Source organism: Cherax quadricarinatus, chromosome 67 (assembly GCF_038502225.1).
Source record: "Cherax quadricarinatus isolate ZL_2023a chromosome 67, ASM3850222v1, whole genome shotgun sequence".
NCBI classification, from domain to species: Eukaryota; Metazoa; Arthropoda; class Malacostraca; order Decapoda; family Parastacidae; genus Cherax; species Cherax quadricarinatus.
Genome location: NC_091358.1, coordinates 12,917,335 through 13,061,513, shown reverse-complemented (window position 1 = coordinate 13,061,513; position 144,179 = coordinate 12,917,335).

The following is a 144,179-nucleotide window of genomic DNA, read 5'->3' as shown; positions in this document are numbered from 1 at the left end:
ATTTTGCAGGATTGAAGGCAAGGAAATGAAATATCAGATTCTTTGAGATGTTACCTGCACTCAAGGTTAAATCGGAACTAGTTTTTTTTCCTTTATTTTTCAAGTTTTTTTTTTTCATTGTTGAAGATGAATAAATGTAGAATCTGTTGCCTATACTCAAAATGGTATTTGAGTTTGTTTCCTCAATATTACTAAGATTATTTATTTTATCATTAATATAGTTCGGTTTATGGCCTTTAAACGTTCTCATTGCTAAACATAAGTCACTGGCCATGCAACAGTGATGTAACTGGAGTTTACTACCCCTATCTCCCCGCCCTTGGATTTCATGGGGGCGACACCAAAGATGCCACCCCGGGTGACACCAACCCTAGCGACGCCTCTGGACATACCCCTCAGCTCCGGGACTAGTCTTGTTCCAAACTTTCACTTTCTCCAGTTTCCTGACAAGTTTGACCAGGTGTGGGTTCCATACTGGTACTTCATACTCCAGTATGGCCCTGACGTACACAGTGTCATGAATGACTCCTTATTTAGATGTTGAAATGCTATTCTAATGTTTTCCAGGCCCATATGCTGCAACGGTTATTTGATTGATGTGTACCGTAGGGGATGTGCTCAGTGTAATGCTCACCCCTAGACCTTTTTCTTTAAGTGAGGTTTGCAACCTTTGTTTCCCAACCTGTACTCCATCTGTGGTCTTTTTTGTCCTTCCCCAAGCTTCATAACTTTGCACTTGCTTTGGTTCAACTCCAGGAGCCATTTGTCAGACCACGCTTGCAGCCTGTCCAGATCCCCTTGTAATCTTACCTCATACTCGTTCGCTTGTATTCTCCTCACTAGTTTCACATCATTGGCTTACACGACACCTCTGAAACTATTCCTTCCATCATATCATTCATATATACAAGAGACAGTACCTAGGACTGACCCTTGTGGAACCCCACTCTACACGTGGGCCCACTTTGATACCGCACCACATATCAACACTCGTTGTTTCCTTCCTGTCAGGTATTCCCTGATCCATTACAGTGCTTTACTTACTATTCCCACCTGTTCCTCTAGTTTGTGAACCAGTCTCTTGTGTGGTACTGTGTCGAAAGCCTTCTTACAGTCCAAAAAGATGTAATCTACCCATCCCTCCCTCTCTCTCCTGTCTTCTGTTACCTTGTCGTAGAACTCAGTTAGATTTGTGACACAGGATTTCCCATCATTGAAGTCGTGTTGACCTGTCATGTATGAGCCCAGTGCTTTCTATGTGCTCCATCATTCTTCTGATAATCTTATTCATGACTTTACAGTACAGTGACACTGGACTGTAATTTAATTCTGCCTGTCTCTTTCTCCTTCAGGGGCGTCGTAAGAGGTAGGGGCGCCCCAGGTGACACCATAGAGCCTCTAAAGGTGACACTAATGACCAAAACAGTGCTGCAGCAACATAAAAAATCCTTCGTTTCTATATAACCTATTATAGGATTACAGAGTACAAATAGGCCTATATAGGGAAAATCATTGATTTTGATGTGATAGATGATTTTGTAGAACTGAAGGCAAGGAAATGTAAGATCAGATTCATTGAGATGTTACTTGTACTCAAGGTCAAATCAGAACTAGTGTTTTTCTTTATTTTTTTTTCATTGTTGAAGATGAATAAATGTAGAATCTGTTGGCTGTACTCAAAGTAGTATTTGAGTTTTCCTCAATATTACTAACATATTTATTTTATCATTAATATAGTTCGGTTTATGGCCCTTAAACGTTCTCATTGCTAAACATTAGTCACTGGTCATGCAGCAGTGATGTAACTGGACTTTACTCCCCCTATCCCCCCGCCCTTGGATTTCATGGGGGTCAAAAAAGGAGAATTAGTGTGCACTACCTAGCAGAGTTTACTGCCAGAGGGGAATCAGGCCTGTGTCCCGTGGGAAAAAATAATAATTGAACTTTTCGTGTCAGAGGAAAGAAAGTCTCCCTGATAACATTGAGTATACATAGTGTATAGTGTATATTACAGTGGCTCCCTAGTATATTGATGATAAAGGCTAAAGTGTCATTTGAAAACAGGTGAATTTGTAAATGAAGTGATAAGCCTATAGAGGCAGGTGCCAGAAGTCGACAGAAACTTACCACAGGTCAGCTGTTTTTAATAATCTTCCTGGCTTGCTAGTGTACTTGCATATAATCTAGTGATACCAGTGAATAGCAGAATACAGTGTTGTAGTAGCAACTAACCAGTATTATAATGGTACTTAGTGGAGTGGAGTGACTTTCATTAGTTTCTTTTCTTGAAATACGAGACGTTACTGTGAATTTCATATAACCTGTAGTTACCAGCGGTCGCAATATACACAACGAGAAGCAATTATTACTACAGAAAAAGCGTCCTTCCTCCAAAATTTCCACCAGTCAACTATAGTGATAATATAGCATTTATTGTGGTGGAGACGGAAAAAAATAGAAAAGCTAGATACAGCGATTGATAAACAAAGGTTGAGGTCGACCGTTCGTCATTGTAGGAGTTGCCAGCAGTCACCGGTTTCTTCAACACGCAAGTTATACTTTTGTATCAATCAAATCACATATTACTCGGGTAGATAATTTCCAGTAGATCCTTCATGTGTTAGCTCAAATCACCGACCAGTATGTTTTAAATAAGTGACCCACTGATCAGATCAGATCGACTGGTCCGAACCCTCGACTGGTCTGAACCCTTGACTGGTCCGAACCCTTGACTGGTTTCAAACGGTTTCGTTGGACAATAAAGCAGACTGTAAACGGATGGGGTTGTAGGCGCCCTTATAAACACAAACATTAAATATAAATCAGGAACGTGCACGGTAAGCTGTCCAATATACAAAAACAGTTAGAAACAGAAATACAAATAGCTAGAGCTTCATTTAAGGAGGTTATTAATAGAATATTCAAGAGGTTGCTAGTAGAATTGCAGTAAATCAACCATTCAAATCATTATGAAGCTGTGTGTAGTCTGTGGTCAGTCAAACAAACGGGCTTCCACATGGGTAAATTGTCATTTTTGTGGAAATTGGTGTCACGCCCCTTGTGCAGATATCCAAGAACTAGCTACAAGCAGTGTTAAAACAGGGAAGTGTTTTTGGGTATGCCCAAATGAGATAAATCTGTGGACTAAAATCACAAGGGTATTAAAAGAGGACAACATCAAAGCTGCTTTCATAGAAAACCTGGAAGCTTTCTACAACAGATGGGAACATAAAAAGTCTGGGCTGAATGGTACTGCCCTTGATACTGGCCATGTAGTCAGAAACTGTAAGGCTGGAGATGAAGTCCTGGTAGTCAGTAAATGTGGGGCTGATAGTGCTGTCCTGGGAGACAGTAATGGTGAAGCTGGAGGTGCTGTCCTGGGAGACAGTAATGGTGAAGCTGGAGGTGCTGTCCTGGGAGACAGTAATGGTGAAGCTGGAGATGCTGTCCTGGGAGACAGTAATGGTGAAGCTGGAGATTTTGTCCAGGTAGTCGGGAATTATACGCAGGAAGGAATACATATAAATGACCTCATAGGGGACAGGAGCCATAGTAGGGAAACAAGTGTAGTCAAAGATAAGATAAAACCAATATTGCAAACTAGAAATACCGCAGGAAATAGCAAACAAGAGGACTCCACTAGCAATAGTGAGGATATATTACCAAAAACAACTGGTGGGAGCTCCATTGTTGGTGCTAGGGAGGATAGAAGTAAGACAGGGAAACATGCACCAACAGGGAATACAGTCACAGAAACCCAAGGCAAACGGAAACCAAGCCTGTGCACATACTATGCACTTGGTATCTGCTGGCATGGGAAATCTGGAAAAACAGATGGGACGTGCAACTATGACCACCCTAGAAAATGCCATGCCCATATGACAACAGGAAAATGCAAACTCCCTTCCTGTAAGCTTTTTCACCCTGAACTGTGTACCTCTTCAGTACAGGAAAGACTGTGCTATAACTTAAATTGCCAGGCATACCATCTAAAGGGGACAAAAAGATACAAAACATCCAGGCCATGGGAAAACCTGGGTAGCCACAGCCACTCAAGAGGGAGAGGTTTTTTAGTGCCAGGAAGGAAAAAAAACTGGCAGGAAATGGCAGAAATCGTACACCAAATCCAGTCATTCCTGGAGTGGAACCACAGTCGATGGCCTCCACTCCAAACCAACAGATACAGATACTAATGCCGGAAAAAAAATCCCCCCCCAGTACCAACAATACCACCAGTCCGATAACATTCTTCTTTGCAAATATACAGGGTCTAAAGCCAGCAACAAACAACAAAATACCTTTCATCCGTGGACTGCTTGCAGAGGCAAAGGCAATGTTCGCGGCTTTCACTGAGACCCACATAAAGGATCACTTGGACAACGAAATATGGATCCCAGGTTACAACCTATACAGATGTGACAGAGTGAACAGGCAAAAGGGGGGGGGGGTTGGCCTGTACATTGCAGAGTCACTTGTTTGCACAGAACTGCTTAATGCCTCAAATGATGTAGTGGAAGTTTTAGCAGTAAAGGTCGAGAACCAAAACCTAGTCATTGTGGTAGTCTACAAGCCTCCGGATGCAACATCCCAGCAATTCCAGGAACAGCTGTTAAAAATTGACCACTGTCTGGAAAATCTTCCAGCTCCTGCACCCAACATCTTGCTCCTGGGGGATTTCAACTTAAGGCACCTAAAATGGAGGAATATAGCAAATAATATTGTTGCAGTAATAACACCAGGAGGCAGCTCTGATGAAAACTCACACTCACACGAGCTTTTAAATCTCTGCACAAAATTCAATTTAAACCAGCAAATAATAGAGCCTACTAGACTGGAGAATACACTAGACCTCATCTTCACTAACAATGATGATCTGATAAGAAATGTCACCATATCAAAAACAATATACTCAGATCACAACATAATTGAGGTTCAGACATGTATGCGTGGAGCCCCAGACCGACATAATGAGACTAGTCACGAGGGAGCATTCACCAAATTCAACTTCAATAACAAAAACATAAAGTGGGACCAAGTAAACCAAGTCCTAACCGATATAAGCTGGGAAGATATACTAAGCAACACAGACCCCAACTTATGCCTAGAACAGATTAACTCGGTGGCACTCGATGTATGCACAAGGCTTATTCCTCTAAGAAAAAGGAGGAGTAGATGTAAAATAGAAAGAGACAGGCGCTCCCTTTACAGGCGACGGAAAAGAATAACAGAGCGGCTAAAAGAGGTCAATATATCTGAAATGCGTAGGGAGACACTGGTCAGAGAAATAGCAAGCATCGAACTTAAGCTAAAAGAATCCTTTAGGAGTCAGGAATCGCGGGAAGAACTAAAAGCCATAAATGAAATCGAAAGAAACCCAAAGTATTTCTTCTCCTATGCCAAATCAAAATCGAGAACAACGTCCAGTATTGGGCCCCTACTTAAACAAGATGGGTCCTACACAGATGACAGCAAGGAAATGAGTGAGCTACTCAAGTCCCAATATGACTCAGTTTTTAGCAAGCCGCTAACCAGACTGAGAGTCGAAGATCAAAATGATTTTTTTATGAGAGAGCCACAAAATTTGATTAACACAAGCCTATCCGATGTTATCCTGACGCCAAATGACTTCGAACAGGCGATAAATGACATGCCCATGCACTCTGCCCCAGGGCCAGACTCATGGAACTCTGTGTTCATCAAGAACTGCAAGAAGCCCCTATCACGAGCCTTTTCCATCCTATGGAGAGGGAGCATGGACACGGGGGTCGTCCCACAGTTACTAAAAACAACAGACATAGCCCCACTCCACAAAGGGGGCAGTAAAGCAACAGCAAAGAACTACAGACCAATAGCACTAACATCCCATATCATAAAAATCTTTGAAAGGGTCCTAAGAAGCAAGATCACCACCCATCTAGAAACCCATCAGTTACACAACCCAGGGCAACATGGGTTTAGAACAGGTCGCTCCTGTCTGTCTCAACTATTGGATCACTACGACAAGGTCCTAAATGCACTAGAAGACAAAAAGAATGCAGATGTAATATATACAGACTTTGCAAAAGCCTTCGACAAGTGTGACCATGGCGTAATAGCGCACAAAATGCGTGCTAAAGGAATAACAGGAAAAGTCGGTCGATGGATCTATAATTTCCTCACTAACAGAACACAGAGAGTAGTCGTCAACAGAGTAAAGTCCGAGGCAGCTACGGTGAAAAGCTCTGTTCCACAAGGCACAGTACTCGCTCCCATCTTGTTCCTCATCCTCATATCCGACATAGACAAGGATGTCAGCCACAGCACCGTGTCTTCCTTTGCAGATGACACCCGAATCTGCATGACAGTGTCTTCCATTGCAGACACTGCAAGGCTCCAGGCGGACATCAACCAAATCTTTCAGTGGGCTGCAGAAAACAATATGAAGTTCAACGATGAGAAATTTCAATTACTCAGATATGGTAAACATGAGGAAATTAAATCTTCATCAGAGTACAAAACAAATTCTGGCCACAAAATAGAGCGAAACACCAACGTCAAAGACCTGGGAGTGATCATGTCGGAGGATCTCACCTTCAAGGACCATAACATTGTATCAATCGCATCTGCTAGAAAAATGACAGGATGGATAATGAGAACCTTCAAAACTAGGGAGGCCAAGCCCATGATGACACTCTTCAGGTCACTTGTTCTATCTAGGCTGGAGTATTGCTGCACACTAACAGCACCTTTCAAGGCAGGTGAAATTGCTGACCTAGAAAATGTACAGAGAACTTTCACGGCGCGCATAACGGAGATAAAACACCTCAATTACTGGGAGCGCTTGAGGTTCCTAAACCTGTATTCCCTGGAACGCAGGAGGGAGAGATACATGATTATATACACCTGGAAAATCCTAGAGGGACTAGTACCGAACTTGCACACGAAAATCACTCACTACGAAAGCAAAAGACTTGGCAGACGATGCACCATCCCCCCAATGAAAAGCAGGGGTGTCACTAGCACGTTAAGAGACCATACAATAAGTGTCAGGGGCCCGAGACTGTTCAACTGCCTCCCAGCATACATAAGGGGGATTACCAACAGACCCCTGGCAGTCTTCAAGCTGGCACTGGACAAGCACCTAAAGTCAGTTCCTGATCAGCCGGGCTGTGGCTCGTACGTTGGTTTGCGTGCAGCCAGCAGCAACAGCCTGGTTGATCAGGCTCTGATCCACCAGGAGGCCTGGTCACAGACCGGGCCGCGGGGGCGTTGACCCCCGGAACTCTCTCCAGGTAAACTCCAGGTAAACCTTGTTGGTGTGTCCTACCTCTGAAACATTATGTCAATCCCCCCCCCAATCTCTCTATGTGTACTCGCCTATTTGTGGTTGCAGGGGTCGATTCATAGTTCCTAGCCCCACCTCTTCACTGGTCGCTACTAGGTCTCTTCTATCCCTGCTCCATAAACTTCATCAAACCTCGTCTTAAAACTATGTATACGTCCCTTTCCAGACTGTTTCACTTTCTGACTATTATTATTATCAAAGAAAGCACTAAACCGACAAGGGTCATACAGCATATTACCTGGAATTTACCTGGAGAGAGTTCCGGGGGTCAATGCCCCTGCGGCCCAGTCTGTGACCAGGCCTCCTGGTGGATAAGAGCCTGATCAACCAGGCTGTTACTGCTGGCTGCACGCAAACCAACGTACGAGCCACAGCCCGGCTGGTCAGGAACCGACTTTAGGTGCTTGTCCAGTGCCAGCTTGAAGACTGCCAGGGGTCTGTTGGTAATCCCCCTTATGTATGCTGGGAGGCAGTTGAACAGTCTTGGGCCCCTGACACTTATTGTATAGTCTCTTAACGTGCTAGTGACACCCCTGCTTTTCATTGGGGGGATGTTGCATCGTCTGCCAAGTCTTTTGCTTTCGTAGTGAGTGATTTTCGTGTGCAAGTTCGGTACTAGTCCCTCTAGGATTTTCCAGGTGTATATAATCATGTATCTCTCCCGCCTGTGTTCCTGGGAATACAGGTTTAGGAACCTCAAGCGCTCCCAGTAATTGAGGTGTTTTATCTCCGTTATGTGCGCCGTGAAGGTTCTCTGTACATTTTCTAGGTCAGCAATTTCACCTGCCTTGAAAGGTGCTGTTAGTGTGCAGCAATATTCCAGCCTAGATAGAACAAGTAACCTGAAGAGTGTCATCATGGGCTTGGCCTCCCTAGTTTTGAAGGTTCTCATTATCCATCCTGTCATTTTTCTAGCAGATGCGATTGATACAATGTTATGATCCTTGAAGGTGAGATCCTCCGACATGATCACTCCCAGGTCTTTGACGTTGGTGTTTCGCTCTATTTTGTGGCCAGAATTTGTTTTGTACTCTGATGAAGATTTAATTTCCTCATGTTTACCATATCTGAGTAATTGAAATTTCTCATCGTTGAACTTCATATTGTTTTCTGCAGCCCACTGAAAGATTTGGTTGATGTCCGCCTGGAGCCTTGCAGTGTCTGCAATGGAAGACACTGTCATGCAGATTCGGGTGTCATCTGCAAAGGAAGACACGGTGCTGTGGCTGACATCCTTGTCTATATCAGATATGAGGATGAGGAACAAGATGGGAGCGAGTACTGTGCCTTGTGGAACAGAGCTTTTCACCGTAGCTGCCTCGGACTTTACTCTGTTGACTACTACTCTCTGTGTTCTGTTAGTGAGGAAATTATAGATCCATCGACCGACTTTTCCGGTTATTCCTTTAGCACGCATTTTGTGCGCTATTACGCCATGGTCACACTTGTCGAAGGCTTTTGCAAAGTCTGTATATATTACATCTGCATTCTTTTTGTCTTCTAGTGCATCTAGGACCTTGTTGTAGTGATCCAATAGTTGAGACAGACAGGAGCGACCTGTTCTAAACCCATGTTGCCCTGGGTTGTGTAACTGATGGGTTTCTAGATGGGTGGTGATCTTGCTTCTTAGGACCCTTTCAAAGATTTTTATGATATGGGATGTTAGTGCTATAGGTCTGTAGCTCTTTGCTGTTGCTTTACTGCCCCCTTTGTGGAGTGGGGCTATGTCTGTTGTTTTTAGTAACTGTGGGACGACCCCCGTGTCCATGCTCCCTCTCCATAGGATGGTAAAGGCTCGTGATAGGGGCTTCTTGCAGTTCTTGATGAACACGGAGTTCCATGAGTCTGGCCCTGGGGCAGAGAGCATGGGCATGTCATTTATCGCCTGTTCGAAGTCATTTGGCGTTAGGATAACATCGGATAGGCTTGTGTTAACCAAATTCTGTGGCTCTTTCATAAAAAATTAATTTTGATCCTCGACTCTCAGTCTGGTTAGCGGCTTGCTAAAAACTGAGTCATATTGGGACTTGAGTAGCTCACTCATTTCCTTTCTGTCATCTGTGTAGGACCCATCTTGTTTAAGTAGGGGCCCAATACTGGACGTTGTTCTCGACTTTGATTTGGCAAGCAGTCCACGGATGAAAGGTATTTTGTTGTTTGTTGCTGGCTTTAGACCCTGTATATTTGCAATGAAGAATGTCATCGGACTGGTGGTATTGTTGGTACTGGGGGGGGAATTTTTTTTCCGGTATTAGTATCTGTATCTGTTGGTTTGGAGTGGAGGCCATCGACTTTGGTTCCACTCCAGGAAAGACTGGATTTGGTGTACGATTTCTGCCATTTTCTGCCAGTTTTTTTTCCTTCCTGGCACTAAAAAACCTCTCCCTCTTGAGTGGCTGTGGCTACCCAGGTTTACCCATGGCCTGGAAGTTTTGTATCTTTTTGTCCCCTTTAGATGGTGTGCCTGGCAATTTAAGTTATAGCACAGTCTTTCCTGTACTGAAGAGGTACACATTTCAGGGTGAAAAAGCTTACAGGAAGGGAGTTTGCATTTTCCTGTTGACATATGGGCACAGCATTTTCTAGGGTGGTCATAGTTGCACGTCCCGTCTGTTTTTCCAGATTTCCCATGTCTGCAGATACCAAGTGCATAGTATGTGCACAGGCTTAGTTTCCATTTGCCTTGGGTTTCTGTGACTGTATTCCCTGTTGGTGCATGTTTACCTGTCTTATTCCTATCCTCCCTAGCACCAACAATGGAGCTCCCACCAGTTGTTTTTGGTAATATATCCTCACTATTGCTAGTGGAGTCCTCTTGTTTGCTATTTCCTGTGGTATTTCTAGTTTGCAATATTGGTTTTATCTTATCTTTGACTACACTTGTTTCCCCACTACGGCTCCTGTCCCCTATGAGGTCATTTATATGTATTCCTTCCTGCGTATAATTCCCGACTACCTGGACAAAATCTCCAACTTCACCATTACTGTCTCCCAGGACAGCACCTCCAGCTTCACTATTACTGTCTCCCAGGACAGCACCTCCAGCTTCACCATTACTGTCTCCCAGGACAGCATCTCCAGCTTCACCATTACTGTCTCCCAGGACAGCACCTCCAGCTTCACCATTACTGTCTCCCAGGACAGCACTATCAGGCCCACATTTACTGACTACCAGGACATCACCTCCAGCCTTACAGTTTCTGACTACATGGCCAGTATCAAGGGCAGTACCATTCAGCCCAGACTTTTTATGTTCCCATCTGTTGTAGAAAGCTTCCAGGTTTTCTATGAAAGCAGCTTTGATGTTATCCTCTTTTAATACCCTTGTGATTTTAGTCCACAGATTTATCTCATTTGGGCATACCCAAAACCACTTCCCTGTTTTAATACTGCTTGTAGCTAGTTCTTGGATATCTGCACAATGGGCGTGACACCAATTTCCACAAAAATGACAATTTATCCATGTGGAAGCCCGTTTGTTTGATTGACTGCAGACTACAGAGCTTCATAATGATTTGAATGGTTGATTTACTGTAATTCTACTAGCAACCTCTTGAATACTCTATTAATAACCTCCTTAAACGAAGCTCTAGCTATTTGTATTTCTATTTCTAACTGTACTTGTAAATTGGACAGCTTACCGTGTACATTCGTGATTTATATTTGTGTTTGATAAGGGTGCCTACAACCCCATCCATTTACAGTCTGCTTTATTGTCCAACGAATCCGTTTGAAACCAGTCAAGGGTTCGGACCAGTCAAGGGTTCGGACCAGTCAAGGGTTCGGACCAGTCGAGGGTTCGGACCAGTCGAGGGTTCGGACCAGTCGAGGGTTCGGAACCAGTCTGATCTGATCAGTGGGTCACTTATTTAAAACATACTGGTCGGTGATTTGGGCTAACACATGAAGGATCTACTGGAAATTATCTACCCGAGTAATATGTGATTTGATTGATACAAAAGTATAACTTGCGTGTTGAATTATTATTATAATCAAAAGGGAAGCGCTAAACCCAGAGGATTATACAGCGCTTGGGGGGGCAGATGTGGAAGGCATTTAGGCTCAATTCAGGGAACTGGAGCACAGATCCAATTCCCTAAATCAAGAGCCCCTCACCAACATCAAGGAACCTTCCTTGAGGGGTTGCGTGTTGAAGAACCGGTGATTGCTGGCAGCTCCTACAATGACGAACAGTCGAGCCTCAACCCTTGTTTATCAATCGCTGTATCTAGCTTTTCTAGGTTTTTTTCGTCTCCACCACAATAAATGCTATATTATCACTATAGTTGACTGGTGGAAATTTTGGAGGAAAGACGCTTTTTCTGTAGTAATAATTGCTTCTCGTTGTGTATGTTGCGACCGCTGGTAACTACAGGTTATGTGAAATTCACAGTATACGTCTGGTATTTCAAGAAAAAAGAAACTAATGAAAGTCACTCCACTCCACTAAGTATCATTATAATACTGGTTAGTTGCTACTACAACACTGTATTCTGCTATTCACTGGTAGCACTAGATTATATGCGAGTACACTAGCAGGCCAGGAAGATTATTAAAACAGCTGACCTCTGTGGTAAGTTTCTGGCGACTTCTGGCACCTGCCTCTATACACTTATCACTTCATTTACAAATTCACCTGTTTTCAAATGACACTTTAGCCTTTATCATCTATATACTAGGGAGCCACTGTAGTATACACTATACACTGTGTATACACAATGTTATCAGGGAGACTTTCTTTCCTCTGACAAAGAAAAGTTCTATTATTATTATTTTGCACACGGCACACAGGCCTATGATTCCCCTCTGGCAGTAAACTCTGCTAGGTAGTGCATACTAATTCTCCTTTTTTGACTCAGTATATAATGTTTTCCACCCAAGATTGGTTCCAGGCGCTAGAGGGATGTATTGTATAGGATTGATGGCACAAATTAAAGTTCTAGCACGTAAGAGCGACCGTGAAAACACGAGAAAACCCGGAGCACAACGAGGCATGCTGACACGCTCACCACCATGGCTGAAGAAATACTTCCTAACATCTCTGACTCATCTGAGTCTTCAACTTCCAATTGTGACTCCTTGTTTCTGTGCCCCCCCATGTCTGGGACATCCTGTCTCTGTCCACCTTGTCAATTCCTCACATTATTTTATGTCATTATTATGTCTCCCCTTACTCTCCTCTCCTCCAGTGTCATCAGGCCGATTTCCCATAACCTTTCTTCGTAGGAAGTTCCTTTTAAGTCCAGGACTAGTCTTGTTACAAACTTTTGACTTTCTCTAATTTCTTGATGTGCTTGACCAGGTATCATAGGGGTTCTTAAATGGAGATATCGAGGGTTGAAGGTAGACACATTTGTTGGATGGTAATGATATATTGTCAGACTGTGATGATGAGAAATGGAGCCCAGCCTCTGCCTGTCCTAGCCTAGATGTCTAACGCCGACTGAGGCCGAGGCAGAGGTACGAACGTACACATGCGCATCCCGTGACGTCACACAAAGTCACAGGCCTAAAAGGGATCTCCTATCTAAAGCACATGGATGATACTGATATGCTATACAACACAGGGATCAGCAACTATGCTGACACAGGTGTGGGTTTCAAACTGGTGCTGCATACTCCAATATGGGCCTGACAAACACGGTGTACAGAATCTTGAACGATTCCTTACTGAGGTGTCGGAACGCTACTCTTAGGTTTGCTAGGCGCCCATATGCTTCAGCAGTTATTTAGTTGATGTGCACCTCAGATGTGCTCAGTATTATACTCACCCCCAAGATCTTTTCCTTGAGTGAGGTTTGCAGTGTTTGGCCTCCTAGCCGGTACCCTGCAGTCTTCATTGCCTTTACCCTATCTTCATGACTTTGCACTTGGTGGAGTTAAACTCTAGGAGCCACTTCCTGAACCAGGCTTGCAGCCTGTCCAAATCCCTTTGCAGTCCTGCCTGATCCTCCTCCGACTGAATTTTCATTAGCTTCACATCGTGTGTGTGTGTGTGTGTGTGTGTGTGTGTGTGTGTGTGGTGTTTTACTAGTTGTCAAACACAATTGTTGAAAGACACTTGGGCTGTTTCATATTTGTGTTTGCTTGCGAGTGTGTTGGCTTGTGAGTGTGTTTGCTTGTGTGTGGTCTATCTGCAGGAATTTAAACTAAGTCCTGCAGATACACACACACAATCATGGAGGAGTCATGCGGTTTGAGCTCGTGTTTTGGTGGTAATTTCTGACTGCCATAAGGAATAGTGTGTGGGATATAGGCGTGTGCATTCATAAGAGTGCATATAATCACTTAAGCCCCGAAAAAAGGAAATATAAGTCATCACAGAAAGGAAAACAAAGGAAATATTGGCTGAGTGTTTAGTGAGGGCCGTTGGAAGGGTGAACGGTTGTGTCAGGCCTAAATAGTGTTGCCATAATAACGCAGTGGGGTATTTTGAAGAATAAGTGCGACTCAAGACCAGGGAGATAAGAGATATGTATAGATGTGTCAGTAAATACAGTGAGTGAGTGAAAAAATTAGAAGAGCTAGAGACTATAGTGCATACAGGAAGTTAGTGGATTATTATTATAATAAAAAAGAAGCGCTAAGCCACAAGGGCTATACAGCGCTGCAGGGCAGGAAGGAAGCGAGGGCATCAGGTGGCAAAAGGGAGGTGGATGAGTAATAGGTTACGGATAACAGAGAAGCAGTGGATGGTGAAAGGGTAAAGGGCAGCAAGAGACTGAGCTAGAAAGGGCTGAGGGGAGTGCGTAAGGTATCATCATCAGAGTTTGTGGAGTAAATCAGTCGTTGCCAAGAAGTCAATGAGAGAGTCAGGATTAAAGGAGGGTCCATCAGCAAGAAGGGAAGGTAAAGAGAGAGTAGTAGAACGAAGACGGCGTTGGAGGTAAATTCTGCGTGCTCGTTGATAGAGAGGGCAGTCTAACAGAATGTGGCTAATTGATACTGGAACTTGACACTGCTCACAGAGAGGTACAGGGTGCCTCTCCATGAGATACCCGTTAGTAAGACGAGTGTGGCCAATGCGAAGATGGGAGAGAGTGGTCTCCCAACCATGGCACTGATGACAAGAAGACGGCCAGTAACCTATGCTCGGTTTAATAGAATGAAGTTTGTTACCAAGCAGAGTTGACCAACGTTGTTGCCAACGGGCACAAAGGTGGGCAGCTATTGTAGCAAAATAGTCCAGAAATGGAACACCTCTATAGGAAATTGGTAGGTCATGTACTGCTGACCGCGCAGCAGTGTCTGCCTGTTCATTGCCCTGTACGTTGACATGACCAGGGACCCAACAAAAAATAATATCTTTATGCTTCGTAGAGATATGGCATAGCCAAAGTTGGATACGGAGAACTAGGGGGTGAGATGTATCAAATTTTCGTATAGCCTGTAGAGCACTAAGGGAGTCTGAGACTACCACAAATGATGACACAGGCATAGATGCGATACGAATAAGTGCTGCAAGAATGGCATACAGTTCAGCAGAAAAAATGCTAGCCGAAGATAGTAAATGCCCCTGCACGACGCTGTCCGGAAACACTGCTGCGAATCCAACGCTGTCTGAAGACTTAGAGCCATCTGTGTACACAGCGGTGGCATGAGAATGAGAGTGGAAGTGATCAAGAAAAAGAGAGCGGGAAGCCGCCGTAGGCAGTTGAGCTTTCAAGCAAGGGAGTGAGAAAGAACAGACCCGAACAGCTGGAACTTCCCAGGGGGGTAGGGAAAAGTGAGATGCTACATGAACATATAAAGGTGGTAACTGAAGGGAAGACAAGAGTGAATGTAGGCGAAGAGAAAAGGGACGGAGCAAACAGGGGCGGCGAATGAATAAAGAATGTCTACTAATATCGGTGACCATTCTATAAATGGAAGGATTGTGGAGATCGTGAGAGCGTACATAGTAGCGAAGGCAATGGGCATCACGGTGATCAGACAAGGATGGAACATTTGCTTCTGCATAGAGGCTCTCAACAGGGTAAGAGCGAAAAGCACCAAGGCACAAACGTAATCCTTGGTGATGGATAGAGTTAAGGCTAGAGAGTGTAGCAGGAGAGGCCGCGGAATAAATCTGGTCACCATAATCGAGTTTCGATAAAACGAGGGCTGAATGTAGGCGAAGCAGAGTTCGACGATCAGCTCCCCAGGAAAGATGAGCAAGGGTTTTAAGAAGGTTTAGCCGGCTGTGACAAGTTGCCTTCAGAGAGGTAATGTGAGGTTTCCAGGATAACCTACGGTCAAAGAGAAGGCCTAGAAACCTGACTGTATCACGTTCGGGGATACGGGAGCCATAGAGATACAAAGGATGATCGGAGATAACAGAGCCTCTAGTGAAAGTAATTTGGTGAGTTTTGGTACTTGAAAATTTAAACCCATGCGTGGTGGCCCAAGTGGAAACACGGTCGACCACATGCTGGAGAGAAACTGCAATAAGATGACAGTCAGCGCCTGCACAAGCAATAGCGAAGTCATCAACATAGAGTGATGACCAAATATTGGGTGGAAGAACAGAGGCCAAATCATTTATAGCAAGGAGAAAAAGTGTTGTGCTTAGAACACATCCCTGAGGGACACCTTCAGCTTGGACGAAGTCCGGGGAAAGAACATTATTGACTCGAACACTGAAATGTCTGTCAGTTAAAAAGTTCTTAAGGAAGGATGGTAGATTGCCTCGGAGGCCTAAAGAATGGGCCTGGGCCAAAATATTATACCTCCAAGTTGTGTCATATGCCTTCTCAAGGTCAAAAAATATGGCAATAACTGAGTGATTATTCGCAAAGGCATTACGAACATACGTATCCAAGCGAAGTAAGGGGTCTATGGTAGAACGACCCTTATGAAAGCCATATTGACTAGCGGAGAGACTGTTGTGTGTCTCTAAATACCACATTAAACGTCGATTTACGAGACGTTCCATCACTTTGCAAACTGCACTAGTAAGAGCGATGGGACGATAGTGGGAGGCATCATGTCCTGTAGTACCCGGTTTGCGGAAAGGGAGAACAATGGCAGATTTCCACAGCTGGGGAAGAACTCCTTGTGCCCAAATAAGATTGAAGAGGTGTAAGAGGACTACAAGGGCTGACCGATGTAAATGTTGTAACGTACGAATATGAATGTCGTCAGGCCCAGCTGCCGATGATCGGCAAGCTGAGAGCGTTGCCTCTAGTTCTTGAAGTGTAAAAGGCACATTATACTGTTCTTCTCTGAGAGAAGAAAAGTCCAAGGGTACTAACTCTCTGGCAGACTTTGAGGAAAGAAACGAGGGGCATAGATGGAGCCCTCGGGAAATACGGACCAGATGTGTGCCAAGTTCAATGGCAACGTCGAGAGGGTTTGCTACATCAACACCAGCGACCCGTAGAACAGGAGCTGGGTCAGGAGAGTATTTACCACTCAATTTCCTCACTTTTTTCCAGACTGCACTCATAGAAGAAGCAGAGGTGATGGTGGAAACATAGTCTCGCCAACAAGTGCGTTTAGCTTCACGGATGACACGGCGAGCAATCGCATGCTTCTGCTTAAAATCAAGAAGTCTCTCAGCGGTTCTATTGTACCTGTACCTGCCCCATGCAGCGCGTTTCAAACATACGGCATGAGCACAAGCAGGAGACCACCAAGGCACGCACTTCTGAGAATGCCTGCCTGAGGTTTGGGGTACAGAATGAGAAGCTGCGGTATAAACTGATGTCGAGAACATGTGTAGGAGCTCATCAATGGAGGATGAAGAAGGAACTTCACTAAAAGCAGTGAGGTGTGAGTAAAGATCCCAATTTGCCCGATCAAATTGCCAGCGAGGGCTACAGAAAGGTGGTGAATAGGAAGGAGAAGTAAGAATGATTGGGAAATGATTGCTGTCATGTAAGTCCGGTAGAACAGACCAGGTGAAGTCTAGTGCAGTGGAGGAAGAGCAGACTGATAGATCGATGCAAGAGAGAGTATGAGTACGAGGATCAAAATGGGTGGGAGTACCCGTATTTAAAACATGGAGGGGGTGAGAGGCGAGAAAAGCCTCCAACTGGATGCCACGTGAGTCACAATGAGACCCCCCCAGAGGAAATGGTGGGCATTAAAATCACCAAGTAACAGAAGAGGTGGTTTTAAGGATGAAACAAGAAAGGCAAAGTCTGGGATAGAAAATGCTCGAGAAGGAGAGAGATATAAAGAACATATTGTAAACCACTTATTCAAGTGGATACGGGCTGCAGTGTAATGCAGCGAGGTATGGACAAATAGTTGACAGTATGGAATATCATTGCGTAGAAGAAGGGCACTTTCATTAAAGGTCCCATCTGAGAAAGGATCCGAAGAATACAATAAATTATAGCCTGAGATAGGTTGGAAAACAGCCGAGTGTAATTTTGGTTCTTGTAAGCAAGCACCAACAGGGAAAAACCTGGAAAGCAACATCTGAAGCTCACCCCGATTACCCCTGAGGCCGCGGATATTCCACTGTAAATAGGCCATGATTGGCGATGAAGAAAATACCAGGAATCTGTAGGTAAAGGCACCTACGGACTAGAGGGGTTAGAAAAGTCAACGTGTGGTGGCATTGGAAGACGTTCAAGCAGGGAAGGAATGGAGCGTTGTGAAGAATGGGGTTGTGAAGATGGAGGAGAGGGAAGAGAAGGAACAGGAAGTGAATCAGTGTCCATTGAAGGTTTAGTCTCTGCAATATATTCTGAAATGGCTTCAAGTGTTTCTGAATTCAAAGATGTATGGGAGTTCACCTGGAGTTTACCTGGAGAGAGTTCCGGGGGTCAACGCCCCCGCGGCCCGGTCTGTGACCAGGCCTCCTGAAGGAGGAGGGTGAGTAAAGATTGGGACAGTAATGGACTGTACCAAAGTAGAGGGGGAGGGAAGAGTGTAAGGGACTGGAGATGAAGTGTGGGGGGGGGGACAGAAGAGGCTGAAACCTGGGAGGTGGCAGAAGAGGGAGAAACTTGGGAGGGGACGGGGGTGGAAGGCATAGTACGAGGAGGAGGGTGAATCTCCACATTTGTAATAGAGCCAGAGAGAGGGGAAGAACTAGGTACAGAGACTGGAAAGGTAAAGTGTGGAGGTGGAAGAAGGGAAGGAAGGGGCAAAGAAGATTTGAGCAATGTGGATTTTTTGGACTTCTGAGAAGTAGAGGGGCGATTGGTATTAGGTGTCGTATGAGGTCTTGTCGATACTGGGGCTTGTGAGGAAGGACGCGAAGATGTGAAAACAGACTGAGTTGTAGTCGGGACGTCAGAACCAAGGACAGCAAAAGGATTAGATGCCGGAGTGGCTATGGGAGGGGTAACAACAGAGGAGGCTGCAGAAGATGGGACCCCAGAAGTAGGGGGATGTTTGGAAACACGAGAATAAGAAACACGGGGTAGTCTCCCTTGGAGGCGGAGATGAGTAACTGCCATAGCATAAGGGAGACCTTCTGCCTCTTTGAGGCAACGGATTTCACGTTCATTTAAGTAGACCTGGCAACGGCGGGAGTACGAAGGGTGAGCTTCATTACAATTAAGGCAAGATGGAGGTTGACTGCAAGATGTATTAGAATGGTCGTCGGCACCACAGACTGGGCATTCGGCCATAGATCTGCAATATTTTGCTGGGTGGCCAAAACGCCAGCAATTTCTACATTGTTGCAGTGTAGGTATCACCTTTCGAACTTGTAACCGATGTCCCGCGACATATACAGAGGACGGGAGTTCTCGGCTGTCAAAAGTTAAATGAGCCACATTGAAAGGGTAACGTCTCAGCCCCCGGGCAGGAAGGACATAAGTGTCTACTTTGAGGATTGGGAGATCCTGGAGTTCCAGCTGTTCAAGAATGTCATTGCCACATGACTGGAAATTCTGTTGGACTATGGTATAGGGCAGAATGACAGTACCACTACAAGAATTGAGAGAAAGATGTTTTTCAATAGTGATAGTAGTAGTATCGATATTCGAAAGGAGAGAAAGATCATGAGCTTGGGTAGCATTCTGGACAGGGATGATGCGCGTACCGCTTGAGAGCATGAAATGAAATATCTCTACCAACATGACGCAGGAGCGCTTTGCCAATACTATGGTCAGAAAGGTAGGCAGAAGAAGTCGGTCTTAAAGTAAAGAATTTAGTCCATTGTGTGGTCCGAAACTGAGCGTGGAGAGGGAGTGCTTGACGTGTCGGTCTTTTCCGAGTAGAATGGGAAGGTAACGAAGGAGCATCATCAGGAGATTGACGTTGGCATTTAGGAGTAGGACCGGAGTTGGTCCAGCGTGAAATGGGTGGGCAATTCGAAAATTACCGTACCGTAGAGGGAGAAGCCGGAAGCATAGTCAAAGGAGAGCGGAGTTCAGACAAATCGAAGGAGTCAGTCGAAGCCCCGGTACCTGAAGCAGGTGAGGAAACAGCACCAGCAAGAGGTACAGGGGCATCAGGAGTGTTCGAAGTGTGGTCTAAACACAAGGCAGGGTCAGAATGGGGTGCAGTATCAAGAAGGGGCCCGGGGGTAGTGGGTTCATGGATTGGGTTCTCCATGGTTAGGTTACTCCTTTGCTTTTTGTTTTTAAGAAAAAAAAAGAAAAGAAAAGAAAAGAAAAATAAAAAAAAAATAAAAAAAGGGGGGAGCGGGGAGGAATAGTTCCCAGGAGGAATGAAAGGGCCGGAAATCTCCCTCCTCGCCCAAGAGGACCTCAGCACCGCTAGTAGCGCAGATGCAGCATGGAACCCGTGCCATACCCTACCCTTCATGCCAGTAAACCAGCAATCCGGGATAGCAACCTCACATCTGCCGAGCTACCTTGGTGGACAAAAGAGAGGGGCCGGATATCCCCCACAAAGCATACCTCCTTCGGCCACCACCCCCGGAATCCGAAAGGTGGCTTCCAGAGATACACCCGTCGCCCGAAAGACACCCAAAGCTACTCTGGGATACCGGAGAGCGATCGGGACATCCCCAGGCGATCCAGATTCCACGGCAAACTACGCCACCGCCAAGAACCTCAACGGAATGGGATGGACCCCGGTGTCTTTTCCCCTACCTAGGAACTAGCGCGCCTGTGGGAGAAATCCCAAAGGCCAAAAAGAGGAAGGGCAAAAGGGAGGGGTGGGGAGGAGGAGGAGGAATGGAAAAAGGGGAGGATGGGATAGGGGAGGGGAGAATGGGGGGTAATTAGGTTCGGTCTGAGGAAGAAGACCGACAGGTCTAATTCCTCAGACCAAGAGCCTCTTCACCACGCCAAGGAGCCCCCCTTGAAGAGGGGAAGTTAGTGGAAAAATTACCGAGAAGCATCAAACATCTTCAACTTCTGGGACAGGACAGACCCGCAACGTTACTCCACTGCCAGCCGCAAGTAATATTCACCTAGTTTGAGTTGCATGGGGTCAATAGTACCTGTCTCTAGCAGGAATTGGGGGTCACTCTCCTCGAGCTATCAGAATTAGAATAAGCAGCATTTACTGGCATTTAATAGAATTTAGAGGTAGTGGCATATAGGCGAAGCCTAGTGTATTTATTTTTGAACGTAATTTTAAATGCATAAGACAGTACAGTGGGAACCAAGAGATCGGGTACATATACAATACATATGTAGTACATACGTGGGAAATAAGGACTGTTTTAATAAACATATGCACAAACACTAGGTGAGGACAGCTCTGCTGTTAGGCAATTGAATAGCTGTAGCACACACACACAGACATATATGCACACACACACACATACAGACACACACACACACACACATATACAGGATTTTACACCTTCCTGTGAAGTGACCCTATAACCCTTCCTTTCCCCCCTATCTCTCTCCCTCTCCTCTCTCTCTCCCTTTCTCTCTTCCTCTCTCTCTCTCCCTCTCCCTCTCTCTCTTCCTCTTCTTTTATCTCTCTCTCTCTTCCCTTGTCACTCCCCCTCTCTCTTACCTTTTCCCTCTCTCTCACTTTCTCCCCTTTTTTCCCTTCTTTTCCCCTCCTTCTAGGCTCCCCTTCTCTCTCTCCCTATCTCTCACTCTCTCCCCCTTTTTCTTTTTCTCTTTCTCTCTCTCTTTCACTAAAAAAAAAAAATGGTTGGGACTCGCAGGAATCAGGGATCAGATGACAATGGTACTGGTAGGGAGGAATGGATGGAGGAACAGTGGAAAAGGATAGAGAAAGAATGGGAGAGAAAATTAGGAGAGCTTTCTGAAAAAATGGAGAAAGAGCTCTCTGTGAAATGGGAAAAGAGGTTGGAGAAGGAGATGAAGAATTGGGAGGCACAAGTCGAAACTGCAGTAGCCAGGGTAACGGTTCTAGAATTTGAGGTAAACAGGCTGAAGCAAGTCTCAGGGGCAGTGACCAGAGAAGACACCATACGAAGATGGGAGGCTGAACAGGAAGGAAGGAGATATGAATTATGCTAAGGTCATATCAGCCTGCAAAGAAGGGCCAGGGAGTGGAAGGGAAGAGCAGATGGGTGCAGATGGAGAGGGAGATAGGTCGAATGCTGAGGCACAACCATGCTACCAAGAGCCACTCGAAAAATCAAGGGAGAAAATGACCACATACAGACAGGAACCAGAGTCACAGAGGGAGAGGCAATGGGAGAAGGAAAGGGCAAAATCAGTGATTATCCATGGGCTTCGGGAGAGAGAGGAAAGGGCACACACTGAAAGACAGCAGGGAGAAAGAATGGGAATTTGAGAAAATCATCACAGAAATAGGGGGAGAAGACATGGATGAGATTGTAAATTTTCAGAGAATAGGGGGGTACGTGAAGGGGAGAAACTGACCGATCAAGCTGATTCTCAGGACAGAAACAGTGTGGAACAGGATCCTCCAAGAGAAACCATGGTTGAAAAGCTCGGAAGAGTACAAGAAGGCGTTCCTAGACAGAGACAACACAAACAGAGAGACAGCAACTGAGGGAGAGGACAAAAAAGCAAAAGGAGCTAGGAAAGGAGACAAGGATGGAACCAGCAGAGGTCAGTCAGAGCAGAACAGAGCAGCAAGGGCAAGCACACACACAACTATCCTCAGAACCCCACATTATTATTATTATAATCAAGGGGGAAGCGCTAAACCCGGAGGATTATACAGCACCTGGGGGGGGGATGTGGAAGGCATTCAGGCTTAATTCGGGGAACTGGAGCACAGATCTAATTCCCTAAATCAAGAGCCCCTCACCAACATCAAGGAACCTTCCTTGAGGGGTCAGAACCCCACAACCTATCACACCATCCCAACACACAATACAATCCATACCCACAGCTTCCACCCAACCCCCAACCATAGAATCCCACATTATGCTACCAGGTCTCCCACCCCTACAGGCCCCCCAAACCACAGTGTTGGAAAGGAAACTGAAGGTATGGTACACAAACGCTGATGGAATAACAAACAAGTGGGAGGAGTGGCACGAGAGAGTCAAAGAGGCATCACCAGACATCATAGCAATCACAGAAACCAAGCTTACAGGTATGATAACAGATGCCATCTTTCCAGCGGGATACCAGATCCTGAGAAAAGACAGAAGGAACAGGGGGGGTGGAAGAGTGGCATTACTGATCAAACACCGATGAAATTTTGATGAGCTGGAGAGAGGAGACAGCGGAGAAGAAAGTGATTACATAGCGGGAACGCTTCACTCTGGTGGTCCCAAGGTGATAATTGCAGTGATGTATAACCCACCACAGAACAGCAGGAGGCCAAGGCAAGAGTATGACGAGAGCAATAGAGCGATGGTTGACACACTGGCTGCAGTGGCGAGAAGAGCTCATGCATGCAGGGCAAAGCTCCTGATCATGGGCGACTTTAACCACAAGGAGATCAAATGGGAGAACTTGGAGCCACATGGGGGCCAAGATACATGGAGGGCTAAGATGATGGAGGTGGTACTGGAAAACTTCATGTACCAACACGTAAGGGACACTACAAGAGAGAGAGGAGAGGATGAACCAGCAAGACTGGACTTAGTATTCACCTTGAGTAGTGCAGATATTGAGGACATCACATATGAAAGACCCCTTGGGGCCAGCGATCATGTGGTTTTGAGCTTCGAATACACAGTAGAGCTACAAGTGGAGGGGGAAGCAGGAAGGCCTGGACAAATGAAACCAAACTACAGGAAAGGGGACTACACAGGAATGAGGAACTTCCTGAATAAGGTTCAGTGGGACAGAGAACTGGCAGGGAAGCCAGTTAATGAGATGATGGAATATGTAGCAACAATGTGCAAGGAGGCTGAGGAGAGGTTTGTACCCAAGGGTAACAGGAATAATGGAAAAGCCAGGATGAGCCCATGGTTCACCCAAAGATGCAAGGAGGCAAAAACCAAGTGTGCTAGGGAATGGAAGAAATATAGAAGGCAAAGGACCCAGGAGAATAAGGAGAGCAGTCGTAGAGCCAGAAATGAATATGCACAGATAAGAAGGGAGGCCCAACGTCAATATGAAAACGACGTAGCAGCAAAAGCCAAATCTGACCCGAAGCTGTTATACAGCCACATCAGGAAGAAAACAACCGTCAAGGACCAGGTAATCAGGCTAAGGAGGGAAGGAGGAGAGACAACAAGAAATGACCGTAAAGTATGTGAGGAACTCAACAAGAGATTCAAAGAAGTGTTCACAGAGGAGACAGAAGGGGCTCCAGAAAGACGGAGAGGTGGGGTACACCACCATGTGCTGGACACAGTACACACAACCGAGGAAGAAGTGAAGAGGCTTCTGAGTGAGCTAGATACCTCAAAGGCAATGGGGCCAGATAACATCTCTCCATGGGTCCTGAGAGAGGGAGCAGAGGCGCTATGTGTACCCCTAACAACAATATTCAATACATCTATCGAAACAGGGAGATTGCCTGAGGCATGGAAGACAGCAAATGTGGTCCCAATCTTTAAAAAAGGAGACAGACATGAAGCACTAAACTACAGACCAGTGTCACTGACATGTATACCATGCAAAATCATGGAAAAGATTGTCAGGAGAAGAATGGTGGAACATCTAGAAAGGAATGATCTCATCACCAGCAGCCAACATGGTTTCAGAGACGGGAAATCCTGTGTCACAAACCTACTGGAGTTCTATGACATGGTGACAGCAGTAAGACAAGAGAGAGAGGGGTGGGTGGATTGCATTTTCTTGGACTGCAAGAAGGCGTTTAACACAGTACCACACGAGATTAGTGCAAAAACTGGAGGACCAAGCAGGGATAACAGGGAAGGCACTGCAATGGATCAGGGAATACTTGTCAGGAAGACAGCAGCGAGTAATGGTATGTGGCGAGGTGTCAGAGTGGGCACCTGTGACCAGCGGGGTCCCACAGGGGTCAGTCCTAGGACCAGTGCTGTTTCTGGTATTTGTGAACGACATGACGGAAGGAATAAACTCCGAGGTGTCCCTGTTTGCAGATGACGTGAAGTTGATGAGAAGAGTTCATTCGATCGAAGACCAGGCAGAAATACAAAGGGATCTGGACAGGCTGCAGACCTGGTCCAGCAACTGGCTCCTGGAGTTCAATCCCACCAAGTGCAAAGTTATGAGGATTGGGGAAGGGCAAAGAAGACCGCAGACGGAGTACAGTCTAGGGGGCCAGAGACTACAAACATCACTCAAGGAAAAAGATCTTGGGGTGAGTATAGCACCAGGCACATCTCCTGAAGCGCACATCAACCAAATAACTGCCGCAGCATATGGGCGCCTGGCAAACCTCAGAACAGCATTCCGACATCTTAATAAGGAATCGTTCAGGACCCTGTACACCGTGTACGTTAGGCCCATATTGGAGTATGTGGCATCAGTTTGGAACCCACACCTAGCCAAGCATGTAAAGAAACTAGAGAAAGTGCAAAAGTTTGCAACAAGACTAGTCCCAGAGTTAAAAGGTATGTCCTATGAGGAGAGGTTAAGGGAAATCAACCTGACGACACTGGAGGACAGGAGAGATAGGGAGGACATGATAACGACTTACAAATTACTGAGAGGAATTGACAAGGTGGACAAAGACAGGATGTTCCAGAGACTGGACACAGCAACACGGGGACACAGTTGGAAGCTGAAGACAGATGAATCAAAGGGATGTTAGGAAGTATTTCTTCAGCCACAGAGTAGTCAGGAAGTGGAATAGTTTGGGAAGTGATGTAGTGGAGGCAGGACCCATACATAGCTTTAAGCAGAGGTACGATAAAGCTCATGGTTCAGGGAGAGTGACCTAGTAGCGACCAGTGAAGAGGCGGGGCCGGGAGCTTGGACTCGACCCCTGCAACCTCAACTAGGTGAGTACACACGCACACACACACACACAGTTGGAAGTTGAAGGCACAGATGAATCACAGGGATGTTAGGAAGCATTTCTTCAGCCACAGAGTAGCCAGGAAGTGGAATAGTTTAGGAAGCGATGTAGTGGAGGCAGGATCCATACATAGCTTTAAGCAGAGGTATGATAAAGCTCACGGTTCAGGGAGTGGCCTAGTAGCGACCAGTGAAGAGGCAGGGCCAGGAGCTTGGACTCGACCCCTGCAACCTCAACTAGGTGAGTACACACACACACACACACACCTACCTCTCTCCATGAATGTTTAATTCAAGTGGTCAATAGTTTGTGTGTGTGTGTTAATAATTGTCAAAGGCATTTGTCGAAAGACACTTGGTCATGTTTTCAGGTGCAGGTTCCATACTGGTGGGTGGAAGTGCATACATGTGGGCATGCTTGTGTATGCATGTAGTCACCAAGTATTTTGTGGGGCTCGAGGCTCAGCTCCTGGCCCTGCTTCCTAGACTACATTGATCAGCATCACTCATTTCTGGCCTCTTGGGTATTATCATATCTTGTCTCAAAGCCATGTATTGACTTTTCCTGCACAGTGAGGCCTGGTCATGAACAGGGCTGTGGGGGTGTTGACCCCTGGAACACCCTCCAGGTATACCACTGCCTCATCCACGTCATTAGTTCTCAAACACCCTTCAACTTAAGAAATACTATACTTCCTTACTGCTCTCCCTCGATCCTGGTCTTATTAGTTGTCCCTTATCGTCCAATCAGTTTCTCAAGATTTTTGAAGTTACATTCATATCTTCTTTAGTCCTCTCTGCCAGTTGTCAGATTCAATTCCTTTAATCTGAGGTTTGCTAATCTTATGTGTGTTACTGAACCCTACAGCGCTGTATGACCCTTATGGGTTTAGTGCTTCGTAATGATTTTATTATAACCATAACTAAGCACCAAACCTACAGGGGTCATACAGTGCTGCAAGGTAGGGTGTGCTAAAGGTTTAATATGCTTGATCAAAGACTAGCGAAGGTGGAGAGTATAACAGAGGTGGAGTTAGTTTGGGCAGTGAAAAGTGCTACAGGCAGTATACTTCACCAATATTCAAAACTCTAAACTTACTCACCATACAAAACATCCATACTTATTATTGTACCTACTACATACATAGAACACTTAAGTCGGATATAAACCCTCCCCTCAAACTTCTCCTTAGCAACCTCAACAGAACACATGACCACAACACAAGGCACAGATCACTCTTTGATGTTCCTCATGTCCATCTCACATTATGTAAAATTAAAATGCACATAAAAGGCCCAAAAATCTGGATTTCATTACCTGTGAATATAAAAGAAACACTGTTTATCAATTCAAGACTCTTCTTAAAAACCACTTACTCACCCACAACTAAATACTGATTGACTGTACCTCAAACTATGTTTTTTTGTAATTACATAACCTAATAGAACACTCCATTCTCTTGAATGCTCAGTAACTCATCAAATGTGCTACAAATTTGTACAACTATAAAGCCTCTTATTTGAAATACGTACTCATTTGTACTTCATGTTGTAATTTGTTTACTGTATTTTTACCACTGAATATATCATTGCTTAGTTAATCTTAAGTTAATTTTAAGCCAGCCCACAATGCTTTGCATACAAGGGGCTTTTGGCATGTACACCCAACCACTGCATTTCTTTTGTACAACTATGTATCATGTCCAAATAATAATAAATAAAATACAGTGGACCCCTGGTTTGCGATATTAATCCGTTCCTCAGAGCTCATCGTAAACCAAAATTATCGAAGAGTGAATCAATTTTCCCTGTAAGAAATAATGGAAATCAAATTAATCCGTGCAAGACACCCAAAAATATGAAAAAAAAATTTTACCACATGAAATATTAAGTTTAATGCACACAAACTGAAGAAGACATGCACAGTTTGTAGTACTCTACTAACAATAGAATACGCGACACTTACCTTTAATGAAGATCTGGTGATGATTGATGGGATGGGAGGAGGGGAGAGTGTCGAAGTTGTTAATGTTTAGAAGGGGAATCCCCTTCCATTAGGACTTGAGGTAGCAAGTCCTTTTCCGGGGTTTCTTCCCTTCTTCTTTTAATGCCACTAGGACCAGCTTGAGAGTCACTGGACTTCTGTCGCACAACATATGTATCTGTCCATAGAGGCCTGTACCTCTCGTTCCTGCATGACTTTCCTAAAGTGATTCACAACATTGTCATTGTACAGGTTGCCAACACGGCTTGCAGTAGCTGTGTGAGGGTGATTTTCATCAAAAAAGGTTTGCACTTCAAGCCATTTTGCACACATTTCCTTAATCTTTGAAGTAGGCAACTTCTTCAATTTCTCTCTCCCCTCCTCCAAAGCAGTTTCCACACTAAGAAAAGATCAGGGCTTGCTTTGTTTTCGCTGGTACACAAACATGTCTGTCTATTTGTCTGTCAAGCTCCCTTTCTATCTGTCTATCCATCTAGCTCTCTGTCTCAGAGAGAGCCACAAGATTGCGTCATCACGTTTACTCACATCTTCAAGCAGAGTATAGCACTTTGTCTGGATATTTTGAGTTATCCTAGGTAATTTACACTATGTATATTTGTATTTATGTGTACCTGTGAGACAGATAGACAGACAGATAGAAAGAGATAGACAGAGACAGGGATAGACAGAGACAGATAATAAGAGACAAAGACAGAGACAGAGAGAGACAGAGATAGACAGAGATACACGGAGACAGAGCCAGGCCGCCAGCAGCCGGCCAGCCACACAGCTGGCCCCCACGCAGCTGGCCAGCCAGCCATAATTGTTTCTCTTTACTTAGAGCATAGGTTATAAGACATTCTGAAAGGGTGTTGCACAAATGGTGAGGCTGGAGGTGCTGTCCTGGTAGACAGTAGCTGTGGGGCTGGAAGTGCTGTCCTGGTAGACAGTAATGGTGAGGCTGGAGGTGCTGTCCAGGTAGAGAGTAAATGTACGCATGAGGGAATGCATTTAAATGGACTCGAGGGAGACAGGAGCTGTAGTGGGGAAACAAGTGTAGTCAAGGACAAGATAAAACCAATATTACAAACTAGTAATACCACAGGAGATAGCAAACAATGGGACTCCACTAGCAATAGTGAGGATATATTACCAGAAACAGCTGGTGAGAGCTCCATTGTTAGTACTAGTGAAGACAGGAATGAGACAGGAAAACATGCACCAACAGGGAATACAGTCACAAAAACCCAAGGCAAACAGAAACCAAGCCTGTGCACATACTATGTACATGTACTTGGTATCTGCAGGCATGGAAAATCTGGAAAAACAGATGGGACGTGCAACTTTGACCGCCCTAGAAAATGCCATGCCCATATGACAACATGAAAATGCAAACTCCTTTCCTGTAAGCTTTTTCACCCTGAAATGTGTCCCTCTTCAGTACAGGAAAGACTGTGCTATAACTTAAATTGCCAGGCACACCATCTTAAGGGGACAAAAAGATACAAAACATCCAGGCCATGGGAAAACCTGGGTAGCCACAGCCACTCAAGAGGGAGAGGTTTTTAGTGCCAGGAAAAAAAAAACTGGCAAGAAATGGCAGAAATCGTATGCCAAATCCAGTCATTTCTGGAGTGGAACCACAGTCGATGGCCTCCACTCCAAACCAACAGATACAGATATTAGTGCCAGAAAAAAAAGTCCCCCCCAGTACCACCAGTCCGATGATATTCTTCTTTGCAAATATACAGGATCTAAAGCCAGCAACAAACAACAGAAACCTTTCATCCGTGGACTGCTTGCAGAGGCAAATGCGATGTTCGCGGCTTTCACAGAGACCCACAAAGGATCACTTGGACAACGAAATACGGGTCCCAGGTTACAACCTATACAGATGCGACAGAGTGAACAGGCAAAAGGGGAAAATTGCCCTGTATATTGCAGAGTCACTTATTTGCACAGAACTGCTTAATGCCTTAAATGATGTAGTGGAAGTTTTAGCAGTCAAGATCGAGAACCAAAACCAAGTCATTGTGGTAGTCTACAAACCTCCGGATGCAGTGTCCCAGCAATTCCAGGAACAGCTGTTAAAAATTAACCACTGTCTGGAAAATCTTCGAGCTCCTGCCCCCAACATCTTGCTCCTGGGGGATTTCAACTTGAGGCACCTATAATGGAGGAATATAGCAAATAATGTTGTTGCAGTGATAACACCAGGAGGCAGCTCTTACAAGAACTCACACACACACGAGCTTTTAAATCTCTGCACAAAATTCAACTTAAACCAGCCTACTAGACTGGAGAATACATTAGACCTCATCTTCACTAACAATGATGATCTGATACGAAATGTTACCATATCAAAAACAATATACTCAGATCACAACATAATCGAGGGTCAGACATGTATGCGTGGAGCCCCAGACCGACAAAATGAGATCAGTCACGAGGGAGCCTTCACCAAATTCAACTTCAATAACAAGAACATAAAGTGAGACCAAGTAAACCAAGTCCTAAACGATATAAGCTGGGAAGATAGACTAAGCAACACAGATCCCAACTTATGCCTAGAACAGATTAACTCTGTGGCACTCGATGTATGCTCAAGGCTTATTCCTTTAAGAAAAAGGAGTAGATGTAAAATAGAAAGAGACAGGCGCTCCCTTTACAGGCAATAAAAAAGAATAACAGAGCAGCTAAAAGAGGCCAATATATCTGAAATGTGTAGGGAGACACTGGTCAGAGAAACAGCAAACATCAAACTTAAGTGACTTAAGAAATCGTAATGACACGATTGCAAATAAACCATACCCCCGGCCGGGATTGAACCCGCGGTCATAGAGTCTCAAAACTCCAGCCCGTCGCGCTAGACTTAAGAAATCGTAATGACACGATTGCAAATAAACCATACCCCCGGCCGGGATTGAACCCGCGGTCATAGAGTCTCAAAACTCAATCCCGGCCGGGGGTATGGTTTATTTGCAATCGTGTCATTACGATTTCTTAAGTAACTAGCGCGACGGGCTGGAGTTTTGAGACTCTATGACCGCGGGTTCAATCCCGGCCGGGGGTATGGTTTATTTGCAATCGTGTCATTACGATTTCTTAAGTCTAGCGCGACGGGCTGGAGTTTTGAGACTCTATGACCGCGGGTTCAATCCCGGCCGGGGGTATGGTTTATCAAACTTAAGCTAAAGGAATCTTATAGGAGTCAGGAATCGAGGGAAGAACTAAAAGCCATAAATGAAATCGAAAGAAACCCAAAATATTTCTTTTCTTATGCCAAATCAAAGTCGAGAACAACATCCAGTATTGGGCCAATACTTAAACAAGATGGGTCCTACACAGATGACAGAAAGGAAATGAGTGAGCTACTCAAGTCCCAATATGACTCAGTTTTTAGCAAGCCGCTAACCAGACTGAGAGTCGAAGATCTAAATAAATTTTTTATGAGAGAGCCACAGAATTTGGTAAACACAAGCCATCTGATGTTATCCTGATGCCAAATGACTTTGAACAGGCAGTAAATGACATGCCCATGCACTCTGCCCCAGGGCCAGACTCATGGAACTCCGTGTTCATCAAGAGCTGCAAGAAGCCCCTATCACATGCTTTTACCATCCTATGGAGATGGAGCATGGACACGGGGGTCGTCCCACAGTTACTAAAAACAACAGACATAGCCCCACTCCACAAAGGGGGCAGTAAAGCAATAGCAAAGAACTACAGACCGATAGCACTAACATCTTGTATCATAAAAATCTTTGAAAGGGTCCTAAGAAGCAAGATTGCCACCCATCTAGACACCCATCAATTACACAACCCAGGGCAACATGGGTTTAGAGCAGGTTGCTCCTGTCTGTCCCAACTACTGGATCACTATGACAAGGTCCTAGATGCACTAGAAGACAAAAAAAATGCAGATGTAATATATACAGACTTTGCAAAAGCCTTCGACAAGTGTGACCATGGCGTAATAGCACACAAAATGCGTGCTAAAGGAATAACAGGAAAAGTTGGTAGATGGATCTATAATTTCCTCACAAACAGAACACAAAGAGTAGTAGTCAACAGAGTATAGTCTAAGGCGGCTACGATGAAAAGCTCTGTTCCACAAGGCACAGTACTCACTCCCATCTTGTTTCTCATCCTCATATCTGACATATACAAGGATGTCAGCCCCAGCACCATGTCTTCCTTTGCAGATGACACCCGAATCTGCACAACAGTGTCGTCCATTGCAGACACTGCAAGGCTCCAGGTGGACATCAACCAAATCTTTCAATGGGCTGCAGAAAACAATATGAAGTTCAACGATGAGAAATTTCAAATACTCCGATATGGTAAACATGAGGAAATTAAAACTTCGCCAGAGTACAAAACAAATTCCGGTCACAAAATAGAGCGAAAAACCAATGTCAAAGACCTGGGAGTGATCATGTCAGAGGATCTCACCTTCAAGGACCATAACATTGTATCAATCGCATCTGCTAGAAAAATGACAGGATGGATAATGAGAACCTTCAAAACTAGGGATGCCAAGCCCATGATGACACTCTTCAGGTCACTTGTTCTATCTAGGCTATAATATTGCTGCACACTAACAGCACCTTTCAAGGCAGGTGAAATTGTTGACCTAGAAAATGTACAGAGAACCTTCACGGCGCGCATAACGAAGATAAAACACCTCAATTACTGGGAGCGCTTGAAATTCCTGAGCCTGTACTCCCTGGAACGCAGGAGGGAGAGATACACGATTTTATACACTTGGAAAATTTTTTCCCAGTAAAAGTAGGCCTTAGACAAGGATGTGTGATGTCACCGTGGTTGTTTAATATATTTATAGATGGGGTTGTAAGAGAAGTAAATGCGAGGGTCTTGGCAAGAGGCGTGGAGTTAAAAGATAAAGAATCACACACAAAGTGGGAGTTGTCACAGCTGCTCTTTGCTGATGACACTGTGCTCTTGGGAGATTCTGAAGAGAAGTTGCAGAGATTGGTGGATGAATTTGGTAGGGTGTGCAAAAGAAGAAAATTAAAGGTGAATACAGGAAAGAGTAAGGTTATGAGGATAACAAAAAGATTAGGTGATGAAAGATTGAATATCAGATTGGAGGGAGAGAGTATGGAGGAGGTGAACGTATTCAGATATTTGGGAGTGGACGTGTCAGCGGATGGGTCTATGAAAGATGAGGTGAATCATAGAATTGATGAGGGAAAAAGAGTGAGTGGTGCACTTAGGAGTCTGTGGAGACAAAGAACTTTGTCCTTGGAGGCAAAGAGGGGAATGTATGAGAGTATAGTTTTACCAACGCTCTTATATGGGTGTGAAGCGTGGGTGATGAATGTTGCAGCGAGGAGAAGGCTGGAGGCAGTGGAGATGTCATGTCTGAGGGCAATGTGTGGTGTGAATATAATGCAGAGAATTCGTAGTTTGGAAGTTAGGAGGAGGTGCGGGATTACCAAAACTGTTGTCCAGAGGGCTGAGGAAGGGTTGTTGAGGTGGTTCGGACATGTAGAGAGAATGGAGCGAAACAGAATGACTTCAAGAGTGTATCAGTCTGTAGTGGAAGGAAGGCGGGGTAGGGGTCGGCCTAGGAAGGGTTGGAGGGAGGGGGTAAAGGAGGTTTTGTGTGCGAGGGGCTTGGACTTCCAGCAGGCATGCGTGAGCGTGTTTGATAGGAGTGAATGGAGACAAATGGTTTTTAATACTTGACGTGCTGTTGGAGTGTGAGCAAAGTAACATTTATGAAGGGATTCAGGGAAACCGGCAGGCCGGACTTGAGTCCTGGAGATGGGAAGTACAGTGCCTGCACTCTGAAGGAGGGGTGTTAATGTTGCAGTTTAAAAACTGTAGTGTAAAGCACCCTTCTGGCAAGACAGTGATGGAGTGAATGATGGTGAAAGTTTTTCTTTTTCGGGCCACCCTGCCTTGGTGGGAATCGGCCGGTGTGATAAAAAAAAAAAAAAAAAAAAAAATCCTAGAGGGACTAGTTCCGAACTTACACACGAAAATCACTCAACAAAAGCAAAAGACTCGGCAGACGATGCAACATCCCCCCCAATGAAAAGTAGGGGTGTCACTAGCACGTTAAGAGACAATACAATAAGTGTCAGGGGCCCGAGACTGTTCAACTGCCTCCCAGCATACATAAGGGGGATTACCAATAGACCCCTGGCAGGCACTGGACAAGCACCTAAAGTCAGTACCTGACCAGCCGGGCTGTGGCTCGTGCGTTGGATTGTGTGCAGCCAGCAGTAACAGCCTAGTTGATCAGGCTCTGATCCACCATGAGGCCTGGTCACAGACCGAGCTGTGGGGGCGTTGACCCCCGGAACTCTCTCCAGGTAACTCCAGGTAAACATGGGTTATTATCGAGGTTTTTTGAAATTTCCTCGACCACTTATGGCCACATCCACCTCAAAGTCACTAAACTTAGGGTCAAAATCACTTTCCTCTTAAAATGGAAGTGTTAATACTACATGACATCAGTGAATCCCAGGTGTTTGCTGCACTGTTTGCTCTAGCTGGTGCTCATTTGAACTGGTGCTCCCACAAGGTACTAAGTGGTCCCAGATTTTTTTGATACCGCACACACTGAGTGTTAGGACCCATTCTATGTTGACAAGGGACCTCAGGCCAATCATGCCAAATTTGAAGGCAGGAAAAATAAAATGTATATATACGTTTGGGGTACTAGCGTTAAAAACGTATATATACGTTTGGACTGTTTACGGGTTAAATATGCATTTAGTATGTGGAAACTAAAAAACCCACTTGGAGAAATATACAGAGGAATCTAAATATTTTGACCCCTAAAATTGTTCTCATTAGTTATAAGCTGAAGAGGGCCTCAGGCTAAAATGTATTATTATTATAATCAAGGGGGAAGCGCTAAACCCGTAGGATTACACAGCACCCAGGGGGGGGATGTGGAAGGCATTCAGGCTTAATTCGGGGAACTAGAGCACAGATTCAATTCCCTAAATCAAGAGCCCCTCACCAACATCAAGGAACCTTCCATGAGGGGGCTAAAATTTAGAACTCCTCTTTATTATTTTTATTTATACCTCCATGTGTATTTCTTATTTCCATTGATTAGTATTATTACTTTGCCAACTTTGTATGCATTTTTATATTCAGTTTTATCATAAAAAGATCTTAATTTGTTCTGTACATATTTCATTTCCTTGTATGTAATAATTTATTGAAAATAAAATTCACGTGCATTTTTTATATGCATGTACTTTATATAAATATTTATAATTGACCTCTTACCATGTGAATGTTTTTTTATATATCATATTTGGATGGAAGAAAATGGTCAAGAAGGTTCTAACTGCTCACTTTGATGACATTATTTTTTTTTTTTTTTTTTTTTTAGCTATGACAGTCATTGCTTTACATGGTGGTGGGAGATTATGGGTCTGCTTGTTGCTGTGGCTATCCTGGGTACCAATATGTCCTTCGCTTTCACTCTTCAGCAAGTTGATCTTGACCTTGGAGTCAAGGTCCTTAAGTGTGCAACACGCTTTTTTGGTGGACGGATCGAGGCATAACAGGAGGCTGTGTTGGTCTTGGATTCTTGTTTTGTTTCCTAGATGGTGAGCTTCTGTGGAAGGTGTGTGTTAGTAGTGTTGCATCGGTGAAGTGGTGTTTGACCTCTCAAGGAGGTACAAGGAGGCAGTGTATCTGGCTAGGGCCAAGCAGACGTGAGTGGTGGGTACCCTTTTGGCCCTGAGACTGCTGCTTAGTCCTTTGTTGGTTACTTGTGTACCCTCTATTAGTCCTGGGGTCATTTTAGTGCTTTCTCTTTATAATAACTCTGAAGGAGTCTTGATTCAAGGAATTGGAATTGTCAACCCTTCCTCGGATTAGACGTGATCACCTCTTATTACACAGGCTCTGTGTAATGAAAGTGATAAAGTGCCTCCCTGTTTGAGCTCACTGGTGGGTAGGGTTATGAGCACCTAAAGTTGCTATTATTGTTTTAGTATTGTCCTTTCTTTGCATCAGGTGCACACATCTCACTCATGGGTATCTCATGGAGAGGCACCCAGTTCCACTCTGCAAATTGTCAGGTTCCAATTTCAGTTTGCCATATTCTATTTGACTGTCCAGTCTTCCAGCAAGCACACAGAATTTACCTCTCATGTCACCACTCAAATACCCTCACTTTATATTCCTTCTTTGCTAATGGCCCCACCTTTGACACACACTCCTTGTTTGACTTTGACAGCAACAGATTTATTACACAACCTTTGATTATATTTCCTTTAGCACTCCTCACCACCCTTACAACCTCTACCCTGCAGTGCTGTATGACCCCAGTGGTTTAGCACTTGGTTTTGATAATAAGTACTGTCATTGATTCCCCCATACCATTCCTGACTAAGGCTCCGGCTTCTACTTCTCAAATGTGCTTTATAAAGTTGTCCTTGCAGGATTCAGGAGCATTCCTCTCATTAAATAAATAGGCACACATGCAACATTCTGAATACTTTATGTGTGTCCATTTACCGAAGTGATTGTTGGTACTTGTATACTTCATTCTGACCGTTACACGTTTAGCGTTTGGTTATGATAATGACTAATATTATTTCAGATTCTGTGCCATGTACTTCTTGGCCTCTTTCTTGCTATCACTCTCAACCTGTCACATAGAATCCATTAACTCTACAGGTGTATGGCCCACAGTCCTAATAAAAATTCCTTACGCATATATGCTCCATGATTACAGTCGGTCAAGCAATCTTGATATTATCAGGCTTGAAGGTTACCTTCCATTCTCAGCATGACAGGGTATGTACTTTTTTAGACAGTGGAAATCTTATATATATATATCCCAAATTGGAGATGACTAGCCTGTTAGCTCTCTGACATGCCTTAGTGTTTTGTGACAGTCATTTTTTCCTTCTCACTTGCAAAGTTACCATTTATTGAGTGCACTGACAATATATGAGAACAAATCAAACAGGTGGGGTTCAAACCCATGGTAAGCAAATCCTAAAACTCGTAGGCCATGGGTTTAAATCTCACCCGCCTCGTGATTTGTTTGCAATCATGTTTCAATTTTGTGCATCATGACACGAGAACTACAATTACAACAGCTAGGCTGGAATACTGCTGTACACTAACGGGCCCCTTCAAAGCTGGCGACAATGCAGACCTGGAGAGTGTACAAAGAACTTTCACAGCACACATAAGTGCGATAAGGCACCTAAACTACTGGGAACGGTTGAAGGTCCTTGATCTGTATTCCCTCGAATGCAGGTGAGAGAGATACATGATAATATACACTTGGGATTGGTACCAAACCTCCACACAAAAATCACTCCATATGAAAGCAAAAGACTCAGCAGGAGATGCAACATTTCCCCGATGAAAAGCAGGAGTGCCACGAGTACACTGAGAGACAACACAATAAGTGTCTGGGACCCAAGACTTTTCAAGTGCCTCCTAGCATACATAAGGGGGACTACCAATAGACCCCTGGCTGCCTTCAAGAAGGCACTGGACAGGCACCTAAAGTCAGTACCTGAGCAACCAGGCTGTGGTTCATACATCAGCTTGCATGCGGGCAGCAGTAACAGCCTCGTTGATCAGACCCTGATCCACCATGAGGCCTGGTTTCAGACCGGGCTGTGACTTTTTGGAAGTCAGCATGGGTAAACCCATGCTGACTTCCAAAAAGACCCAAGTTACTGTTTGACTGCCATGAACTTCCCTCTGGTTTATTTAGGGGAAAACTGCTTGACAAACAAAACCTAAACTACGCCCCAAGTGTCAGATGGTTTAGCACTCCCCTTCCCATGAATATGTTCTTTCTTCTGTTTCTGTGCCTCTTATCCCTAGATGGTAGTGTCTGCAGTCTTCCCTCCAGATGGTAGTGTCTGCAGTCTTCTCTCCAGATGGTAGTGTCTGCAGTCTTTCCTCCAGATGGTAGTGTCTGCAGTCTTCTCTCCAGATGGTAGTGTCTGCAGTCTTCTCTCCAGATGGTAGTGTCTGCAGTCTTCCCTCCAGATGGTAGTGTCTGCAGTCTTCCCTCCGGATGGTAGTGTCTGCAGTCTTCCCCCAGAGGGTAGTGTCTACAGGGTAGTGTCTACAGTCTTCCCTGGGTATGTATACTAATCTAAGGGATCATATACCATCTCAGGTGGTGGGATGTAATAAAGTCTGATCCAGGAAAGGGGAGGGTAGATCAAAATCCTAGCATAATGAGCCTTTTACCAGCATCAATACATTCCCACTGAAGACTTTTGTAAAGTATTACACTTATGGGGAAGCATTAAACGAGTGGGAGTCAACAGTGCCTGGGGAATGGGAATTATTCAGCTTTGTTCCATGTGTAGAAAACCCATTCATGCATAAAAAATTTATAGAAAATAATAACTTTATTTTTATATTTCATAGTCAGCTCATTTCATATGCTTAAGGGAAATTTTTTTTTCTGCATCAACAGTGTGTTACCTAATTTTATTACAAAGGTTTGACAGGCTAGTACAATAGTTACAGTAAGAGTCTGCTGATATAAACTAAGTACAATGTTGAAAGATCAACTGCAGTAAAGCAATTTTATTAAACAAGATTATAAAGCTAGAAGGAAAATATTAAAATGTTGAAGCAAAATTATATAACATATTGCAAAGAAATGGTAAAACTGGCTCTTCTTGAAATCAATAATAAAATAATATTGAAAAATGCAGTACAGTACAAGCATCAAACATATCACAAAAGTGCACACTAACCAAGTAGCTTAAGAAGTAACCATGCACTAGACAATTCTAAGATTAGCTTTCAAGAATCTTAATAAAGAAAAAATTGTAACCCTATATATGACATATGCTAGATACTTTTCACAACACAGAGCCCACACCTGTTGACTGCATTAAGAAACTAGAGAAAGCACAAAGGTTCACAAAGATACTTGTTTCAGAGTTGAGGAAAAATGAACTATGAGAAAAAGACTAGAAAAGCTGATTCTGATGACAGAATAAAAGGACCAGGGGAGAAAAAAATTATATAAAAAAAGTTTAGAGACTTCAAGAGCCAGAAAGTGGGCAGGACCAAGAGCTGAGACTTAATTCTTGCTACAAGTAGTCATTAAAATATATGCATACAAGCATGCACATATATGCAAAATAGAGCACATGTTGCTGCACTTAATTATTCTCCTTCAGGTCAGTACAAACACTCCTTGCCACACCCTGCCACTAGACAGCAACGGGAACCTCTGCCTGAGATCAAGCAATCCAGTGCAGAATAACATTGGTCAATGTATGTGATGCATATTCGATTGAACGAGTATGGGTCTGGGCATCTGCAAGAGAAGATGATTTTTTTATCAAAACTATAGCTTTAAGAAAGCAGTAATAATATTAATTATAGTATAAATGAAAGTAATATATTGTACCTGTTCTTAACCCTTAAGCTGTCAATCAGTTACTATAATGTCATGGCAATCAATGTATGTACTAGTATACATAATTTATAGCACCCTTAAATCATTTGTGAGCAGCAAATATTGGCCTAGACATGAGAGAATAGATCTATGCGCAGTATAAAAAAATACCTTTCCCTAAACTTTGTATGATGGGAACAGCTAACCTTTGATCTTGCATTTGGCTTAAAATAGCCACTTGGTGTATTTTGTAGGGTGGTTTTGTGTGTATTTTTTTTTTTAACAAGTCAGCCGTCTCCCACCAAGGCAGGGTGACCCAAAAAAAAAAAGAAAATACTTTCATCATTCAACACTTTCACCTCACACATAATCACTGTTTTTGCAGATGTGCTCAGAATACAACAGTTTAGAAGCATATACAGTGGACCCCCGCCTTACAAATGCATCGCATTATGTTAAATCCGCCATACGAAGCATTTGAACGGAAAAATTTTGCCTCGCCTCACAATAAAAAACTTGCCTTACGTGATTCGTCCGGGATGCGTCCCACGTGTGGCTTCAGCTGCCCCATGGGTGCCAGTGTTTACAAGCCAGCCAGTGCGGTCGCATCTAAGCATACATTCGGTACATTTCATATTATCACAGTGTTTTTAGTGCTTGTAACTGCAAAATAAATCACCATGGGCCCCAAGAAAGCTTCTAGTGCCAGCTCTGTGGTAAAAAGGGTGAAAATTACTATGGAAATGAAGAAAGAGATAATTGCTAAGTACAAAAGTGGAGTGCGTGTCTCAGAGCTGGCCAGGTTGTATACCAAACCCCAATCAACCATTGCTACTATCTTGGCCAACAAAATGGCAATCAAGGAAGCTGTTCTTGCAAAAGGTGCAAGTCTGCTTTTGAAACAGAGATCGCAAGTGATAGAAGATGTTGAGAGACTGTTATTGGTGTGGATAAACGAAAAACAGATAGCAGGAGATACCATCTCTCAAGCGATCATATGTGAAAAGGCTAGGACATTGCATGATGATTTAATTAGAAAAATGCCTGCAACTAGTGGTGATGTGAGTGAATTTAAGGCCAGCAAAGGTTGGTTTGAGAGATTTAAGAATCGTAGTGGCATACATAGTGTGATAAGGCATGGTGAGGCTGCCAGTTCGGACCACAAAGCAGCTGAAAAATATGTGCAGGAATTCAAGGAGTACATAGACAGTGAAGGACTGAAACCTGAACAAGTGTTTGTGACGAAACAGGCCTGTTTTGGAAGAAAATGCCAAGCAGGACCTACATTACTCAGGAGGAAAAGGCACTCCCAGGACGTAAGCCTATGAAAGACAGGCTTACTCTTCTCATGTGTGCCAATGCTAGTGGTGATTGCAAAGTGAAGCCTTTATTAGTGTATCACTCTGAAACTCCCAGGGCGTTCAGGCAAAAGAATATCCTCAAGGCTAATTTGTGTGTGCTGTGGAGGGCAAACAGTAAGGCATGGGTCACTAGGGACTTTTTCTATGACTGGTTACACCAAGCATTTGCCCTCAATGTGAAAAATTACCTAACTGAAAAGAAATTAGACCTTAAGTGCCTCCTGGTGTTAGACAATGCCCCTGGTCATCCTACAGACTTGGCAGAGCGACTTTGTGGGGACATGAGCTTCATTAAGGTGAAGTTTTTGCCTCCTAATACCACTCCTCTCCTGCAGCCCATGGACCAGCAGGTTATTGCAAACTTCAAAAAACTGTACACAAAAGCTCTGTTTGAAAGGTGCTTTGTAGTGACCTCAGAAACTCAATTGACTCTAAGAAAGTTTTGGAGAGATCACTTTAGTATCCTCAATTGTGTAAACCTTATAGGTAAGGCTTGGGAGGGAGTGACTAAGAGGACCTTGAACTCTGCTTGGAAGAAACTGTGGCCAGAATGTGTAGACCAAAGGGATTTTGAAAGGTTTGAGGCTAACCCTGGGAATCCTATGCCAGTTAAGAAATCCATTGTGGCATTGGGAATGTCCTTGGGGTTGGAGGTTACTGGGGATGATGTGGAAGAGTTGGTGGAGGAGGACAATGAAGAACTAACCACTGATGAGCTGCTAGATCATCTTCATCAGCATGAGGCCACACCTGAGGAAACTGCTTCAGAGGAGGGGAGAGAGAAATTGAAGAAGTTGCCTACTTCAAAGATTAAGGAAATCTGTGCAATGTGGCTTAAAGTGCAAACCTTCATGGATGAAAATCACCCTCAGACAGCTGTTGCAAGCCTTGCTGGTGACTATTATACTGACAATGTTGTGAACCACTTTAGGAAAGTCATAAAGGAACGAGAGGTACAGACCTCTATGGACAGATATGTTGTGCGAAAAAGTCCAGTGACTCTGAAGCTGGTCCTAGTGGCATTAAAAGAAGAAGGGAAGTAACCCCGGAAAAGGACTTGACACGTCAAGTCTTAATGGAAGGGGATTCCCCTTCTGAACACTAAGACTCTCTCCTCCTCCCATCCCATCAATCATCACCAGATCTTCAATAAAGGTAAGTGTCATGTAACTGTGCATGTCTTCTTCAGTTTGTGTGTATTAAAATTAATATTTCATGTGGTAAAAAAAATTTTTTTTCATACTTTTGGGTGTCAGGAACGGATTAATTTGATTTCCATTATTTCTTATGGGGAAAATTCATTCGCATAATGATAATTTTGCATAACATTGAGCTCTCAGGAACGGATTAATATCGTTATGCGGGGGTCCACTGTACTGAGATGGCCTAAACCATGTCCAATCATTCTTGGTTACAGTTTATTAGCTGAGAAATAAGGACTTTTTTTGTGTGTGTGCGAGATGATAAATTCAAAATGGAAGGCAAGTGTTATAGAGAATAGATATGATGCGACTGAAGAACAGTGAGAATGTTTTAGTTGCTGGAATACCTACATTGTTTTGAACTGTTTTAAATTGGAATTTACTGAATAATTCAACTTCCTGTGATCAGTGGTTGGATTTCATTATCTTTAGAAAAAAGATTCTCTATCATTTTAGAAGATAAAATATTTTTTTCAGATTTCTGGACACATACATACAATAGAGCAAAACAGTAATGTGAAGGACCTGGGAGTGATAATGTCAGAGGATCTCGCCTTTAAAGACCATAACAATGTATCTAACGTGAAAATTAAGGTTAATTTAGGCCTAAGGAGGCAGGTTGCCAGGAGCCTACCATGCAAGATAGCTCGTATAATCTTCTAAATCTGTCAGTGTACTCGACCTATATTGTAGTGATACCATCCACCTAGTGACATCATACAGAAACCTCTACAGTGTTGTAGCTAATAACCAGTAACAAATCAGCACTTATTGTGATGGAGTGACGTATATAGTTTGTGGCAATACGCTAAACCTGTAGTTAGCAGCGGTCACCATATACACAACAAAAATCATATATCCCCCCAGTAATCTTCATCCTCAGAAGCCACAGCTACTCCAACATGCAAGTTATACAAAAACAACATAACATACTTTTTGTATCAAACTGAACACATATTACTGTTAAATATTTTTCCAGTAGGACCTCAATGGAAATAAGTCACTCTGTCTGACTTTTTTGGGTTATCCCAGGTTCTCTACACATATGCTGCTATGTATGATAATTCTATGTAACTGTATTTGTATGAACTGATGAAGCCACTGTGTGGCGAAACGTTTCCTCAATAAAGATACCCAAGAGTTGCACATGTGTCTAATTTATCAACATGTCGGTTCTCTGAACCATTCATCTACAAAACTGTATTTGTGTATACCTGAATAAACTTACTTACTTTCATGAGCTAGTCCAAAATTACCAACTGGAAACATCCAAAATAAGCGAGCCACTAATCCGGATTTGCCTGGATTGTCCAAGAAATAAGTGAACCAAAGACCGGATTCAAACGGATTCGTTGAAAACAAGATCTCCTTGATGGATTCTTAAGCTGATGGGGCTTATTGCGCCCTCATCAAACAGCCAAACAGTAACTACAACAAATAGATACAATACAAAAAGACAGATCTACTTTAAGGTGGTTATTAGTATAAAAAAAAATACATAGTGATCCACTAACCGGATTCGTTCAAGAAATAAGTGATAAAGGACCGGATTCAAATGGATTCGTTGGAATAAATAAAATATATACAATACAAATAGACAGCTCTCCATTTTAACGAAGCTATTAGTAAAATATACAGTAAAACAACCAACAGAATCACATCATAAAATCCTTTGAAGTCTGCAACCAATATATATGCAATATGTAGGGAGACACTGGTCAGAGAAATAGCAAACATCGAACTAAAGCTAAAGGAATCTTACAGGAGTCAAGAAATGCGAGAAGAGAAGAACTAAAAGCCATAAATGAAATTGAAAGAAACCCAAAGTATTTCTTTTCTTACGACAAATCTGTGAAAATTTGTGTGGACTGCCTCCAAGTGAGTCGCCTACCCTGGCAAACTCTGTTGACACCGAGCTCTGAGGTGGGTACCTCAGCCTCACAAGTGGCTTATAGGACAGATTTTCACAAATGATTGATGTTGCAAGAAAACTCGCCTGCATGCACGTATAAAGGACTAACTTACTTGGTGTTGCAGCATATATCCTGATCTTCAACTTCCCTAAGCTTAGCCTTAGCCCCTTTGGACTTCCCCTCAGAAAGCACGTGCAACCGGGAGCCTTAATTCCTGCAATATTCAATCGTTATTAGTGACCTGCCTGCACCTCAGAAATTCCTATATCCAAGAGGGTATGTATCCCCTAGTATAACTATGCAGACACGGACACTAGCTTCCAGACTGCCTTGAGACACTGGTACTTACTGGGCATGCACTGCCTGTTGCACACCGGGCCCACAGATCAAACTCACTCACAATTCTCCCCAGACACTGGCCAGAAATCTACGAGATAAAGTGGAGGTCTTGTCTTACTGTATGGGCCTGACGGAGGTCATCTACGGTACATCGAGGTGCCTCTACCAGATTTCCCCAGGTCTCAAATGTGAAGACACGTGGGGGGCGCCGTCTGATGATTACGGCATGTCTTGTCCAGTTGGTGTCTGTCTTAAGAAGAACGAGCTGGTCTCTCTTCCAGACCCTCGTCTCTTCTTCAAACTAGGGCTGCCAGTTCTCCCTAGCTAACTTATCCTAGTGTTTGCCTACATTATCGGCCTATTACTACCTATGTTAAGGTCTTAGGTCTACATTATTGTTATCTACAGTTGCCTTAGTAAACCTAATATTAATATACTAACAGTAAAACTACCTACTCCTTCCCTGAAGGGTAAATCTATAAATAAATAAGCTTACCAACAATCCACGGCAACTCGAGAGAATGTTTTTATGTTTGGGTGGGGTATAAGGGCCACCCAGCTCAGCTGTTCCATTACGACCATGCTGGATCTGTCCTGTGGAACTTTAGGTACCAAATAAGTTTCCACAAAATCAAAGTCTAGAACAACATCCAGTATTGGGACCCTACTTAAACGGGATGGTTCCAACACAGATAAGATAAAGTTTATTTCTTTGTAAAGGTTACAATGTGTAATTACAATTTTGTTTTGCTAAGTACAAAGAGAGCCACTGTAATGCTGGGGCATTTTGGCCAGATGACAACAAGGAAATAGTGAGCTACTCAAGTCCCAATATGACTCGTTTTTTAGCGAGTCACTAACCAGACTTTGAGTCGAAGACCTAAATTAATTTTTTATGAGAGAGAGAGAGAGAGAATTTGGTAGATACACACCTATATAATATTATCCTGACACCAAATGACTTCGAGCAGGTGATAAATGACATGCCCATGCACTCTGTCCCAGGCCCTGACTCATGGAACTCCGTGTTCACCAAGAACTGCAAGAAACCTTTATCAGGTGCTTTTAACATCCTGTGGAGAGGGAGCATGGACACTGGGGTCATCCCACAGTTACTTAAAACAACAGACATAGTCCCACTCCACAAAGGGGACAGTAAAGCAATAGCAAAGAACTACAGGCCGATAGCGCTAACGTCCCATATAAAAATATTTGAAAGGGTTCTAAGAAGCAAGATCACCGCCCATTTAGATACCCATCATTTACACAACCCAGGGCAACATGGGTTTAGAGCAGGTCGCTCCTGTCTGTCCCAACTAATGGATCACTAGGACAAGGTCCTGGATGCTCTAGAGGACAAATGGAATGCAGATGTAATATACACAGACTTTGCATAAGCCTTTGACAAGTGTGGTCATAGTGTAATAGTGCATAAAATGCTTGATAAAGGAATAACAGAAAAAGTTGATAGATAGATCTATAATTTCCTAACAAATAGAACACAAAGAGTAGTAGTCAGCAGAGTAAAGTCTGAGGCGGCTACAGTGAAAAGCTCTGTTCCACAAGGCACAGTACTCGCCCCATCTTGTTTTTCATCCTCATAGGAAATAGACGGATATAAGCCACAGCACAGTGACAGATGACATCAAAATTTGCATGACAGTGTCCTCCATTTCAGACACTGCAAGACTCCAGGCGGACATCAACCAAATCTTTAAATGGGCTGCAGAAAACAACATGAAGTTCAATGATGAGAAATTCCAATTACTCCGATATGGAAAATGTGAGGAAATTAAAATTTCATCAGAGTATAAAACAAATTCCAACCATACAATAGAGCAAAAAACTAATGTCAAAGACCTGGGGGTGATCATATCAGAGGATCTCACCTTCAAGGACCATAACATTGTATGAATTGCATCTGCTAGAAAAAAAATGACAGGATGGATAATGAGAACCTTCAAAACCAGGGATGCCAAGCCCATGATGACACTCTTCAGGTCGTTTGTTCTATCTAGGCTGGAATATTACTGCACACTAACAGCACCTTTCAAGGCAGGTGAAATTGCAGACCTAGAAAATGTACAGAGAACCTTCACGGCACACATAACTGCGATAAAACACCTCAATTACTGGGAAGGCTTGAAGTTCCTAAACCTGTAATCCGTAGAACACAGGCGGGAGAGATACATGATTATATATACCTGGAAAATCCTAGAGGGATTAGTACCAAACTTGCACACAAAAATCACTCCCCAAGAAAGCAAAAGACTCGGCAGACGGTGCAACATCCACCCAATGAAAAGCAGGGGTGCCACAAGCACAATAAGAGATAATAAAATAACTGTCAGGGGCCCAAGACTGTTCAACTGCCTCCCAGCATACATAAGGGGATTACCAATAGACCCCTGGCTGTCTTCAAGCAGGCACTGGACAGGTATCTAAAGTCATTACCTAACCAACCGGGCATAGGCAAACTAGGCATTTGCCTAGGGCCCCGCAGTCCAAGGGGTTCAAGGGCTCATCCAAGACTGTGCACATGGTGCAAGTGCAAAGGGGTCCCTACCTAAAAAGTTCAAGTGTTTGGAGAGTAAAATTGATTCTTAAAAATTAATCAAAACAAAAATAAATAATGAAATAAAATAAAATAAAAATAAATAAACCTAACCATAGATGGCAACACTCAACACGCCTTTGTTTACATCAGAACAGCTGTGTTTTCCCGCTAATGGGTGAGTATGGGAGATTTCTCTCCAATTTTCTGTAGTAATTACACGTTATCTAGACTTGTACTGTGACAAATTAACTGAAGTGTTGTTGATAGACATTGATGTGTATGGATAAATGTTTGTTTTTGCCTCTAAATGTTAAGGGAGGTACCTGATAGGGTTACTTTTTTATTCCTGATAGGGTTACTTTACTTTCTTGAGTTTATATGATTTGATAGTCTTATGCATGATGCAATGATAACAATAATGGTCAGTGATTTATAAAGGGAATAATAGTGCTGTAGTGGTTATGCTGAATATAATAGGTACATGATGTCACTACTTTAATAGCCTAATCTAGTAATACTATGCTGTCTTGAGTTTATTCTCTTTAAAATGCATGATTTAACAAGATAGTTATAATGGCTGTTGGTAAATAGTTTTGGTTGTCTTGATGTACTTTCCCTATTAAATTTAATCTAAATAGCCAGAATGTATTTAATTAGACCTTAAACAGGCTCACACCGACCCCCCCTTCCCAAGCTGGAAGGGGTCGCTTCGCTAACCCATAACTCAAAGGGCCCCCGCCAATCTGAATAGCCTAGGGCCCGGAGACTTCTTAATCTGGCCCTGACCAAGGCATATCTCTTCCCCTAAAAAACATCTGCAAGAACAACCACTGCAGGGATGTTCTTGCAGCTAGTACAGTAAAACAAGTTTGGAATATTATCTAGATATCACCCATGTGGAATTTTCTAGCATAAGTTCATAGTAATATTTGTATATTAAGTCCACAACTACTGAAGTGAAATACCTAAAATTTACAATTTATTCATTTCAGTTTGGTCTGGCCCAACCCAACCCACCGACCAGCTTAGTTTAGTTTAATATGTTTATTATGCACCCCATACCCATCCTGTGGGCGGTAGTCAAAAGATTACAGAGGTACATAATTGGTCCAGGGACTGGACTCCAAAGTTTTGATAGCTGAGCAAGTTACAGAGGTAATGAACTCACAATTTACAAAGGTAATGAACTAATCAAATAACCTGACTCACTCACTCGCTGTGTTTTTGCTAATATGGTGGAGTGTCGGGGGTGTCAGTATGGTAGGTGTGTGTGATAGTATGGTGGATATATCTGAATGCAAGAAAAATACACAAGGTAATCAGTAATGAACTAACCTGTAAGTTGAAGATGCCTGTACTGCACAAATTGTAATCTGTTAACAAAAGGGAAAAAAAAAGGATAAATGAGATTAATATGTTTGGTACCTCCTGACAGGCAATGTTCTCTTACATATTCTTGAGAATTTTATATAATTGTCAATTCATAGATAGCAAAATCCTTGAAATATATGAAATTGACTGTTGTAATAACACCTCTATAAATCCAGAAGATATACAAACAAACTAAAAAAACTAATTTGGTACGACCATATAATGTAAACTTTCTTGAAATTCTTCCCTATTCAAAATAGTCAGCATCAATACTTTATATAAAAATACAGATTTCATGAGAAACTTCTATATTAGAAATAATTTAGAGAATGTTGATTATCGTCTATCAGGCCCCTCAAGGGGCCTGATAGACGAGGGGGCCTGAGGGGCTCTTGATCTAGGGAACTGGATCTGTGCTCCAGTTCTCTGAACTAAACCTGAATACCTTCCACCCCCCTCCACAGGTGCTGTATGATCCCTACGGATTGAGCGCTCCCCCATTATTATAATAATAATAATAGTAATTAGGTCACCCTGCCTTGGTGGGAGATAGCCAATGTGTTCAAAAAAATATTTCCAATAAACAAACAAAAAAAAAATTTATTTCTGCAGCATACAAAATGTAGTTTACATTTAATAAAATATTGTACAGCACAAAATTCAGGCAAGCTTATCTTAATGCTTACAGACTACTTAAGAACTAGACATAGGTTATTAAATAAAAGTTTTTACAAATGCACAAAAAGTGAGGTAGCTAAACGAAAATAGTACAATCTTAAGTATGCATTACTCACAAAATCATAACGCGATTGCCAACAAATTACGGAATGGGTGAGGTTTGAATCCATGGCGAGAGAGTCTTAAAACTCCTGGCCAGTGTGTAAACCACTGAGCCATTTGGCTACAATAAGATTCATCCAACTAGGTCTAATTCTCAACACTTATCAGCGGCAGCGGCGGCAGCAGCGGCAGCGGCGGCAGCAGCGGCATCCTACCAGCTCTACTTCCTCAAAAAACATCGCTCATCAAAACTTGTGATGGCCTAAGTGAAAGTTCAACTACATGAACCCACGTAGACCACAAAATGACCCAAGAATACTAAGAATGTAACCCAAATCTTGACAAAATTAGAAGAACTAAGGAAGACAGCCCTGCTAACCCAAACACTGCCTCCGCTGCCAGACAACCACTTAACCCAAGCTCCGAGAAAACAAGCCTTCTCCATTGCTACACAGTATCTACTTCAGTGATACTATGAAAGGATATCACAGAAGAAACAACATCAGTAATAAAAGAATAACAGCAAGGACCCTAGAACTCAACTTGTCTACCCAGCAGGACGCCGGTGTATCATCAACCCCCCTCACCGCCGCCACCCAGGGAACAACAACAACAACAAACATGGCTGACTCCCCCTCCAACTCCACTCCCTTCAAAGGATTCACCCATGATTACTCAGGTATGATTATTCCTGACAATATCAAGGACTATATCGTTGCTCTAGAAAACGAAATCAAAGATATCAAAGCAACACTCGAGCGACAAGAATCCAAGATAACCAACCTCGAGAACAAGATCCAAAACCTTGAAGAGAAGATTACCTCGGGAAGTGTTGACACAGAAAATACTCTGAAAGTAGCTATAGCCAGTCACACTGAACAAATAACTACAATAAATATGAAGGTTGAAGAAGCAATCAAGGACTGGAATCAGAACATGCACACTCGACTAAATGAATACCTTGATTTCCAAGACGACAAAACTGAACAAGATAAGTTGTCTGATGCAGTTATAATAAACAGTCCACACATTCCAAGTGACATAACCCAAGCACAGTGCAAAGAAACTGCTGTCAGGATAATACAGGACCACGTACAAGTCATCGTGCAAAACAATGAAATCAAAGAAACATGTTTGCTTGGAAAACCAGGAAGTAAACTCAGTATAATGATCCAACTTCATTCATACGATAAAAGAAAGGACCTAATTAAATCAGCAATTACAATGAAAAATGGAGTGTACATAAATGAGTGTCTAACAAGAAAACGTCAAAACCTTCTGTTCAGGCTGAGAAAACTTAAACAGGAAAACAAAATACATCAGTGTTTCACGCGAGATGGGAAAATACTAGTTTACCTGGAGTTTACCTGGAGAGAGTTCCGGGGGTCAACGCCCCCACGGCCCGGTCTGTGACGAGGCCTCCTGGTGGATCAGAGCCTGATCAACCAGGCTGTTGCTGCTGGCTTCACGCAAACCAACGTACGAGCCACAGCCCGGCTGATCAGGAACCGACTTTAGGTGCTTGTCCAGTGCCAGCTTGAAGACTGCCAGGGGTCTGTTGGTAATCCCCCTTATGTATGCTGGGAGGCAGTTGAACAGTCTCCGGCCCCTGACACTTATTGTATGGTCTCTTAACGTGCTAGTGACACCCCTGCTTTTCATTGGGGGGATGTTGCATCGTCTGCCAAGTCTTTTGCTTTCGTAGTGAGTGATTTTCGTGTGCAAGTTCGGTACTAGTCCCTCTAGGATTTTCCAGGTGTATATAATCATGTATCTCTCCCGCCTGCGTTCCAGGGAATACAGGTTCAGGAACCTCAAGCGCTCCCAGTAATTGAGGTGTTTTATCTCCGTTATGCGCGCCGTGAAGGTTCTCTGTACATTTTCTAGGTCAGCAATTTCACCTGCCTTGAAAGGTGCTGTTAGTGTGCAGCAATATTCCAGCCTAGATAGAACAAGTGACCTGAAGAGTGTCATCATGGGCTTGGCCTCCCTAGTTTTGAAGGTTCTCATTATCCATCCTGTCATTTTTCTAGCAGATGCGATTGATACAATGTTATGGTCCTTGAAGGTGAGATCCTCCGCCATGATCACTCCCAGGTCTTTGACGTTAGTGTTTCGCTCTATTTTGTGGCCAGAATTTGTTTTGTACTCTGATGAAGATTTAATTTCCTCGTGTTTACCACATCTGAGTAATTGAAATTTCTCATCGTTGAACTTCATATTGTTTTCTGCAGCCCACTGAAAGATTCGGTTGATGTCCGCCTGGAGCCTTGCAGTGTCTGCAATGGAAGACACTGTCATGCAGATTCGGGTGTCATCTGCAAAGGAAAACACAGTGCTGTGGCTGACATCCTTGTCTATGTCGGAGATGAGGATGAGGAACAAGATGGGAGCGAGTACTGTGCCTTGTGGAACAGAGCTTTTCACCGTAGCTGCCTCGGACTTTACTCTGTTGACTACTACTCTCTGTGTTCTGTTAATGAGGAAATTATAGATCCATCGACCGACTTTTCCTGTTATTCCTTTAGCACGCATTTTGTGCGCTATTACGCCATGGTCACACTTGTCGAAGGCTTTTGCAAAGTCTGTATATATTACATCTGCATTCTTTTTATCTTCTAGTGCATTTAGGACCTTGTCGTAGTGATCCAATAGTTGAGACAGACAGGAGCGACCTGTTCTAAACCCATGTTGCCCTGGGTTGTGTAACTGATGGGTTTCTAGATGGGTGGTGATCTTGCTTCTTAGGACCCTTTCAAAGATTTTTATGATATGGGATGTTAGTGCTATCGGTCTGTAGTTCTTTGCTGTTGCTTTACTGCCCCCTTTGTGGAGTGGGGCTATGTCTGTTGTTTTTAGTAACTGGGACGACCCCCGTGTCCATGCTCCCTCTCCATAGGATGGAAAAGGCTCGTGATAGGGGCTTCTTGCAGTTCTTGATGAACACGGAGTTCCATGAGTCTGGCCCTGGGGCAGAGTACATGGGCATGTCATTTATCGCCTGTTCGAAGTCATTTGGCGTCAGGATAACATCGGATAGGCTTGTGTTAACCAAATTTTGTGGCTCTCTCATAAAAAATTCGTTTTGATCTTCGACTCTCAGTCTGGTTAGCGGCTTGCTAAAAACCGAGTCATATTGGGACTTGAGTAGCTCACTCATTTCCTTGCTGTCATCTGTGTAGGACCCATCTTGTTTAAGTAGGGGCCCAATACTGGATGTTGTTCTCGACTTTGATTTGGCATAGGAGAAGAAATACTTTGGGTTTCTTTCGATTTCATTTATGGCTTTTAGTTCTTCCCGCGATTCCTGACTCCTATAAGATTCCTTTAGCTTGAGTTCGATGCTTGCTATTTCTCTGACCAGTGTCTCCCTACGCATTTCAGATATATTGACCTCTTTTAGCCGCTCTGTTATTCTTTTCCGTCGCCTGTGTCTTTCTATTTTACATCTACTCCTCCTTTTTCTTAGAGGAATAAGCCTTGTGCATACATCGAGTGGCACCAAGTTAATCTGTTCTAGGCATACGTTGGGGTCTGTGTTGCTTAGTATAGTATCTTCCCAGCTTATATCGGTTAGGACTTGGTTTACTTGGTCCCACTTTATGTTTTTGTTATTGAAGTTGAATTTGGTGAATGCTCCCTCATGACTAGTCTCATTATGTCGGTCTGGGGCTCCACGCATACATGTCTGAACCTTAATTATGTTGTGATCTGAGTATATTGTTTTTGATATGGTGACATTTCTTATCAGATCATCATTGTTAGTGAAGATGAGGTCTAGTGTATTCTCCAGTCTAGTAGGCTCTATTATTTGCTGGTTTAAATTGAATTTTGTGCAGAGATTTAAAAGCTCGTGTGAGTGTGAGTTTTCATCAGAGCTGCCTCCTGGTGTTATTACTGCAACAATATTATTTGCTATATTCCTCCATTTTAGGTGCCTTAAGTTGAAATCCCCCAGGAGCAAGATGTTGGGTGCAGGAGCTGGAAGATTTTCCAGACAGTGGTCAATTTTTAACAGCTGTTCCTGGAATTGCTGGGATGTTGCATCCGGAGGCTTGTAGACTACCACAATGACTAGGTTTTGGTTCTCGACCTTTACTGCTAAAACTTCCACTACATCATTTGAGGCATTTAGCAGTTCTGTGCAAACAAGTAACTCTGCAATGTACAGGCCAACCCCCCCCCCCCCCTTTTGCCTGTTCACTCTGTCACATCTGTATAGGTTGTAACCTGGGATCCATATTTCGTTGTCCAAGTGATCCTTTATGTGGGTCTCAGTGAAAGCCGCGAACATTGCCTTTGCCTCTGCAAGCAGTCCACGGATGAAAGGTATTTTGTTGTTTGTTGCTGGCTTTAGACCCTGTATATTTGCAAAGAAGAATGTCATCGGACTGGTGGTATTGTTGGTACTGGGGGGAGGGGGATTTTTTTTCCGGCTTTAGTATCTGTATCTGTTGGTTTGGAGTGGAGGCCATCGACTGTGGTTCCACTCCAGGAATGACTGGATTTGGTGTACGATTTCTGCCATTTCCTGCCAGTTTTTTCTCCTTCCTGGCACTAAAAAACCTCTCCCTCTTGAGTGGCTGTGGCTACCCAGGTTTTCCCATGGCCTGGATGTTTTGTATCTTTTTGTACCCTTTAGATGGTGTGCCTGGCAATTTAAGTTATAGCACAGTCTTTCCTGTACTGAAGAGGTACACATTTCAGGGTGAAAAAGCTTACAGGAAGGGAGTTTGCATTTTCCTGTTGTCATATGGGCATGGCATTTTCTAGGGTGGTCATAGTTGCACGTCCCGTCTGCTTTTCCAGATTTCCCATGTCTGCAGATACCAAGTGCATAGTATGTGCACAGGCTTGGTTTCCGTTTGCCTTGGGTTTCTGTGACTGCATTCCCTGTTGGTGCATGTTTACCTGTCTTATTCCTATCCTCTCTAGCACCAACAACGGAGCTCCCACCAGTTGTTTTTGGTAATATATCCTCACTATAGCTAGTGGAATCCTCTTGTTTGCTATTTCCTGTGGTATTTCTAGTTTGCAATATTGGTTTTATCTTATCTTTGACTACACTTGTTTCCCCACTATGGCTCCTGTCCCCTATGAGGTCATTTATATGTATTCCTTCCTGCGTATAATTCCCGACTACCTGGACAAAATCTCCAGCTTCACCATTACTGTCTCCCAGGACAGCACCTCCAGCTTCACTATTACTGTCTCCCAGGACAGCACCTCCAGCTTCACCATTACTGTCTCCCAGGACAGCACCTCCAGCTTCACCATTACTGTCTCCCAGGACAGCACCTCCAGCTTCACTATTACTGTCTCCCAGGACAGCACCTCCAGCTTCATTTCTGTCTCCCAGGACAGCACCTCCAGCTTCACCATTACTGTCTCCCAGGACAGCACCTCCAGCTTCACCATTACTGTCTCCCAGGACAGCACTATCAGCCCCACATTTACTGACTACCAGGACTTCATCTCCAGCCTTACAGTTTGTGACTACATGGCCAGTATCAAGGGCAGTACCATTCAGCCCAGACTTTTTATGTTCCCATCTGTTGTAGAAAGCTTCCAGGTTGTCTATGAAAGCAGCTTTGATGTTATCCTTTTTTAATACCCTTGTGATTTTAGTCCACAGATTTTCCTCATTTGGGCATACCCAAAAACACTTCCCTGTTTTAATACTGCTTGTAGCTAGTTCTTGGATATCTGCACAAGGGGCGTGACACCAATTTCCACAAAAAATGACAATTTATCCATGTGGAAGCCCGTTTGTTTGATTGACTGCAGACTACACAGCTTCATAATGATTTGAGTGGTTGATTTACTGTAATTCTACTAGCAACCTCTTGAATACTCTATTAATAACCTCCTTAAATGAAGCTCTAGCTATTTGTATTTGTATTTCTAGCTAATTGGACAGCTTACCGTGTACGTTCCTGATTTACATTTATTGTTTGTGTTTGATAAGGGCGCCTACAACCCCACCCGTTTACAGTCTGCTTTCTTGTCCAACGAATCCGTTTGAAACCAGTCAAGGGTTCGGACCATCAAGGGTTCGGACCAGTCAAGGGTTCGGACCAGTCGATCTGATCTGATCAGTGGGTCACTTATTTAAAACATACTAGTCGGTGATTTGGGCTAACACATGAAGGATCTACTTGAAATTATCTACCCGAGTAATATGTGATTTGATTGATACAAAAGTATAACTTGCGTGTTGAAGAGCCGGTGATTTCTGGCAGCTCCTACAGTGACGAACGGTCAAGCCTCAGCCCTTGTTTATCAATCGCTGTATCTAGTTTTTCTAGTTTTTTTCGTCTCCACCACAATAAATGCTATATTATCACTATAGTTGACTGGTGGAAAATTTGGAGGAAGGACGCTTTTTCTGTAGTAATAATTGCTTCTCGTTGTGTATATTGCGACCGCTGGTAACTACAGGTTATATGAAATTCACAGTAACGTCTCGTATTTCAAGAAAAGAAACTAATGAAAGTCACTCCACTCCACTAAGTACCATTATAATACTGGTTAGTTGCTACTACAACACTGTATTCTGCTATTCACTGGTATCACTAGATTATATGCGAGTACACTAGCAAGCCAGGAAGATTATTAAAAACAGCTGACCTGTGGTAAGTTTCTGGCGACTTCTGGCACCTGCCTCTATAGGCTTATCACTTCATTTACAAATTCACCTTTTTTCAAATGACACTTTAGCCTTTATCATCTATATACTAGGGAGCCACTGTAGCATACACTATACACTATGTATACACAATGTTATCAGGCAGACTTTCTTTGACAAAGAAAAGTTCTATTATTATTATTTTTCACACGGAACACAGGCCTATGATTCCCCTCTGGCAGTAAACTCTGCTAGGTAGTGCACTCTAATTCTCCTTTTTTGACTCAGTATATAATGTTTTCCGCCCAAGATTGGTTCCAGGCGCTAGAGGGATGTATCGTAAGGAAAACATCAACAGGACAACAATATACTACCTCAAACGAACATGATTTCTCTACCTTCCTTAGAAAAGCGGACATTTCTGTAACAGATTAGATAAGTGCCCTTAATACATACGTGTGGTGCATATAGTGTACGTTACTATTATATTGTGCATTATTATTTTTATTATTTTTTTCATCACTAGCTAATGCTAACTACCTCCAATACTTTATACTTCTTTCTTACTGCTATTAATTGCTCATAATTTTAAGTTACAAGTCAAATCTTACTCCAAATTAATATTATTCATTGTTCTTACCTGTCCATTTAATTTTGTTTACCACTACTTGTTTTTTTAGTCACTATTTATTGTGTGTGCAATTAGTGTATATTCCAAATTACTTTTTGCAAGTACCAAAAATTATCTTTTGCTAGCTAGTACCAACTACCTCATCTTTTTACTTTTTATTGTGCAATAAACTGCTCAACTTATTAAATATTACAAATCAGATCTTACTCCTAAACCAATATTATTTCATTGTGACTATCTGTAAATTTAACCTTGTTTACCATTACTTAATTTTAGTCCCTAATATATTTTTTCCTTTATTTTAGCTTTATATAACTACCTTAGTTCATATATTCACAATTGTTAAAATAATCAAGGTGCTATTCTCAGGTGCTAAAGTGTAATAAGTTCACTATTTTGCCATTATATTCCAAAGCTCATTTTTTTGATTATCACTTTATTGTTCACCATAACTTATATTAGTCCCTTTTATATTATAATTTTATATTATAATTCTAACTTTAAAGAATTACCTTTAAAGTACTACCTACTATCATATTCCCAAGCTCCATTATTTGATCATCACTTTATTTGTTCACCACAAATTATTTTAGTCCCTTTTATATTGTCTCCTTTATTTTAGCTTTAAAAAACTACCTTAGCTCATTATTTTTACATTTGTTAAATAATTCAGGTGCTACTTTTTAGCTTTAGAATATTTACTTTGTTTTATACTTAATTCTAACTATAGATTCACTACAAATCTTATGATTACAAGCATTGATACTGATACCAACCTCTTATTGAATGACTTAAATGAATCAAACAGTTACTGTAATTAGTACACAGCAGAACAATCAAAGGCACTTCTCAGAGCCAACAAAAACATAACTGTCTTTAACTACAATATCAGATCTTTAAGCAAGCATTACGATGACCTCATAGCATTACTAAATTCCTTGCATGCCAACACGCCAACATGCCAACATGCCAACACACTGTTCCTTGCTCCGACTAACCCATACGAAGTCTCCCTTATTATCAACGCACTGAAAAACAAGGCAGGAGATTTAAATACCTTACCACCCTTTATATACAAAAAAGCGTCACAAGTACTATCACCAATCATTGCAACACTTTAACAAATCCGCTGAATCCTCCACCTTCCCTACAATTCTCAAAATAGCAAGGGTCACCCCGATCCATAAAGGAGGAGACCAAACAGAGTTGAATAACTATAGGCCAATATCCAATTTACACCCTCTCTCAAAAATCTTCGAAAAATTAATTCATAAACGAATCTACTCCTACCTCATCTCCCATAACATTCTCAACCCCTGCCAATTTGGATTCAGGCCTAATAAAAATAATAATAATGCTATTATACACATGCTAGAACATATATACATTGCAATAGAGAAAAAAGAAGTCCCACTGGGGATCTTCATTGACTTACGTAAAGCTTTTGATACAGTTGACCATAACTTGCTCCACGTAAAATTGTCACACTATGGTATAAGAGGGCACTCCCTCAACTACCTCAAGTCATACCTCAGCAACAGAAGCCAATATGTGTACGCAAATGGGGCAAGCTCTTCCGCACAACCAATTACAGTTGGTGTCCCACAGGGAAGTGTCCTTGGCCCTCTTCTCTTTCTCCTATACATAAATGACCTACCAAATGCTTCGCAATTACTCAAACCCACACTATTTGCAGATGACACTACATACGTCTTCTCTCACCCGAGCCCAGTCACGCTAGCCAATACTGTAAACACCGAATTACAGAAAATATCTACCTGGATGAGGACTAACAAACTTACACTAAACATTGACAAAACCTACTTCATTCAGTTTGGTAACAGAGCTACAGATGTCCCTCTTAACATAATGATAAACGGATCACCTATCACAAAGCTAACAGAGGGAAAATTCTTAGGAATCCACCTTGATAATAGACTCAAATTTCATACACATATACAACAAATTTCTAAGAAAATTTCCAAGACTGTAGGCATACTATCGAAGATACGGTACTATGTTCCACAGTCAGCCCTCCTGGCCCTATATCACTCTTTATTTACCCCTATCTCACCTATGGAATTTGTGCATGGGGCTCAACAACAATTAACCATCTCAGACCACTAATTACCCAACAAAAGGCTGCAGTTAGAATGATAACAAATTCTCACTACAGGCAGCACACTCCACCAATATTCAAAACACTCAACCTACTCACCATACAAAACATCCATACTTATTATTGCACTTATTACATACATAGAACACTTAACTCTGATATTAACCCTCCCCTCAAACGTCTCCTTGCCAACCTCAACAGAACACATGACCATAACACAAGGCACAGATCACTCTTTGATGTTCCTCGTGTCCATCTCACGCTATGCAAAAACTCAATGCACATAAAAGGCCCTAAAATCTGGAATTCATTACCTGTAAATGTAAAAGAAACACTACCTGTTTATAAATTCAAGTCTCTTCTCTAAGTTCACTTACTCACTCAAAACCAAATAAATACTGAATAACTGAACCATATAAATTGTATATCCTAAATGTTACTCACAATTATATCACACAAATGTTAAACCTAACTTTGTTATTTTTTTTTTAAATACACTACCTAACAGAATACTCCATTCTACTGAATGAACAGCAATGCATGCAACCATATGATCTGTCTTTGTAATACTCATTTGTATTTTATAGTTATCTGTTTACAATAATGTCTTATCACTGATTTCATCATTGCTTAGTTAATCTTAAGTTAATTTTAAGCCAGCCCGTAATGCTATGCATATAAGTGGCTTTGGCATGCTGCTCTTACCTGTATTTTTTTGTACCTCTGTATGTATGCTCAAATTTCTAAATAAATAAATAAATAAATAAATATGTCCATCATTACACTAACTGAACCCTGGCTAAAGCCTGATACTACAGATGTCTATGCCATTCCTGGTTACACAGCCATACACAACTGTAGGACAGACCAACAAGGGGGTGGCACAGCTATATAGTACTCAGACCAACTAGAATGTATCATTAATACTTGTACAAGGGATGAACATAGGGAATATATAATAGCTAAATTCAAATCCAAATACCTACAAAAACCTCTCACATTGATAAACATCTACAGAGTTCCACAGTCAAACATTAGCCAATTTAGTCAAAACCTAGGAAGTATGATAATTGATGCACGCATGAACAAAGATCACTTACTACTCTCAGGTGACTTCAATATAAATCTCCTGCAAGACCAGGACCCACACGTTACTGAATTCACAAACACAATGAGTAACTGCATGTTGCTACCAACAGTAACAAAACCTACAAGAGTTACAGAGACTAGTGTTTCCCTACTTGACCACATCTGGACCAACACCATATCCCCTTTAAAATCAGGCATAATTACAGATAATACCACAGACCACTACCCTACTTTCCTCATAACAACTCTTGGTAAATTACCCCAAGACACTACTAGTCACCTTCAGACTTCACAATGAGGCAGCCATTAATAACTTCACAACAGCAGTAACAAACATTGACTGGCACACTGAGCTAGAAATCTATACAGATATTGACGAATGTTTTAATAATTTTCTAAAAAAGACCCAATACCTCTATAACCTCTATAAAGCTCCCGCTTCACACACGGAGGGCCCGGGTTCGATTCCCGGCGGGTGGAAACATTTCGACACGTTTCCTTACACCTGTTGTCCTGTTCACCTAGCAGCAAATAGGTACCTGGGTGTTAGTCGACTGGTGTGGGTCGCATCCTGGGGGACAAGATTAAGGACCCCAATGGAAATAAGTTAGACAGTCCTCGATGACGCACTGACTTTCTTGGGTTATCCTGGGTGGCTAACCCTCCGGGGTTAAAAATCCGAACGAAATCTTATCTTATCTTATAACAAACACTGCCCTAAAAAAACTAAACAGATGACAGCTAAGAGACTGAACAGTCCCTGGCTAACACCCAGCATTCTCAAATCCATAAATACAAAACACCGATATGAAAAACAGTACAGAATGGGTCACATAACCAGAGACCAAACAAAACGTTACTCGTCAATCCTAACCAGCCTGATAAGAAGGGCAAAAAAATTGTATTATGAGAACAGATTATCCAACTTACGAGGTGATATAAAAAAAACCTGGAAAACCCTATCAGAAATTCTGGGAACAAAAAAGATATCACGAAATAGCGAAATAAAATTAGCAAAATCAGATGAACCCCAACTCCCACCAACAGAAACAGCAAACAGACTCAATGATTTCTTCTCCACTATAGGACAAAACCTTGCCAATAAAATCCCAAGCTCAGATACCCTACCAAATGACTACCTCACTGGCAACTACCCGAACACACTGTTCCTAGCTCCGACTAACCCATACGAAGTCTCCCTTATTATCAACGTACTAAAACACAAGGCAGGAGATTTAAATACCTTACCACCCTTTATATACAAAAAAGTGTCACAAGTGCTATCACCAATCATTGCAACACTCTTTAACAAATCCATTGAATCCTCCACCTTCCCTACAGTACTCAAAATAGCAAGGGTCACCCCGATCCACAAAGGAGGAGACCAAACAGAGTTGAATAACTATAGGCCAATTTACACCCTCTCTCAAAAATCTTCGAAAAATTAATTCATAAACGAATCTACTCCTACCTTATCTCCCAAAACATACTCAACCCCTGCCAATTTGGATTCAGGCCTAATAAAAATACTAATGATGCTATACACATGCTAGAACATATATACACTGCAACAGAGAAAAAAGAAATCTCACTGGGGATCTTCATTGACTTACGTAAAGCTTTTGATACAGTTGACCATGACTTGCTCCACGTAAAATTGTCACACTATGGTATAAGAGGGCACTCCCTCAACTACCTCAAGTCATACCTCAGCAACAGAAGCCAATATGTGTACGCAAATGGGGCAAGCTCTTCCGCACAATCAATTACAGTTGGTGTCCCACAGGGAAGTGTCCTTGGCCCTCTTCTCTTTCTCCTATACATAAATGACCTACCAAATGCTTCGCAATTACTCAAACCCACACTATTTGAAGATGACACTACATACGTCTTCTCTCACCCGAGCTCAGTCACGCTAGCCAATACTGTAAATACCGAATTACAGAAAATATCTACCTGGATGAGGACTAACAAACTTACACTAAACATTGACAAAACCTACTTCATTCAGTTTGGTAACAGAGCTACAGATGTCCCTCTTAACATAATGATAAACGGATCACCTATCACAAAGCTCACAGAGGGAAAATTCTTAGGAATCCACCTTGATAATAGACTCAAATTTCATACACATATACAACAAATTTCTAAGAAAATTTCCAAGACTGTAGGCATACTATCGAAGATACGGTACTATGTTCCACAGTCAGCCCTCCTGGCCCTATATCACTCTTTATTTACCCCTATCTCACCTATGGAATTTGTGCATGGGGCTCAACAACAACTAACCATCTCAGACCACTAATTACCCAACAAAAGGCTGCAGTTAGAATGATAACAAATTCTCACTACAGGCAGCACACTCCACCAATATTCAAAACACTCAACCTACTCACCATACAAAACATCCATACTTATTATTGCACTTATTACATACATAGAACACTTAACTCTGATATTAACCCTCCCCTCAAACATCTCCTTGCCAACCTCAACAGAACACATGACCATAACACAAGGCACAGATCACTCTTTGATCTGTCCATCTCACGCTATGCAAAAACTCAATGCACATAAAAGGCCCTAAAATCTGGAATTCATTACCTGTAAATATAAAAGAAACACTACCTGTCTATAAATTCAAGTCACTTACTCACCCAAAACCAAATAAATACTGAATAACTGAACCTTATAAATTGTATATCTTAAATGTTTCTCACAATTATATCACATAAATGTTAAACCTAAAACCCAATCTAACAGAATACTCCATTCGACTGAATGTACAGCAATGCATGCAACCATATGACCTGTCTTTGTAATACTCATTTGTGCTTTATAGTTATCTGTTTACAATAATGTCTTATCACTGATTTCATCATTGCTTAGTTAATCTTAAGTTAATTTTAAGCCAGCCCGTAATGCTATGCATATAAGTGGCTTTGGCATGCTGCTCTTACCTGTATTTTTTTGTACCTCTGTATGTATGCTCAAATTACTAAATAAATAAATAAATAAATAAATAAATAAATAAATAAAAAGGTATATTTATACAACCTAGGAAGGTTAGCATGGGTCCTGTGAAATCTCTTTGCCTTCCCTATATTTTCTGTCTTTCACATCTTAACTCTGTTCCTTAAACATTAAACTTACTTTTCATCTTCATAGTAATCTAGTTAATACTTCTCCTGCTACTGATGCTCCTGCAGTCTACTCCATTTCATGCTCTTCTTGTCTTCTCCAACATCTTCAAAGGGTAGGGGGGGGGGGAGCTCCCTGGCACAGTGAAGAAGCTTTTGGTCTGAGGAATTGGACCCTTCGGTCTTCTTCCTCTGACCAAACCTGATTACCCCCCAATCCCCCCTTCCCTACCCCATCCTTCCCATCCCTCCTTTCCCCATCCCTCCCTTTCCTACTTTTGGCCTTTGGGGTCCTTCCCCAGGAATTCTAGCTCCTAGATTGGGGGACGGGTATCATTGTGCATCCCATTCCATTGAGGTCCTTGGTGGTGGTCGAGCTTGATAGGAAATGTGGATCATCAGGGAATGTCCAACCCTCAACAGTCTTCCAGGGTGCGGCTTGTGACGTTTATCGAGTGATGGGTGTATCTCTGGAGGCTGCCTGTCAGATTCTGGGAGGTGGTAGCCGATAGGAGGTATACCTGTCGGCTACTCTACTCGGTAACAAACTTCAATCTATCAAACCGAGTATAGGTTACTGGCCATCTTCTTGTCACCAGTGCCGAGGTTGGGAGACTACTCTCTCCCGTCTCCGCATTGGCCATACTCGTCTTACTCATGGATATCTCATGGAGAGGCGCCCTGCTCCTCTCTGTGAGAATTGTCAGGTTCTATTATCGGTCAGCCACATTCTGTCAGGCTGCCCACTTTATCAACGAGCACACAGAATTTACCTCCAACGTCGTCTTCGCTCCACTGCTTTCTCTTTACCTTCCCTTCTCGCTGATGGACCCACCTTTCATCCGGACTCTCTCATTGATTTTTTGACAACTGACTTACTTCACAAACTCTGATGATACCTTCAGCCCTTTCTGCCTCGATCTCTTGCTACCCTCTACCCTGCACTATCCCCTGCCCCCCTGTTTTCTGTAACCTACTGATCGCCCCTCCCCCCTTCTGCCGCCCAATACCCTCGCTTCCTTTCCTACCCTGCAGCGCTGTATAGCCTTTGTGGCTTACCGCTTCTTTTTGATTATAATAATAATAATAATATATTGCAGGATACTGTTTACAAGTCCAAGAATCGATCCCTACACAACAGTGTAAAAATTGTTGGCGCTTCGGCCACCCAGTAAAATATTGCAGGTCCATGGCAGAATACCCAGTCTGTTGTGCTGCCGACCATACCAATACATCTTGCAGCCTACCTACCTCTTGCCTTAATTGTAACGAGGCTCACATGGCTTATTCACACCGTTACCAAGTTTACTGAGAAGAACGAGAAATCCACTACCTCAAAGAGAAAGAGGTTTTCACTTACTCCATGGCAGTGGACCAATTATGTACCTCTGTAATCTTTTGACTACCGCCCACAGGATGGGTATGGGGTGCATAATAAACATATGAAACTATTAAGTCTTTCATCTCTGCCTCCAAGGGAGACTTCCACGACTTTCTTATTCTAGAATTATTAAGTGGCCTCCAGCCTCCGTGGTACCTCTTCCACAATCTCCTCTGTGGTCACAAATTCCACAGTCAATTCTGTTTGTAGCTCTTTTGCAGCCCTGGACTCCAGGGTCCATACCTTATCGCCTCAAACTGTCATTGAGTCTTCATCTTCTTGCTTGCATGTATCTATGTCTGCAAGACCTCCCACAACTTAAGGTAGATACATAGAAGGACAAAGAACACTTACTACTGTGCAATCTATATCTACAGGGCCTTAAACTCTAATATCAACCTTGACCTAAAACGCTTTCTTGATAGTTGTGACAGAACCCACAGGCATAACACCAGACACAAACATCTCTACGACATTCCCCGTGTCCGACTAAACCTTTACAAAAATTCAATGTATGTCAAAGGCCCTAAAATCTGGAATACCCTACCTGAGAACTCTAGAACTGCAGACACATTCATCACCTTCAAAACTACCATTAGAAAACATCTTATCTCCCTGATACACCCCGTCAACTAACTACACGAATACCACCTGGTGGTTCACACTTACACTCGCTCACTCATTTGACCATAAACAGAAATATTAATCTCAGTCTTAAAATAATGAATCCTGTGATACTCCAATACTGAAACTATATACTGTGCCAAAACAAAAGCATTCACATTGCTAAACTCATAAACTAGTATTTAGTCACTTAGCCATAATACCAACTTACCTCATAATTTGTAATATTTTACAATTAAGAATAAAACTAAGTCTGCCCGAAATGCCTAGCCATGCTAAGCGTTCTAGTGGTACACTCTGTAATCACAATTTTACTACATGTAAACCAAACAATAACCAAATTTCTGTAAACTCAGCATTGTAATCCTTATAGAGAATAAACTTTGAAATACAGTGGTTAAGTGTAACATGCCAAAAGCCCCTTGTATGCAGAGCATTATGGGCAGGCTTAAAATTAACTTAAGATTAACTAAGCAATGATATATTCAGTGGTAAAAATTATAGTAAACAAATAACAATTAAACACAAAAGAGTATTTCAAAGACAGGTCAAATGATCATTTACTGAGTTGCTGTGCATTCAGTAGAATGGAGTATTCTGTTAGGTAATGTAATTAAAAAAAAAAAAGCTTGATAGGGTCACAGGTTAAACATATATGAGATACAATTATTCAGTATTTATTTAGTTGTGGGTGATTACTTAATCTCTAAGAAGAGACTTAAATTTATAAACAGACAGTGTTTCTTTTATATTCACAGGTAATGAATTCCAGATTTTTGGGCCTTTTATGTGCATTGAGTTTTTGCATAGTTTGAGATGGACACGAGGAACATCAAAGAGTGATCTGTGCCTTGTGTTATGGTCATGTGTTCTGTTGAGGTTGGTAAGGAGACGTTTGAGGGGAGGGTTTATATCCGAGTTAAGTGTTCTATGTATGTAGTAGGTACAATAATAAGTATGGATGTTTTGTACGGTGAGTAGGTTTAGAGTTTTGAATATTGGTGGAGTGTGTTGCCTGAAGTGGGAATTTATTATCATTCTGACTGTAGCCTTTTGTTGGGTAATTAATGGTCTGAGATGGTTTATTGTTGCTGAGCCCCATGCACAAATTCCATAGGTGAGATAGGGGTAAATAAGTGAGTGATATAGGGCCAGGAGGGCTGACTGTGGAACATAGTACCGTATCTTCGACAGTATGCCTACGGTCTTGGAAATTTACTTGGAAATTTGTTGTACATGTGTTCGAAATTTGAGTCTATTATCAAGGTGGATTCCTAAGAATTTTCCCTCTGTGAGCTTTGTGATAGGTGATCCGTTTATCATTATGTTAAGAGGGACATCTGTAGCTCTGTTTCCAAACTGAATGAAGTAGGTTTTGTCAATGTTGAGAGTAAGTTTGTTAGTCCTCATCGAGGTTGACATTTTCTGTAATTCGGTATTTACAGTATTGGCTAGCATGACTGGGCTTGGGTGAGAGAAGACGTATGTAGTGTCATCTGCAGTAGTTGCGATGCATTTGGTAAGTCATTTATGTAAATGAGAAAGAGAAGAGGGCCAAGGACACTTCCCTGTGGGACACCAACTGTAATTGGCTGTGCGGAAGAGTTTGCTCTATTTGTGTATACATATTGGTTTCTGTTGCTGAGGTATGACTTTAGGTAGTTGAGGGAGTGCCCTCTTATACCATAGTGCGACAATTTTATGTGGAGCAAATCATGGTCAACTGTATGAAAAGCTTTACGTAAATCAATGAAGATCCCCGGTGGGACTTATTTTTTCTCTAGTTCAGTGTATGTTTTTTCTAGCATGTGTATAATAGCATCATTCGTATTTTTATTAGGCCTGAACCCAAACTGACTTCTCCAAAGTCTAAAACATCCCCAAAATTCAAATCTCCTTTAACCCCTCCTTCACTCATCCTTCCCAAACATTTTTCCTTTCCATTCCCTGTGCCTAGTACTTACTGTCTCTGTTATGGGTGTAGAGGTTCACCCTCCCCCTCATACAGTCCCCTCCTCTCCTGTCCCTTCCCAGGTTTCTTCCCATGTTAACTCTAACCTCTCATAACCCCCTTTCTTTGGTAGTTTCTACTGCCTCTCCTATTATTACTCACCCTCCCTTTTCTATTTCTGATGTTGAACTACCTGCAACTTCCTTGTTCTCTGAAATGCTTGAAGCTATCTCCTAATATATGTATTGAGGAAACAAAACCAGTGATGGACACCGATCCACCTCCCATCGCGGCTCCTCTTTCTTTTTTGAACTATCTACACAACTTCCTTTGCAGTGTTCCCATCCTTTGCTGTTTCATGTTAGTTTAATATCTTTATTATGTGCCCCATACCGTCTTGTAGGCGGTAGTCAAAAGATTATATAGGTACATAATGGGTCCTGCCGAGTATTTCCAGTGGAATACTCGAGGCCTCAGGGGTAATTGGAGTGAACTTAGGTGTTGCTCCCCAAAATTTTCCTCGTTTGTGTCTGTTTACAAAAACCTAAATTGCGCTCTGCTGTTATCCATCCTGTCTCAGGCTATATTTTATTGCATTCATCGGATCCTTTTCCCGATGGAATTTTTAATGAAAGTACACTTCTTGAATGCACCGGTATACCACACTATTGGATCTTGTCCATACTTTGCTGCATTACAATGCAGCTCGCATCTACTTGAACAGGTGGTATACAGTCTGTTCTTTATATCTTTCTCCTCAAGCATTGTCTATTCTAGATGTTGCATTTCTGGTTTCTTTCTTACCGCCACCTCTTCTCTTATGAAGTAATTTTAATGCTTATAATTCCTTCTGGGGGAGGGGTCTCGCTGTGACTTTTGTGGTGATCAGTTAGAGGCTTTTTCACATTTCTTCCCCTCCATGTTTTAAATACGGGTACTCCCACCTATGTTGACCCTCACACTCAATCCCTCTTTTGCATTCATCTCTGCTTGCTCCTTGTCAACTGCACTTAGACTTTACCTAGTCTGTGCTCCCAGACTGACATGACAGCGATCATTTTCCTATCTTTCTTACTTCCCATTCGTATTCTCGACGTCCTCGAAGCCCACATTGTTTTTAAAAAAACTATTCTTAAAAGAATCTGATTCACCTCATTAAAAAATTTTATTCGCCTCATCCCCTAGTTCTTCGTATACAACTTTTTGACCAGCAATTCTAGAAAAAACAGAAATCGTTTTCTACTGGGTCCCTGGTCCCTGGACAATGAGCAGGCAGACTGCTGCGCGGTCAGTAATACATAACCTCCCAGTTTCATATAGAGGTATTCCATTCTCAAACCATTTTGCTGCAGTCTCTAACTTGAAGTCCCTTGATTTGTATTCCCTGGAACGCAGACGAGATACAGGATAATATACACTTAGAAAATCCTGGACCAAACTTACACACGAAAATCACTCCCTATGAAAGCAAAAGGCTTGGCAGGAGATGCAACATCCTCCCAATGAAAAGCAGGGGCACCACGAGTACACAGAGAGAATACAATAAGTGTCCGGGGCCCAAAATTGTTCAATTGCCAACCACCATACATAAGGAGGATTACTAATAGACTCCTGGCTGTCTTCAAGAAGGCACTGGACAGGCACCTCAGTCAGTACCTGACCAGCCAGGCTGTGGTTCGTACATCAGTTTGCATGCGGCCGGCAGTAACAGCCTGTTTGATCAGACTCTGATCCACCACGAGGTCTGGTCTCAGACCGAGCCGTGGGGGCGTTGATACCCCAAACCCTCTCCAGGTAACCACCTTCATATTGCTGATCCGATATAACTCATAACAAATTACATTCCATCAAGCAAAGTTTAGATTTTTGGCCTTATCAGTTATCATCGATACCGAGGTTGGAAGACTACGCTCTCCCGTCTTTGCATCGGGCACACCCATCTTACTCATGGGTATCTCATGGAGAGGTGCCATGTTCCACTCTATGAGAATTGTCAGGTTCTAATTTCTGTTTGCCATATTCTATTAGACTGTCCTCTCTTTCAACGAGCACGCATAATTTACCTCCGACATCATTGCTGCTTTAACCCCCTTATTTTATCTTCCCTACTTGCTGATGGCCCCACCTTTCACTTAGACTCTTTGACTTTTTGACAGTAACCGATGTATTACACAAACTTTGATAATACTTCCTTTAACACTCCTCACAGCTACTACTATTTATAATCAAAACCAAGCACTAAACCCACTAGGGTCATACAGCACTGCAGGGCAAGGGGTGTAAGGGGTGTTGCTGGAGCAGAGAGGAGTCAGGGGTGGAGAGGATAACAGAATTAGAAAGAGCTGTTTACCTGGAGTTTACCTGGAGAGAGTTCCGGGGGTCAACGCCCCCGCGGCCCGGTCTGTGACCAGGCCTCCTGGTGGATCAGAGCCTGATCAACCAGGCTGTTACTGCTGGCTGCACGCAAACCAACGTACGAGCCACAGCCCGGCTGGTCAGGAACCGACTTTAGGTGCTTGTCCAGTGCCAGCTTGAAGACTGCCAGTGGTCTGTTGGTAATCCCCCTTATGTATGCTGGGAGGCAGTTGAACAGTCTCGGGCCCCTGACACTTATTGTATAGTCTCTTAACGTGCTAGTGACACCCCTGCTTTTCACTGGGGGGATGTTGCATCATCTGCCAAGTCTTTTGCTTTTGTAGACGATGCAACATCCCCCCAATGAAAAGCAGGGGTGTCACTAGCACGTTAAGAGACCATACAATAAGTGTCAGGGGCCCAAGACTGTTCAACTGCCTCCCAGCATACATAAGGGGGATTACCAACAGACCCCTGGCAGTCTTCAAGCTGGCACTGGACAAGCACCTAAAGTCGGTTCCTGACCAGCCGGGCTGTGGCTTGTATGTTGGTTTGCGTGCAGCCAGCAGTAACAGCCTGGTTGATCAGGCTCTGATCCACCAGGAGGCCTGGTCACAGACCGGGCCGCAGGGGCGTTGACCCCCGGAACTCTCTCCAGGTAAACTCCAGGTAAACAACCCTTTCTAATTCTGTTATCCTCTCCACCCCTGACTCTTTTCTGCTCCAGCAGCACCCCTTACACCCCTTGCCCTGCAGTGCTGTATGACCCTAGTGGGTTTAGCGCTTGGTTTTGATTATAAATAGTAACTGTCCTTTCCCATACTTTGGAGAAACTGGCTACTCTCTTTCTGACAGACCTGGAGCACAAAAGAGGTGTTAGACTTGTCGACACTATCAATGCTCTTTTCTGTCATGTTAAACTGACTGGCGTCATTCTCCCTGAATCTTAAGTCAATAAAATTCAGTTGAAGTTCTTTTCATATTATTGTTCTCAAACTGCTAACTGACAACCCAAGATTGTAATCTACTCCTTCTTTGAAAACATACAACTTAGCCAATTTATCAATTATATCATGCATCTGAAGACCAATGTGAGATGGAATCTACAACATGTGCACTCTGGCTCCACTGTCCACAATCTCACCATACCTGTGTCTGGCTTCTGACACAAGCATGCCACAATTTATACTTAATGAGCTGAGAGCATTTATGGATGATAGAATCAGTACTACTACCACTTCTCCCCCTACCCACTGTCTGCATTATCTCCTTCACTATTATCTCCACTTTTCGTTTTCCTACCTCTTTACCTTTAGAAAACAGATCTTCAGAACTACCTGGAGTTTACCTGGAGAGAGTTTCGGGGGTCAACGCCCCCGCGGCCCGGTCTGTGACCAGGCCTCCTGGTGGATCAGCCCCTGATCAACCAGGCTGTTGCTGCTGGCTGCACGCAAACCAACGTACGAGCCACAGCCAGGCTGATCAGGAACTGACTTTAGGTGCTTGTCCAGTGCCAGCTTGAAGACTGCCAGGGGTCTGTTGGTAATCCCCCTTATGTGTGCTGGGAGGCAGTTGAACAGTCTCGGGCCCCTGACACTTATTGTATGGTCTCTTAACGTGCTAGTGACACCCCTGCTTTTCATTGGGGGGATGGTGCATCGTCTGCCAAGTCTTTTGCTTTCGTAGTGAGTGATTTTCGTGTGCAAGTTCGGTACTAGTCCCTCTAGGATTTTCCAGGTGTATATAATCATGTATCTCTCCCTCCTGCGTTCCAGGGAATACAGGTTTAGAAACCTCAAGCGCTCCCAGTAATTGAGGTGTTTTATCTCCGTTATGCGCGCCGTGAAAGTTCTCTGTACATTTTCTAGGTCGGCAATTTCACCTGCCTTGAAAGGTGCTGTTAGAGTGCAGCAATATTCCAGCCTAGATAGAACAAGTGACCTGAAGAGTGTCATCATGGGCTTGGCCTCCCTAGTTTTGAAGGTTCTCATTATCCATCCTGTCATTTTTCTAGCAGATGCGATTGATACAATGTTATGGTCCTTGAAGGTGAGATCCTCCGACATAATCACTCCCAGGTCTTTGACGTTGGTGTTTCGCTCTATTTTGTGGCCAGAATTTGTTTTGTACTCTGATGAAGATTTAATTTCCTCATGTTTACCATATCTGAGTAATTGAAATTTCTCATCGTTGAACTTCATATTGTTTTCCGCAGCCCACTGAAAGATTTGGTTGATGTCCGCCTGGAGCCTTGACGACTACTCTCTGTGTTCTGTTAGTGAGGAAATTATAGATCCATCGACCGACTTTTCCTGTTATTCCTTTAGCACGCATTTTGTGCGCTATTACGCCATGGTCACACTTGTTGAAGGCTTTTGCAAAGTCTGTATATATTACATCTGCATTCTTTTTGTCTTCTAGTGCATTTAGGACCTTGTCGTAGTGATCCAATAGTTGAGACAGACAGGAGCGACCTGTTCTAAACCCATGTTGCCCTGGGTTGTGTAACTGATGGGTTTCTAGATGGGTGGTGATCTTGCTTCTTAGGACCCTTTCAAAGATTTTTATGATATGGGATGTTAGTGCTATTGGTCTGTAGTTCTTTGCTATTGCTTTACTGCCCCCTTTGTGGAGTGGGGCTATGTCAGTTGTTTTTAGTAACTGAGGGACGACCCCCGTGTCCATGCTCCCTCTCCATAGGATGGAAAAGGCTCGTGATAGGGGCTTCTTGCAGTTCTTGATGAACACAGAGTTCCATGAGTCTGGCCCTGGGGCAGAGTGCATGGGCATGTCATTTATCGCCTGTTCGAAGTCATTTGGCGTCAGGATAACATCGGATAGGCTTGTGTTAATCAAATTTTGTGGCTCTCTCATAAAAAATTCATTTTGATCTTCGACTCTCAGTCTGGTTAGCGGCTTGCTAAAAACTGAGTCATATTGGGACTTGAGTAGCTCACTCATTTCCTTGCTGTCATCTGTGTAGGACCCATCTTGTTTAAGTAGGGGCCCAATACTGGACGTTGTTCTCGATTTTGATTTGGCATAGGAGAAGAAATACTTTGGGTTTCTTTCGATTTCATTTATGGCTTTTAGTTCTTCCCGCGATTCCTGACTCCTAAAGGATTCTTTTAGCTTAAGTTCGATGCTTGCTATTTCTCTGACCAGTGTCTCCCTACGCATTTCAGATATATTGACCTCTTTTACCCGCTCTGTTATTCTTTTCCGTCGCCTGTAAAGGGAGCGCCTGTCTCTTTCTATTTTACATCTACTCCTCCTTTTTCTTAGAGGAATAAGCCTTGTGCATACATCGAAGATCTTGAAGATCTTGAATATATGCATGATGGATAAAACGTTATTTGCAAATGCTCAAGACCACCAAACACAAGGCCAAGAGACAATCTTGGAGCTGAGGGGCCTGATGGCCTCAGCTCACCGTAGTATATAAAGGTTTTGTACATAGACCACAACAAGACCTTGATCACGGCCAGAGAACAGCTAAATAAGATCGACATCTACTCCACCTCATATGGGTCATCTTAGGATTAAAACCCGTGTCAGGACGCAATTCCTGATGAATTGATCACCTTGTCATTAAGCACTGAGCACAGGGTGTGTGAGGTAGGAGTAAGAAACTAAGCAATTGTCACCCGGACCTGGCCTGTGTTAAGGCAAAGCCAATACATTGCAAGTTTGCTCTTGCTTTACCCACCTTTACTGGAAGTTTCAGAGGACGCTCATGATAGACCCCTAACTGCACCCAGAGAGACTTCCATCTCTATATAATTTGAGATTAAAACATACCAGAACGTCACTTACACAGCACAACAGAACAGACAAGATCAAGAACTTCATCTTCGCTCAACAGAGGATACTTCAACAGGGAAGGTGCTATTAGTAGAAAATACTTCTGCAGCAGTGGTGGTAGTGACTGTGGAGGCTGGTGCTAGATAAGTGCGAGGCTTCCCTGAGTCTCCAGCTTAAATATTCTCCTCCAAGGTGAACTCTGGCAACAGGAGATTTTCCCAACAATGTTTTTTTTTTGTTTGGACACAAGTTTATGGTGGGTGGTGATGCCCCGTGATGTTAAGCAAGTATACACAAATACAGATACATAGATTATGATACATTCTGTGTGGGAACAGAACAGATGCTGCCCAGCTGAACATAACGTTTGACAACACTCCTATTGCTAGACATAATGAGGGCAAATTCCTGGGCCTGCACCTTGACAGCAACCTGAAATTCAACACCCATATCCAGCAGATAAAAAAAAAAGTATCCAAAACAGTTGGGATCCTCTCTAAGATACGTTACTACGTACCACAATCAGCCCTATTCACACTACTATTCATGCATTTATCCCTACCTCACCTATGCTATTTGTACATGTCCCCTCAGGGAAGGTTCCTTGATGTTGGTGAGGGGCTCTTGATTTAGGGAATTGGATCTGTGCTCCAGTTCCCCGAATTAAGCCTGACTGCCTTCCACATCCCCCCCAGGCGCTGTATAATCCTCTGGGTTTAGCGCTTCCCCCTTGATTATAATAATAATAATAATATTTGTACATGTGGATCAACAGCAGCAACTCGCCTAAAGCCAATAATAACCCAACGGAAATCCGCAGTAAGAATTATCACGCAATCCACTTCAAAGACCTAAACCTACTCCCCGTACAGAATATTCACACCTACTATTGTGAAATCTACATTTACAAAACCATAAACTCTACTTTTAACCAGGAACTAAAACAATTTCTTGATAGTTGCAACAGGATCCATAGTCAATGACATCAGACACAAAAATCTCTACGACATTCCCCGTGCCCGGCTAAACCTATACAAAAATTCGATGTACATAAAAGGGCCTAGAATCTAGAACTCTCTGCCTGAAAACTCTGGAACCGCAGACTCAACCACCATTTTCAAAACTACCGTTAAAAAACATTTCATCTCCCTAACACACCCCATCATTAGTTAACACAATGAAAGCCACACAATTCTCTTTTTTTGTACCTTGAATACATATAAAACAATATAGACTTGCTCTCGTTATCTGTAATTCCCCCATAATTTACACCTACACCCACCCGAATGATTGTAAGCATACAGTTCCTAATACAGCTATTGCCTACCATAACTTAAGTTAGTCCTATTAAATCTTAAGTTAATCCTAAGTTTGTCTAAGATACTCTCCCAGTTTGGCTTTAATTGAAACAATGTATCATGCCACGAAAATTCGAATCCCATTACTAAATCTACTATTTGTAATATTAAATGATTTCGACTACCTAACTTTTTTAAAACCTAGTTATGAATGTACCAAACAGGGAAGGTATCTAATTACGGACCTATTATTATGGAAATAAATGTTTGTATTTATGGTTTTGTACAAAGCAGCATATATATAGTTACAACCTGGTTAGGTTACAACCTAGGTAATTGTTCACTGCTAATTAAACATGGGTTACACCCATGTTTAACCATTTATAATAACTAATAATAATCATCATAATAAACTAAATTATAAACTAAACCTGTCCTGAACATACAACCCTACGGGTTGTGTGAAGTGTGAGGGGGAAGGTGGGTCATTGAATGTGTCCCGTAGCTCGATTGCTAGGGCACTCAGCTCACACACTGAGGGCCGGGGGTCAATCCTTTGTACGGGTGGAAAAAATAAGACACCTGCTATCCCTGTTCACCCATCAGTAAAATAGGTACCTAGGTGTTAGTCGACTGGTGTGGGTCGCATCCTGGAGTATACTTGTTGGAATACTCCTGAGGACAAAATTGACCCCGTAATGCTCTGCATAACAAGGGGCTTTCTATATAGTATGTCACTGATGTCAGCTAGGCCTGTATACCTTGTACATGTACTTGTAGAAATAAAGACTTTTATGGACAAGACCCAGGCCGGGACTGAAACTAGGTAAGAGTGTACTCATCTGTTTGTGGTTACAGGGGTCGATTCGTAGCTCCTGGCCCCGCCTCTTCGCTGGTCGTTACTAGGTGCAAGAGTAGGAGTGTTCAAGAGTAAAATTTAAATCATTGTTGGTGCAATATGTTAGTTTCTGTTGAAAAGTCAAGATAACTCCTGCATCAATGGGAACCAGCAACTAGACACACTCAAACAAATCACACAGGAAATAGGAAATCACTTCTGGGGGAGCGCTAAATCCGTAGAAGCAGGGTCGGATCTATTATGAAACTAATGAAGCTTAAGCTTCAGGGTCCCTAATCCCGGAGGGGCCCCAGCAACAACTTTAGTCCACAGTGCTTAGAAATTGAGAAGGTTTTTAAAATAATAATATAGTGTTATTCAATACGAAATAATAGTTAAAATTAAAGTTATTAAAGTATCATGTAGGCTAGCCGTTCCTGGTTGCGAAGGGCCCTCCCCATAACAGTCCAAGTTTCAGGGGCCCCAAAAATGTAGGTCCACCACTGAGTGGAAGTCATACAGCACCTGGGGAATGGAAGGCACTCAGACTTGATTCAGGGAACTGGAACATAGGATTAGATTAATGAACTGTCATTTGATGAGGTTGTAACTAAAAAAAAAATATATATGAAATGACTAATTTAATATTTTTAACGTTTTGTGCAAGAAAGGTGTAAAATACCGACAATATGAAAGTTAAGACACATTTGCAACATCTAGATATCTTTATTATAGACGTTTCGCCATCCAGTGGCTTTATCAATACAGATTCTAGGACATAATTAGAAGACAGTAGAACTATATACAGAAGATGAGGTAATCAGTCCCTCAGCCTTAGAGTTAGTGTTCACAGCATCGTGGTGGTGGAGAATCTGGAGCAAAGGCAAGAAGACTGGCGGTTATATATTCGTCAGTGGACAAGTACGTGTAGCAGACGAGGACATAGTCACTGGTAGGTGGGATTCCCCAGTGGAAGTAGGTCCTACCCAAATTGATGGGCTAGTTGTAGTAGCCGTGAAGGTCTTGTAGATTTGTAGATGTCCTCTGAACCAAGATTCCATGATGTTGCAGTGTCTGATAAGTTGTATATAGTTCTACTGTCTTCTAATTATGTCCTAGAATCTGTATTGATAAAGCCACTGGATGGCGAAACGTCTACAATAAAGATACCCAGATGTTGTACATGTGTTTTAATTTTTTAACGTTTTAATCATAGCGCTTAGCTATGAATCTAAGAATAATTAATATTTTTAAAAATGTAACTTCTTTAGCGCATCCCACCCTGCGGCACTGTATGACCCTGGCGGGTTTAACGCTTTAGATCTGAGTGTAATATTAAAGATGTAATTATCATTGGGTCTATCAGGCCATGAGGTTTGAGAGACCCAGTAACCTTTGTAATCCTGTTTTCATGTACCACCGCTCACAGGATGAGTGAGGTGCTGTTTGCCATGAACCCCTCATACCTGGAGGGTGTTCGAGGGTCAACGCCCCCACAGCCCAGTCTGTGACCAGGCCTCGTGGTGGACCAGGACATGATCAACCAAGTTGTTTCCACTGGCCGCACGTAAACTGACGTGCGAACCACAGCCCAGTTGGTCAGGAACTGACCTTAGGTGCCTGTCCAGCTCTCTCTTGAAGACAGCCAGGGGTTTATTGGTAAGCAACTGAACAGTCTTCGGCCCCTGACACTTACCGTGTTCTCTCTTAGTGGTCTCATGGCACTCCTATTTCTCAACGGGGGAGGGGGATGTTGCACCGCCTGTAGAGTCCTTTGCTTTCATAGGTGGTGATTTCCATGTGCAGATTTGGAACTAGTCCATCTTAAGATTTTCCAAGTGTATTTTTTTATTAACACATCAGCCATTTCTCAACGAGGCAGTGTGACCCGAGAAAGAAGAAACGCTTTCATTATCATTCATTCCATCACTGTTTTGTCAGAGACATGCCTACATGAAATGTTGATATAACGCAATTATTCTTACAATTATTTAATTTCCCACAGCCCTAAGGACTGGAGTTTGACAACTCCTCAAGACGATATCAGGGGTGGCTGTGAAAACGTTGAGCAGTCACTAAGTTACTTATCTCAACAGGCTCCAATTCCTTACAGTGATTGTGCTCGAACCGGATAGTGGCCACACAATGGTCCAAAAACTTCTAATACAATGTACAAATACATAAGAACCTAAGGTCCTTCGAAAACCAAGTAAAAACTAATGTTTTTACAACTAAATGAACTCTCCCGGTTCAATCATAGAGAATGGCGAGAATTGCAAGCTTTAGAAAATGGGAGCGCGCTGTCTCTCATGGCTCACGATGAAAACGGGAGTCGGGTCACCCGCCAGTCACCTAGTCCCCCAACGTCACCCAATAGAAAACGGGGCACCCAGCAGGACTGGCTCACCCACTGGCTCTTGCTCAACTTGCGCTTACTCAGCGTGCAGACCAGACGGTCAGCTTGTCTGAATGTGTGTATCTCCACACAGTGTTCATAACCAAATTCTCATTATATATTTTAAGAAAGTTTATATTAAGTTTAAGCTTTCATATACATTAGCAGTGACATATGAATATGTATAATGAATATACAGTGTGGTATGTATAGCGTCTTGCAAACACAGACTCATCAGTATTATAGCTGAGGTGCTGATGCAGCATAACAACCCAGAGCTTCAAGGTCCAGCCATATGTACCCTGTACCCTCCACGGTCAAAGTCGCAGTCACTGGGTCTACCTGGATTACCTGGAGAGAGTTCCGGGGGTCAACGCCCCCGCGGCCCGGTCTGTGACCAGGCCTCCTTAGGCCAGTGTCCCAGGATGCGACCCACACCAGTCGACTAACACCCAGGTACCCATTTTGCTGATGGGGAACATAGACAACAGGTGGAAAGAAACACGTCCAATGTTTCTACTCTGGCTGGGAATCGAACCCAGGCCCTCGCCGTGAAGCGAGAGCGTTAACCACCTGGCCACCAGAGCCCCCCAGTGGTATTGCTGACACGATTATCAAAGCTTTCAGCTGTTCACTGCGGTGAAGTTTTTTAACACCAAGTGTAGTGCTAGGAATTATTCTAGTAAGATGGCATCACTGGGCACAAAGTTTAAATCTTTGCAAATGAAAATTACGCACGTAGAAGATTTGTTTACTGTCTGTGAAGAGTTGACTCAGAATGCGAATATTGATTTTGACATATTAGAAGCAAAACTCAATCTTCTTTCAAATCATCTGAAGAATATTAATTCAGATTATGAAAATTATGAAAGTGATTTCTTAGAGTCAGATCCATCTGAAGATCAACTTCAGCAAGTCTTGAGTGCATTTAGTGATCAACAAGAAAAGTGGACACAAAATTTTCACAAAGAACTACTGTAGTTAGTGGTCAGACACCTGTTGCACCTGCCACGACATGCATACCACTATCTAGCCTTCCTATATTATCAATTCCTATATTTGAAGGTCATAACTATGAAGAATTTATCAGTGGTTTTCAATCTTTGGCACATACAAGATCTGATATTGATGAGATCACTAAGTTCAACTACCTTAAATTGTCTTGTGAAGGGAGCCAGAAACGAGTATGCACAGATAAGGAGGGAGGCCCAGCGGCAGTACGAAAACGACATAGCATCGAAAGTCAACTCTGACTCAAAACTGCTTTACAGCCACATCAGGAGGAAGACAACAGTCAAGGACCAGGTAATCAGGCTGAGGAAAGAAGGTGGGGAGTTCACAAGAAATGACCTAGAAGTATGTGAGGAGCTCAACATGAGATTTCCAGAAGTATTCACAGTGGAGGCTGAAGGGACACTGGGAAGACAAAACAGTGGGGTATACCAATAAGTGTTGGATGAAATACACACAACTGAGGAGAAGAAACTCCTAAGTGACCTTGATACCTCAAAGGCGATGGGACTGGGCATCTCTCCGTGGGTCCTTAGAGAGGGAGCAGAGACACTGTGTGTGCCACTTAACAAAATCTTCAACAATTCCCTTGAAACTGGGCAACTACCTGAGGTATGGAAGATGGCAAATGTAGTCCCCATCTTTAAGAAAGGAGACAGAAATGAAGCACTAAACTATAGACCTGTGTCACTGACGTGTATTTTTTTTTTATTCGCCGGTATTCTCCCGGCCCGGGTCTTTTCCAAGTAGTGGTGACCCGGCCTTGACTCCCTCTCTGGGGAGTATCTCGGGACCTAAGTCTCCCATGGGAGGAGGTACAAGTACCCCCTCATCTTTGGGACTAAGTGTCCCCAGGCCTAGCCACAGTCCCTGCCCTCACGGGGCTCGTAGGGAGAAGCTAGGCCTCTGGTCTGCCATCTGCCTCGCCACAAAGGGGCTCATGGGGATGGCAGTCTTGTGAGCTGCAGGTGATAGCAAGCTCAGGCATTAAAAACTGACGTGTATAGTATGCAAAGTCATGGAGAAGATTATCAGGAGGAGAGTGGTGGAGCACCTGGAGTGGAACAAGCTTATAAACGACAGCCAGCACGGATTCATGGAAGGAAAATCCTGTGTCACAAACCTACTAGAGTTTTATGACAAGGTAAGTGAAGTAAGAAATGAGAGGGAGGGGTGGGTTAATTGCATTTTCTTGGATTGCAAGAAGGCCTTCGACACAGTTCCTCACAAGAGATTAGTACAGAATCTAGGATCAGGCACATATAACAGGAAGGGCACTGCAATGGATCAGAGAATACCTAACAGGAAGGCAACAGTGAATCATGGTCCATGATGAAGTATCACAGTGGGTGCCTGTGACGAGCGGGGTCCCACAGGGGTCAGTCCTGGGACCAGTGCTATTCTTAGTATGTGTGAATGACATGACAGAAAGGATAGACTCAGAAGTGTCCCTGTTTGCAGATGATGTGAAGTTAATGAGGAGAATTAAATCAGATGCAGACCAGACAGGTCTACAAAGAGACCTGGGATCCTCTCCAAGATACGATACTACGTGCCACAAAATGCCCTTCTCACACTATACCACTCACTTATTTATCCATACCTCACCTATGCTATTTGTGCTTGGGGATCAACTGCAGCAACACACCTAAAGCCAATAATAACCCAACAAAAAGCTGCAGTAAGAATAATCACTAAATCCCATCCCTGGCAACACCCCCCCCCCCACTCTTCATAGATCTAAACTTGCTCCCAGTTCAGTACATCCACACTTACTACTGTGCAATCTATATCTACAGGGCCTTAAACTCTAATATCAACCTTGACCTAAAACGCTTTCTTGATAGTTGTGACAGAACCCACAGGCATAACACCAGACACAAACATCTCTACGACATTCCCCGTGTCCGACTAAACCTTTACAAAAATTCAATGTATGTCAAAGGCCCTAAAATCTGGAATACCCTACCTGAGAACTCTAGAACTGCAGACACATTCATCACCTTCAAAACTACCATTAGAAAACATCTTATCTCCCTGATACACCCCGTCAACTAACTACACGAATACCACCTGGTGGTTCACACTTACACTCACTCACTCATTTGACCATAAACGGAAATATTAATCTCAGTCTTAAAATAATGAATCCTGTGATACTCCAATACTGAAACTATGTACTGTGCCAAAACAAAAGCATTCACATTGCTAAACTCACAAACTAGTATTTAGTCACTTAGCCATAATACCAACTTACCTCATAATTTGTAATATTTTACAATTAAGAATAAAACTAAGTATGCCCGAAATGCCTAGCCATGCTAAGCGTTCTAGTGGTACACTCTGTAATCACAATTTTACTACATGTAAACCAAACAATAACCAAATTTCTGTAAACTCAGCATTGTAATCCTTATAGAGAATAAACTTTGAATTTGAATTTGAATTTGAATTTGGACAGGCTGGACGCGTGGTCCAGCAACAGGCTCCTAGAATTTAACCCCGCCAAATGCAAAGTCATGAAGATCGGAAAAGGGCAAAGAAGACCACAGACAGAGTAAAGGCTAGGCTGCCAAAGACTGCAAACCTCACTCAAGGAGAAAGATCTAGGGGTGAGTATAACACCGAGTACGTCGCCAGACAGAGATATACATCACAGCACCGTATCATCCTTTGCGGATGATACTAGGATCTGCATGAGGCTGTCATCTGCTGAGGACGCGGTTAACCTCCAAGAAGATATAAACAGAGTTTTCCAGTGGGCAACGGTAAACAATATGATGTTCAATGAGGACAAATTCCAACTACTCCGTTATGGAAAACTGGAGGAGATAATAACTAGAACAAAGTATACTACAGACTCTGGCCATACAATAGAGCGGAAAAATAATGTAAGGGACCTGGGAGTAGTAATGTCTGAGGATCTCACTTTCAAGGATGACAACAGTGCCACGATCGCACGTGCAAAGAAAATGATAGGATGGATAATGAGAACGTTCAAAACGAGAGATGCCAAGCCAATGATGATCCTTTTCAAATCACTTGTTCTCTCTAGGCTGGAATACTGCCGTACATTAACATCTCCATTCAAAGCAGGTGAAATTGCAGATCTAGAGAGTGTACAGAGATCCTATACTGCACGTATAAGTTCTATCAAGCACCTTAACTACTGGGAATGCTTGGAAGCACTTGACTTGTACTCGTTGGAACGCAGGAGGGAGAGATATATCATAATCTACACTAGGAAAATCCTGGAAGGAATGGTCCCAAATCTGCACACAGAAATCACTCCCTACGAAAGTAAAAGACTGGGCAGGCGATGCAAAATACCCCCAATTAAAAGTAGGGGAGCTATTGGTACACTAAGGGAAAACACCATAAGTGTCCGGGGCCCAAGACTGTTCAACAGCCTCCCATCAAGCATTAGGGGAATTGCCAATAAACCCCTGGCTGCCTTCAAGAGAGAGCTGGACAGATACCTAAAGTCAGTGCCGGATCAGCCGGGCTGTGGCTCATACGTTGGACTGTGTGCAGCCAGCAGTAACAGCCTGGTTGATCAGGCCCTGATCCATCGGGAGGCCTGGTCATGGACCGGGCCGCGGGGGCGTTGATCCCCGGCATAACCTCCAGGTAGGTAACCAGAAGCACACATTAACCAGATAACTGCTGCGGCACATGGGCACCTGGCAAACCTGAGAATAGTGTTCCGGTTCCTCAGTAAGGAATCGTTCAAGACTTTATACACTGTGTACGTCAGGCCCATGCTTAAGTATGCAGCACCAGTTTGAAACCCACTCCTGGTCAAACACGTCAAGAAATTAGAGAAAGTGCTAAGGTTTGCAACAAGGCTAGTTCCAGAGCTAAGGGGAATGTCCTATGAAGAAATGTTAAGGGAAATCGGTCTGACGACACTGGAGGACAGGAGGATCAGGGGAGACATGATAACTACATAAAAAATACTGCATGTAATACGTAAGGTGGACAGAGACAAGTTGTTCCTGAGAGAGGACACACAAACAAGGGGTCACAACTGGAAGCTGAAGACTCAGACAAGTCAAAGGGATATTAGGAAGTACTTCTTCAGTCATAGATTTGTCAGGAAGTGGAATAGTCTAGCAAGTGATGTAGTGGAGGCATGAATCATATATAGCTTTAAGACGAGGTATGACAAAGTTCGGGGAGCAGAGAGAGAGATAGGACCTAGCAGCGATCAGTGAAGAGGCAGGGCCAGAAGCTGAGTCTCGACCCCTGCAACCACAATTAGGTGAGAACTAGGTGAGTACACACACACACACACACACACACACACACACACACAATTCAGTCCGGAGAACATAGTCATTGGAGTGATGTATAACCCACCACAGAACTGCAGGAGGCCAAGAGAGGAAAACGAAGAAAACAACAGGGTGATGGTAGACACACTGGCTGAGGTGGCAAGAAGAGCTCACTCGAGCAGAGCAAAGTTACTGGTAATGGGCGATTTCAACCACAGGGAGATCGACTGGGAAAACCTGGAGCCACATGGGGGTCCCGAAACATGGAGAGCCAAGATGATGGATGTGGTACTTGAAAACCTCATGCATCAACATGTCAGGGACACAACCAGAGAGAGAGGGGAGGATGAGCCAGCAAGACTGGATCTTGTGTTCACCCTGAGCAGTTCAGACATTGAAGACATCACTTACGAGAGGCCCCTAGGAGCTAGCGATCACGTGGTTCTGAGTTTTGAATATATAGTAGAGTTACAAGTGGAGAAGGTAACAGGAACTGAAGGGGACAGGCCAAACTATAAAAGGGGGGACTACACAGGTATGAGAAACTTCCTGCAGGAGGTTCAGTGGGACAGAGAAATGCTAGGAAAATCAGTAAACGAGATGATGGAATATGTGGCAACAAAGTGCAAGGAGGCAGAGGAAAGTTTTGTTCCCAAGGGAAACAGAAATAATAGGAAGACCAAAACGAGTCCTTGGTTTACCCGAAGGTGTAGGGAGGCAAAAACTAAGTGCAACAGAGAATGGAAAAGGTACAGGAGGCATAGGACCCAGGAAAACAAGGAGATTAGTAGAAGAGCCAGAAACGAGTATGCACAGATAAGGAGGGAGGCCCAGCGACAGTATGAAAATGACATAGCATCGAAAGTCAAATCTGACCCGAAACTGCTGTATAGCCACATTAGGAGGAAGACAACAGTCAAGGACCAGGTGATAAGGCTGAGGAAAGAAGGTGGAGAACTCACAAGAAACGATCAAGAGGTATGTGAGGAGCTCAACACGAGATTTAAGGAAGTATTTACAGTAGAGACAGGAAGGACTCTGGGGGGACAGACCAGATGGGGACACCAGCAAGGAATACACCAACAAGAGTTGGACGACATACATACAGATGAGGAGGAGGTGAAGAAACTGCTAAGGGACATCGATACCTCAAAGGCAATGGGACCGGACAACATCTCCCCGTGGGTCCTTAGAGAGGGAGCAGATATGTTGTGCGTGCCACTTACCACAATCTTCAACACGTCCCTGGAAACTGGGCAACTACCTGAGGTATGGAAGACGGCAAATGTAGTTCCCATTTTTAAAAAAGGAGACAGAAAAGAGGCACTAAACTATAGACCTGTGTCATTGACGTGTATAGTATGCAAAATTATGGAGAAGATTATCAGGAGGAGAGTGGTGGAGCACCTGGAACTGAACAAGAGTATAAATGCCAACCAGCACGGATTCACGGAAGGCAAATCCTGTGTCACAAACCTTCTGGAGTTTTATGATAAAATAACAGAAGTAAGACACGAGAGAGAGGGGTGGGTTGATTGCATCTTCTTGGACTGCAAGAAGGCCTTTGACACAGTTCCTCACAAGAGATTAGTGCAGAAGCTAGAGCATCAGGCGCATATAACAGGAAGGGCACTGCAATGGATCAGAGAATACCTGACAGGGAGGCAACAACGAGTCATGGTACGTAATGATGTATCACAGTGGGCACCTGTGACGAGCAGGGTCCCACAGGGGTCGGTCCTAGGACCAGTGCTATTTTTGGTATATGTGAACGACATGATGGAAGGGTTAGACTCAGAAGTGTCCCTGTTTGCAGATGATGTGAAGTTAATGAGGAGAATTAAATCTGATGAGGACCAGGCAGGACTTCAAAGAGACCTGGACAGACTGGACACCTGGTCCAGCAAATGGCTTCTCGAATTTAATCCTGCCAAATGCAAAGTCATGAAGATAGGGGAAGGGCACAGAAGACCACAGACAGAGTATAGGCTAGGTGTCCAAAGACTGCAAACCTCACTCAAGGAGAAAGATCTTGGGGTGAGTATAACACCGAGCATGTCTCCGGAAGCACACATCAATCAGATAACTGCTGCAGCATATGGGCGCCTGGCAAACCTGAGAACAGCATTCCGATACCTTAGTAAGGAATCGTTCAAGACACTGTACACCGTGTATGTCAGGCCCATACTGGAGTATGCAGCACCTGTTTGGAACCCGCACTTGATAAAGCACGTCAAGAAACTAGAGAAAGTACAAAGGTTTGCGACAAGGTTAGTTCCAGAGCTAAGGGGAATGTCCTATGAAGAAAGATTAAGGGAAATCGGCCTGACGACACTGGAGGACAGGAGGGTCAGGGGAGACATGATAACGACATATAAAATACTGCGTGGAATAGACAAGGTGGACAAAGACAGGATGTTCCAGGGAGGGGACACAGAAACAAGAGGCCACAATTGGAAGTTGAAGACACAAATGAGTCAGAGAGATATTAGGAAGTATTTCTTCAGTCATAGAGTTGTAAGGCAGTGGAATAGCCTAGAAAATGACGTAGTGGAGGCAGGAACCATACACAGTTTTAAGACGAGGTTTGATAAAGCTCATGGAGCGGGGAGAGAGAGGGCCTAGTAGCAACCGGTGAAGAGGCGGGGCCAGGAGCTAGGACTCGACCCCTGCAACCACAAATAGGTGAGTACAAATAGGTGAGTACACATACACACAAAGCTCAGGAAGCAGAGAGAGGACCCAGTAGCGATCAGTGAAGAGGCGGGGCCAGGAGCTGAGTCTCGACCCCTGCAACCACAATTAGGTGAGTACAATTAGGTGAGTACACACACAGATTCAGATTGCAGATTCAGGGCCCTAAGTCTATCCTCATAGGGAAGATTTCTGATACATGGGATCATCTTTGTCATCCTCCTCTGTACGTTTTCCAGAGCATTTATATCCATTCTGTAATACGGTGACCAGAACTGAGCAGCATAGTCTAAATGAGGCCTAACCAAGGATATATAGAGTTGAAGAACAACCTTAGGACTTCTATTATTTATACCTCTAGATATAAAGCCAAGAATTCTGTTAGCTTTATTGCGAACACTAATGCACTGTTGTCTTGGTTTTAGATTACTGCTAACCAGAACTCCTAAATCCTTTTCGCAATCAGTAGTATTAAGATCTACATTATTTAGTTTATATGGGGCATGGTTATTTACCTGTCCAACATTTAGAACTTTGCATTTGTCAATATTAAACTGCATCTGCCACTTCTCCGACCATTGCATCAGTCTATTCAAATCATCCTGGAGTGCTCTAGTGTCCTCATTAGAATGAATTGAACGGCCTATTTTGGTGTCATCAGCCAATTTGCTTATGTCACTATTTATTTCCTCATGTATGTCGTTTATGTAAATTGTGAACAACAACGGGCCTAACACTGACCCCTGAGGAACACCGCTTGTGACGTGCCCCCATTCTGATTTCTCCCCATTTATGCAAACTCTCTGCTGCCTATTTGTCAGCCATACCTCTACCCAGAAAAAAAATTCTCCTCCTATTCCGTGTGCCTTAAGTTTCCTCAATAGCCCCTGGTGTGGAACTCTATCGAAAGCCTTACTGAAGTCCATATACACAATATCATATTCATTACCATGATCTACCTCCTCAAACACTTTTGTGAAAAAAGTTAGTAAATTCGTAAGACAGGAACGCCCCTTTGTAAAACCGTGTTGAGATTCATTAATCAATCTGTGCCTATCAAGATGGCTACGAATTGCTTCGGCAATTATTGATTCCATAAATTTTCCCACTATGGAGGTAAGGCTTATTAGTCTATAGTTCGAAGCCAAGGACCTGTCACCTGCCTTGTAAATAGGTATTACATTTGCCATTTTCCACTTATCAGGCACTATGCCAGTTTGTAGTGATATGTTAAAAAGATTAGCCAAAGGTATGCTAAGTTCTTCTTTACATTCCTTTAACACCCTTGCAAACAGTTCATCAGGACCTGGGGATTTGTTCCTCTCAAGGGAGGTTCCTTGCGCTGGTGAGGGGCTCTTGATCTAGGGAATTGGATCTGTGCTCCGGTTCCCTGAATTGAGCCTGAATACCTTCTATCTCCCCCACATGCGCTGTATAATCCTACGGGCTTAGCGCTTCCCTGTGACCATAATAATAATAATAATAATAATGGGGATTTGTTAGGTTTAAGTTTCTCTATTTGTCTGAGGACCATGTCACTAGTTACCGCAATCGTGCATAGTTTATCATCATCCTGTTCTACATAATCTATTATTTCAGGAATATCGCTAGTATTTTCCTGGGTGAAAACTGAGAGGAAGTAGGTATTGAGAATTTCACACATATCCTTATCACTATCAGTGATCTTACCAGAGTTACTCTTAAGTGGGCCAATCTTGTCCCTAATCTTACTTCTGTATACCTGAAAGAACCCTTTGGATTGGTCTTTGAATCCCTTGCGACCTTAGCCTCATAATCCTTTTTTGCTTTTCTTATTCCTTTCTTTATTTCTTTCTTTACGTTAGGTTAGGTAATCGTGTAATAGCAAAAAAATATCAATTATAAAATGCAGCTATACATCAAGGTGATAAAGCTTTTTGGAGAATGTCACAGTCACACATCTGACTGTTTAAGCTACAGTAATATACTGACTTTGATTATGATTATGGGCTGCGGGTAACACTCCCTCCCTCAGGTCTTTAGCCTTCCTACATGTTTGTAGTTTCTCTCTTTCCTGTCAGTACTACATCTGTTGTTTGTTTTGTCCTTACAAAAATTGGAAGCTATTTTTGTCCTTTTCTGTTTAAGCCTTCTAGAGAATTTCATGTATTGTCTGCACGCACTCACACACACACACACACACACACACACACACACACACACACACACACACACACACACACACACACACACACACACACACACACACAACAGGCCTAGTGTCTAATCGACATGTGCCTAGGACAAAATGGTAACTAACACACACACACACACACACACACACAGCACATGGATACACAAGAGGCCTAGGAACTAGACCCCAGAAGCGTGTATAATTTACGTAAAATTGTATACGGGTTTTAAATGATACACTGGTGGTACAAGGGTGACAGTAGTATACCTGGGAAGAGTTCCAGGGGTCAACGCCCCCCGCGGCCCCGGTCGTGACCAGGCCTCATGGTGGACCATGACCTGATCAACCAGGCTGTTACTGCTAGCTGCACGCAGTCCAACGTACAACCCACAGCCTTTAGGTGCCTGTCCGATGCCTACTTGAAGACAGCCAGGGGTCTGTTGGTAATCCCCCTTATGTATGTTGGGAGGCATTTGAGCAGTCTTGGGCCCCCTCACACTTATTGTGTTGTCTCTTATCGTGGTAGTGACACCCCTGCTTTTCATTGTGAGGATGTTGCATCGTCTGCCAAGTCTTTTGCTTTCGTAAGGTGTGATTTTCGTGTGCAAGTTTGGTACTAATCCCTCTAGGATTTTCCAAGTGTATATAATCAAATATCTCTCCCTCCTGCGTTCTAGGGAATACAGGTAATATAGTTATTATTGCTATAACAGAGAACTGGTTCAACCTGAAGGATAGAGAAATGCCTTCTGAATGCAACATACGGGTTATATTATTATTATAAAGAGGAAGCGCTAAACCCGTAGGATTATACAGCGCCTGGGGGGGGGGATGTGGAAGGCATTCAGGCTTAATTTGGGGAACTGGAGCACAGATCCAATGCACAGATCAAATTCCCTAAATCAAGAGCCCCTCACCAACATCAAGGAACCTTCCCTGAGGGGTACAGGGTTATAAACTATTCCACACTGATAGGGTCAACATGAAGGGTGGCGGAGTGGCGATGTATGTCAGAGACAATTTAAATTGTTGTGTTAGACAAGATGTAAGATTAGAAACATCGAACACAGAATCTATTTGGCTAGTTTCTCGAGGGTCGTGACAAATTAATTCTGGGTGTTATTTATAGGCCCCCAAACCTTGATAGAAGAGTGCAGTAAGCTGTTATGGGACTAAATTTATAAGGCGTCTAGATATGAAAATGTTGTATTAATGGGACATTTTAACTTTTGACAAATTGACTGGAACAGTGTGACAGGAAATCTTGAGTCTAGTGACTTTCTTAATACGGTTCAGGATTGCTTTTTAGAACAATTTGTGACGGAACCAACTAGAGGAAACAATCTACTTGACTTGGTTCTTGCCAACAAAGAATCACTAATTAATAATCTTGAGCTTAATGATGAGCTTGGGGAAAGCGATCACAAATCATTTAGTTTCAATATATCAGGGAATTACCCAGATAACTGCAATCAAATCTCTGTCCCAAACTTCCGCTTGGCCGATTTCATGAGGTTAAGAAATTACCTGGGTGGGCTAAATTGGGATGTTCTGACTATGGGTCAGGTAGCTGGTGTTAGTTGCCAGTATGACGTTTTTCAGAGCATAGTTCTAGCTGTCCGGACAACTTTTGCTCCGAGTAGGGAAATTAGATCTTAAAAATGATCCCAAATGGATAAACAATAGATTAAAACATCTCATTGGTCAAAAGAGAGGCATATATAGGTGTACCAAAAGAGGGGATGGGCAGTTAAGAAATCAGTATATTCAATTAAAGAAATAAAAAAAGGAATAAGAAAAGCTAAAAGGGATTATGAGACTGTAAAGTAAAAGGACACAAGTGCAACTAATGTGACATTTATTGTGGCAACGTTTCGCTCTCCAAGAGCTTTATCAAGCCATTACAAACAATACAACGAACGAACGAACGAAAGTTCAGGTAAGATCCCAAGTGGGATGAGCGGGGAAGACGGGACAGACGAAGAATAGTGCTGGAGAGGAGTGTTCTTAGTCGTAGAAATAGAGCCAGGGCTTAACCCAGCAGCAAAGGCGATCGTGGGACAGATATTGAAAAGAGAAATTCCGGTTCTTCTGTTGGGACTCCAGTGGGGTGAGCTGGGAGTAAGGGACTTGCGACGTTTAGAGCTAGAGAGGAGTGCAGAACTGAGTCATGTCTTAACCCAAAAAAGCTAAGGCGAACGTGGGTCAGAGAATGGTACCTGTCTTAGAAGGTACCTGTCCGCGGATCCAAGGTTATTTGTAAGTAGGGTTAGGAGCAGGATCATCCAAGGAGTAGAAAAGGTTGTATTGGTTTGTGGGTCTGCGAATGTCTTCGTCAAGGAGAGAGGTCCAGTAGTCATGTCGTGTCTCAAGTTTGTCTATCTGTCTGTCACTGAGCCTCTTCCAGTACAGATTCAGCGCAGGGACGTCTAACTGGGCATGGAGAGACTCGCTTGTGGCGAAGTCCTCCCATCTGACATCAAGCACCCAGCGCAGCGCCTTGTTCTGGACACGCTGCAGTTTAAGTAAGTTTGTTTTTGCTGCAAGAGAGAGGGCTAGAGGAGAGTAAGTTATCAGAGGACGTATTAGGGATTTGTAGAGGTGTAGTTTGGTGCGTTGAGAGGCATGTTTCAGCTTGTAGAGGCCCGCAAGGGCCTTACTAGCTATTGCATGCCTTGAGTGAATGTGTCCGTGTAAACGAAGAAGGTAGTCAAGATTAACGCCAAGGACAGTGACAGATTGTGTGATAGGGAAGTAAGTGCGGGTGACAGCTGTTCTGAGTTCGACAGGTAATGGAGGATCACGTTTCCTGTAGTTAAAATACGTAATGCTGGATTTTGCTGCATTGGTTTTGATCCTCCATTTTTGTTCCCAGATGGCTATCCTGTCAACCTCATTTTGTGTTTTGTGTGTGAGTGTATCTATATTGGCATGAGTGATAAGTTGTGTAATGTCGTCTGCATAGGCTAGTGTGATGGAGTTGTGGTATACAGGTGTTGGAATGTCGTTAGTGTATAAAATGTAGAGGGTAGGGGAAAGGACAGATCCCTGGGGTACTCCAGCATTTAGTGTGAAGTAGTCAGAGCAACAGCCTTGGAATTTGATTCTCATGGTACGGCCGTCTAGGAAGTTGCAGAGGAGTTTACGAGTATTGAGAGGCAGGTTGAAGTTAGTGCAGAGTTTGTACTTGAGCCCCTCGTGCCACACAGTGTCAAAAGCTTTTTCAACGTCTTTTGCAACCAGGGCTGTCCTATTTCTTTGTTTTGTGTTTATGTGGATGTAGTTGAGAATGATGTTAATGGCATCCTGTGTGGATCTGTGTGTTCTGAAGCCAAACTGGCCATCTGAAAGTAGAGAATTATGTTCCAGGTATCTGCGAAGGCGATGATTAATGAGTTTTTCAAAGAGTTTTCCTAAAGTTTCGAGGAGGCTGATAGGGCGATAGTTTCTAGGGTCAGAGTGGTCTTTATTGGGTTTAGGAAGGAGGATAGCAGTAGCAGCTTTGAAGAGGGAAGGGAAGTATCCAGAGGCAAGGGAGGCATTGAGGAGGTTTGTGTAGGCAGTAATGATAGAGTCAGGAAGGTGTTTCAGGATAATATGGTTTAGGCCAGAGGCACCAGGAGCCTTTGGAGGAAGGTGTCTGAGAAGAGTTTTAATGTCTGTGTTGGTGAAAGGAGTGTCGAGTTCTTGGGAGGAGGTAAGAGTGTCTAGATGTATGTGGCTGTCTGGTGTTGTTTCTTGTGTGTGTGCAGTGTTCCAGTGTTCTATGTTCTGAATGTGTTGAATAACGTTAGGGTGAGGTGGGTGAGGGTGGAAGATGTTCTCCCAGATGTGTTTGAAGATGTTGGTAGCAGCCTGTGGGTCTGAGATGTGTGTGTTGTTGTGGGTGATGTGTTTGAATTTGTTGGTGGGAGTAGTGCCTCTGATTTTTTTGATAAAGTTCCAGAAGGCTTTAGTGTTTTTTAACACGCTGCCTGTCCGCTTGTTGTATTAGTCGTGACCAGTGATTGTTGTGGTCTTGGTCTAGGCTGTGTAAAATGTTGTTTCTAAGGTAAGTGAGATCTAATCGGACTTGATTAAATCTGTGTGTGTTGTAGAGGAAGCGGTTGTGGTAGCAGATAATTAGTCTTCTTGTTCTGAGTGACGGTTTGAAGGAATAACGAGTGGTGTGAGTTTTCTTTGGTACTGCGATGTTGGCTGCTTGTGTAATGGTGTCCTGGATGAGATCAAGTTGAGTATCGATGTCAGAGATAGGTTTGTTGTTGTAGTCATAGGTGAGGTTAATATTGTCTATGTGTTGTTTGAAAGCATCCCAGTCAGCGTTCTTGTAGGAGAATGAAGGTGTGGTTGGAATGAGGATAGGGTTGGAGGAGATGTGTAAGATGACTGGGATGTGATCAGAGCCTGTAATAGGGCCAGGTGAGATGTAATGTTGAAATAGAGAGCTGGCTCGGTTTGCCAGAATGATGTCTGGTTTGCCTTGGCCCGTGTGGTTGAAGAAGGTATTGAAGTCTGGGCCAAGATGAATTAGGTGTTTATGGTTTGTGAAGTTGAGTAATTGGTGACCAAGTTGGTTGTTACTGGTGTGATGAAAGGCAGTGTGTTTGGCATTCATGTCAGCTAGTAGGTAAGTTGGTGTGTTGGTGTAGTTGAAGACTAAGGAGAGGTCGTGTATGTTGAGAGTAGTGTTTGGGCGAGCATAGGTGGTGAAAAAGATAAAGGGGCCAAGGTGGGTGTGTATTCTGACCGCAAGACAGTGTTGGTGAATAAAAGGGATTGGGAGAAATTCATGTTTTATGTTGGAATTGACAAGGATGGCAACCCCATCGTGGGGATCATAGGGGGACTGTAGTGCAGTATAACCATAATAGCGGATACATTGAGGGGCTTTGAGGCAGGTACTGTTTAGCAAAACAATATCTGGCCTCTCTGCTTCAAGGAGCTCGGCCAGTAGGTGTCTAATTGTAAAGTAAGAACGTACGTTGAACTGAATCACCTTAAACGTGATTTAATGGTTTCGTCTTAGCAAAGTTAATGTCGGGGGAGGAGTTTGGATTAAAGCCCGTGATAGTGGTGCCATCAGTGGATGTGTGTTTGTAGGTGCTACGGACCCGTTTCCTGGAGGGGGAGGAAGAGATGGATCTGTTTTTATGTTCTTTGGTCTGTCCGTTAGAAGTTGGGGTAGGTTTAGGTTTGAGTGGATTTTGTCTGGAGGAGGTGGAGTTGGACCTGGATGAGGTTTTGGTTGTGGTGGAGTGGGCGAAGGTGGATGCAGAGGAAGTGGAAGTTTTGGTAAGCTGTGAGGAAGTGGAAGCTTTGGAAGGGGATGAAGTGGGTAAGGAAGTGGGGGGAGGGGTGGTCGTAGCAGTAGCAGTAGGGGTGTTGGTGGGAGGTGTAGTAGTGAAGAGAGGTAGTGGAGGAGGAGAGCTGGTGGGAGTAGGATGTGGGGGGGGTGGGAGAGAGGAAGGAGGGAGAGGTTGTAGGAGGCTTGGAAGAGAAGCAGGAAGGAGGGATAATTAAAGAGGGAAGATTGTTAGCAGACAAGATTAGGTTAAGGACATGTGAGTAGTCTGATTGGTAAGCTTGTGAGATTACCATCGCAGAGTGGGCAGCAGTGGCAAGTTGACAGTTAGTTTTGTAGTCTAGTGTGGGTGTAGAAGGAGAAGTGCTTGTAGTCTGTGTGTTGGTGTTTGATGTGTGTAGAGTAGAAGAGGTAGACCAAGTGCGTGGGGAGGCCCAGGCATTGGGGTTAGGGGAGGGAGGTGTGGAAGGGGAGGGAGGTAAGGAAGGGGAGGGAGGAGCAGGGAAGGGGTTGGGGAGGGAGGGAGGTTGGTTTGCTCTGAGGGAGGAGAGAATGTGCTTTCTAGAAGGGCAGGAATTTGCAACTGCAGTGTGTGACCCGCCGCAGTTAGAACATTTAAGGGGGAGGTTGCAAGTATTCCAGAAGTGGCCAGTTGCTGAACATCTGGAGCAGACTTGTGTAGATGTGCATGTGTTTTTGTCGTGGCCGAATTTGTAGCATTTAAGACATTGTGTGATTGGGTGGAAGTTCGGAGTGAAGAGAGCGTTTGGAGGAATGCGGATGGTCTTGGCAAAGATTCCTTGACTGAAGAGTGTAGAGGCGTCAGCAGGAGTAGAACAGCGTATTTTGAGAATGGTATAGTTTTCTGGTCTGTAAATATATTCAACAGAGACTTTGTTCTTAGTACTGATATCTTTTATTAAGTCTTCTTTGTCTGTGTCATAGGCTGTCAGGAGAGAGTAGTCTACGTGTTTAGCAATGACTGTGCTTTTGGCACGGTGCTCAGGAGTCCAAATAATGGTGAAGCCTGCGTTGAGAAGTTTTTGTCTGGTATCGCTTGAGGTGTACGCTTCGTAGGAATGTTTGTCAAGAAGGAGTTTGAAGCCTGAGTTGGTTTTGAAGACTTTAAGTTGAGGTGCACCAGTGATCTGATATAATAAATTTTCCGGACAGATAGTGGCATCAGGATTAGAAAATTTGAGGTTTAGCGAGAAGGAATTGGATTTAGTAGAAGCAGAGTCAGGTGTGGGAGGTTGGGGGAGAGTGGAAGGGGGGTGGGAGGTGGAAGGCAACGAAGGCATCGTCTAATTACGAAAAGATGTAATTGGAGGTGACAATCGGCCAAAAAGTGAGAGTACTCAGCTAGGCAAGTACGTGTAAGTAGACACACGTACTTGCCTGGCGCAGGACACTGAGGAGGTGAACTGTAGCTTGATGGAGCACTGTATATCCTGAGTGGTGGCGAGACTGGCTGTATGGCGTGCAGTCAACAGGCGAAGAGAATTCAGGCAGCAAGAGGCTTCCTGCCCTTCGGTCGGCAACCACCGACGCACCAATCCTGATGGTGGAGAGGAAGACGAAGGTCCAGCAAGCACTACTCAAAGCACTAGACAAATGCAAAGTTCTAAATGTTGGACAGGAAAATAACCATGCGACATATAAACTAAATAATGTAGATCTTAATACTACTGACTGCGAAAAGGATTTAGGAGTTCTGGTTAGCAGTAATCTAAAACCAAGACAACAGTGCATTAGTGTTCGCAATAAAGCTAACAGAATTCTTGGCTTCATATCTAGAAGTATAAATAATAGAAGTCCTAAGGTTGTTCTTCAACTCTATATATCCTTGGTTAGGCCTCATTTAGATTATACTGCTCAGTTCTGGTCACCCGTATTACAGAATGGATATAAATGCACTGGAAAACGTATAAATAAGATGACAAAGTTGATCCCATGTATCAGAAATCTTCCCTAGAAAGGTGTAGAATTAGGGGGGATATGATCGAGGTGTATAAATGGAAAACAGGAATACATAAAGGGGATGTAAATAGCGTGCTGAAAATTTTCCATCCAAGACAAGACTCGCAGCAATGGTTTTGTGTTGGAAAAATTCAGATGCAGGAAGGATATATTATTATTATAATAAAAAAGAAGCGCTAAGCCACAAGGGATATACAGCGCGGAAGGATATAGGAAAGCACTGGTTTGGTAATAAAGTTGTGGATGAGTGGAACAAACTCCCGAGTACCGTCATAGAAGCTAAGACAGTGTAGTTTTAAAAATAGGTTAGATAAATACATGAGTGAGTGTGAGTGGGTAAGCTGAACCTGACTAGCTTGTGTTACTAGGTATGATGCCCTTCTCCTTCCTTAAGTGGAAGTGGCCTAACTAGGTGGGTCATTGGTCTAAGCCGGGGGGTGACATGGACTTGCTTCGCAAGGGTCAGTAGGCTCGCTGCAGTGTTCATTCTTTTTTATGTTCTTATGATAACTTCAAGTGTTCCCAGTAACTAAGGTGTTTTATCGCAGTTATGCGTCCCGTGAAGCTTCTCTGTACATAGAAAATACAAAAAAAAAAATAAATAATTGTAATTTAGTCAAGTGGAGCCTTAAAGAACAACTTATCACCTAGCACTTAAGAGTGGAACCGTATGACATTTCGGTCGGTTCTGGACACTTATGACTTATGGTCCTGAACCTTATGACGACGTTTCGGCCCAAGATGGACCGAAACGTTGTCATAAGGTTAGATTTAGATTTTGCTACTGAAGTGGCTAGTTTATTGTGCACCTCATATCCATCCTGTGGACGGTAGCGCAAGAGCATATGGATACACACAAGGCCTAGGAACTAGGCCCCAAAAGGGTTAACAGGTGTGCATATGGATTTATATCTACATAACTACAGTTCACTTATCTGTTACAAGCAAATTTAGGAAATTTGCTTAGTATATCTGGTATCTTATTTTCATTAATAAGATATCTTGACATGTCACATACTAGGTTATTATACTGTCTGTCTCTGTATTCCCCAATAAGTGGACAATTAAGCACATAGTGTTCAAGACAGTGATCACATAATTTACATTTATTTTGATCATCATCTGTGTGTCTCACAAACTGCCAGAAGTACTTGTAACCAAGCCTAAGCCTGGCCACTACAACGTCAGTCAGTCTGTTCACATTGCAAGTTGCTCCATAAACATACTTACCTACGTTCGTGTTATCATAGTGGGTTATAGATCTACTCAGGCTTCTAACTGCATTCCTATAACAATCATTATCATTATTTACTTCTCTCCTAATATTATTCCTAATGCTAGACACAGTTATACCAAAGTTATATTCTACATTCTCCTTCTGGGTACTCTTCTTGGCTAACATATCAACTTTATCATGAAGGAGTAATCCATTGTGTGATGGGATCCATAGCAATTGTACATTAATTCCTTTGTCCCTAATTTTTGAGTATCTATACCTGGCTTCTCCAATGAGCATGTTGTCATAAGGTTTCACTTTCATATGAGGAATATTTGCGAATTGTTACAGTCTCGGTATTATGACTCGTCACTCTTAAAGGCTAAACTTTCTAAACGCGTTTACAAGGCAAGGTAAAACACTGTCATTGGAAATGAGATATATTCTTTTCAATGAATAATAATGAACATAGGCTGAACGTGGGTCATTAAACATAGGTTGAACGTAGGTTATTGAACATAGGCTGAAAGTAGGTCATTAAACAAAGGTTGAAAGTACGTTACTGATTATTATTATAATCAAAAAGAAGCGCTAAGCCACAAGGGCTATACAGCAGTACGTTACTGAACATAGGCTGAACGTAGGTCACTGAACATAGGCTGAACGTCGATCATTGAACACAGGCTGAACGTAGGTCATTGAACACAGGCTGAAAGTTGGTCATTGAACGTAGATCACTGGACATAGGCTGAGCATAGGTCATTGAACAGAGGCTAACGTAGATCATTGAACATAGGCTGAACGTTGGTCATTGAACGTAGATCATTGAACATAGGCTGAACGTTGGTCATTGAACGTAGACCATTGGACATAGGCTGAACGTTGGTCATTGAACACAGACTGAACGTAGGTCATTGAACATAGGCTGAACGTTGGTCACTGAACATAGCGTGAATGTAGGTCATTGAACACAAGCTGAACGTAGGTCATTGAACATAGACTGAACGTAGGTCATTGAACATAGATCACTGAACATAGGCTGAACGTAGGTCATTGAACATAGGCTTAACGTTGGTCATCAAACATAATCTGAACGTAGGTCATTGAACGTAGGTCATTGAACATAGGCTGAAAGTAGGTCATTGAACATAGGCTGAACGTAGGTCATTGAACATAGGCTGAAAGTAGGTCATTGAACATAGGCTGAACGTAGGTCACTGATGGTGGTCGTGTAACCTTACTGTGACTAGTGGGAAATATGCTGGAGCACACAACAGTATTTGTAGATGAATGGTTCAACACACAACAGTATGTTGGTGGAAATAAATGGTATAAAATACCGACACAATGGAAATATAAATACACATGCGGTATAATGTGATCCTTTATTGACTACGTTTCGCCCACACAGTGGGCTTTTTCAAGTCACAAACAGAACTACCTGGGGTGGAAGGAACGCGAGTATTTATAGTCCGGTTCAGAATGCTGAGGTCAGGTGGAGAATGCTGCATCTGATGATGTACCGAGTGGGGTTATAGAGTCTAAAAACCTGGGTAGCTTGGAAAGAAGATTGGATAAGGGTATCTTGGTACAGACCTGAAATCAACTTCGACAACCTCTACTAGTGAGAACGGCTGGATTTGAGAGGGACCTGACCTCCCAAAGCGACCTACGTCTCACCTCCTGGCACTATATAAGGCTCCATTCTGTCCTTTCAACTTCATATTGTTTCAGACTTCGGAACAATGCTCTTCTCCAGACTGAGGGACTGACCACCTCAAATCTTTAAGGGTGATGGACTGATTACATCGTTTTCAAGTCTCTTCTGCTTCTATCAACTTTTCTGTACTCGACTGAAGAAGCCTACTGTGTAGGCGAAACGTTTCAAAATAAAGATACCTAACAGTTGCATATGTGTCTTACCTAACAAGATTGGATAAGTTTGTGAGCAGACCTTCTACAGTGTTCTTATGTGGGATAGCGATGAAGAAGTTTCTTGGCAAGTGGTTCAGCTATGTTATAGAAGCCACTATTCTGGTTGAAGTTGTCGGATATAGAAATAAGTGATGATTCCAGGATTCTTCGGTTCTTCTCCACTTTTACTCTCACCACGACACCAAAACCAAACGTGGTGTAATTATAGGCTTCTTCCTGCGTGCACTCAGAATCTGCAGCAATGAGTTTCTTGAAGAAGAATGCACGATGATTGAACAAGTATTTTCTAAACTCCACTATCCTCGTCACTTCATCAGAGACTGCAGACGACGGGCGTTAAACATCTTCAACACACCCAGAGAAGACACTGCCGAGAAGAGATACATAGTCCTCCCCACCAACTCCATTGCCAAACACGTTTCCAACATCTTTTCCAATACCTCATTTCAAGTATCTACCTCCACAACCACGACCATCAAGGACATCACCAGTGATAGACAGGACAAGCTTCCACCCTCTGCAGGGGTATACATAATCCCTTGCTGTTCGGTAAGACACATATGCAACAGTTAGGTATCTTTATTTCGAAACGTTTCGCCTACACAGTAGGCTTCTTCAGTCGAGTACAGAAAAGTTGATAGAAGCAGAAGATACTTGAAGACGATGTAATCAGTCCATCACCCTTAAAGTTTTGAGGTGGTCAGTCCCTCAGTCTGGAGAAGAGCATTGTTCCATAGTAGGAAACAATATGGAGATGGAGTGACAGGATGGAGCCTTATATAGCGCCAAGAGGTGAGACGTAGGTCACTAGAAGAGGTAAGAACTCAGATGTTGTGAGGTCAGGTCCCTCTCAAATCCAGGGTGATGGACTGATTACATCGTCTTCAAGTATCTTCTGCTTCTATCAACTTTTCTGTACTCGACTGAAGAAGCCTACTGTGTAGGCGAAACGTTTCAAAATAAAGATACCTAACTGTTGCATATGTCTTACCTAACAACCTGTCGGTATTTTATACCATTTTAATGTTCATAATCCCTTGCAATGACTGCAACAAGTTATACGTGGGCGAAACATCAAGGGACCTCCAAACACGTATTTCAGAACACCAATACGCAAGTAGGTCTGACGACACAAGGAATGCTTGCGTACAACACCGTAATTCACACAACCACTTGATAAACTACAGAAACTCAAGACTTATCGCCACAGAAGACAACACTCAATACCGAAGAATCCTGGAATCATCACTTATTTCTATATCCGACAACTTCAACCAGAATAGTGGCTTCTATAACATAGCTGAACCACTTGCCAAGAAACTTCTTCATCGCTATCCCACATAAGAACACTGTAGAAGGTCTGCTCACAAACTTATCCAATCTCCTTTCCAAGCTACCCAGGTTTTTAGACTCTATAACCCCACTCGGTACATCATCAGATGCAGCATTCTCCACCTGACCTCAGCATTCTGAACCGGACTATAAATACTCGCGTTCCTTCCACCCCAGGTAGTTCTGTTTGTGACTTGAAAAAGCCCACTGTGTGGGCGAAACGTAGTCAATAAAGGATCACATTATACCGCATATGTGTTTATATTTCCAGTATGTTGGTACTGTGAAGGACGCCAGTATGGTGGTACTGTGAAGGACGCCTGTATGTTGGTGCTGTGAAGGACGCCAGTATGGTGGTACTGTGAAGGACGCCTGTATGTTGGTGCTGTGAAGGACGCCAGTGTGGTGGTACTGTGAAGAATGCCTGTATGTTGATGCTGTGAAGGACCCCTGTATGTTGGTACTGTGAAGAACGCCAGTATGTTGGTGTTGTGAAGGACGCCTGTATGTTGGTGCTGTGAAGGATGCCAGTATGTTGGTGCTGCGAAGGACCCCTGTATGTTGGTGCTGTGAAGGACGCCAGTATGTTGGTGCTGTGAAGGACGCCTGTATGTTGGTACTGTGAAGGACGCCAGTATGTTGGTGCTGTGAAGGACGCCTGTATGTTGGTACTGTGAAGGACGCCAGTATGTTGGTGCTGTGAAGGACGCCTGTATGTTGGTACTGTGAAGGACGCCTGTATGTTGGTGCTGTGAAGGACGCCTGTATGTTGGTGCTGTGAAGGACGCCAGTATGTTGGTGCTGTGAAGGACGCCTGTATGTTGGTGCTGTGAAGGACGCCTGTATGTTGGTGCTGTGAAGGACGCCTGTATGTTGGTGATGTGAAGGACGCCTGTATGTTGGTGCTGTGAAGGACGCCTGTATGTTGGTGCTGTGAAGGACGCCTGTATGTTGGTGCTGTGAAGGACCCTTGCATGTTGGTGCTGTGAAGGACCCTTGTATGTTGGTGCTGTGAAGGACCCTTGTATGTTGGTGCTGTGAAGGACCCTTGTATGTTGGTGCTGTGAAGGACCCTTGTATGTTGGTGCTGTGAAGGACCCTTGTATGTTGGTGCTGTGAAGGACCCTTGTATGTTGGTGCTGTGAAGGACCCTTGTATGTTGGTGCTGTGAAGGACCCTTGTATGTTGGTGCTGTGAAGGACCATTGTATGTTGGTGCTGTGAAGGACGCCTGTATGTTGGTGCTGTGAAGGACCCTTGTATGTTGGTGCTGTGAAGGACCCTTGTATGTTGGTGCTGTGAAGGACCATTGTATGTTGGTGCTGTGAAGGACGCCTGTATGTTGGTGCTGTGAAGGACGCCTGTATGTTGGTGCTGTGAAGGACGCCTGTATGTTGGTACTGTGAAGGACGCCTGTATGTTGGTGCTGTGAAGGACCCTTGTATGTTGGTGCTGTGAAGGACCATTGTATGTTGGTGCTGTGAAGGACCCTTGTATGTTGGTGCTGTGAAGGACGCCTGTATGTTGGTGCTGTGAAGGACCCTTGTATGTTGGTGCTGTGAAGGACCCTTGTATGTTGGTGCTGTGAAGGACCCTTGTATGTTGGTGCTGTGAAGGACCCTTGTATGTTGGTGCTGTGAAGGACCCTTGTATGTTGGTGCTGTGAAGGACCCTTGTATGTTGGTGCTGTGAAGGACCCTTGTATGTTGGTGCTGTGAAGGACGCCTGTATGTTGGTGCTGTGAAGGACCCTTGTATGTTGGTGCTGTGAAGGACCCTTGTATGTTGGTGCTGTGAAGGACCCTTGTATGTTGGTGCTGTGAAGGACCATTGTATGTTGGTGCTGTGAAGGACCATTGTATGTTGGTGCTGTGAAGGACCCTTGTATGTTGGTGCTGTGAAGGATGCCTGTATGTTGGTGCTGTGAAGGACCCTTGCATGTTGGTGCTGTGAAGGACCCTTGTATGTTGGTGCTGTGAAGGACCCTTGTATGTTGGTGCTGTGAAGGACGCCTGTATGTTGGTGCTGTGCAACCACATATATACGACTACTACTGTTACTACACACACACACACAGTGAAGAGGCAGGGCCAGGAGCTAGGAATCGACCCCTGCAACCTCAACTAGGTGAGTACACACACACACAGGACAGGAAGGTCAGGGGAGACATGCTAACGATATACAAAATACTGCGAGGAATAGATAAGGTGGACAGAGACAGGATGTTCCAGAGGTGGGACACAGAAACAAGGGGTCACAATTGGAAGTTGAAGACTCAGATGAGCCAAAGGGATGTTAGGAAGCATTTCTTCAGTCATAGAGTTGTCAGGAAGTGGAATAATCTGGCAAGTGATGTAGTGGAGGCAGGAACCATATCAGTGGCGGCTCGTAGCTAAAATTAGCGGAGGTGTTGCTTCAGAAATTTTTTAGCCATTGTTTTAATATTGTGTAAAACGAAAAAAGCAAAGCCAACTTTTCCGTTGGTACCGTTCAGAATTAAAGCTAGGAATATACTTTTTCTTGTTACTTATTCCTGGCTGAGATATCTGAATATCAGGTGTTGAACGGCCTCTTTTGTTAACTAACTTTCTCATGGAGAGACAACTGTGAAAACTTAAGATGTTGAAGTTCACTTACAGTCACAGAACTTATTTCTTGGGGATGCAAGGAGGCCATGATTAAATTATTTAAATTTTCTTTAAGATAAAAGAACCGAAAAACTATGAATTAAATAAAATAGCTGGAAGCATGATAATCATTCTACGCTTTATTACATTCAAGAATATGGTACATGGTTTTTATTATTATAATCAAAGAAAGCGCTAAACCGACAAGGGTCATACAGTGCTGCAGGGTAGAAAATAGTGCTGGGGCTATAAACATATAAGTGGAGAGGAAATCAGAGGCGAGGGGAGAAAAGGACGCTAAGGGTTATGTGTCAAAGTTCGTAAAGTAAAGCAGTTGCTAACAAAAAGTTAAAAAGTGATCGTAAGTCAAAGACAGGGTCGTCTGCAAGAAGGTAAGGTAAGAGTGGTAGGGCGGCGGAGGCGGTAAATCCTGCAAGCTTGCTGATAAACCGGGCAATCTATAAGAAAGTGAAAAGCCAAAAGAGGGTATCGACAAACCTCACAGAGAGGAACAGGATGTCGTTCTATGAGATACCCATGGGTAAGGCGAGTATGGCCAATGCGGACACGGGAGAGTGCAGTCTCCTGTGTACGGCAATGGTGGTAAGAGGATGGCCACAAACCTAAAAGCAGTTTAATACTGCGCAATTTGTTATGGTGCATGTCTGACCACCGTTGTTACCAACGGTTGCGAAGACGAGCAGAGACGATTGGAAAATAATCTCAGAACAGAAGACCCCTACAGGAAACCAGAAGGTCATGCACCGCTGACCATGCAGCAGCGTTCTCTTGTTCATTTCCCTGCACATCAACGTGTTCAGGGACCCAACAGAAAACGATATCGGTCTTTGTTTTTGCTAGCCACACGGCATAACCATAGTTGAATGCAAAGGACTAACGGATGAGGGGAATCAAACTGTTTAATGGGTTGTAAAGCACTGAGGGAATCTGAAATGATTACAGACGTCGAAGGAGACATATGTGTAATATGGAGAAGTGCTATAAGGATAGCATACAATTCGGCAGTAAAAATACTAGCCGAGTCTAACAAATGACCTCAGACATCGTTAGGAAACACCGCCGCAAACCCAACACCATCAGAAGATTTAGAACCATCTGTATAAACAGCAATTGCATGAGCATGCGACTGTAAGTGATCAAGAAAAAGAGAGCGAGAAGCAGTCATAGGTAGGAGAGCTTTGGCGCATGGCAGTAGGGGAGAACAGACAAAACCCTCGGAACTTCCCAAGGGGAAACGGAAAAGGCAGATGCGGAATGGACATACAAGGGAGGTAACTGGAGAGAGGACGGGAGTGAAGGCGAAGAGAAAATGGTCAGAGTAAGCAGGGGCGTCGAACAAATAATGGCTTTTACTAACATCTGAGACTAACCTATACGTAGATGGAACACAAAGGTCATGAGCACAAAGTAATGAAGGTAGTGAGCATCATGACGATCAGCTAAGGAACATTCGCCTCAGCATAGAGGCTTTCAACAGGGTATGAACGAAAGGCACCAAGGCATAAACATAGGCCTTGATGGTGAAGGGGATCTAACTTAGAAAGAGTGGAAGGAGAAGCTGCAGAATATACTTGGTCTCCACAATCCAGCTTGGACAAGACTAGGGTGGAATGCAAATGGAGGAGAGTCCGTCGATCTGCTCCCCACGAACGATGCTCAAAAAGAAGAGAAGGTCGAGAAACTTGACCATATCACATTCTGAAATATGTGAGCTGTGTAAATACAATGGAACATCTGAGATAAGAGGACATCTAGTGAAGGTAATGAAATAGGTTTTCGTACTAGAAAATTTAAAGCCATGAGAAGTGGCCCAGTGGGAAACTCAGTTAATCGCATCCTGAAGGGAGGCTGCTACTAGGTGACAGTCAGTGCCTGCGTAAGCTATAGCAAAGTCATCCACATAAAGTGACGACCAAATATACAATGAAGAACGGAAGGTAGGTCATTTATAGCTAAGAGAAAAAGGGTAGTGCTAAGGACATAACCTTGTGGGGCTCCCTCGGCTTGAACAAAGTCTGAAGAAAGTGAGGCGCCAACATGGACACAAAAATGTTGTCAGATAAAGCAAGGAAGGTTGGTAGATTACCGTGGAGGCCTAAGGAGTGGGCTTGGACTAGAGTGTTATACCTCCAAGTGGTGTCAAATGCCTTCTCAAGATCAAAAAAGACTGTTAGGATGGCATGTTTGTTAGCAAAGGCATTTTGCACATACGTATCTAAGTGGCGCAAAGGGTCCAAAGTAGATTGGCCCTTGCGAAAGCCATACTGGCGAGTAGAAAGACTATTGTGAGTTTCCAAATACCGTATTAAATGTCTATTCACCAATTGTTCCAGCACCTTACAGACAACACTGGTCAGAGCAATGGGACGATAGTGAGAGGTATCAAGCCCCAAGGTGCCTGGTTTGCGAAACAGTGGAATAATGGCAGATTTCCATTGTTGAGGGAGAACCCCTTGCTTCCAAATAACATTGAAAAGATGCAAAAGGACTATAGGGGCTGTAGAATGCAGATGTTGTAGCATACTGATATGAATATCATCAGGTTCAGCTGCCAATGATTGACAAGTGGAAAGCATAGACTCTAGCTTTAGGAGAGTGAAAGGTACATTATAGGGCTCCATTCCATTAGAAGTGAAATCCAAGGGCATTTGCTCCCTGGTAGACTTAGGCACAAGAAATGAGGGACAAAGGTGAAGCCCTTGGGAGACATGAACAAGCTAGTTCCCAATTTCCGTGGCAACTTCAAGAGGTTCCGGAACACTAACATCAGCAACCTGCAGAACAGGAGCTGGGTCCAGAGCGTACTTGCAACACAACTTTCGAACCTTCTTCCAAACCACACACATAGGGGAAATCAAGGTAATGGAAGACACATAGTCTTGCCAACAAGTGCATTTAGCATCTCGTATGACACGGCGAGTGACTGCCCTTACCCACTTAAAATCCAAGAGACGGTCTAAGGTTCGATTGTACTGATAACGGCCCCACGCAGAGCATTTCAAATGCACTGCATGAGCACACGCAGGAGACCACCAAAGCACGCATGTCTGAGAATGTCTGCCTGAGGTTTGAGGAATAGAACGATATGCTGCGGTCAAAACTAGGGTCGAAAACTGGTGCACCAGTTCATCAATAGAGGACGAAGAAGGGACCTCACAATTGTGGTATGATGAGAATATAAGTCCCAATGTGCCCATCCAAAGTGCCAATGAGGGCTACAAGGCGGTCGGGAATACATAGCAAAAGTAAGAATAGGAAAGTGATCACTGGCCTGCAAATCCGGTAGAACAGACCAAGCATAATCAAGTGCGATTGAAGAGTAGATAAGATTTCGTTCGGATTTTTAACCCCGGAGGGTTAGCCAAGAAAGTCAGTGCGTCATCGAGGACTGTCTAACTTATTTCCATAGGGGTCCTTAATCTTGTCCCCCAGGATGCGACCCACACCAGTCGACTAACACCTAGGTACCTATTTGCTGCTAGGTGAACAGGACAACAGGTGTAAGGAAATGTGTCGAATGTTTCCACCTGCCGGGAATCGAACCCGGGCCCTCCGTGTGTGAAGCGGGAGCTTTAGCCATCAGTGTGAGTCAAAATGGCTAGGAGCACTTGTATTTAAAACATGAAGAGGATGAAAAGTGACAGGAGTCTCCAACTGATCACCACAAGAGTCAGTGGGACCCTCCCTAAAGATAATGGTGAGGGCTAAAATCACCTAACAATAAGATGGGCGACGGTAGAATTATTATTATTATAATCAAGGGGGAAGCGCTAAACCCGGAGGATTATACAGCGCCTGGGGGGGGGATGTGGAAGGCATTCAGGCTTAATTCGGGGAACTGGAGCACAGATCCAATTCCCTAAATCAAGAGCCCCTCACCAACATCAAGGAACCTTCCTTGAGGGGACGGCGACGGTAGAAAAGAGATCATGAATGCATTATCCGAGATACAGAATGCACGGGAAGTGGAGACATATAGAGCAAACCATCTGTGCAAATAAATACGGGCTGCAGTATGATGCAGCTGAGAACAAACAAAGACCTGTTGATACGGTATACCAATGCACACAAGAAGGGCATGCTCATTAAATGATTCAAAGTCCGAAATGGGATGAATAAAAGCTGAATGAATTTTGGGCTCTTGTAACCCAACACATACTGGGGAAAACTGGGAGAGTAACATCTGGAGCTCTCCCCAATTATCCCTGAGGCCATGAATATTCCATAGTAAATAAGACATTATTTACAAAGACAGGTATGCCAACAATAAGAAACGATAAAATCTATGGGCTATTAGGGCCAGTGAAGTCAATGTGTGGAGGCAACGGTAAGCGTGTAAGCAAGGAGGAATCAGAGTACTGTGAAGGAAAAGATTGTTTGCGAGGATTGTGAAAAATAGGAAGGGGTAGAAAGACGCACATCAATGTCCGTCAAGGGTTTCGTCTCTGCAGTATAGTTGGAGATAGCGTCAAGTGTCTCAACAGAAAAAGATGCCAATACCATAATTTCAGAGACAGGTGAGGTAAAGCAAGTAGAGATCGGGGAAACTATGGAGGGAACAAAGGAGGTCTGAGAGGGGAGGGGAGTATGAACCTGGAGAGATGCACTGGCAGGGGCAGAAGACTCCTGCCATGAAACAGGAGAGGAAGGAGGCTGGAAGGTAACTGTAGAAGAAGATTGGGGAGGGAACAGGAGAAGAGGGGACTACATGAGGGAAGGGGTTAACCTCCACCTTCATGTGAGAATTAGAAAGGGTGTTAGAACGAGGTACCGAGGCCGAAAAGGAAAACCATTGAGGAATTGTAAGTACGTACTGGAGGAATGTGAAGAGACTTGGGCTTACGAGACAGGTTCAGCTTCGCAGGTAATAGGTGCGAAGAAGAGGCAGGCATGCGAGGTCTTATGGACTGAGAAACTAGCGGGTGAGAAGTAGAGGTGGGAATAAGTAAGGAGGGTGGGGGTTTCAGAGGATAAAACCGCAAAAGAATTAGAGATGGGGGTGACCCTGGAAGACACAACACTGGAGGAGCTGATAGGCAGGGGGATCGCCAAGGTTGGCGGTCTCTTAGCTACTCTCAGATAAGGGATATACGTAAGGAAGATTCTCTTGGAGGCGAAGCTGAGACAGCCATAGCATAAGGCCTTCGCTCTCCTTAAGACAATGGATTTCTCGGTCATTACAACAGACCTGACAACAGAGGGAAAAAGAAGGATGAGATTCAATGCAATTGAAACAAGTGGGGGGAAGACTGCAAGATGTATTGGCATGATCAGTGACACCACAGACCGGGCACTCGGCTGCAGATCTGCAGTATTTGGCGGGGTGTTCAAAGCGCCAGCAATTTCGGCACTGTTGGGGAGTAGGGACAACTTTATGGACTTCTAGGCGATGGCCTGCTATATAAACGGAGGATGGGAGTTCATGGCAGTCAAAGGTTAAGTGAGCGGGTAGGACATATGTATCCACTTTGAGAACAGGAAAGTTCTGAAGGTCTAATTGCTCCACAATATCATCACTGCAAGACAGAAAATCATTCTGTACAATGGTATGTGGTAAATTATTATAATCAAAAAGAAGCACTAAACCACAAGGGCTATACAGTGCTGCAAGGCAAGAAGGAAGTGAGGGTATCAGGTGGCAAAAGGGAGAGGGATGATTAGTAGGTTACGGAGAACAGCGGGGTAGTGGATAGTGCAGGGGTAGAGGGTAGTAAGAGATTGATGTAGAAAGGGCTGAGGGGAATGCAAAATGTATCATCATCAGAGTTTGTGGAGTAAATCAGTTGTTGTCAAGAAGTCAGTGAGAAAGTCAGGATTAAAGGGAAGGTAAAGAGAGAGTAGTAGAGCAGAGACGATGTTGGAGGTAAATTCTGCGTGCTTGTTGATAGAGGGGGCAGTCTAACAGAATGTGGCTAACCGATACTGGATTATTATTATAATAAAAAAGAAGTGCTAAGCCACAAGGGCTATACAGCGCTGCAGGGCAGGAAGGAAGCGAGGGCATCAGGTGGCAAAAGGGAGATGGATGAGTAATAGGTTACGGATAACAGCGGGGCAGTGGATGGTGAAAGGGTAAAGGGCAGTAAGAGACTGAACTAGAAAGGGCTGAGGGGAGTGCGAAAGGTATCATCATCAGAGTTTGTGGAGTAAATCAGTCGTTGTCAAGAAGTCAATGAGAGAGTCATTATTAAAGGAGGGTCCATCAGCAAGAAGGGAAGGTAAAGAGAGAGTAGTAGAATGAAGACGACGTTGGAGGTAAATTCTGCATGCTTGTTGATAGAGAGGGCAGTCTAACAGAATGTGGTGAATCGATGCTGGAACTTGACACTGCTCACAGAGAGGAACAGGGTGCCTCTCCATGAGATACCCGTGAGTAAGACGAGTGTGGCCAATGCGAAGGCGGGAGTGGTCTCCCAACCTCGGCACTGATGACAAGAAGACGGCCAGTAACCTATGCTCGGTTTAATAGAATGAAGTTTGTTACCGAGCAGAGTTGACCAACGTTGTTGCCAACGGGTGTGAAGGTGGGTAGCTATTGCAGCAAAATAGTCCAGAAATGGAACACCTCTATAGGAAATTGGTAGGTCATGTACTGCTGACTGCGCAGCAGTGTCTGCCTGTTCATTGCCCTGTATGTCAACATGACCAGGGACCCAACAAAAAGCAATATCTTTATGCTTGGTAGAGATACGGCGTAGCCAAAGTTGGATACGGAGAACTAGGGGGTGAGATGTATCAAATTTTCGTACAGCCTGTAGAGCACTAAGGGATTCTGAGACTACCACAAATGATGGCACAGGCATAGATGCGATACGAATAAGTGCTACAAGAATGGCATACAATTCAGCAGTAAAAATGCTAGCCGAAGATAGTAAATGCCCTTGCATGACACTGTCTGGAAACACTGCTGCGAATCCGACACTGTCTGAAGACTTAGAGCCATTTGTGTACACAGCGATGGCATGAGAATGAGAGTGGAAGTGATCAAGAAAAAGAGAGCGGGAAGCCACCGTAGGCAGTTGGGCTTTCGAGCAAGGGAGTGAGAAAGAACAGACCCGAACAGCTGGAACTTCCCAGGGGGGTAGAGAAAAATGAGATGCTACATGAACATATAAAGGTGGTAACTGAAGGGAAGACAAGAGTGAATGTAGGCGAAGAGAAAAGGGACGGAGCAAACAGGGGCGGCGAACGAATAAAGAATGTCTACTAATATCGGTGACCATTCTATAAATGGAAGGATTGTGGAGATCATGAGAGCGTACATAGTAGCGAAGGCAATGGGCATCATGGCAATCAGACAAGGATGGAACATTCGCTTCTGCATAGAGGCTCTCAACAGGGGAAGAGCGAAAAGCACAAAGGCATAAACGTAATCCTTGGTGATGGATGGGGTTAAGGCTAGAGAGAGTAGCAGGAGAGGCCGCTGAATAAATCTGGTCACCATAATCGAGTTTCGATAAAACGAGGGCTGAATGTAGGCGAAGCAGAGTTCGACGATCAGCTCCCCAGGAAAGATGAGCAAGGGTTTTAAGAAGGTTTAGCCGGCTGTGACAAGTTGCCTTCAGAGAGGTAATGTGAGGTTTCCAGGATAACCTACAGTCAAAGAGAAGGCCTAGAAACCTGACTGTATCACGTTCGGGGATACGAGAGCCATAGAGATACAAAGGATGATCGGAGATGACAGAGCATATAGTGAAAGTAATTTGGTGAGTTTTGGTACTGGAAAATTTAAACCCATGTCTGGTGGCCCAAGTGGAAATACGGTCGACCGCATGCTGGAGAGAAACTGCAATGAGATGACAGTCAGCGCCTGCACAAGCAATAGCGAGGTCATCAACATAGAGTGATGACCAAATATTGGGTGGAAGAACAAAGGTCAAATCATTTATAGCAAGGAGAAAAAGTGTTGTGCTCAGAACACATCCCTGAGGGACACCTTCAGCTTGGACAAAGTCCGGGGAAAGAACATTATTGACTCGAACACGGAAGTGTCTGTCAATTAAAAAGTTCTTAAGGAAGGATGGTAGATTGCCTCGGAGGCCTAAGGAGTGGGCTTGGGCCAAAATATTATACCTCCAAGTTGTGTCATATGCCTTCTCAAGGTCAAAAAATATGGCAATAACTGAGTGATTATTTACAAAGGCATTATGAACATACGTATTCAAGCGTAGTAAGGGGTCAATGGTAGAACGGCCCTTACGAAAGCCATATTGACTAGCGGAGAGACTGTTGTGTGTCTCTAAATACCACAATAAATGGCGATTTACTAGACGTTCCATCACTTTGCAAACTGCACTAGTAAGAGCGATGGGACGATAGTGGGAGGCACCATGTCCTGTAGTACCCGGCTTGCGGAAAGGGAGAACAATGGAAGATTTCCACAGCTGGGGAAGAACTCCTTGTGCCCAAATAAGATTGAAGAGGTGTAAGAGGACTACAAGGGCTGACTGATGTAAATGTTGTAACATACAAATATGAATGTCGTCAGGTCCAGCTGCCGATGTTCGGCAAGCTGAGAGAGTTGCCTCCAGTTCCTGAAGTGTAAAAGGCACATTATACTGTTCTTCTCTGAGAGAAGAAAAGTCCAAGGGTACTAACTCTCTGGCAGACTTTGAGGAAAGAAACGAGGGGCATAGATGGAGCCCCCGGGAAATACGGACCAGATGAGTGCCAATTTCAACGGCAATGTCAAGAGGGTTTGCTACATCAATACCGGTGACCCGTAGAACAGGAGCCGGGTCAGGAGAGTATTTACCACTCAATTTCCTCACTTTTTTCCAGACTGCACTCATAGAGGAAGCAGAGGTGATGGTGGAAACATAGTCTCGCCAGCAAGTGCGTTTAGCATCACGGATGACACGGCGAGCGATCGCACGCTTATGCTTAAAATCAAGAAGTCTCTCATTGGTTCTATTGTATCAGTACCTGCCCCATGCAGCGCATTTCAAACGTACTGCACGAGCACAAGCAGGAGACCACCAAGGCACGCACTTCTGAGAATGCTTGCCTGAGGTTTGGGGTATAGAATGAGAAGCTGCGGTATAAACTGACGTCGAGAAGAGGTGTAGGAGCTCATCAATGGAGGATGAAGAAGGAACCTCACTAAAAGCAGTGAGCTGCGAGTAAAGGTCCCAATTTGCTCGATCAAATTGCCAGTGAGGGCTACGGGAAGGTGGTGAATATGAAGGAGAAGTAAGAATGATTGGAAAATGATCGCTGTCATGTAAGTCCGGTAGAACAGACCAGGTGAAGTCTAGTGCAGTGGAGGAAGAGCAGACTGATAGATCGATGCATGAGAGAGTATGAGTACGAGGATCAAAATGGGTGGGAGTACCCGTATTTAAAACATGGAGGGGGTGAGAGGCGAGAAAAGCCTCCAACTGGATGCCATGTGAGTCACAATGAGACCCCCCCCCCAGAGGAAATGGTGGGCGTTAAAATGCATGGTTTATCCCGAACCTTACTGATTTTACAGGCATCTTATCCGACTTCCTTAAAAAGTCTGTGAAGGAACCTCTTGAACTTTCCGACGTAGCTCGGGAAAAGTTTAATGAGATTAAAAATATCTTCTCGAAAGACCCTATACTTAAGATTCCAGATATTAATAAAACATTTTGTTTGAGAACTGATGCCTCCAATACTGGCTTAGGTGCAGTGCTACTACAATACCAAGATGGTACTCCCTTCCCTGTATGCTTCCTAAGCCGGAAACTCCTTCCTGCAGAAACGAGATACTCCACAATAGAAAAGGAATGTTTGGCCCTTGTGTGGGGTATCTCCAAACTTAAATTTTATTTGCTGGGAAAAGAATTCATTTTAGAAACGGACCACAAACCTTTGATATACCTAGAAACTTTTAAGGGAACCAACAGTCCCCTCTTGAGGTGGACATTGGCACTCCAGGCTTTTAAGTTCCATATTGTGTATATCAATGGTTCATCCAATTATTTCTCTGACTGGTTAAGTCGTGACAGTCAGTAGAAGATTTGTTGCCTTACACGACTTCCACGTTTGAACTTTTTCCTCGCCTATTCATCTTATACACCTTGACTATAAGTCTTGGTATGGGGGAGTGTGAGGGAAAAGTTCAATAGATAGGAGTAGCAAGGGAGTGTATAGTAACGATAGTTTGCTTGCTGGCTACTTGTTAAGGCAAGTCTAGCTCCCGCTATTCCCGCCTTTTTTCCCCCACCCCGAAAGTGATAGTTTGATTGCCGGCTGCTTGTTAAGGTAGGGTCAGTCTAGCTCCCACTATCCCTTCCCCCCCTCCTTCCCCCCCCCAAAAAGGTGACGTGTGGGGCTCCGGTCCAAGCAGTAATCACTAGACTCACAGCTCCCAGCACTACTGTAAGTACATGCCTGCCTTGTATTCTAGTGGATTTATTGGTTGAAAGCTTCACTTTTGACCAATAATAAACTTAGTCCTTTCAGTGTTGCTCTAGGTTGCCTTTTGTAATAATCACCACATCTTTTAGGTATTGTACTTATCATGGAGAGTGATTTCTTAAGCAGTGGGTAACCTGTCTATCTTTCCAGCTTGGATGACAGAGAGGGTCACCTGCCAATCAACGAGTAGAATTGAAGGAGACGGACTAACGTTCTGAGACGTTCCAAATTTTTGAACCACTTACCTGTTTGTGTATGCAAGTAGCAGGATATAACCCCTCATCATTGCAGTGGAGAAAGCCTGCTTTCCTGTCATCTGGACGGATTATTGACGGCTAGAAAATCTGTGAAGAACGAGCCGGTGGGTTGTCATCAACACCTGCAACCCCCCCCATCATCAGTAACGGCTACGATTTCAACAACACGCAGTGTCACCAACACCAGACACCCAAGTTTTGTATATACATATTAGCGTTGAATTCAGTTATCATTTATATTTTTCATTTTTCATTTTCTATAATGTAGGATTAATATTTCATATTTAAGTGTTTTATATTTCATATTTTCTATATATTAAAGAGTTTATGTCTGTTAATATTTCTTTTTCTATTCATTAATTTTCCTGAGGAGCCAGCCAGCCTTGGTAATACTGTCTGAAGTTGTTACAGGGCTGAGTAAGCCTTCACAAACGGCCCTTATGAAAGCCATATTGACGAGTGGAGAGACTGTTGTGTGTCTCGAAATACCACACTAAACGTCTATTTACCAGGCATTCCATCACTTTGCAAACTGCACTGGTAAGAGCAATGGGAGGATAGTGGGAGGCTTCATGTCCCGTAGTGCCCAGTTTGCAGAAAGGGAGAACAATGGCAGATTTCCACAGCTGTGGAAGAGCTCCTTGTGACCAAATAAGATTGAAAAGGCATAATAGGACTGCAAGGGATGACTGATGTAAATGTTGTAGCATACGAATACGAATGTCGTCGGGCCCAGCTGCCGATGATCGGCAAGCTGAGAGTGTTGCCTCCAGTTCCTGAAGTGTAAAAGGCACATTATACTGTTCTTCTCTGAGAGAAGAAAAGTCCAAGGGTGCTAACTCTCTGGCAGACTTTGAGGAAAGAAATGAGGGGCATAGATGGAGCCCCTGAGAAATACGGACCAGACGATTGCCAATTTCACTGGCAACATCTAGTGGGTTTGCTATATCAACACCGGCAATCCGCAGAACAGGAGCCGGGTCAGGAGAATATTTACCACTCAGTTTTCGTACTTTTTTCCAGACTGCACTCATAGAGGAAGCAGAGGTGATGGTGGAGACAATCTCACCAACAAGTGGGTTTAGCGTCACGGATGACACAGCGAGCGATCGCACGCTTCTGCTTAAAATCAAGAAGTCTCTCCATGGTTCTATTGTACCGGTACCTGCCCCATGCAGTGCGTTTCAAACGTACTGCACGAGCACAAGCAGGAAACCACCAAGGCACACATTTCTGAGAATGCCTGACCAAAGTTTGGGGTATAGAATGAGAAGCTGCGGTTAAAACGGAGGACGAGAAGAGGTGTAAAAGCTCATCAATGGAGGATGAAGAAGGAACCTCACTAAAAACAGTTAGTTGTGAGTAAAGGTTCCAATTTGCCTGATCAAATAGCCAGCGTGGGATACGAAGAGGTGGTGAATATGAAGGGGAAGTAAGAATGATTGGGAAATGGTCGCTGTCATATAAATCTGGGAGAACAGACCAGGTGAAGTCTAATGCGGCAGAGGAAGAACAGACTGAGAGATTGATGCAAGAGTGTGAGTCCAAGGATCAAAATGGGTGTGAGTACCTGTATTTAAAACATGGAGGGGGTGGGTAGCAAGAAAAGCCTGTAACTGAATGCCACGGGAATCACAGTGAGACCCCCCCCCCAGAGAAAATGATGGGCATTAAAATCGCCAAGTAACAGAAGCGGTGGCGGTAATGACGAAACAAGAAAGGCAATATCCGGGATAGATAATGCCCGAGAAGGAGAGAGATATAAAGAACAGAGCGTATACCACCTATGCAAGTGGATACGGGCTGCTGTGTAATGCAGCGAAGTACGAACAAATAGCTGATGGTATGGAATATCAATGCTTAGAAGGGCACTTTCATTAAAGGTCCCATCAGGAAAACGATCTGAAGAATACAATATATTATAGCCTGAGATGGGAGAGATAACAGCAGAGTGTAATTTTGGTTCCTGAAAGCAAACACCAACAGGGGAAAACTGGGAGAGTAACATCTGAAGCTCACCTGATTACCCCTGAGGCTGCGTATATTCCACTGTAAACAGGCCATGATTGGCAACGATAAAGATACCTGAAATCCGCAGGTAAGGGTTCCTACGGACTAGAGGGGATAGAAAAGTCCACATGCGGTGGCAGCGGAAAACGTTCAATCAGAGAAGGAACGGTGTGCTGCAAAGAAAGGAGTAGCGCAGATGGAGGAGAGGAGAGAAAAGGAACAGAGGGTGGATCAGTGTCCACTGATGGTTTGGTCTCTGCAATATATTTAGAGATTGCTTCAAGTGTTTCGGAATTCAAAGACGTCATATGGGAGACAATATTGGAGATGGTAGGGGAGGATGAGTAAAGATTGGAACTGTAATGGAGGCTGCAGAAGATGGGACCCTAGAAGTGGGGGGACGTTTTGAAACACGGGAATAAGAAACACGAGGTAGTCTCCCTTGGAGACGGAGATGAGAAACTGCTATGGCATAATGGAGACCTTCTGCCTCTTTGAGGTAACGGATTTCCCGCTCATTTAAGTAGACTTAGCAACGGCGAGAGTACGAAGGGTGAGCCTCATGACAATTAAGGCAAGAGGGAGGTCGATTGCAAGAGGTATTAGAATGGTCATCGGCACCACAGACTGGGCATTTGGCCATAGATCTGCAATATTTCACTGGAAGGCCAAATCGCCAGCAATTCCTACACTGTTGCAGTGTAGGGATCACCTTTCGAACTTGTAACCGATGTACTGCTACATAAACTGAGGATGGGAGTTCACGGCTGTCAAAAGTTAAACGAGCCACATTGCTAGGGTATCGTCTCCGCCCGCGGGCAGGAAGAACGTAAGTATCTACCTCGAGGATTGGGAGATCTTGGAGTTCCAGCTGTTCAAGAATGTCATTGCCACATGTCTGGAAATTTTGTTGAACTATGGTATGGGGTAGAATGACGGTACCACTACAAGAATTGAGGGAATGTTTTTCTATAGTGACAGGAACAGTATCGATATGGGAAACAGAAAGATCATGAGCTTGGGTAGCATTCTGTACAGTGATGATGTGCATACCGCTCTTAAGAGCATGAAAAGAAATATCTTTACCAACATGGCGTAGGAGTGCCTTGCCAATACTATGGTCAGAAAGATAGGCAATAGAGGAAGTCGGTCGTAAAGAATTTAGTCCATTGTGCATTCTGAAACTGAGCGTGGAAAGGGAGTGCAGGACGTGTCGATCTTTTCTGAGAAGAATGAGAAGGTGGAGAAGTATCATCAGCAGGTAATTGTCGTTGCATTTCGGCGTGGGACCAAAGTTGGTCCAACGTGGAACGGGTCGGCGATTCGAAAATTGCTGCACCGTAGAGGGAGAGGCCGGAAGCATAGTTAAAGGAGAGTGGAGGTCAGATAAATCGAAGGAGTCAGTCGAGACCTCAGTACCTGAAGCAGGTGAGGAAACAGCACCGACAAGAGGTACAGAGGCATTAGGAGAGTCCGAAGAGTGGTCCAAAGACGAGGCGGGGTCAGAACGGGGTGCGGTATCAAGAAGGGGCCCGGGGATAGCAGGTTCATGGACTAGGGCTTCAATGGTTAGGTTACTTCTTTCTTTTTGTTTTTAAGAAAAAAAAGAAAGAAAAGAAAATAAAAATAAAAAAAAAGAATAAAAATAGTGGGGACTGGGGAGGGATAGTTCCTGGGAGGAATGAGAGGGCCAGAAATCTCCCTCCGCGCCCAAGAGGACCTCATCACCGCAAGTAGCGCAGATGCAGCATGGAACCCGTGCCATACCCTACCCATCATGCCAGTAAACCGGTAATCCGGGATAGCAACCTCACATCTGCCGAGATACCTCGGTGGACAAAAGAGAGGGCGGCCGGATATCCACCACAAAGCATACCTCCTTTGGCCACCACCCCTGGAATCCAAAAGGCAGCCTCCAGAGATACACCTGTCGCCCGAAAGATACCCAAAGCCACTCCCCGGGAGACCAGAGAGGGATTACCTGGAGTTTACCTGGAGAGAGTTCCGGGGGTCAACGCCCCCACGGCCCGGTCTGTGACCAGGGCTCCTTAGGTCAGTGTCCCAGGATGCGACCCACACCAGTCGACTAACACCCAGGTACCCATTTTACTGATGGGGAACATAGACAACAGGTGGAAAGAAACACGTCCAATGTTTCTACTCTGGCAGGGAATCGAACCCAGGCCCTCACCGTGTGAAGCGAGAGCGTTAACCACCAGGCCACATCCCCAGCGATCCAGATTCCACGGCAAACTACACCACCGCCAAGAACCTCAACAGAATGGGATGGACCCCAGTAGCCTTTCCCCTACCCAGGAACTAGCATGCCTGTGGAAAAAAAAAAATAGGAAGGGTAATAGGGAGGGGTGGGGAGGAGGAGGAGGAAAAGAAAAAGGGAGGATGGGATAAGGGATGTGGGACTGGGGGGTAATTAGGTTCGGTCTGAGGAAGGAGACCAACAGGTCTAATTCCTCAGACCAAGAGCCTCTTCACCACGCCAAGGATCCCCCCTTGAAGAAGACTCAGGTCCTGAGCTGTAGCTTCTGACCTAATTTGTACTGGTATCTGTGTACTGTCACAGTCAGGGATTTTCTGTTTAACTTAGATTCAGTAGTATGGGAGTTTTGCGACTTTTGTGGAGGATCTGCAGATGGTCCCTATTTAGTGTCGTTATGTGTTGCTGTTCCTTGTTATATTGCTGTTCGGCTTAACAGTCGTTTTATTGTTCAAGCAAGCTGTTCTGATTGCCAGGTTGGTCAAGAAGTTAGTTTATGAGGACTTTTAGTCACTGGTTAAGTCTAGTTGAGTCTTGAGACATAGCGAACTACTTAAAGCACTTACACACATACATACACACTTGTATATATTTGTATATGCTATTAAATGCTAACAACGTACCAGACGGTACTTAAAAGCGATAAAGATGTGATATGTGCCTTCAGCTCAATACTACTGTACACGAGAGAAGTGTAGGAACTTGTATCCTACATTATATTCAATGGATTACTTTAGTTTACTTTGATAATATACGCCTAGACAACTTTGTTATTAATAAACTTATTAAATTTTAATTTCTTTAGTAGCCTACCAGTTGTAATCCAGAAGCACTACTGAATCTTACTAAATTCTAATGGATAATTGGACCAGGATACTGACTAGTTACAAAAGCCCAGTAACAGGCTGGATGCTAGAAGGGCAGTCCTTTCTAGTATTCACTGGAGATCTCTATGTTTATTAGATATCGCATTTTTTGTAACAGTGTGTTACTAATTGTCAAAGGCATTTGTTGAAAGACACTTGGTCATGTTTTCAGGTGCAGGTTCCATACTAGTGGGTGGGACTGCATGCATGCGGGCATGCTTGTGTATGCATGTACTCACCAAGTATTTTGTGGGGCTTGAGGCTCAGCTCCTGGCCCTGCTTCCTAGACTACATTGATCAGTATCACTCATTTCTGGCCTCTTGGGTATTATATCTTGTCTCAAAGTCACGTACGTATTGACTTTGCCTGCACAGCAAGGCCTGGTCATGAACAGGGCTGTGGGGGCATTGACCCCTGGAACACCCTCCAGGTATACCACTGCCTCATCCATTAGTTCTCAATTATTATTATAATCAAAAAGAAGCGCTAAGCCACAAGGACTATACAGCGCTGCAGGGCAGGAAGGAAGCGAGGGCATCAGGTGGCAAAAGGGAGATGGATGAGTAATAGGTTACGGATAACAGCGGGGCAGTGGATGGTGAAGGGGTAAAGGGCAGCAAGAGGCTGAACTAGAAAGGGCTGAGGGGAGTGTGAAAAGTATCATCAGAGTTTGTGGAGTAAATCAGTCGTTGTCAAGAAGTCAATGAGAGAGTCAGGATTAAAGGAGGGTCCATCAGCAAGAAGGGAAGGTAAAGAGAGAGTAGTAGAACGAAGACGATGTTGGAGGTAAATTCTGCGTGCTCGTTGATAGAGAGGGCAGTCTAACAGAATGTGGCTAATCGATACTGGAACTTGACACTGCTCACAGAGAGGAACAGGGTGCCTCTCCATGAGATACCCATGAGTAAGACGAGTGTGGCCAATGCGAAGGCGGGAGAGAGTGGTCTCCCAACCTTGGCACTGATGAAAAGAAGACGGCCAGTAACCTATGCTCGGTTTAATAGAATGAAGTTTGTTACCGAGCAGAGTTGACCAACGTTGTTGCCAACGGGTGCGAAGGTGGGTAGCTATTGCAGCAAAATAGTCCAGAAATGGAACACCTCGATAGGAAATTGGTAGGTCATGTACTGCTGACCGCGCAGCAGTGTCTGCCTGTTCATTGCCCTGTATGTCGACATGACCAGGGACCCAACAAAAAGCAATATCTTTATGTTTGGTAGAGATACGGCGTAGACAAAGTTGGATACGGAGAACTAGGGGATGAGATGTATCAAATTTTCGTATAGCCTGTAGAGCACTAAGGGAGTCTGAGACTACTACAAATGATGACACAGGCATAGATGCGATACGAATAAGTGCTGCAAGAATGGCATACAGTTCAGCAGTAAAAATGCTAGCTGAAGATAGTAAATGCCCCCGCACGACGCTGTCCGGAAACACTGCTGCAAATCCGACGCCGTCTGAAGACTTAGAGCCATCTGTGTACACAGCGGTGGCATGAGAATGGGAGTGGAAGTGATCAAGAAAAAGAGAGCGGGAAGCCACCGTAGGCAGTTGAGCTTTCGAGCAAGGGAGTGAGAAAGAACAGATCCGAACAGCTGGAACTTCCCAGGGGGGTAGGGAAAAGTGAGATGCTACATGAACATATAAAGGTGGTAACTGAAGGGAAGACAAGAGTGAATGTAGGCGAAGAGAAAAGGGACGGAGCAAACAGGGGCGGCGAATGAATAAAGAATGTCTACTATTATCGGTGACCATTCTATAAATGGAAGGATTGTGTAGATCGTGAGAGCGTACATAGTAGCAAAGGCAATGGGCATCACGGCGATCAGACAAGGATGGAACATTCGCTTCTGTATAGAGGCTCTCAACAGGGGAAGAGCGAAAAGCACCAAGGCACAAACATAATCCTTGGTGATGGATAGAGTTAAGGCTAGAGAGAGTAGCAGGAGAGGCCGCTGAATAAATCTGGTCACCATAATCGAGTTTCGATAAAACGAGGGCTGAATGTAGGCGAAGCAGAGTTCGACGGTCAGCTCCCCAGGAAAGATGAGCAAGGGTTTTAAGAAGGTTTAGCCGGCTGTGACAAGTTGCCTTCAGAGAGGTAATGTGAGGTTTCCAGGATAACCTACGGTCAAAGAGAAGGCCTAGAAACCTGACTGTATCACGTTCGGGGATACAGGAGCCATAGAGATACAAAGGATGATCGGAGATAACAGAGCGTCTAGTGAAAGTAATTTGGTGAGTTTTGGTACTTGAAAATTTAAACCCATGCGTGGTGGCCCAAGTGGAAACACGGTCGACCGCATGCTGGACAGAAACTGCAATAAGATGACAGTCAGCGCCTGCACAAACAATAGCGAAGTCATCAACATAGAGTGACCAAATATTGGGTGGAAGAACAGAGGCCAAATCATTTATAGCAAGGAGAAAAAGTGTTGTGCTTAGAACACATCCCTGAGGGACACCTTCAGCTTGGACGAAGTCCGGGGAAAGAACATTATTGACTCGAACACTGAAATGTCTGTCAGTTAAAAAGTTCTTAAGGAAGGATGGTAGATTGCCTCGGAAGCCTAAAGAATGGGCCTGGGCCAAAATATTATACCTCCAAGTTGTGTCATATGCCTTCTCAAGGTCAAAAAATATGGCAATAACTGAGTGATTATTCGCAAAGGCATTACGAACATACGTATCCAAGCGTAGTAAGGGGTCTATGGTAGAACGACCCTTATGAAAGCCATATTGACTAGCGGAGAGACTGTTGTGTGTCTCTAAATACCACATTAAACGTCGATTTACGAGACGTTCCATCACTTTGCAAACTGCACTAGTAAGAGCGATGGGACGATAGTGGGAGGCACCATGTCCTGTAGTACCCGGTTTGCGGAAAGGGAGAACAATGGCAAATTTCCACAGCTGGGGAAGAACTCCTTGTGCCCAAATAAGATTGAAGAGGTGTAAGAGGACTACAAGGGCTGACCGATGTAAATGTTGTAACATATGAATATGAATGTCGTCAGGCCCAGCTGCCCATGATCGGCAAGCTGAGAGCGTTGCCTCCAGTTCTTGAAGTGTAAAAGGCACATTATACTGTTCTTCTCCAAGAGAAGAAAAGTCCAAGGGTACTAACTCTCTGGCAGACTTTGAGGAAAGAAACGAGGGGCATAGATGGAGCCCTCGGGAAATACGGACCAGATGTGTGCCAAGTTCAATGGCAACTTCGAGAGGGTTTGCTACATCAACACCAGCGACCCGTAGAACAGGAGCCGGGTCAGGAGAGTATTTACCACTCAATTTCCTCACTTTTTTCCAGACTGCACTCATAGAAGAAGCAGAGGTGATGGTGGAAACATAGTCTCGCCAGCAAGTGCGTTTAGCTTCACGGATGACACTGCGAGCGATCGCACGCTTCTGCTTAAAATCAATAAGTCTCTCAGCGGTTCTATTGTACCAGTACCTGCCCCATGCAGCGCGTTTCAAACGTACTGCACGAGCACAAGCAGGAGACCACCAAGGCATGCACTTCTGAGAATGCCTGCCTGAGGTTTGGGGTATAGAATGAGAAGCTGCGGTATAAACTGACGTCGAGAAGAGGTGTAGGAGCTCATCAATGGAGGATGAAGAAGGAACCTCACTAAAAGCAGTGAGTTGCGAGTAAAGATCCCAATTTGCCCGAACAAATTGCCAGCGAGGGCTACGGAAAGGTGGTGAATAGGAAGGAGAAGCAAGAATGATTGGAAAATGATCACTGTCATGTAAGTCCGGTAGAACAGACCAGGTGAAGTCTAGTGCAGTGGAGGAAGAGCAGACGGATAGATCGATGCAAGAGAGAGTATGAGTACGAGGACCAAAATGGGTGGGAGTACCCGTATTTAAAACATGGAGGGGGTGCGAGGCGAGAAAAGCCTCCAACTGGATGCCACGTGAGTCACAATGAGACCCCCCCCAGAGGAAATGGTGGGCGTTAAAATCACCAAGTAACAGAAGTGGTGGTGGTAAGGATGAAACAAGAAAGGCAAAGTCTGGGATAGAAAATGCTCGAGAAGGAGAGAGATATAAAGAACATATTGTAAACCACCTATTGAAGTGGATACGGGCTGCAGTGTAATGTAGCGAGGTATGGACAAATAGTTGACAGTACGGAATATCATTGCGTAGAAGAAGGGCACTTTCATTAAAGGTCCCACCTGAGAAAGGATCCGAAGAATACAATAAATTATAGCCTGAGATAGGTTGGAAAACAGCCGAGTGTAATTTTGGTTCTTGTAAGCAAGCACCAACAGGGGAAAACCTGGAAAGCAACATCTGAAGCTCACCCCGATTACCCGAGGCCGCGGATATTCCACTGTAAATAGGCCATGATTGGTGATGAAGAAAAAAATACCAGGAATTCGTAGGGAAAGGCACCTACAGACTAGAGGGGTTAGAAAAGTCAACGTGTGGTGGCATTGGAAGACGTTCAAGCAGAGAAGGAACAGAGCATTGCAAAGAATGGGGTTGTGAAGGTGGAGGAGAGGGAAGAGAAGGAACAGGAAGTGAATCAGTGTCCATTGAAGGTTTAGTCTCTGCAATATATTCTGAAATGGCTTCAAGTGTTTCTGAATTCAAAGATGTATGGGAGACCATATTGGAGATAGAAGGGGGAGGGTGAGTAAAGATTGGGACAGTAATGGACTGTACCAGAGTAGAGGGGGAGGAAAGAGTAAGGGACTGGAGATGAAGTGTGGGGGGGACAGAAGAGGCAGAAACCTGGGAGGTGGCAGAAGAGGGAGAAACTTGGGAGGGGACGGGGGTGGAAGGCATAGTACGAGGAGGAGGGTGAATCTCCACACTTGTAATAGAGCCAGAGAGAGGGGAAGAACTAGGCACAGAGACTGGAAAGGTAAAGTGTGGAGGTGGAAGAAGGGAAGGAAAAAAGGGGCAAAGAAGATTTGAGCAATGTGGATTTTTTGGACTTCTGAGAAGTAGAGGGGCGATTGGTATTAGGTGTCGTACGAGGTCGTGTCGATACTGGGGCTTGTGAGGAAGGACACGAAGATGTGAGAACAGACTGAGTTGTAGTCGGGACATCAGAGCCAAGGACAGCAAAAGGATTAGATGCCAGAGTGGCTATGGGAGGGGTAACAACAGAGGAGGCTGCAGAAGATGGGACCCCAGAAGTGGGGGGATGTTTTGAAACACGGGGTAGTCTCCCTTGGAGGGGGAGATGAGTAACTGCCATAGCATAAGGGAGACCTTCTGCCTCTTTGAGGCAACGGATTTCACGTTCATTTAAGTAGACCTGGCAACGGCGGGAGTACGAAGGGTGAGCTTCATTACAATTAAGGCAAGATGGAGGTTGACTGCAAGATGTATTAGAATGGTCGTCGGCACCACAGACTGGGCATTTGGCCATAGATCTGCAATATTTCACTGGGTGCCCAAAACACCAGCAATTTCTACACTGTTGCTGTGTAGGTATCACCTTTCGAACTTGTAACCGATGTCCCGCGACATATACAGAGGATGGGAGTTCTCGGCTGTCAAAAGTTAAACGAGCTACACTGCAAGGGTAATGTCTCCGCCCACGGGCAGGAAGGACATAAGTGTCTACTTTGAGGATTGGGAGATCCTGGAGTTCCAGCTGTTCAAGAATGTCATTGCCACATGACTGGAAATTATGTTGGACTATGGTATGGGGCAGAATGACAGTACCACTACAAGAATTGAGAGAAAGATGTTTTTCAATAGTGATAGGAGTAGTATCTATATGCGAAAGGAGAGAAAGATCATGAGCTTGGGTAGCATTCTGGACGGTGACGATGCGCGTACCGCTCGAGAGCATGAAATGAAATATTTCTACCAACATGACGCAGGAGCGCTTTGCCAATACTATGGTCAGAAAGGTAGGCAGAAGAAGAAGTCGGTCTTAAAGTAAAGAATTTAGTCCATTGTGTGGGCCGAAACTGAGCGTGGAGAGGGAGTGCATGACGTGTCGGTCTTTTCGGAGTAGAATGGGAAGGTAACGAAGGAGCATCATCAGGAGATTGACATTGGTGTTTAGGAGTAGGACCGGAGTTGGTCCGGCGTGAAATGGGCTGGCGATTCGAAAATTGCCATACCCTAGAGGGAGAAGCCAGAAGCATAGTCAAAGGAGAGTGCAGTTCAGACAAATCGAAGGAGTCAGTCAAAGCCCCGGTACCTGAAGCGGGTGAGGAAACAGCACCAGCAAGAGGTACAGGGGCATCAGGAGTGTCCAAAGAGTGGTCTAAAAAGAAGGCAGGGTCAGAATGGGGTGCGGTATCAAGAAGGGGCCCGGGGGTAGTGGGTTCATGGATTGGGTTCTCCATGGTTAAGTTACTCCTTTGCTTTTTGTTTTTAAGAAAAAAAAAAAAAAAGAAGAAAATAAAAATAAAAAAAAAAATAAAAAAAAGGGGGGAGCGGGGAGGAATAGTTCCCAGGAGGAATGAAAGGGCCAGAAATCTCCCTCCGCGCCCAAGAGGACCTCAGCACCGCTAGTAGTGCAGATGCAGCATGGAACCCGTGCCATACCCTACCCTTCATGCCAGTAAACCAGCAATCCGGGATAGCAACCTCACATCTGCCGAGCTACCTTGGTGGACAAAAGAGAGGGTGGCCGGATATCCGCCACAAAGCATACCTCCTTCGGCCACCACCCCCGGAATCCGAAAGGTGGCTTCCGGAGATACACCCATCGCCCGAAAGACACCCAAAGCTACTCTGAGATACCGGAGAGGGATCGGGACATCCCCAGGCAATCCAGATTCCACAGCAAACTATGCCACCGCCAAGAACCTCAACGGAATGGGATGGACCCCGGTATCCTTTCCCCTACCTAGGAACTAGCGCGCCTGTGGGAGAAATCCCAAAGGCCAAAAAGAGGAAGGGCAAAAGGGAGGGGTGGGGAGGAGGGGGAGGAAAGGAAAAAGGGGAGGATGGGGAGGACGGGACAGGGGACGGGAGATTGGGGGGTAATTAGGTTCGGTCTGAGGAGGAAGACTGACAGGTCTAATTCCTCAGACCAAGAGCCTCTTCACCACGCCAAGGAGCCCCCCTTGAAGAGGTTTATTTTAAACTTCCTCACATATCTCTCACTCCAGTATGTTGTTATGGCAGTGTACCGATTTGGGACCAAGCCCTCGAGTACCTTCCAGGTATATATTATCATGTACCTCTCTCTCCTCCGCTCCAATGAATACATGTTCAAGACTTGCAGGCGTTCCCAGTAGTTTAGGTGCTTTACAGGCTCAATGTGAGCCATAAACAATCCCTGTATTTGTTCCAGCTCAAATATTTCTCCTGCCTTGAACCAGGCCATCAGCACTGAGCAATATTCTAAGTGAGGGAGTATTAGCGATTTGAAGAGTGTCACCATCGGCATTATTTCCCTTGTTTTGAAAGTTCTCAATACCCACCCCGTCATCTTCCTGGCTGTCGTGATCTTTGTCTTGTTATGGTCTTTAAAAGAAAGGTCTGCTACCCAAGTCTCATGACCTGGCACAACACTAACTGGGAACACTGCTGCAAACCCAACACTGTCAGAGGATTTATAACCATCAATGTAAACTGCAACAGCATGAGAATGAAACCAGAAGTAGTTAAGAAAAAGTGAACGAGAAGCAACTGTAGGTATTTGAGATTTCGTGCAAGGCAGTGAGGAAGAACAGACATGAACTGTTGAAACCTCCCAAGGGTAAAGAGAAAAGTTGGATGCAAAATGAACATATAAAAGGGGGGGACCTAAAGAATTCCGGACTAAGTGAAGATGAAGAGAAAAGTGATGGAGTAAACAGGGGCGTTACTATCCTGTATGTAGAAGAATCGGGAGGGTCATGAGAGCAGACAAAATAAAGGAGGCAATGGGCATCACGGCGATCATTCAAGGATGGAACATTCGTCTCTACACATAGGCTCTCAACAGGAGAGGAGCAAAAAGCACCTAAATAACAAAAAAAAAAAAGGGCACAATACCGTGACTGGAACGATACACAAATAACCCGCACATAGAAGAGAGGAGCTTACGACGACGTTTCGGTCCGACTTGGACCATTTACAAAGTCACACTAACCAGAAGTGGAGCAGGACGGCTATATATAGGCAGGAAGAGATAGTGGTGGTAGTAGTAATAGTAGTAGTAGTGGTGGTAGTAGTAGTACTACTACCACTACTACTACTATTACTACTACCACCACTATCTCTTCCTGCCTATATATAGCCGTCCTGCTCCACTTCTGGTTAGTGTGACTTTGTAAATGGTCCAAGTCAGACCGAAACATCATCGTAAGCTCCTCTCTTCTATGTGCGGGTTATTTGTGTAAAAAGCACCTAGACATAAATGTAATCCTTGATGATAGATGGGATCAAGTTTAGAATAAAGAGTTGTGGGAGAAGCTGCAGAATATATCTAGTCACCAAATTTTAGTTTCAATAAAATTAGCCATGGTGTAAGAGAAGCCCCCTTTCTTGTAAGAAAATTGGGCAAAGGCGAGAATAGGCCAGGTGTGCCTCTTTGCAATTAAGGTAAGAGGGAGGGTGGCTGCAGGATCAACTGCTATGGTCAACAGCACCACAGACACGGCATTCTGTCTCTGACTTGCAATATTTTGCGGGGTGGCTGAAGCGCCAGCACTTTTTACATTGTTGTGGTGTAGAGATCACCTCCTGCACGTGTTGGCATTGTCCGGCTAGGTAAACAGATGGTGGAAGTTCATGACTGTCAAAAGTTAGCCTCGTTATATTGCAACAACAGTGCCTCCACCTGCGGGCAGGGAGTATATACAGGAGGCCCTCCACATTTGAGAGGGTTAGGGGTTCAAGAGCCTCACGAATCTTGAAAATTCGTGAATGTTTGGTGCGCAAATATGTAAGGAAATATAATAATACTGTACTACAGCATTCGTGAATGTTTTGATGTGCAAATATATTGTAGGGAAATATAATAATAGCATTTATTTAGCCTAACCTACTGAACAATCATAAAACACATGAGAACATCGTAAAATATTGTATATATGTGTTAGGGTTTAATAACAAATAATGAACAAACAAAACACTCACCACTGGTAAGGCTAGGCAGACGAACTCAGAAATGTCTAAAGGGTCAGTCAGAACCAAGGTACCGGAGGAGGGTAAAACGTTACTTGGAGAAGGTATCTGGTAGGAAGAGAGGTCTGAAGAATGGTCTGAAAGCATGCCAGGGTCTGTAGGGGGTACTGCAGGAAAGGGTCCAGAAGGAGGCAAGTCATGGATATGGGTCTCCATGATAAGCTTCCCCTTTTTTATTTAAAAAAGGGAGGAGAAAAACAAAGAGGATTGGGGGAAATGTGTAGGGATAACTCCCAGGAGGAATGAATGAAAAGAATTGTATATCCCCCTCCATGCCCAAGAGGGCCCTCAGTCAGCAGTGCAGATGCTGCAAGGACCCCATGCCATACCCTACCCTTCATGACAGTAAACCAGCAATCCAGAAAACTGACCTCATATCCACCGAGCCACCTCAGCAGACAAGAGACTGCGGCCAGAAACCCACCACAAGGCATACCTTTCTCAGCCACCACCTCCCAGAGATAGAATTCCTGAGGGGAGGACCCCAAAGGCTAAAAGCAGGAAGGGAAGTGGAGGGAAGGGGGGATCTGGCAGAGAAGGGAAGGCTGGGGCAGGAAAGGGGGGAGTAAGGGATAATTTGGTAAGAAGATCAAAAGGTCCAATTCCTCAGACCAAAAGCCTTTTTACTATATCAAGGAGCTCCCCTTAAAGAGGTGTAGACTATAGAATAATCACTGAAGTTAGTAAAGCTGACAACTAAAGTCATCACCCCCTTCTTTGTTACATCCTTATTGTTCAATGAGAGCAAACTGCCCAACCCAATCTCACCAGGTGTCTACCTTTGGTATAGTGGAACATATGTTACCGGGGCTGTGGTAAACAAATCTCCAATCTGCCCTATTTCAGTTCCTTGGGACCTAAGATGACCTAATATTAGGAAGGAGAAGATTCAGAATGCAGCTGCTGAATCTTCTAGGCTGTCATCTCTTAAGTACACAAATAATCATAAATCTTAAGGACAGTATCATGATAGTGACTGACAAGTTATTTACAGGATGTAAATGAAAGATTATCCACCTGATTAGCATCAGTACAGAAAGTAGCATTCCGGCCAAGTGATGACACTAGCTGATAAGAGTCACATAATACTGTACATCAGAAGAGTCACTGGTTTAATGTTTTGACCTAGTTCAAGTTTTAATCACATTTTGTATACTATCCAGTATGATATTATTATTACTGTATAACCTTGTATCCTTCATAATATTGCTATCACTACATGATATTACAGTACGTACTAATGTATTACAAATATTACTATAATTAGTACAATTACTATTATATCCTTTTAGTTATTACCATTTTTATTCGAATCATGGTGTGTATTAGATAACTCTAATTTCCTTACTATTAATTCTTTATTGTTACATTATAGCCCATGAATGCTAATATTGATCATAAGTAAATCTCCTCTCTGAGCTTTATAACAGTCACTTGACAATAGACTATCACTGCAAATATTATACAACAAACCACACAAGAACTATCTTCAAGAATACTAAGACTATTTCATTAACAATGCCAGATCCTTAAGTGCTGTATTGTAAACATTATGACTTTAATGTGTGTGTGTTGTCACTAAATACTAACGTAACTTTCAAGATTCTTCCAAAAGCCTGGATGAAACAGGATGCTACAGACATTCATCTTACTTGGGTACACATCCATACATATCTATACACCTGATTGACAGGGGTTGTAAATGCATTCACTCAACATGAACAAAAGATCTTGTGTAAATACACAGTTGCACAATTTACAAACAATTTACAATAGGAGCCATTTATAGATCACCTTATAGCCAACTCTGGTGATAACCAGAAAGATTTATTCATAATCTATAAACTAAAATATCACTTAATATTTTTATTATTATCACACTGGCCGATTCCCACCAAGGCAGGGTGGCCCGAAAAAGAAAAACTTTCACCATCATTCACTCCATCACTGTCTTGCCAGAAGGGTGCTTTACACTACAGTTTTTAAACTGCAACATTAACACCCCTCCTTCCGAGTGCAGGCACTGTACTTCCCATCTCCAGGACTCAAGTCCGGCCTGCCGGTTTCCCTGAACCCCTTCATAAATGTTACTTTGCTCACACTCCAACAGCACGTCAAGTATTAAAAACCATCTGTCTCCATTCACTCCTATCAAACACGCTCATGCATGCCTGCTGGAAGTCCAAGCCCCTCGCACACAAAACCTCCTTTACCCCCTCCCTCCAACCTTTCCTAGGCCGACCCCTACCCGGCCTTCCTTCCACTACAGACTGATACACTTTTGAAGTCATTCTGTTTCGCTCCATTCTCTCTACATGTCCGAACCACCTCAACAACCCTTCCTCAGCCCTCTGGACAACAGTTTTGGTAATCCCGCACCTCCTCCTAACTTCCAAACTACGAATTCTCTGCATTATATTCACACCACACATTGCCCACAGACATGACATCTCCACTGCCTCCAGCCTTCTCCTCGCTGCAACATTCATCACCCATGCTTCACACCCATATAAGAGCGTTGGTAAAACTATACTCTCATACATTCCCCTCTTTGCCTCCAAGGACAAAGTTTTTTGTCTCCACAGACTCCTAAGTGCACCACTCACCCTTTTCCCCTCATCAATTCTATCATTCACCTCGCCTTTCATAGACCCATCCGCTGACACGTCCACTCCCAAATATCTGAATACATTCACCTCCTCCATACCCTCTCCCTCCTATCTGATATCCAATCTTTCATCGCCTAATCTTTTTGTTACCCTTATAACCTTACTCTTTCCTGTATTCACTTTTAATTTTCTTCTTTTGCATACCCTACCAAATTCATCCACCAATCTCTGCAACTTCTCTTCAGAATCTCCCAAGAGCACAGTGTCATCAGCAAAGAGCAACTGTGAGAACTCTCACTTTATGTGTGATTCTTCATCTTTTAACTCCACGCCTCTTGCCAAGACCCTCGCATTTACTTCTCTTACAACCCCATCTATAAATATATTAAACAACCACGGTGACATCACACATCCTTGTCTAAGGCCTACTTTTACTGGGAAATAATTTCCCTCTTTCCTACATACTCTAACTTGAGCCTCACTATCCTCGTAAAAACTCTTCACTGCTTTCAGTAACCTACCTCCTACACCATACACCTGCAACATCTGCCACATTGCCCCCCTATCCACCCTGTCATACGCCTTTTCCAAATCCATAAATGCCACAAAGACCTCTTTAGCCTTATCTAAATACTGTTCACTTATGTGTTTCACTGTAAACTCCTGGTCCACACACCCCCTACCTTTCCTAAAGCCTCCTTGTTCATCTATCCTATTCTCCATCTTACTCTTAATTCTTTCAATAATAGCTCTACCATACACTTTACCAGGTATACTCAACAAACTTATCCCCCTATAATTTTTGCACTCTCTTTTGTCCCCTTTGCCTTTATACAAAGGAACTATGCATGCTCTCTGCCAATCCCTAGGTACCTTACCCTCTTCCATACATTTATTAAATAATTGCACCAACCACTCCAAAACTATATCCCCACCTGCTTTTAACATTTCTATCTTTATCCCATCAATCCCGGCTGCCTTACCCCCTTTCATTTTACCTACTGCCTAACGAACTTCCCCCACACTCACAACTGACTCTTCCTCACTCCTACAAGATGTTATTCCTCCTTGCCCTATACACGAAATCACAGCTTCCCTATCTTCATCAACATTTAACAATTCCTCGAAATATTCCCTCCATCTTCCCAATACAGTGGACCCCCGCATAACGATGGCATCGCATAGCGATTTTTCCGCATAACGATTACTTTTATCGCAAAATTTTTGCCGCGCATACCGATTAAAAACCCGCATACCGATTTTCGTCCGAGACGCGTCCAATGTGCCCTCAGCCAGCCTCACATGTGCCGCTCCGTCCCATTGTTTACCAGCCAGCCTCCGCGGTAACATCCAAGCATACACTCGGAATATTTCGTATTATTACAGTATTTTCGGTGCTGTTTCTGGAAAATAAGTGACCATGGGCCCCAAGAAAGCTTCTAGTGCCAACCCTACACCTCAAAGGGTAAGAATTACTATAGAGATGAAGAAAGAGATAATTGATAAGTATGAAAGTGGAGTGCGTATAGCCGACCTAGTCAAGCTGTACAAGAAACCCCAATCAACCATCGCTACTATTGTGGGCACCAGAAAGACAATCAAGGAAGCTGTTCTTGCCAAAGGTTCAACTGTGTTTTCGAAACAAAGATCGCAATTGATGGAAGATGTTGAGAGACTCTTATTGGTGTGGATAAATGAAAAACAGATAGCAGGAGATAGCGTCTCTCAAGCGATCATATGTGAAAAGGCTAGGAAGTTGCATGAGGATTTAATTAAAAAAATGCCTGCAACTAGTGATGATGTGAGTGAATTTAAGGCCAGCAAAGGTTGGTTTGAGAGATTTAAGAAGCGTAGTGGCATCCATAGTGTGATAAGGCATGGTGAGGCTGCCAGTTCGGACCACAAAGCGGCTGAAAAATATGTGCAGGAATTCAAGGAGTACATAGAAACTGAAGGACTGAAACCTGAACAAGTGTTTAATTGTGATGAAACAGGCCTGTTCTGGAAGAAAATGCCAAGCAGGACCTACATTACTCAGGAGGAAAAGGCACTCCCAGGACATAAGCCTATGAAAGACAGGCTTACTTTGTTGATGTGTGCCAATGCTACTGGTGATTGCAAAGTGAAGCCTTTATTAGTGTATCACTCTGAAACTCCCAGAGCGTTCAGGCAAAAGAATGTCCTCAAGGATAATTTGTGTGTGCTGTGGAGGGCAAACAGTAAGGCATGGGTCACTAGGGAATTTTTCTATAACTGGTTACACCATGCATTTGCCCCCAATGTGAAAAATTACCTAACTGAAAAGAAATTAGAACTTAAGTGCCTCCTGGTGTTAGACAATGCCCCTGGTCATCCTACAGACGTGGCAGAGCGACTTTATGGGGACATGAGCTTCATTAAGGTGAAGTTTTTGCCTCCTAATACCACTCCTCTCCTGCAGCCCATGGACCAGCAGGTTATTTCCAACTTCAAGAAACTGTACACAAAAGCTCTGTTTGAAAGGTGCTTTGTAATGACCTCAGAAACTCAACTGACTCTAAGAGAGTTTTGGAGAGATCACTTTAATATCCTCAATTGTGTAAACCTTATAGGTAAGGCTTGGGAGGAAGTGACAAAGAGGACCTTGAACTCTGCTTGGAAGAAACTGTGGCCAGAATGTGTAGACAAAAGGGATTTTGAAGGGTTTGAGGCTAACCCTGAGAATCCTGTGCCAGTTGAGGAATCCATTGTGGCATTGGGAAAGTCCTTGGGGTTGGAGGTTAGTGGGGAGGATGTGGAAGAGTTGGTGGAGGAGGACAATGAAGAACTAACCACTGATGAGCTGATAGATCAACTTCAAGAGCAAGAGGCCAGACCTGAGGAAACTGGTTCAGAGGAGGGGAGAGAGAAATTGAAGAAGTTGCCTACTACAAAGATAAAGGAAATCTGTGCTAAGTGGCTTGAAGTGCAAACCTTCATGGATGAAAATCACCCTCACACAGCTATTGCAAGCCGTGCTGGTGATTATTACACTGACAATGTTGTGAAACACTTTAGGCAAGTCATAAAGGAACGAGAGGTACAGGCCACTATGGACAGATATCTTGTGCGAAAGAAGTCCAGTGACTCTGAAGCTGGCCCTAGTGGCATTAAAAGAAGAAGGGAAGTAACCCCAGAAAAGGACTTACTACCTCAAGTCCTAATGGAAGGGGATTCCCCTTCTAAACACTAACACACACTCTCCCCTCCTCCCATCCCATCAATCATCACCAGATCTTCAATAAAAGTAAGTGTCATTTAATTGTGCATGCCTTTTTCAGTTTGTGTGTATTAAAATTAACATTTCATGTGGTAAAAAAAATTTTTTTTCATACTTTTGGGCGTCTTGCACGGATTAATTTTATTTCCATTATTTCTTATGGGGAAAATTCATTCGCATAACGATTATTTCGCATAACGATGAGCCCTCTTGCACGGATTAAAATCGTTAACCGGGGGTCCACTGTACCTCTAACTCTCCATTTAACCCTTTGACTGTCGCGGCCATATATATACGTTTTACGAGGTGCCGTGTTTGACGTATATATACTCATAAATTCTAGCGGCTTCAAATCAAGCAGGAGAAAGCTGGTAGGCCCACATGTGAGAGAATGGGTCTGTGTGGTCAGTGTGCACCATATAAAAAAAATCCTGGAGCACGCAGTGCATAATGAGAAAAAAAAAACTTCGACCGTTTTTTTTTAATTAAAATGCCGACTTTGTGGTCTATTTTCGTATAGTATTTATGGTTGTATTCTCGTTTTCTTGGTCTCATTTGATAGAATGGAAAACATATTACAGAAATAGCGGTGTTTTTGATTGATTTTACTATAAAAAGAACCTAGAAATGGAGCTCAAAGTAGGGGAAATGTTTGATTTTTGCCAATGTTCAAAAGTAAACAAATGATGCCATTGTCCAATAAATGTCCAACTAGCCATTCTAATATGCAGTCATGAATGGGTTGATGTTATGTATACAGTTATTACAGCATTGCAGTAGTCTGCATAATAGTAAGTCTAATATTTTTTGTTTGAATAAAAATTCAAAATAGAAAGCAAGAGTAATATCAGAGGGGCCTGGAGACATGACTGATGAACAAAGAAAACGTTATTTTAGAGCCTGGAATGTCTGCATTGTTCATTCTGGACCTTATTTTGAAATTGTCATATTTTTTAGTTTTCGTGAAATTGGCCAAATTGCAAATTTCTGACCACATTATTAGGTAGTTGAAATCAGTAAATGGGCAGTTTCTTGTACTCAATCGATAGAAAAAATGAAGTTCTAAAGAAATAGCTATGAGTTTGGGCGACTGGAACAATGGAATTAGCCGAAAATAAGGCTCAAAGTGGGCAAAATCGCCGATTTGTAAACAGCGCCGAGGTCGCTAACTTCGCGAGAGCATAATTCCGTCAGTTTTCCATCAAATTTCGTTTTTTTTGGTGTCATTACAATCGGGAAAAGATTCTCTATCATTTCATAAGAAAAAAATTTTTTTTTTTTTTTTTAAATTTTGCGACACCAGGAGACACCTCAGGATTGGGGGTTGCGACAGTCAAAGGGTTAATAACTCTCCTCTCCTATTTTTAACTGACAAATCCATTTGTTCTCTAGGCTTCCTTAACTTGTTAATCTCACTCCAAAACTTTTTCTTATTTTCAAAAAAATTTGTTGATAACATCTCACCCACTCTCTCATTTGCTCTCTTTTTACATTGCTTCACCACTCTCTTAACCTCTCTCTTTTTCTCCATATACTCTTCCCTCCTTGCATCACTTCTGCTTTGTAAAAACTTCTCATATGCTAACTTTTTCTCCCTTACTACTCTCTTTACATCATCATTCCACCAATCGCTCCTCTTCCCTCCCGCACCCACCTTCCTGTAACCACAAACTTCTGCTGAACACTCTAACACTACATTTTTAAACCTACTCCATACCTCTTCGACCCCATTGCCTATGCTCTCATTAACCCATCTATCCTCCAATAGCTGTTTATATCTTACCCTAACTGCCTCCTCTTTTAGTTTATAAACCTTCACCTCTCTCTTCCCTGATGCTTCTATTCTCCTTGTATCCCATCTATCTTTTACTCTCAGTGTAGCTACAACTAGAAAGTGATTTGATATATCTGTAAACATGTACATCCTGAAGTCTACTCAACAGTCTTTTATCTACCAATACATAATTCAACAAACTACTGTCATTTTGCCCTACATCATATCTTGTATACTTACTTATCCTCTTTTTCTTAAAATATGTATTACCTATAACTAAACCCCTTTCTATACAAAGTTCAATCAAAAGGCTCCCATTTTCATTTACACCTGGCACCCCAAACTTACCTACCACGCCCTCTCTAAAAGTTTCTCCTACTTTAGCATTCAGGTCCCCTACCACAATTACTCTCTCACTTGGTTCAAGGGCTCCTATACATTCACTTAATATCTCCCAAAATCTCTCTCTCTCCTCTACATTCCTCTCTTCTCCAGGTGCATACATGCTTATTATGACCCACTTTTCGCATCCAACCTTTACTTTAATCCACATAATTCTTGAATTTACACATTCATATTCTCTTTTCTCCTTCCATAACTGATCCTTCAACATTACTGCTACCCCTTCCTTTGCTCTAACTCTCTCAGATACTCCAGATTTAATCCCATTTATTTCCCCCCACCAAAACTCCCCTACCCCCTTCAGCTTTGTTTCGCTTAGGGCCAGGACATCCAACTTCTTTTCATTCATAACATCAGCAATCATCTGTTTCTTGTCATCCGCACTACATCCACGCACATTCAAGCATCCCAGTTTTATAAAGTTTTTCTTCTTCTCTTTTTTAGTAAATGTCTACAGGAGAAGGGGTTACTAGCCCATTGCTCCTGGCATTTTAGTCGCCTCATACGACATGCATGGCTTACGGAGGAAAGATTCGTTTCCACTTCCCCATGGACAATAGAAGAAATAAAGAAGAACAAGAGCTATTTAGAAAAAGGAGAAAAACCTAGATGTATGAATATATATATGTATGTGCGTATCTGTGAAGTGACACCAAAGTGTAAGTAGGAGTAGCAAGATATCCCTGTTATCTAGCGTGTTTATGAGACAGAAAAAGAAACCAGCAATCCTGCCATCATGCAAAACAGTTACAGGTTTCTGTTTCACAGTCATCTGGCAGGACGGTAGTACTTCCCTGGGTGGTTACTGTCTACCAGCCTACTACCTGTCTAATCAAAAAATCGTCTACAGTGAACTGAAGAACATAAGGGAAAATAGAGTTACGTTCCTCGTTGGTACCACAGAAATTAAGTGTGAAAATGTTGGAAATTTAAAAAATTCTTCTGAAATGGTAAGAATTTTTTTTTTGTGAATGTAATAACTCCAAAAATATGAATTTTTTATGAAAAACTTACAGAATTTTGCAGGGCAAAGTTCTGGTCACCGTATTACAGAATGGATATACGTAAATGCACTGCAAAATGTAAAAAAGAGGATGACAAAGCTGATCCCATGTATCAGAAATCTTCCCTGTGAGGATAGACTGAGGGCCCTGAATCTGCACTCTCTGGAAAGGCATAGAATTAGGGGAGATATGACTGAGGTGTATAAATGGAAAACAAACAAATAAAGGGGATGTAACTAGTGTGCTAAAAATATCTAGCCAAGACAGAATTTGTAGCAATGGCTTTAAGTTGGAAAAATTCAGATTCAGGAAAGATATAGGAAAGCACTGGTTTGGTAACAGAGTTGTGGATAAGTGGAACAAACTCCTGAGTACCATCATAGAAGCTAAGATGTTGTGTAGCCTTAAGAATAGGTTAGATAAATACATGAGTGGGTGTGTATGTGTGGGTGGGGGTGAGTTGGACCTGACTAGCTTGTGCTACTAGGTCAAATGCCATGTTCATTCCTAAAGCATTGGCCTTGTTTCTAAAAAATGTAGCTTTTTTGTTTACCGTCCAATTTCCTCCAGTTTTGGTGCACAAGACAAAGTGTTTTCACTCTTTCTTGAAAATATTTATCAAAAATATACCTCAAACAACAACTGAGAAAAGACTGAAAAAGTACTGATTTACTGGAAATGCCCTTGTGTAAATTTTTTTTCCTATATGGGACGACGTAAGGTTGTTTGGACACTTGGTGCCGAGAGAACAATGCTTATACGAATTCCTGGTGGATTAGTTTCCTCTAAATATCTTATCTTTATTTCACAAAAAAAATAAAGTTTGTTAGTTCTTGGAATGTTGCAAAATATCAGCCCTTTACTCCCACATAAATCCCAAAATAATTGGAATATTTCCCAAAATATTCCACCACAAAATAGAGAAATCATTATTTTACAATTTCTGTGAATATTATTCCATTTAATCAAGTAATAAAGGAAGAATATGTGACATTAGGTGAATAAGTTACTTCCGAGATATTGGCCGGGAGCACCGGCCGGCCTCCCGTCTCAAAAAATTATTTTTTTCGCGAAAATCGCGTTTGTTTGGGTGTATTTCTTAGTAAACTGATGTTCTAGTACAGTTATCCTCTTCAAGACACCGTTTTCTCTTACTCAAAGACGACATGGAGAGGAGGAACTCATTTATATCGAAATATTCCCGATAATCTCTCGGCCATATTATGGCCTATTTTATTCAGTCTAGAGTATATAACATGTTTGTATGTTATTTATAGTGTTTATTATATCATATTAGATCAATTCTGATAGATAAATAAGCTGTAGAGTTGATATATAAGCTGATACAGTGGAACCTCAAAAAATCGAACTGCTCCCAACACGACCAATTATGTAAGTGTATTTTTGTAAGTGCTTTTATAAGTGTATTTTTGAGGGTCTGAAATGGACTAATCTAATTTACATTATTCCTGATGGGAATAAATTCATTTGGTAAAGGCACTCGAACAGCCTTCTGGACCGAAGAAAGTTCGATATTTGAGGTTCCACTGTATAAGCATAATAATGAAGTGATTTCTCCTGGCTCTCTGGAGTGGAAATACTGCCGAGTGTTCCCAGATGGTTCCTGATAAGCTCCACCTACTGTTTTATAATGCCAAATAGTCAGTTATTATATTAGAAAGAATAATGCAAGAAAAAGCGATAAAAAACAAGGAAAACAATTCCAAAAAAAAATTCCAATATATATGGGCTGTGAGCAGACTCGCTACCCATATCACCGTCACCATACCTGATATAAATGACTATAATTTCTTGTAGAAACATCGTAGAACATTCATTCTGGTACCATTGTGTTGCCAAAGAGTTAAGCTATTTTTCGGTATAAATAACTCAATTTCCATAATTTTTTTATTTTTTGTGAGCGCGCGAGGAAAAATAGCTCACGGCCCCCTTAAGCCGGAAGAATTGGACCTGCCTCGCATGGGCCAGTAGGCCTGCTGCAGTGTTCCTTCTTTCTTATGTTATTATATTTTAAGCCAATTCCATTGCTCAATATAACCAAATTCTTAGCTATTTCATTATTATACATATCATTCTATTGACTGAGCACAAGAAACCGCCCATTCAAGAAGCAGAACTAAGCTATAAACTGCACTGAAGTAGGTAATTTCGCCAATTTTACACAATTCAAAAAAATTTCTATTGAAAACTATTACAACCTAGGATTTCAAATGGCCTGTTATCCCAGGTGTAATGGGAGCAAATAAACACAGTAGAAAAAGTTTAGACTTATATTATCCTTCACCAATTATAACAGCAATATGTACACTATGTACAGTGATAAATATAGTGCACTCCACGGTAAGCAAGGCAGAAATAGAAGCCACAAGATAGCAGACCGTGCTTCAACCAGCTCTAGAGTGGGAATGACAAGGGCAGACAGGAGAGCGGTATCCACATAACCTCTGCGATTGTCAATCCCACCTTCTTATTGGCTAGAACCTGGTCACTAGTTGAACGATGGGGCCCCATCATCAACTCTTAGCAACCTGGTTCGCTGGTTGGGGGAGATAGCCTGTAAATGAGGGTGTGTCCATGCGCCGAATAAAGGTTACGTACTCTTTGCATGCCACACCCCCACCCCCGAGAAGGCTCAGGATTAGGCTGCCACCTCCCAGTGGTAACCGTGCCGCCATGGCACAAAATAATGGGACCGCCTATCCTCTCCACCATCCAACTCTTAGATAGAGCTCAGCTTTCCTAGTGCCTGAAAGCCAAACCCTAAACTCAGAGTGAGACAGCAGTCAGATAAGCCAACATAGGTCCAAGATACAAGCGGACGGTAGCCCGTATCCCCTCACTAAAAAAAACCCCCACATCAGGGGATAAAAAAAAGAGCTTGAAAGGGGGGTTACCACAAATACATCCTAACCTAAATAAAATATTAAACTAGACTCTTGACAAAGAGTCTGCCAACACATTTTCTTTGCCGGCAATATATTTAATAAAAATATTGTAGGGCTGCAGCCTGAGAGTCCAACGCATAAGCCTTGTGTTGTGATTCTTCATGGCTTGGAGATAGACTAACGGGTTGTGATCACTGTAGACTGTGACCACCTGCGATGTTTGGCCCACATAAACATCGAAATGCTCCAAAGCCATTACCAGCGCGAGGGCTTCTTTTTCAATGGTAGAGTAAGCTCTCTGATGTGGCTGGAACTTGGCTGAAAAGTATGCGATTGGCTGCAGCTCCTTGTTCCCGATTTGTAATAGTACCGCCCCAACCCCAGACTCACAAGCATCAACCTGTAATGAAAAAGGTTTGGAGAAGTCTGGAGACAAGAGAATGGGTGCAGAGCACAATAATCTTTTTGCTTTATTAAAAGCAGTGTTACAATCTGACGTCCAATTAAAGGGAACTTTATGACTGGTAAGAGAGGTAAGAGGGGCTACAATATCTGAGAAATTCTTACAGAATCTTCTGTAAAATCCTATCATGCCTAGGAAACGTTGAAGAGATTTCCTATCATGAGGAACTGGATATTCTTTAATCGAAAGAACTTTAGCAAGTTTAGGTGCAACTTTACCACTACCTACTTCATGGCCTAGAAAAGTGACAGTGGCCTGGCCAAAGGAAGATTTAGACAAATTAACTGTTAATTGGGAATTCTTAAAGGTCTCAAACAGAGCTTTAAGTCTAAGTAGGTGTTGATCCCAAGTATCAGACACCACAACAATATCATCTAGGTATGCTGCCGTGCCTTCAAGTCCTTTAATAGCCTGATGGACGAGTTTCTGGAATGAAGAGGGGGAATTTTTCATTCCGAAGGGGGTAACTGTATACTGATAATGACCTCCTGGAATCACGAAGGCAGAGATTTCCTTCGCCTTATCTGTCAAAGGTACCTGATAGTAACCTTTAAGGAGATCTAATTTGGACACAAAAGTAGCCTTACCCACAAAGTCAATTACGTCATACAGACGAGGAAGAGGGTAAGCATCTGTAATTGTGACCTCGTTCACTTTACGGTAGTCTGTGCACATACGAAACCCTCCATCAGCCTTTTTTACTAGGATGCACGGTGAAGCCCATGGACTAGACGACTCCTCCACTAAACCATGTTCTAACAAGAAGTCTACTTCCTGCTGAAGTAACCTTTGCTTTTCAGGATTAGCTCTGTAGGGGGAGAGTTTAATTGGTTTAGATTTTCCCACATCTACATCATGGTAACCTAACGTACATTTTTTCGGCACATCCGAAAAAATATTAGGATATGACTGTAGAAGCTCAGTTAAATTGGTTGCTTGTATTTCAGATAATCCATCCATTAACGGGCTAGGATCCTTGAGGAGGACAGAATTTGAAAGTTTAGTATTAATTTCAGAGATAGAGTGCAAAGAGTCAGAGTCGTCCTCAGAGGTAGAGGACAGAGTCATTACTGGGACTTTATCTGGTGTATGAAAGGCCTTGATTTGATTTATGTGGTAAGTTTTTGTTTTTGAGGTCTTATCAATGGGAGCTACCACATAATTTAAATCAGATAATCTACTTACTATCTGCATAGGTCCCGTAAATCTAGCTTTCAAGGTGTGGCCAGGTATAGGTTCCTGCACCAACACCTTGTCTCCTGGATGGAAGGAGCGGAATTGTGCACTTCTGTCATACCTCTGTTTCATCTTACTTTGAGCTGTCTTTAGCTTAGCCGTGGCTAACTCACGTGCCACCTGCAACCTTGAAGACGGGTTGTAGAGTGCTGAGCTTACGTCTTCTCCCATCCATCCTTCTTTGAGCACCCGAAGAGGACCTCGTACATTGTGCCCAAAGATCAGCTCAAACGGACTATACCCTGTAGACTCTTGCACCGTCTCTCGTACTGAGAACAGCAACAATGGTAGAGATTCATCCCAATCTGTCGGAAAGTGCATGCAAAAACTTCTCATCATTGTTTTTAATGTTTGGTGGAATCTTTCCAAGGCGCCTTGGGACTGAGGGTGATAGGCAGTGGATAAGTTGTGAATTATCCCTAACCTAGTTAATACTTCCCTAAATGCTTTGGCAGTGAAGTTAGTACCTTGATCACTTTGTATAGTTTTAGGAATGCCAAAACAAGAAATGAATTTTGTTAAAGCTTTGAGAATAGCTTTAGTATTGATACTACGCATTGGGATCGCTTCAGGATATCTGGTTACTTTATCCATAATTGTAAATAAATACTGATTTCCAGACTTTGACTTAGGTAGTGGACCTACACAATCTATAATTAAATCTGCAAAAGGTTCTCCATCAGCAGGTATGGGTTGGAGAGGTGCAGGTTTAATAGAATGTCCAGGTTTTCCAACTTGCTGACATTCTCGGCAACACCTAATATGATTCTTCACATCTTTCTTTAATGTTGGCCAATAAAATTCTTTTGTGATTCTATACAAGGTTTTTGTAATTCCTAAGTGACCTCCTGATGACGTATTATGAGCTATATTTAATATCTGAGGTCTATACTTGGTTGGAACCACTAACCTGTCGTATAATTGCCGGCCCTCTGTCTCCTTACCAGTCTCAGTGCATACCAAATAATCATTTTTAACTTCATACTTGACTGGATGACCCAAAGAGGATTTACCCATGGCTGCCTCAAAAGCGAATTTTAACGAAGGGTCCTTACGTTGTTCCTCCCGGAAGGACAGTCCCTCGGGCATGGAAACAGAGACATCTGGCAATCCTGCAACCTGGGAATAGGAAGGCTTGATCGGGGTCTGTTCACTTGATTTACGAGACTCCGGCCGGTGTGTCTCATAAAACAACGTGGCTATTCCGAGATCGGAGTCGTCCAAGGATAGGTCAACATTCTCCCCAGACAGCCCTTGGGATGTTGCCCGAGTTATGGCCAACACTGGAGAAGCATTAATCATTATAGGTTCAGGACACGAAGTAACAGTAGTAATGTTATTACCCAGTAATAACATGGCATTTTTCATGGGAAATCCTTTTGAGATACCTACAGTCAAGTACCCAGTGTAATATTTGCACTGTACATAAATTTTATGCAAAGGAACAGAATATATAGTTCCTCCATAGGCTTCCAATAAAACTGATGAATTCAAGGAAGTATTCTCTGAAAGGGGTAATATTCCTTCTCTGACAAGTGAGCAATATGCTCCAGTATCTCTAAAGGTATTTACTTTAGTTGGTTCTGAGTTTTCCTGAAGGGAAATAAGACTTTCGCAATAATAAGGGGCCATACCTTTTTCTACTTCTCTAGGGGACATGTTACTAGGGATATTAGAGATTTTCCCGATGGGTTGAGGTTTTTGGGGGCAGTTGGAACTGATATGACCTACTTTATTACACCTGAAGCAGACGACAGGCTTGCCCTTTACTCCCTGATGACGTTGCAAGTGGTGTCGTTCTGGCTGGTGCCTCTCTGGATATTGTTGTCGAGATGCTCCATAAGTAGTTTGCCTCTCCGCAGGGGGACCATATGTTGAGAAGCGTGGCTCACCAGGTGACTTGGTTGGATGTCGTAGACGCTCTCCCTCCGGCTGGCACTTCATTCTCCAATGTTGTCGATCTCTGCTCACGCCAGACTGTTGAAAAGAGAGACGGGACCGCTCGGACAAGGAGCGGTTCGTTTCGAAGGTATCAGCCAACCTGGCCGCCTCCAATGCAGTGGTTAAGTCACGATCCTGCAGAAAGACACGAACCTCTGGTCCCACAGACTCCAGCAGGTTATCAATCAGAATAAGCTGCACCAGCTCCTCAAAGTTAGAGACACCACTCGCTTTATACCAGCTGGTAAAAGCTTTGGTTTGCTGTCTCACAAAGTCCACCAGGGATTGACCAAGCTGCCGCCTGTTCAATTTGAAGGTCTTACGATATTTAGCTGGGATACATGTATATGCTCCCAACACTGTGGTCTTCACTACTTGATAATCAGAGAATTCAGCGTCAGTTAATACCGACGTAAATTCCTGTGCCTTACCCAATAATGCTGTATGAACCAACGCTGCCCAGTGCTGTTCCGGCCACCTCAAGGCTCGAGCCTGATTTTCGAAGCTTTCGAAAAATTGCTCTGGTTCGGCCTCATTGAAGCGGGGAACAAGCTGTACTGCTTTTTGTAAACTGAAATCGTTTACAGAATGCGAAAACTGCCTCCTTTCTCTTTCCCTATCAAATTCTTCCCTTGCGAATGCTCTCTGTTCCCTAGTTTGCTCAAGATTGATTTTTGCCAGCTGAAGTGCCAACGACGCTGATTCACCCTGAGACAACCCAGCTGCACTATACTGACCATTTTGCTCCGTAGGTGTATCATCTTCCTCCTGCGAGAACATAGTAGTTTTTTCCCTAGCTCCCGTAAAGGGAGGAGTTTGATGTGCCATCTCTTCTTCAATAAGTATGTCAGCAATAAGTGAACGCAGTTGCGCAGCTGTGAGAGTGCGTTTATAGGGAATGCCAATGGAACGAGCAATTTGCCAACAACGCTGTAGGGACAATTTAGGTAGGTTATGCAAAGTATATGCCGACACCAGGCGTCTGACTCGTCTAGGTGGCATAAGTTATTCGCTATGCACAGTACGAATACCCCAACGTAACACGTTAATTTGCAGAACACGCTTAGCTATGCACAGTACGATTGCAGAATACGCATACAAGCAAAGCCGACTGCACACAAGATTGACCGTAGCGAAGCGAGCACACTGAACAAGCTAGTAGCGAGCTGTTGAACGATCACACAATAGCAAGGCTGATCATAAGCAACTGACACGCAAAATTTGTAAAGCGAAGCGAAACAGCAAGCTACACAATGTTCCTGCTACAAGCTTCACCCTAAGCTCAACCGTTTCTCTAAGTCCAGCTCTCGGACAGGCTACCCATATTACAACCTAGGATTTCAAATGGCCTGTTATCCCAGGTGTAATGGGAGCAAATAAACACAGTAGAAAAAGTTTAGACTTATATTATCCTTCACCAATTATAACAGCAATATGTACACTATGTACAGTGATAAATATAGTGCACTCCACGGTAAGCAAGGCAGAAATAGAAGCCACAAGATAGCAGACCGTGCTTCAACCAGCTCTAGAGTGGGAATGACAAGGGCAGACAGGAGAGCGGTATCCACATAACCTCTGCGATTGTCAATCCCACCTTCTTATTGGCTAGAACCTGGTCACTAGTTGAACGATGGGGCCCCATCATCAACTCTTAGCAACCTGGTTCGCTGGTTGGGGGAGATAGCCTGTAAATGAGGGTGTGTCCATGCGCCGAATAAAGGTTACGTACTCTTTGCATGCCACAAAAACCAACGTCCAAAATAAGCACTGTAAGCATGCCAGCCACTAAAGCAACATTTCCTTGATTCATTAACCATTTCCTCAGGCCTCTCCTATATTACACTTACCCTTATTTTGAATTAACCCTTTGAGGGTCTGTCCCGTAGATCTACGGCTTTACGTTCAGGGTCCAAACCGTAGATCTACGTCATGAGCTCAGCTCACTCTGATAAACTGTGAGTGGTACATTTGGGCCTAGATATGAGAGAATACATCTATGTGGTATGTGTGCACCACATAAAACAGATCCTGCAGCACGCTGTGTATAATGAGAGAAAAAAACTGAAATCATGATTTTTCGATTAAAACAGCGACTTTGCGGTGTTTTTCGTATGTTTTTTATAGTTCTATTTGTGATTTCTTGGTCTCATTTGATAGAATGGAAGACATATTACAGAAATAGAGATGATTTTGATTGGTTTTCACACTGGAAATGGCTTGAAACTAAGCTCAAAGTAGCAGAAATGTTAAATTTTTGCCGATATTCAAGAGTAAACAAACGACCTCACACGTCTAATACACACCAGCTGGTGGGTCTAATATGCATTCACAAATATGGTGATGATATTTATACAATTATTACAGTATTGCATAACAGTAAATCTTCTATTTTTTGGTGTGAATAAAAATTCAATATGTGAATAAA